Genomic DNA, 144,179 nt, shown 5'->3' on the forward strand with positions numbered 1-144,179 from the left:
TACAGGCGCCCGCCACCACACCTGGCTAATTTCTTTTGTATTTTTTTAGTAGAGCCAGGGTTTCACCATGTTAGCCACGATGGTCTCGGTCTCCTGACCTTGTGATCCTCCCGCCTCAGCCTCCCAAAGTGCTGGGATTACAGGTGTGAGCCACCGCGCCTGGCGCAAGTGCCTATGATTATTAAGGTGTTATATATGTATTACCTTATTTAATCATAGAATCTTATGTCAGTATGATTGCTCCTTTTATAAATGGGAATCTGAGACTTGGAGAGGAGAAAATAGGATGAGCAGCAAAACTACAATTTGGATCTCTTTCTAATTCTAACACTCATGTTTTCCTGAACAATGTACTGTTTCTAGTTGATAAAAGGAGGGAAATGTATGCATCCTTACCATGCTCATTTGAAAACAGACAACGTGTCTAAAGATGTATAGAGTGATTGGTTCAGGTCACAGGGCGTTAACTAAAGGACAGTGATTCTTAAGAACCAGGCAAAGACTCAGGGTCATGAAGAGGATTCACTTATCTCTGAACTGAAATAATCACGGGTGATGTGAATTTAGTGTATAACTAACAAAATAGGAAGAATATAGTATGGTATATTCCTTAATTACAATTATTTTATTATTCCTTACAGAAAACATACAAATAAAAGTCCTTAAAAGAATAACCTCATTTAAATGTAAAGCATCATACTATTCTAGATGTCTGCCAGTGTATACTACATTACTAATCAACCACTACTTACTCTGAAATTGAGGTAACACAGCCTGAGGCAACAAAATGCTCTGACAATTACTGAAACGTTTATCTCCTTTCACAAAGCAAATCAAAAGCAATGACATTACACAACAAAATAAGCAATTTAAGTTTTAAGAAAAGTGGTACATGATACAGAAATAGACTGCCAAAAATGAAATTGCCAATAATATAAATTTCTCTCACTTTGTTATATTGTATATAAAAAAGGACACTAAGCGGCAAAATTATCCAACTGTAGACGTCAAATATTTAATGAGGTCTAAACTTCAGAGTGACAAAAACACCCACCCAACTCTACATCTCTATCAAAACAAATACATTATGTAAGAAAGAATTCCCTTTAAATATATATGTATATATAGTCATGTTATACTGTTAATTAAACCCATAATTCTATTTATTTAAATAAGAATTAAATAAACTGCCCAAATGCTTATTTTCATTTCACAAAACATAAAGTATTTTAAATCACAACTTCAGGGTGGTATACTGAATACATTGGTTCCTTAGACAGCATCAACAAGCATATTTTTAAGAATATATTTTCATCTATAGGCCAGGTAAAGTTTTATTAAATGATGAACATTTTTTAACAGTGCAGAAATACAAGTTTTAAAAACAAATACATTCAGAAGATTTGCTGTTCAAATAATATTTTTTCAAAACCAGGTGGAGGCGTATGATAAAACTCACTGAACTGGCAATCCAAAATTGCACTGTCATCAACTAAAGGATACAAAAAGAAAGAAAATAAATTAGAAGCAAATACTTTAATTTCAATGAATACATAATTATAAAATAAACTGTCTCCATAATACTACAATATTAATAGGTAAGAAGAATAAATATATCTGCTGTCCCTGTTACAAAACATAATCCTATGGGTAAAAACAGCCACAACAAAAATCAAAATCTACCTGTCAAAAACATTGGAAGGATATATATAAAAATATTATTAGTAATTCTCTCAAGAGGATGTGAATATGGGTAATTTTTTTCTTATTTGCTTATCTGCATTTTCTCAATTTTATATAATTAAGACATATTACTTTTTAAAAAAATGTTTAACTTTGAAAAAGTATAGATTCACAGGAAGTTGCAAAAATGTTAAGAGTCCAGTGCACCCTTTGTGCAGTTTGCCCCAGTGGTAACATCTTACATGACTACAGCTCAACATCCAAACCAGGAAACTGACATTGGTACACTACTGTGAACTAGACTGCAGGCCTTACTCAGCTTCTAAATGTTTTTACCAGTATTTACTCAAGAGAAATGAATGTGTATATCCAAAGACATATTTTCAAACCTTCACAATAGCTTTATTTGTAATAGTCCCACACAGGAAACAACCCTAATGTCCATCAACTGGTGAAGGATAAAGAAATTGTGATATATCCACACAATGCTACACTTCTCAGCAATAAAAACTGATGAATTATTGATATATGCTACAGCATAAATGAATCTTCAAATAATTGTGCTGAGTGAAAGAAGCCAGACCAAAAGAAAAGACCATATGATTTTGTTAATATAATACTCTAGAAAATATGGGCTAATCTGTAGTGACAGAAAACAGATCAGTGGTTGTTTGGTTGGGGCTGGGGTAGGGAGAGGTGAGTAGGATATAAGAGGCAGAAGGAAACCTTTGGGGTGGTGAATATGTTCATTACCTTGACCCTGGTGATGACAAAACAAAACATGACCGTAAAGCAAAGCAAGTAAATAATCAGCACTGCCATCCAATAGTGATTACTCCCCCTGGGTGAGGAATGCAGCTGTGGTGCGGGCTGCATCTGGGCCAAGAAAATGTTCTATTTCTTGATCTAAGTGGTAATAATGTGAGTGTTCACTTGATAGCTATTTGTTAAATTGCACATATAAGTTTAATGCACATTACTATATACTTTATATTTCAGCATAAATGCAGAAAAAAATGTAAATACTGGATTTGACATTCATGAAGTCACCAGTGATTTTAACAAGGGTGGTTTCAATTAGTGGTGTAATGGCAGCTGAACTGGGTTGTAGAACAAACGAACAATAACAATAAAGGTGTCAAATGCTCTACCCCTGAGCTAGTCAAGTAATCTATACAACAAACCCCCCACCGTGACACCAGTTTACCTGTGTGACAAACCTTCACATGTACCCCCGAACCTAAATGTTAAAAAAAAAAAAGAAAGAAAAACAATAAAGATGGCAGATATAGGTTATTCTAGAAGAAATGTGGCCATCCAGGGAAGGGGAAACACAGGACTAGTGAGGGATGCATGCCCAAAGAAGGGCGTTTGGGATGGGGCTTAGAATGTTTATAAGCACTGAAGAGGGAGGCCCATGACATGAGATATCGATGAAATAACTGACAAAGTGACGTTCCAGAGATGGGGAGTTTGGAACCCAGACTACAGATAGAGTGTTTGCAACATGCAGAGTACCACTTCTGAGATGAGATGGAAAGAAGGCAGGATTGGACCTGAAGAGAGGGAAGCTGGAGTTCACTTGTGATTGCCTGTTTTTTTTTGTAAGGTAGAAGGCAAGGCATTTTCAGAGGATGAATAGAGAATGCAAGAAGCACAGAATGCATAGACATGCACAAAGAATTGCTGAAAATTATTGAGAGCTCAGATTAGGCTAGAAGTCATAACTTTGTTTTTTTTTGTTTTGTTTTGTTGTTTTTTTTTTTTGAGACAGAGTCTCGCTCTGTCACCCAGGCTGGAGTGCAGTAGCATGATCTCGGCTCACTGCAAGCTCCGCCTCCCCGGTTCACGCTATTCTCTTGCCTCAGCCTCCCGAGTAGCTGGGACCACAGGCACCCGCCACCACACCCAGCTAATTTTTTGTATTTTTAGTAGAGATGGGGTTTCACCCTGTTAGCCAGGATGGTCTCAATCTCCTGACCTCGTGATCCGCCTGCCTTGGCCTCCCAAAGTGCTGGGATTACAGGCGTGAGCCACTGCGCCCAGCCAGGAAGTCGTAACTTTGTAACCACACTTCTTCAATGTTATGCAGTCTTTTTCTTTCTACAGGCTGAGTGTAAGAAGAGACAAAATGAATGATTGGATTGATCAAGGATTAGGGATGGAAGACAAAAGGGTAAAGGGATTTAAGTTTTATGTTTATCTTTGAAAGGATCAGGCTATTAAAACACTTGGTTTAATTGGACTGATTTATGAGTTCAATTTATGAAATATAATTTAGTATCTATAACCTTCGTACATTACAAATAATGCTGAATAAAAGAAACAGTTTAGAGCATTAAACTTATTTGCTACAGTTAACTTGTATAACTGTCACTCTACTGATATTTATTTTATTTCTCAGGCTAACCTATTTCAAATATCAAGCTAAATTTCCATTTACTCAAGTAAATAAAGGAATTGCTTTTAGGCTTACCCAATATGCAACACTAAATTGAGTTTTAAAACACACATTTACATGCAAGGACACAGAAGGTAAAATGACTAAAAAGTAATTTTAGGAGAAAAGAAGGCTAATGAAAACCTTAAACTAAAAGGTAATCACAAGCTTTGGCTATTATCATATTATTATTTATATTTGTTATTGTATAATTCTGACATCCCAGTTTGTCATCATTGATACTGCTATTTTTATTTTATTATTTTAATTTTATTTTGCTTTTGAGACAGGGTCTTACTCTGGTGCCAAGGCTGGAGTGCAGTGGCACGATGATCACTGCTCACAGGAGACTTGACCTCCCCGGCTCAAGAGATCCTCTCAGCTCAGCCTCTCAAGTAGCTGGGACTACAGGCACGTATAACCACACCTGGATAATTTTAAAATTTTTTGTCGAGACGTGTTCTCACTATGTTGCTCAAGGCTGGTCTTCAACTCCTGGACTCGAGCAACTCTTACCTCAGCCTCCCAAAGTGCTGGGATTACAGGCATGAGTCATTGCACCAGTGCTGCTTTTATAGTAAACTACAACAAATGTAATTAAATTAGTTCTTTTTTTTGAGATGGAGTCTTGCTCTGTCACCCAGGCTGGAGCACAGTGGTGTGATCTCGGCTTACCGCAACCTCTGCCTCCTGGGTTCAAGTGATTCTCCGCCTCACCCTCCTGAGTAGTTGCGATTACAGGTGTGTGCCACCACACACGGTTTCACCATGTTGGCCAGGCTAGTCTTGAACTCCAGACCTCAAGTGACCCACCTGTCTTGGCCTCTCAAACTGCTGGGATTACAGGCATGAGCCACCGTGCCTGGCCTAATTAGTTATTTTTCTTTCTTTTTTTATTTTATTTTATTTATTTTTTTTTTTGTGGAGACTAAGTCTTGCTCTGTCACCCAGGCTGGAGTGCAATGGCATGATCTCGGCTCACTGCAACCTCCATCTCCTGGGTTCAAGCGATTTTCCTGTCTCAGCCTCCCATGTAACTGGGATTACAGGAGTGCGCTACCACGTCTGGCTAATTTTTTGTATTTTTAGTAGAGATGGGGTTTCACCATGTTGGCCAGGCTGGTCTCAAACTCCTGACATCAAATGATCCACCAGCTTCGGCCTCCCAAAGTGTTGGGATTATAAGTGTGAGCCACCGTGCCAGTCCTAATTAGTTCTTATTATAACCCAAATTTAAGAACTTAAATGAGAAAATATTTTTAGACTTACTAAAACTACAGGCAGAAAAATCATATACCTGTTTATTTAAAGTTGATAATACAAAATAGGCTGGACACGGTGGCTCATGCCTATAATCTCAGCACTTTGGGAGGCCGAGGTGGGCAGATCACTTGAGCTCAGGAGTTCGAGATCAGCCTGGCCAACATGGTGAAACCCCATCTCTAGTAAAAATATAAAAGTTGGCCACGTGCTCACACCTATAATCCCAGCACTTTGGAAGGCCGAGGCAGGCAGAACAGAAGGTCAAGAGATCAAGACCATCCTGGCCAACATGGTGAAACCCCATCTCTACTAAAAATACAAAAATTAGCTGGGTGTGGTGGTGCGCGCCTGTAGTCCCATCTACTCGGGAGGCTGAGGCAGGAGAATCGCTTGAACCTGGGAGGCGGAGGTTTCAGTGAGCCAAGATTGTGCCACTGCACTCCAGTCTGGCGATGGAATGAGACTCTGTCTCAAAAAAAACGAAACAATACAAAAAAACCCCAAAAGTTAGCTGGGTGTGGTGATACACACCTGTAATCCCAGCTACTCTGGAGGCTGAGTCACGAGAATAGCTTGAACCCAGGAGGTGGAGGCAGCAGTGAGCCAAGATCACAACACTGCACTCCAGTCTGGGTGACAGAGTGAGACTCTGTCTCAAAAAAAAAAAAAAAAAAGTTGATAGTATAAAAAATAAAGCAGAATGGATTGATAAAGACATTGTGGTTATGTTTTCCTAAAAAAAAAAAGAAAGAGACCTTTTTTTCGAGATACAAATAAAACATTTATGAATAAAATTATATATTATCTGGCATTTGCCTCAAAATAACCCAAGGAGGGTAAGTGAAGAACAATAGCAGCATTGGGGGTGGGGGGGTGTAGATGAAACCCGATTGGTTACAAGTTGATAATTGTTTGAAGCTGGCTGATGGGTATATGAGGGTTTATTATACTATTCTTTTTACTTCTGTACATGTTTGGAATTTTCTATAATAAAAATTAAGGTAGGCCGGATGCAGTGGTTCATGCCTGTAATCCCAATAGTGGTGCACACTTGTAGTCCCAGCTACTGGGGTGGCTGAGGTGGGAGGATTGCTTGAACCCAGGAGTTTGAGGCTGCAGTGAGCTGTGATCGGGCCACTGCACTCCAGCCTGGGGGACACAGCAAGACTCTGTCACAAAACAAAACAAAACAAAACAAAACAAAACAAAAAAACAAAAAATTAAAGTAATTAAGTGGTATAGAGTCATCTCTTAAGTAGCCCAAGTCTTGGAGGGATACACTTGTATAGAAATAATAGCACTTACACATATGCAACTATCAAAGCAAAACAATCAGTATGAAACTATTCTAAGTCACTATTTCCCTCAGAAGAGCATTAACATTTAAGGAATTTTGTAAGGGTTATTAATGTACAGTCTACATAAAATTCCCATCTCTAATTCCAAAATATTATTTATAATTATGTTTCCTGGCCATGCAATCATTCCCAATGACTTGCAGAAAAAGTTTTCTAAATTCAGTAAAGCTTTTTGAAACTTTCTAAAACATAAAACTACATGTTGAAAAAGGGAGTACGGTTATTGCATATTTAAGTGTAATCATTGTATTTATCAAGTTTATTTTAATACATGGGGAACAGAAACTATCCTTAATCCTGCAAAGTGGGATTGTAATATCCTACCGACTACATTCCATATAAAAAGGTCCTTATGGCTGGGCACGGTGACTTATGCCTGTAATCCCAGCACTTTGGGAGGTTGAGGCGGGTGGATCATCTGAGGTCAGGAGTTCAAGACCAGCCTGGCCAACATGGTGAAACCCCATCTCTACTAAAAATACAAAAAGTAGCCAGCCGTGGTGGCAGGCACCTGTAATCCCAGTTACTCGGGAGGCTGAGGCAGGAGAATCGCTTGAACCCAGGAGGCGGAGGTTGCAGTGAGCTGAGATCGTGCCACTGCACTCCAGCCTGGGTGACAGAGTGACACTCTGTTTCAAACAATAAATAAATAAATAAAATAAAAAGGTCCTTGTTAACAATGTGTCCAGATTTCTAGATGATAGCTATAAAAGTAACATACACGCTGATATGGTTTGGCTGTGTCCCCACCCAAATCTCGTCTTGAATTATAGTTCCCATTATCCCCATGTGTTGTGGAGGGACCCAGTGGGAGGTAATTGAATCATGGGGGTGGTTACACTCATGCTGTTCTTGTAAAAGTGAGTGAGTTTTCACAAGATCTGATGGTTTCATAAGGGGCTTTCCCCAACTTCACTCAATCTTCTCCTTCCTATTGCCATGTGAAGAAGGATGTGTTTGCTTCCCCTTCTGCCATGATTGTAAGTTTCCTGAGGCCTCCCCAGCTCTGTGGAACTGAGTCAATTAAACCTCTTTCCTTTATAAATTACCCAGTCTTGGGTATGTCTTTATAGCAGCATGAAAACAGACTGATACACACACCAAACAAAAGTTAATATATATGTAATAATACATTAGAAATATTTTTGCTTACCATAAACAACTGGATACACTGTCCCTCGTATACCTGATGCTGGACAATGCATGTTTTTTCCATTCAAGTATACATTTAATTCGACATGGTCATAAGTAATACCCTAGGAAGGAAAAAACAGAAACGTTCCATAAAAGCTGAGCTGTCAGAAAGCATTGACTGGGAAGTATGGAAACACAAAAAGCTAAGCATAGGCTGACAACAATTTTCATTAAGGGTTGACAATTTGGTAGAATGCTACTTGAACTGAGCTAAAAAAATGAGTAGTGATTATGAGGGGGGATAAAGTCAGGTAACATCCCAAGAGTCCACATTAGAGGTAAAACAAAGCCAACAGTTTAAATCCTAGAATTATATTTGTATAATCTGGATTTTATATTTTGAATGCTAAGATAATATAAGTACTACATACCATGAATAGAGAAACCTTTTACACTCATACAGAAAACGCTGCTCTTTCTCTACAGAATTTGATCTAAAGAAGGAAAAACAATGAGGTTTTTTTCACTGTCAGGACTTACTACCTGTCACTGTTTTCAAATTATGAAGAAACGTCTCTATACATTTTATTTCCAGGAAGAAATAACACATTTCTACATCTCTTTACTCTGGTTTCAAATGTGTCAAGTGTATTATCAAGGAAAAGCTGGTGTTCACAACTGAATAAAATTGGTAATTAGTTTCAAGTTAAAAAACAGAAAAATAATAGCTCAAATGATTTAAAAAACAATGTAATAAAATTACTCGGTACACTATTGATGGAAAAAAATCACAATTAGTGATATTAATAATTATTATTAAAAGGCTAGAAAAGACTTAGCCCATGTTATATACCAACAGTGCTACTATTCTAGGCAGTTCATATTTACTCACTTAATCCTCACAACAAGACAGTATTACTATCCCCATTTTACAGATGAAGCTAAAGCACAGAAAGATTAAGTAATTTACCTAAGGTTGCACAGCTAGGAAGTGGAAAAGCTGTGATTTAAATCCATGCAGTATGGTTTCAGAATACTTGCTCTTAATCACAATACCTCTCTCTAAATCACCATGCCTCTCTTTAAACACTTGCTCTTAATCACCATATCTCTCTTTAAAACTTTATACAATAGCTACTAACTGATAACAAAAAGAGATCTTTCCCTTGAAAGACAGCAGAGATCTTTCAATAGAGAAGTCATCATAGACCAAGAAGCAAACCACTTCAAGGATTTCAGGATTTCTGACTGTGGATACATTCTATCAAGTTAAAAGCTTTTTAGAGGTAAAAAAAAAAAAAAACATTTTATAGATCATCTTAGTCTTAAATTCTCTCTCTTTACAAGCAAGACAGCAAAAGCCCAGAGAAGCTAACGTGGTAAGTGGTATGAAAGATTCTCAATTCTTAGCAAAGCCAGGGTTAACTTAAACAATTATTAATAATTAAGGAATACTGAGAAAGATAAATAGTACATAGATTGCCTTTGTTTCGCTTTAGTTTGTGTCTTTAGATAATAGTAATAAAGCTAACTGATGGCTGGGATTCACTTTTCTAATGAAAAAGTCTGTTTTCATTTTAAAAAACAAAAACTTAATTACATAGAAAAGAAAGTATGTTACTCTCATTATGGGACTACCAGAAATCTAGCAGTTCAGATCAGTGAGGCTGTAATCCAGGCACTTTCATCCCCCAGTGGCCGATTGCAAACAAACAAGTTTGTTTTTTGTTTTTTTTTTTGAGACAGAGTCTCGTTCTGTCACCCGGGCTGTAGTGCAATGGCATGATCTTGGCTCACTGCAACCTCCGCTTCCCAGGTTCAGGAGATTCTCCTGCCTTAGCCTCCCCAGTAGCTGGGATTACAGGCGCCCGCCACCATGCCTGGCTAATTTTTGTGTTTTTAGTAGAGATGGGGTTTCACCATGTTGGCCAGGCTGGTCTTGAACTCCTGACCTCAAATGATCTGCCCGCCTCGGTCTCCCAAAATGCGGAGATTACAGGTGTTGGCCACCGCGCCCAGCCTCAAACAAGCAAGTTTTAAACCCAAGCCTGCAGTAGCAAAATCCCAGTACCAAAGAAGTGAGGAAAGATGTGAGAAGTCCCACCCTCAGTATAGTTTAGTTCAAGTATTTTCTTTCTTTTTTTTTTTGAGACTGGGTCTCACTCTGTCGCCCAGGCTGGAGTGCAGTGGCGCGACCTTGGCTCAGTGTGATACGCCTGCCTCAGCCTCCCGAAGTGCTGGGATTACAGGCATGTGCCACTGTGATGGGCCAGTTCAAGTATTTTCTAACCTAATCTATTCTATGATGAAGAAACTGGGTTTGATTCTGCCAAAATGATAGCAAAATATACTGTGTGTTCTATGTCTTTATTAATAATTGTGTGCAGGTTAGTGAACAGATTCTGAAATTAGACTGCTTCAGGTATGATCTTGGTTTTTGTTTTTGTTTTTGAGACAAGGTATTTTTTTTTTTTTTTTGAGGCAGAGTTTCGTTCTTGTCGCCTAGGCTGGAGTGCAATGGCGCAATCTCGGCTCACTGCAACCTCCGCCTCCCAGGTTCAAGTGATTCTCCTGCCTCAGCTTCCCGAGTAGCTGGGATTACAGGCATGCACCACTATGCCTGGCTAATTTTTTGTATTTTTTTTAGTAGAGACGGGGTTTCTCCATGTTGGTCAGGCTGGTCTCGAACTCCTGACCTCAGGTGATCTGCCCACCTCGGCCTCCCAAAGTGCTGGGATGACAGGCGTGAGCCACCGCGCCTGGCCAGAGACAAGGTCTTGCTCTGTGTGGCCCAGGCTGGGTGGAGTGCAGCGGCAGGATCATGGCTCACTGCCGCCTGTATCTCCTGGGCTGAAGCAGTTCTCCCACCTCAGCCTTCCAAGTAGCTAGAACTACAGGGGCATGCCACTATGCCCGGCTAATTTTCTTTTTAAATTTTATTTATTTATTTATGTATTTATGTATTTATTTATTTGTTTGTTTGTTTGTAGAGATGGGGTCTCACTATGTTTCCCAGGCTGGTCTCAAATTCCTGAGCTCAAGGGATCCTTCTGCCTTGGCCTCTCAAAGTGCTAGGATTACAGGCATGAGCCATAGTATCTGGCTGAGCTATATAGTCTTGTAATTAACTCACATAAGAAGTTACTTAACTTCTCTTAATCTGTAAAATGGGGATAATACTACTACTACCGTACGGGCGTGGTGGCTCACACCTGTAATCTCAGCACTTTGGGAGGCCGAGGTGGGTAGATCACTTGAGGTCAGGAGTTCCAGACCAGCCTGGCCAACATGGCGAAACCCTGTCTCTACTAAAAACACAAAAAAATTAGCTGGGAATGGTGGCAGGCACCTGTAATTGTAGCTACTCAGGAGGCTGAGGCAGGAGAACCGCTTGAACCCGGGAGGTGAAGGTTGCAGAAAGCCGAGACTGCATCATTGCACTTCAGCCTGGGCAACAAGAGCAAAACTCCATCTCAAAAAAATAAATAAATAAATAAATAAAATAATAATAATAATAATAATAATAATAATAATAATAATACCTATTTCAAAGGGCCATTATGAGCATTAAACAATTTAATCCTTGCCAGGCACTGAGAACAGTGCCCATAATAAATGCTTAGGTCTGGGCACGGTGGCTCATGCCTGTAATCCCATCACTTTGGGAGGCAAAGGTGGGTGGATCACGAGGTCAGGAGTTCGAGACCAGCCTGTCCAATATGGTGAAACCCCGTCTCTACTAAAAAATACAAAAATTAGCCAGGCGTGGTGTCACGCACTTGTAGTCCCAGCTACTAGAGAGGCTGAGACGGGAGAATCGCTTGAATCCAGGAGGTGGAGGTTGCAGTGAGCCGAGATGGCACCACTGCAATCCAGCCTGGGCAACAGAGTGAGACTCCATCTCAATAAATAAATGCTTAGAAGTGTTCGTTATTGTTATTATTACATAGAATGTTTATAAGACTTCTCTAAAAGTAAACTGATAAATGCATGTTAGAATGAAATTTGTACTTTTCAGAATTATATGTATAAGGAGAAAGTAGGCCGGGCACGGTGGCTCACGCCTGTAATCCCAGCACTTTGGGAGGCCGAGGTGGGCAGATCATGAGGTCAGGAGTTGGAGACCATCCTGGCTAACACAGTGAAAACCCGTCTCTAGTAAAAAATGAAAAAAATTAGCCAGTCGTGGTGGCAGGCGCCTGTAGTGCCAGCTACTCAGGAGGCTGAGGCAGGAGTATGGCGTGAACCCAGGAGGTGTAGCTTGCAGTGAGCCAAGATAGCGCCACTGCACTCCAGCCTGGGTGACAGAGCAAGTGGCCATCTGAAAACAAAAAAAAAAAAGGAGAAAGTGAGCATAAACTGTTTCATGTATGTCTTTCTAGTTCTGTAGCAGGCTGTGCTGTACTGGGTGATTATCATATGAATATAATCATATAATCATTTGGTTAGATGTTCACAGCTTATTTTTCTTGATTTCTCCTCAGAGAATGGTACATGACTTAAATTCTAAACACATGAGAATGCTTTTCCTGTCTTATAATCCATTCTACTTACTCCATGCCACTGTTAACAATTTGGTAAAATTTGTTCTCCGGTGTTTGAACTAGTTAAAATGGCAGGGTAATGTTTTTCTTTTCTTGGCTCTGCATGTATTTCATAGTTTTAGTTCTCCTTTTATGAGAATGAGCTCATATGAAAACTCGAAGTCTAATTTAACAACACTGACAGACTAAAAGTGGCATTCTTCAGTCTGTCACATTGTGCTATCAGACATTACAATGAATGAAATGAGATAGGAAGGCAGGTAGAAGTTTCAGTTCATCAACAAAGAAAAACATTTGTTACTGATTATCCTTTCTTATGTTTGAATTTCATCTTTTAGGGCAAACAGGTTGACAGCATCAACTTGACTTCAAGATTCTCTTTCAAGAAATTACCATTTGAATAAGGATGTTCCATATTATGGGCATCTGGCAACGATCTACAAATACAGAACCAACTATTCAAAAAGCATGGGAAAAAGCAGATTTTTTTAATGGCTTATGCCTTTCATCTCCTTTTTTTCTTTAGTCAATTCTGGAAAAAAAACTTCCAACAATTAAAAACTTACAGTTGTTCATATTTTTTAAATTGCAAAAAAGAGAAGAAAGATCAGGCCGTAATTAAAAATCTTAATTTTCACACCTTTCTTCATTCTTTCTAAAATACTGTACCTTTTCATAATTAATTAACCTGGATTTCTCTTATCTTTTCATCTTATTAGAATCCTTCTCTCATTATTCATAGATTCCTTTCAACTTGATATCAGAATTGAGAACCAAAGGTTCAGTGTACAAGGGCACCTCGGCTGAAGGAGACTCTAGGACTCTGTTCTAAATCAATGGCCTGACCTCTGGATAGGGAGGGGTTTTGGATAATGCAGTGTGGGAGGAACTATCTGGAAAAGACAGAAAGAAATCTTTGGATTACATTTTCAATGTGCTAGCTTTGTAAAGAGTTAAATATAGCCAGTTAGGAGTAAAAACAGAAAAGTCTTAATAACGTGTAACTTTTACTATCCTCTGCTTTCTAAAAAAAAACTTTTCTACGATCAAGCTTTAGGATTTTGAGTTCCGTTCTCTGAAGAGTTTAATTAGGTTAAGTTTAATGAAGATGAACATTTCTGATAAAATGCTGTAATTCTCTTAATAGAATTTCATAACAAATTAAGAAATAAATGTGTGGCTAGGCGCAGTGGCTCATGCCTGTAATCCCAGCACTTTGGGAGGCCGAGGCAGGTGGATCACTTGAGGTCAGGAGTTCGAGATCAGCCTGGCCAACACGGCGAAACCCCGTCTCTACTAAAAATAAAAAAAATCAGCCAGGCCTGGTGGTGTGCGCCTGTAATCCCAGCTACTCGGGAGGCTGAGGCCGGAGAATAGCTTGAACCTGGGAGGCAGAGGTTGCAGTGAGCCAAGATCATGCCACTGCACTACAGCCTAGGTGACAGAGCGAGACTCTAAGAAAAAAAAAAAAACAAGAAGAAGAAATAAATGTGAACATTTTACCTAAGAGATCTCCAGCCTTAAAAATAACTAGTATTTTCTAATATAAGCTTCAGCAAACTTTTAGAATTGTGGGCCAAGTTTTCTCTAATGTGAGAGAAACAGGAATGTGTGATCAGCAGACAGCCTGTCATTAATTCTCCAGAGTAGAAATAACGGTTCACACTGATTTTCCCAGCCAGTGGCAGCTCTAAAAAGGAGGGGGCAGTTGAGTAGGGCGCAACATCTACACCAAGTGCTCTCCTGGAAAATGCACCATCTCATTAGATCCAATCCCATTGCTTTGGAATTCAAACCACAAACTCCCAGACAAAGCTGTAGATACTAAAAGCAGTTCAAGTTTAGTCATTTACAGTGGAAAGCAACTCCATGAGGGAACTCACCACCACATCTCCTTCCTGCGGAAGACTGTTTGCTGGCAGCCTATTTTTCTCTTCATTGTTGTGGTAAAGGGCTCCATCATTTCTCATCACCAGACTGTGCACATCTCGGCCAAGAGGAATCTGATTCAAGTTAACCTTCTGAGTTGCAACACCAATACCCCAGATTCCTAAAAATATAACAGTTTAAATGCCCTCAAAATCTGAAGACTACAACCATCGAGTTATTTTAAAAGGGAGTATAAACTTTTTAAAGGAAGTGCTGTATTATCACTAAATTGTTTTCTATTACTCTTTTTAAAAAATCTTCTTTTAGAAGTAGTTTGCACCAGCCTGGGCAACATGCCCAAACCCCGTCTCTACAAAAAATACAAAAATTAGTTGGGCATGGGAGCATGTGCCTGTAACCCCAGCTACTCAGGAGGCTGAGGTGGGAGGATTGTTGGAGCCAGGGAAGTTGAGGTTGCAGTGATCCGTGATCATTCCACTGCACTCCAGCCTGAGCGACAAAGCCAGACCCTGTCTCAATAAATAAAATAAAATAAAAGTAGTTTGCAAACTATACTACGTTCTCCACAGATGTAGTACAGCCTAGGAGATAAGAGAGTGGGCCCTGGAATAGTGCAAATGAGGATTAAATCTTGACTCTGCTACATCATCTTGCGCAAATTACCTAACCTCTCTTTGTTCCCTTATCTGTGAACTGAGGATTCTAACAGTACTCACCTCGCAAGGTAATGAAAAGATACAACAAGATAACCCAAGTAAAGCACTTGGAACAGTGTAAGTACTCCACAACATGAGAAAGTAAAGCACACAATAAGTATTCAGAAAATGCTAGCTGTCATCATCATCATTATTATTATCTCAAAAAGATTTTTAAAAAGCTACACATTGAATTTAAATGGCCTGGAGTTCAATTTCAAGCTCTCCCTTTGAAAAGTGGGAATATACTGTCTTCAGTTTTTACATCTACAATGAGTGACAAATAATATATACCATAAGCAATATCATGGAGAGGAGAAATTAACAATAAGGTGTAAAATCATTTTCTTACCCAGTATTTTAAGCCACCACACCCAGCTAATTTTTCTTTTCTTTGTAGAGATGGGGTTGTGCTATGTTGCCCAGGCTGGTCTCAAACTCCTGGCCTTGAGCAACCCTCCTGCCTCAGTCTCCCAAAGCGCTGGAATTACAGGTGTAAGCCACCATGCCCCATTGAAAATCATTATTTAAAACTAATTTAGAGCTAGGCACGGTGGCTTGAGCCTGTAGTCTCAGCTACTGGGAAGGCTGCGGCAGCAGTATTGCTTGAGCCTAGAAGCTCAAGGCTGCACTGAGCTATAATCATGCCACTGCACTCCAGCCTGGGTGACACAGCAAGACCCCATCTATAAATAAATAAATAAGTAAAACTAATTTAGAAAATAAGCCCTAGGGGGAAATTTCATATCATTCAAGGCTAGCCAAGTAATAGTAAGATTCATTTACTCCACTCTCATTTTCCTATTCTCTACCCACATTACTGATGCAGTATTTCACTAGAAGTTTATTTACAATAAAGCTTGTTTTGTTTTTTGTTTTTTTGAGACAGAGTCTTGTACTGTTGCCCAGGCTGGAGTGCAGTGGCACAATCTCGGCTCACTGTAACCTCTGCCTCCTGGGTTCAAGCGATTCTCCTGCCTCAGCCTCCCGAGTAGCTGGGATTACAGGCGCCCACCACCACGCCTGACTAATTTTTTGTACTTTTAGTAGAAACGGGGTTTCACTGTGTTGGCCAGGCTGGTCTCAAATGCCTGACCTCATGATCCACCCCCTCGGCCTCCCAAAGTGCTGGATTACAGGCGTGAGCCACCACGCCCAGCCACTTTTTTTTTTTTTTGAGACGGAGTCTCACTCTGTTGCCCAGGCTGCAGTGCAGTGGCACAATCTCAGCTCACTGCAGCCTCTGTCTTCCGGGTTCAGGCAATTCTCCTGCCTTAGCCTCCCGAGTAACTGGGACTACAGGTGCCCACCACAATGCCTGGATGATTTTTGTATCTTTAGTAGAGATGGGGTTTCGCCATGTTGGCCAGGCTGGTCTTGAACTCCTGATCTCAGGTGATCTGCCCACCTCGGCCTCTCAAAGTGTTGGGATTACTGGCGTGAGCCACTATGCCCGACCACTTTACAGTAAAGCTTTTATTTTAAAAGTTTTCCCATATACAATACAGGCACAGTTAACTAACCTATTATAATCACATAGAATTGCTTTACAGTTCAAGAAACTCCATAAATTTTAACAAGAGAAATATAGACTGCAGACTTCTATCTGAATTCTGAATTTGATGACTGCTTCAAAACACTGAATCAGGGTATCTTAATAACTGAGTTAAGAGAAAAACTCTGGCTCACGCCTGTAATCCCAACACTTTAGGAGGCCGACGAGGGCAGATCACGAGATCTGGAGTTTGAGATCAGCCTGACCAACATGGTGAAACCTCTGTCTCTACTGAAAATATAAAAATTAGCGAGGCATGGTGGTGCATGCCTGTAATCCCAGCTACTCAAGAGGATGAGGCAGGAGAATTGCTTGAACCCGGGAGGCGGAGGTTGCAGTGAGTCAAGATCGCGCCACTGCACTCCAGCCTGGGTGACAGAGCAAGACTCCGTCTCAAAAAAGAAAAAAAAAAAGAAAAACTCAGAATCAACAGATTGACTTTAATCCTAAAATAAATAGCAAGAGTATATGCTGCTTATATGTTTGACCTTATATGCTTGACCAAACAAGAGGGTTCATCCGGATCCCATTAAAAATACTAGTGCCTTATATTTATGCAGCATGTCTTGTCTTAAAACACTTTCATACATAGAGTTCCTGTGAGGCAGAATGGGCAGCTCCTGTAATACCCATTTTATAGATGAGAAAACTGAACCTAATTTAACTAAATTAACTAATTTACCCAGGATCACACAACAAGAGGTGGAAGACCCAGATCTTCTAAGAGTTTGGTGCTTTTATATTACCTTCTGAATCTTTTTTATGTGTTACAAATTACTCTTAATATTTAGAACAATTAGGACTTTTAATAGTAAAGTACCATTATACCAACCTGTGGACTGGATTTTGAATTCAAAATAGCTTTTGTTTTGATGTAAAGGTGCGCTGGCTAAACAACCTCCTGTTCCACATATTCTTCTTCCATTCTTTACAATAACAACATCTGTTCCTAAACAAAAAATGCAGACACTATGTAAAGCTTTGTATTTTCTTTTCTTTTCTTTTTTTTTTTGAGACGGAGTCTTGCTCTGTCACCCAGGCTGGAGTGCAGTGGCACGATCTCGGCTCACTGCAACCTCCGCCTCCTGGGTTCAAGCGATTCTCCTGCCTCAGCCTCCCGAGTAGCTGGGACTACAGGTGTGCACCACCACACCTGGCTAAATTTTTATATTTTTAGTAGAGATGGGGGTTTCACCATATTGGTCAGGCTGGTCTTGAATTCCTGACCTCGTGATCTGCCCACCTTGGCCTCCCAAAGTTCTGGGATTACAGGCGTGAACCACTGCACCTGGCCAAGTTTTCTATTTTCAATCCAACAATCAGGATTAATTTGTTCAGTTCTAACTCAGTCCACAAAACATAGGGACACTGTAAGTACTTTGAAATATAGCTGAATTATTTTAAATATTTAATTCACTATTTTTTCCTGAGAACATTTATAAGTAATATTCATTTGTATGTATAAGTTTTAATTAAGCACGCTGGGTACAGTGGTTCATACCTGTAATCCCAGCACTTTGGGAGGCCGAGGTGGGCAGACTGCTTGAGTGCAGGAAGTCGAGACCAACCTGGGCAACCTTGCAAAACCCCATCTCTACAAAAAATACAAAAATTAGCTGGTGTGGTGGCACAAGCCTGTAGTCCCAGCTACTTGGGAGGCCGAGGTGGGAGGATCACTTGAGCCTGGGAGGCAGAGGTTGCAGTGAACTGAGATTGCACCACTGCACTCTAGCCTGGGCGAGAGAAGTAAGTTTTAATTAAGCAGTTTCAAGTAAACTGTAATAACTCTGAATTATATTGAACGTTTAAAACACTTTTAAGGTAGAAATAGACTAACTCTTTTAATTTTTAGCCAGGAAACCAATTTGATGATTTCATAAATTTCTTAATTTAAACCAAAACATAAACACAAGAGACTTTAGTAAATTGGTAGTTTTCAATTCTATTCAAATGAATTAAAACAATTTACTAAAAGCCACCTGAATGCCTACTAAATACAAGCTACTATACTTGTGCATTAGTCATGTAAGAACTGAAGAGTACAGGGAATATGAAAAAGAACACACATCTATGTTGAAATACCTGACAGTGACAAACTGCTAACTTTAGGATCTTAAAATGTTTATTAAGATAGCTACTTCAATCACATTGCAAATATGTAAGCAAGGTTTTAACATTCTTACATGCACTTTATTCTCGTAGAAAATTTTTATTTTAGATGAAACGACATCTATAGATGAGAGTGAGAAAGAGAGACACTGTCTCCTGATGTGATCCTAGTACCAATTTGATTTAGGAAAACGTATATCAGAGAACATACATAATTCTAACATGTAAGAATACATAGAATTACATAATTCTAATATGTAAGAAATAGCCCATACACCAATGCATATAACTCCCCATACTTGTGGCCACTACCACCACTTTGCTGGCAATAACTGTACCAGCCAAGCAGATCTGAATATTAGAACTGTATGGGACTCTTCCAGAAGGGGTTAAATAAAATTAGGTCATAGTAACAAAAGGTTGAATTAACAGTTAAACAAAATTATTTGGTACAAATACATAAAAGAAATGCAAAATTTTCAGATTCTAACACAATTCTAAACTGGTTAAGAGATGCTCTCCCTTAAACAAGGCAAAACTGAGATCCTATTGTATGATTACTAAAAATTCATTAACATCCTTTTTTTTTCTAATTAAAAAAGTGAACCCCAAATTCTGGGAAAGTACCTTTATAAATAATTTGCATCTGGCTACTCCATATACCTCCAGTAATTTCAACTGGAGAGCATCCTCCTTGATGGCAAAGACCATGCAATGCTTGGCATTGAGCAGCTGCTCATCAAATAACTGATAAAGGATGAATTAATATGCTGTGCTAAGCACTTTGTAGTGGACATGCAGTATCTGTTCTCCCTCTCCCGACAGACTTCCCTCTGGAGATCAAAACAGTTCCAAGAAAGCTGACTCAATCTCTGCTTCAGGTGTACAACATTTGATCTAGGTTAAGGCAATCAGTGCCCTCCACATTTCTTGGCCACAGTATCTGAGTCAAGAACTGCTACATGACCTAATCAACTACAATCAGAATCTCAGGACTTTTGCAGAGCACAATGGGATAAAACACTCTTGGCCAGGCGAGGTGGCTAACACCTGTAATCCCAGCTCTTTGGGAGGCTGAGGCAGGCAGATTACTTGAGGTCAGGAGTTCAAGACCAGCCTGGCCAACATGGTGAAACCCCCATCTCTACTAAAAATACAAAAATTAGCCAGGCATGGTGGTGGGTGCCTACAGTCCCAGCTACTCAGGAGGCTGAGACAGGAGAATTAATTGAACCCAGGAGGTGGACGTTGCAGTGAGCTGAGATCAGGCCACTGCACTACAGCCTGGGCGACAGAGCGAGATTCCCTCTCAAAAAAAAAAAAAAAAAAAAAGAAAGAATATTCCGGGTGTTTATGTGTCATTAAGGAATCATTTTAAGCTTATCCCATTTCTCTTAAGTACACAGACGGTTTTAGAATCTGTACTTTTAATGATTGGTGCTGCTTAGACGGTCAAGGCAAATTTGAGTACAGCCAGAATGCCACATAAACATAGCCACAGAGGATGTTTTAAGAAACATAAATTTCCAAATGAGCGGTGTCCCTTTCAAAGTAGCTGCCTTGGAAGTCATCTGTTTCTAAAATGTCAATTCACAATTAAAAGCCAAAGATATGGCATCAATGATAATACTTACAAAAATTATGCCATAGAAAATTCCAAAAGAGGAAATCCAAAGTGGTTTTAAGTAATACAACATCACTAAAATAAGTGACAACCCTGAGAGAATCACTTGAAGTATACAGACAATTTTGTTAAAAAAAAAAAAAAGCAATCACATTTTTTAGGTTATTTAATATAATAATCTTTCACACCACCAAATCCATGTGTTTCTATTTTCAAGTCAAGATCAATTCATGCTTGAAACATGTTCTAACTCAACAACCCTTTTCTTTCATTTTATTCAGGTTCTCAAATCAGGCTCCTCTGTGATTGAATAATTTAAGTTTATAGAAAGACAGGCTAAGAAAAAACTTCCTGGCCGGGCGCGGTGGCTCACGCCTGTAATCCCAGCACTTTGGGGGGCTGAGGCAGGCAGATCACGAGGTAAGTTCGAGACCAGCCTGACCAACATGGTGAAACCCTGTCTCTACTAAAAATACAAAAATTAGCCGGGCTTGATGGTGGGCGCCTGTAATCCCAGCTACTCAAGAGGCTGAGGCAGAAGAATTGCTTGAACCTGGGAGGCGGAGGTTGCAGTGAGTGGAGATTGTGCCACAGCACTCCAGCCTGGGCAACAATAGTGAAACTCCGTCTCAAAAAAAAAAAAAAAAAAAAAAAAGAAGAAGAAAAAACTTCCATGCAGTTAGAAAATTTGGAGATGACATTACTCTATTTCATCCAATTAGTAGCTGACAGTTGCTGGACAGCTTTGGAGAAATAAAACATAGTGGAATGAGTATATCTGACCAGCTCTTCCTAGAGAAAACAGATGCCAGAGAAAAGGAATGCTCCAAAGAGGAGACTGCAGTAATTCAAGGGTCTAACAGTAAAGATAGGAAAAAGTGCTGCAGTTGATCATGAGTTCCAGGAACTATGTATGGTTGTCCTTCACTACATTCTCAGCACTTATAACAATGCCTGCCACCTGATAGTTGCTTAATAAATATCACTTCAGTAAATGAGTAACTGAAATGGAAATATTTTCTGAGGAAAACTATAGGATTTGAACTCCATCGTCTATAAATGATGATGGATAAAAAATAATTTAAAGATTACTTATGTATTAAGGTTCTGTACTACATTTGGGAGATCTAAGAATTAAAAGTAAATACACACATACAAGGTGATTATATAGTTATCACATTTAGTATGTGTTATACAAAAATATAGTGGGCAGAGTGTTTCCAGAATTATAAGGAAACTGGGCGAGAGAGTTTTATCATAAATATTAAGAAGTGCCTTTTTCTTTCAAAAAGGCACTGTCTTTTAAACAATCAGAAATGTGTAAAAAATCAAAAGTGCAGAAGTACAGTTAGAATAAAATAATCCACAAAAAGACAGTACTCTAACTGAAATAATTATATTGGGAAATCTCTCCTTCTAGAACCACATTCCAGAAGCATGAAACTACCTGGGAAAAGTCTAAGAAATAATAAGGTGGTGAAAGAGGCTATGATGGGAGAGGAAGAATGCTAGATAAATTATATGGATTTGGAATTAAAAGGATAAAGCAAGATGCAAAGGAGCAAAGTGCTATTTTATTTTGCAACAGTTAGACCTGTTGGGAAGAGGCCAGTCAGATGAAATTACAGTACCTCTCACAATGACTAAGGAGTCGGGCAATGGGAGGTTTTAGTTGAAATGGCAAGTTCTGACCTGAGGTGCGACTTCAGACTTCTGCAGTCTGCCTTGTTTCGACTTTAGGAGGTGAGAGGAAAATTACTTCCAATAATATAGGATTCAACCTATAAATGATGGGGCTCAAGAGACAGGACCGACAGTCAGGGCAGGAGGAGGAGCAAGACCGGACCTAGAAGCATTCTGAAAATGTGTAGGTTTTCATTGGGGCGCGCCAGAAGGGCACTCTCCGCCCCCTCGCCTGAGGACGTGTGACATCTCCGGAGGAAGCCTCCGAGACTCCTGTGAAAATAGGAGGTCCACACGCCCACTCGCGATGACAGACACAGAGAGGGCTGCGCAGCCTTGAACACAGAACGGGGCCCAGGTGGAGTCCGCCGGCTTCTGGAGAGATCTGCGAGACGAAATGGTGTCGGGGCAGCGTCGCCGGCGCGGCGGGGCAGCGTGGGGACCCTCTGACCCTGCAGGTCCCCCTGCCCGCCGCGCCCGGCCCCCGTGAGCCATTGGGTCTGGGGAAGGGAGGGCCCTTACCCATGTGCTGCGTGTCCAGCTGCACGGCCGGCATCTCCTTCAGAGGGATGTGGCCAGTCCCGCCGTCTCTGCAGCACCGCAGGCAGCACAACACCGAGGTGGCCATCGCGCAGGAACCACCGACTCCTCCGCCGTCCCTAGACCGAGGCGACACTGCCCCCCGCCGCTCAGCTCCGTCTCCTGCCCCCGCCCGAGGTCCGGACTTGTCTATGTGGAGCTCGGAGGCCGGTACAGCGACACCCTAGGCCGGGAGGGCGCAATGCAGGCTGAGGTTAGGCTGGCCTGCGAGGAAGACGCAGAGAATCAAGGGGCCGGGGAGAGACGGGACAGGGCGAGCGGCCGGGCTGGGCCGGGGAGACGGGTGGGGCTAGTGGCGCGCGGAGGCGTGGTAGGGGGCGTGGCGTTGCGGGCCTGCGGATGTGGGACGGCGTGCGCCTGCGCACCAGCTAGTTTTTCCTCCTTGGGCGGTTTCGCGCACGCCCCCAGCGCTGACAGGTGAGTGGAGCTGTCTGTCCCTCAGTACTTCCAGGGGTTTTCCTATGCAGAATTTTTAAAACGCAGCACCCCTTGGTCCCGGCCTCGACATTATTTCTAGGGATGGATTGACATGAAGCGAATCAGTTTGGGGGAAGGGGAGCCAATGGAAATGACTTCCGAGGTTTCCCTCCGCGGGCCCGGGTTGAGCAGGCTTTGCCACCACGGAGAGCCCCAGTCTCCCTGCCGTGGCTGGTTTCCCTCACATGCTAAATAGACTCACGTGGGCCCCAGGAGTAATGCCTGTTAGTGACTGCACTGTGGATGTGCACCGGGGCTCACGCGGGCCCTAATGCATTTTCGGCGCAGAGACGCGCCCTACCTGGCCCATCGGGCTGCGTGGTCCGGGGCGCGTGGGAGGCCGCCCTGGGAGCAGAACGCTGGGGCGGGGTCGGGGGCGATTCTTGACCTTCCTCTTCCAAGCTCCCCCTGTCTGGTGCACTGAGGGTTCCGAGGAATGTGACGGGAACCCAGGAGGCTGCGGGAAGTCTGCTGGGTCCCGAGGGAAGCCTTCGGCTTCTACCGTCTGCTACTTTGCTTCCACACGGGAGGCTGTCACCTGTCATCTCCTTCCCCACTTAGATCATCCTTCCGTGGTAGATTTTACATCTTCAGGCCGGGTGCGGTGGCTCACGCCTGTAATCCCAGCACTTTGGGAGGCTGAGGTGGGCGGATCACCTGAGGTCAGGAGTTCAAGACCAGGATGGCCAACATAGTGAAACCCCGTCTCTACTAAAAATACAAAAATTAGCCGGGTGCGGTGGTGCACGCCTGTAATCCCAGCCACTCAGGAGGTTGTGGCACGAGAATCGCTTAAACCCGGGAGGCGGAGGTTACAGTGAGCCTAGATCGCGCCACTGCGCTCCAGCCTGGGCAACAGAGACTCTGTCTCCAAAAAAAAAAAAAAAAAAAAAAAAAGATACCGCTTGGCATCTGGAAATGTCTGGGACGACCTCTAGAATTAACCTAGCTCAAACCTCTGTTCCCAGATCAGTTTCATCCTGAAGGCTTCCCTAGGGATGGATCATCAAGTCCTGGGAAACTGGACATAAAATGCCCACTACTTAAATAATGATTTCCCATACGTAACTTTTAGTGACCCGAGTTATAAATGTTTTTTTAAGGAGGATTTCTATCTATGCAATGAGGGGAATTTTTCAGGTTCCTGGTTCTCTTTCTACAAATGGTGTTTTCATTACAATACTAAGGGAAAGTTTTGTACGTTGAAATTAAGTTACCATAGAATTTAATAACCAAGGTGATTATTAAACTGATTGAGGGTTGGTCTTTTCCCCCATTGCATATGCAGTACTTTCTTGGTAATCATTTCACACAAGAAATTTTCTTTTACGACAAACCTTCATCGTTATGCTGGGAATTAAGTGCTTTGATTTTTTTTTTTTTTTTTTTTTTTTTTACCCCAGGGAAGTGCTGGGGGCGGGGCAGGGGGTGAGAATTTTAACAGAATATTGGAGAAACAAAATTTTTCTACCGTTCATATATATATATCTAATTGAATTATTTCAAGATTTCAAGGTCAGTATTGTCCCCATTTTATAGGTGAAGAAATGGGCCTAGAGGTACTAAACTTTACAACTTCAGGTGAGCAGGAGATAAACAGGTAGGATTCAAGGCTTACCAGTCTGATTCCTGTTAAAAGAAAAACTTCAGCTGAACTGAATTTAAAGGAGTTAAACTGAGCAGTGAATGACTGGGCAGCCCCCAGAATCACAGCAGATTCAGAGAAACTCCAGGGATGCCTCGTGGTCAGAACAAATTTTTAGACAAAAAGAGGGAAGTGACGTAGAGAAATGAGCAGTGAGATACAGAAACAGCTGCATTGGTTACAGGGGGACATTTGCCTTATTTGAACACAGTTTGAACAATCAGCAGTGTATGACTGGTTGAAGTATGGCCGCTGGGATTGGCCAAGACTCAGCTATTGTTACAGGTGCATACTCCTAAATTAGGTTTTCAAGCTTATCTGCCTATTAACCTAGGTTACAGTTCGTACACAAGGACTCAAATACAGAAGTACAGAGTCCTTCTCAGGCCATATTTAGTTTGCTTTAACACTGCCTCTCAAATTCTTATAATTAGTGCTATAATCCTCTTAAACATGCTCTCAGTTCAAAATGCAGATTTGCCCTTTTTTGTGTGTTTCATTTATCTCCACATTGGATATAAGCTGCCATAACGCATGTATAGACAATAAAATATAATAGAATTAGTTGTTATAAAGTAAAAATTTTGTTCAGAAATATTATTAAAAGAAGTACATGTATTATATATGTAATAAACATTTAGGCCATTCAAGTCAGTCACATCTTCAATGAAAAGCCAGACACTAAATGGCTGTGAATTGGACATTACTATAGAGAGGCAGAAGGGCCATAGTCTTTCCTGGCTGGAAAAGTAATTTGCTGGGGCGCTGCCCGGTGCACTTTGCCCCCATCCTAGCAACTCGAGTGTGCTCAGCAGAATGAAGTTAGCAAAACTGGTTAGCTCCTGAAACAGACTTCCCTGTCTTGGCAGATTAACACCATCCATGAGCTCACTTTTCCTTCTGATATCTGGGATTCTAATATCGATTCATTATTACTTTCAAAGGAATTATCCTCTGTTTTTGAAAAGCACAACGTTAAAGATGTTTTGACACTCTTTCACAGCTATCGCTTTAAATAACAATCACAAATAAAGCCAAAAATAGTTTCTCAAGGTCATTTATCTAGGTCAAAAGCAATAAGAAAGAATGACTACTTCAAAAAAAGAGTCTGTCTGCTTCCAAGACATGCCAGGAACTCGAGAACTGAGAACAATAATGTAAAGCTTGTGTTTCAGAGTTGAGATTAACATTATGCTTAAGATTTTCTTTAATGTTTTTTATGCCAGCTGGACGTCTTCTGTTAGTGAATTTCCCATTCTGTACTGGGTCATACGAAATGAGTTCTTAAAAACTCATTAATCAGTTATTAAACAAAACATTTTTCCTTAGACTAATCCAAACCACATTTGTGATCTTTTTAAAAATCAGAAACATTAACAAAAACTCATTTTTCTAAAAACTGACATATTTCTGGAGGCTTGACCAATTCATTATTATAATTTTGAGTAACTAATAGTAATTGACATTTATGTAGTGCTTATTATTGCCAGGCACTGTTCTAAGTGTTTTTTAAAATAAACTAATTTAGTCTTTGTAACAGCCATGTGAGGGAAAAACTATCCTCCACTTTACAGATGAGGAAGCTGAAGAAAAAATAAGAAATGTACTCAAAAGTTGAACAGTCAATGAAGGATGAAGCTAAATTCAAACAGACATTCTGGCTCTAGGGTCTGTGTTCTTAACCACTCTGCAAACTGCCTTCTAGGGTGTTACATTTAAAAATACATTCCTAGGTCTGGTGCGGTGGTTCACGCCTGTAATCCCAGCACTTTGGGAGGCCGAGGGATATGGACTGCCTGAGCTCAGGAGTTCGAAACCAGCCTGGGCAACATGGTGAAACTCTGTCTCTACTAAAAACAAACAAAAAAAATTAGCTGGGCATGGCGGTGTGTGCCTGTAATCCCAGCTACTTGGGAGGCTGAGGCAGGAGAATCGCTTGAACCCAGAGGCAGAGGTTGCAGTGAACCAAGATCGTGCCATTGCACTCCAGCCTGGGCGACAGAGCAAGACTCCATCTCAAAAAAAAAATAAAAAAATAAAAAATGAATATACATTCCTAATTTGTATTTGTCTCCTTCTATCCCCTTACCTCAAAGACTGACATTTAAATTTACTTGGCATGAATTGTGCTCATTTAATCTGGATTTCCTGAATTATAAGTTATATTACCTAGATTGAACAACCAAAAATAAATAAGGAAAATAACGTCAACCTTGTAACTGCAACAGACTGCCATTAGTTGGTTCTGTTAGTGGTGCCTTTGAATATTAATATTTTGCAGGTTTGTCCTTAACAGGCTGTCTCTACCGGAAAAAAAAGGATATTTAGTACTTTTTTTCTTCTTTTTCTTTTTTTGAGACAGGGTCTTACTCTGTTGCCCCGACTGGAGTGCAATGGCACCACCACGCCTGGCTAATTTTTTGTGTTTTTTATAGAGATGGGGTTTCACCATGTTGCCCAGGCTGGTCTTGAACTCCTAGGCTCAAGGGATCCACCCACCTTGGCCTCCCGAAGCGCTGGGATTATAGGCATGAGCCACCCTGCCTGGCCTATTTAGTACTTTTTTTTTTTTTTTTTGAGACAGAGTCTTACTCTTGTCGCCCAGGCTGGAGTGCAATGGTGCGATCTCGGTTCACTGCAGCCTCTGTCTCCTGGGATCAATCCATTCTTCTGCCTCAGCCTCCTGAGTAGCTGGGATTACAGACGCCCGCCACCACAACCAGCTAATTTTTGTATTTTTAGTAGAAACGCACTTTGGGAGGCTGAGGAGGGCGAATCACCTGAAGTCAGGAGTTTGAGACCAGCCTGGTCAACATAGTACTTTTAATTGCTAAGACAGGTAAACCAGGTTGGAGACTTGGAAAATGCAGAGATTTGGCATTAGGAAGAAAAAGAAGCTGGGGTAAAATAAAGGAATTTGAAAAAGGTACAAAAGAAATAAAAATAGAACAACTTTTTTAATATTTAAAAAGAAGAAAAAGCAATAGCAAGTGCTACATAAAAAAGGTCTCAGAGAATAGAAAATGTGATTTACCAAAAACTTTCAACCTAGAACTGTACCTTATTCTGCTTACCTTCCATGGAAAATAAAGCAGACTGTCATAAACCAAGGCAATTTCTGTGATCCCTGCCCAACCTCAAGTTCTCTTACTCAAAATGCAAGTACCATAGTGTATTTCTAAGTACCTTTTCCTTGCCAATTTAGATTCTAAGTACTACTGTGGCAATAATTAGCGAAAATAGATACTGAGGATACAAAAGGGAGACAAAGCAAAGGTCAAAACTAAAGTAGTTTTTTGCATTTTCAAAAGAAAGAAAGGAAGATGAGGACAAGTAAAGTTCGTCCTTGGATCTATGCTCCTTATTAATAGGAGGGCATTTAAACCTGTGACTTTGTAGAAAGGGCTGATGAGAAGTGTGTACAAAGTTTTCATGGCCAAAGATAAGGCTACATAATCTGGTATTATGGGAGAAAGGCTGGAAAGCACTTAGCTGTGCCAAATAGTTCAAATAAAAGCTTCCCAAAGCATCTCAAGCATTCAAGTGATTCTGTGTCTTTGAAGTACAGTAGGGGTCAAGGAGCAAGAAGTCACCATCTCCAGATTATAAAGTGAAAAAGCACTCGACATTTGCAGAAAGGACCAGACAGAAGAAAAAAACACTTCTGGGTATATATAATATCTGCAACCAAACAAAATTATAAATATTTTGTTGAAATTGTGAGAAAGACCCTAAAATATTTCTAGTAACAAGGAAGGTCACATGGATTATTAAAATGTACCCAACATTACTAATTTAGGATAGATACAATGCCATTTAGTCTCTATAATTTTATTTTTGTGAATGTAAAAATATTTATAAAGTTTTCAAAAGGCTCCACCTATAGTGACAATCCCTTCAAACCTATTTTCTCAATAATGGCCCTGCAGATGAATATGCCAGGGACTGTCAGAAACCTGGCTTTTGTGTTGAGAAGGAACTGCTATACTTCTGTAAAAGCAAGTGTGTCTATGGTTGTAGATATGGTGCTAGATAGAATTAGTGTAGTTCTGGGGACAACTGCTAAGCCACTATGCTTTACAGATTCTGTAACCTGAGTCATAGGGAATGTGGGACTACTTAAAATTGTTGGTGAAAGTTTATGAAACTCTGGATTGTTCGAAAAATGCTCAAAACAAAAAACAACAAAAAAAGAAACAACCCTATGAGAGTTGGGTACGATAGTACATGTGTGTAGTCCCAGGTACTTGGAAGGCTGAGGTGGGAGAATCACTTGAGCCCAGGGGTTCAAAGCTGTAGTGAGCCATGATGGCATCTGTGAATAGCCACTGCACTCCAGCCTAGGCAGTGTAGCAAGACCCCATTTGTAAAACAAGAACAAAAACGTGAAATAACTTTGAAATACCAAGAGTTAGTGAGAAGAAGCTCCAGAGATATGTTTATGGCCAAGAGAACTTTAGAGTAGCAGAACAGATTTGCAAAGAATTGAGTATAATTAAAATACTTTTTTCTTATTTTTAGCTATTCCAAACTTTTAACCAAATCCTTTTTTTTTGAGACAGAGTCTCACTCTGTCGCCCAGGTTGGAGTGCAGTGGCGCGATTCGTCTCACTGCAAGCTCCGCCTCCCGGGTTCACGCCATTCTCCTGCCTCAGCCTCCCGAGTAGCTGGGACTATAGGCGCCTGCCACCATTTTTTTTTTCTATTTTTTTTTCTATTTTTAGTAGAGACGGGGTTTCACCGTGTTAGCCAGGATGATCTCGATCTCCTGACCTCGTGATCCGCCCACCTCAGCCTCCCAAAGTGCTGGGATTACAGGCGTGAGCCACCGCGCCCGGCCCAAATGCTTTAAGAATTATTTTACATCCCTTAAGTAGGTAAACTTCCTGTTTGTAGATATCATGTCTTATATCTAATGCAGATATCAGTCCGCATCAAACATTTAATACATTCTTAAAAAAAATATGTGAAGCCTTGGAAAGGAAGAGAGAGGTTAGGAAGATACTTTAATTTTTCCAATTTCTTAGGAAAAAAAGGAAAATTCCATTTTATATGTTCTTAATTCAATGATCTCTGCTATATAGTGAGCACTCGGTAAATATTTATAAAAACAACAAATGAACGAAGCCCCCCAAATAAGTAAATATGATTTTTTTTGTTCTGTTTTGTTTTTTGAGACGGAGTCTTGCTCTGTTGCCAGGCTAGAGTGCAGTGGCCCAATATCGGCTTGCTGCAACCTCCGCCTCCCAGGTTCAAGCGATTCTCCCATCTCAGCCTCTCGAGTAGCTGAGACTACAGGTGCATGCCACCACGACCAGCTAATTTTTGTATTTTTAGTAGAGACGGGGTTTCACCATGTTGGCCAGGATGGTCTCGATCTCTTGACCTCATGATCCACCCGCCTCGGCCTCCCAAAGTGCTGGGATCACAGGCGTGAGCCAACACACCCGGTCAAGTAAATACATTCTAATTACACCTCATTTCATCCACAACCCAGAAAGTAGTATGTAAACTGAATTCTTAAAAAAACATTTCCACGTTAAATGCACTAGGGCAGGTTGCCATATAAAGGAATTCTATAAACAATTTTTTTTTTTAAGAGATAGGGTCTCACTTTGTCACCCAGGCTGGAGTGCAGTGGTACAGTCATAACTCACTGCAACTTTGAACTCCTGGACTCAAGCTGTCATCCTGCCTCAGCCTCCCAAGTAGCTGGGACTAAGGTGCCTGCCACCACACCTGGCTAATTTTTTAAAATTTTTATAGAGATGGGGGGGTCTCATTTTGTTGCCTAGGCTGGTCTTTAACTCCTGGCCTCAAGTGATCCTCCTGCCTCAGCCTCCCAAAGTGCTGGAATTACAGGCATGAGCCACCATGCCCAGCCACAGATTTTTTAAAAATAACAGTTTTATTGAGATATAATTCACATATCATAGAATTCAACCTTTTAAAGTATATGTTTAATGGTTATAGAATGAACCATTGGTTTATAGAATATCACTGAGTTGTACAATTGCCATCACCCCAAAAATAAACTTAATATTACTAGCAGCTACTTTCCATTCCTCCCTACTCCAGCCCCTGAAAACCACTAAGTTACTTTCTGACTCTGTGGGTTTACCTATTCTGAACATTTCATATAATTGGAATCATACAGTATTTGGTCTTTTTCATTATCTAACTTCTTTCACTTAATATGATGTTTTCAGGGTTCATCCATGTTATAGTATCTATTCCTTCCTAATACTTTATTCCTTTTTATGGTTAAATAATATTCTACCATATAGATATACCATATTTTGTTTATCCATATATTTATTGATGGACATTTGGGTTGTTGCTACTATTTGGCAATTATGAGTAATGCTGCAAGGTTTTTGAGTGAACATATGTTTTAAATTCTCTTCATTGTATATCTAGAAGCAAAATTGCTGGATCGAATAATGACTCTATTGTTTGAAGAACTGACAAACTATTTTTCAAAGTGGCTGCTCCATTTTACAATCCCACTAGCAATGTACAAGAGTTCTAATTTCTCTACATTCTTGTCAGCACTTGTTATCATCTGTCTTTTTTATTTTAGCCATCCTGGTAGGTATGAAGTGTTATTTCATTGTCTTTTTGATTTGCATTTCCCTATTGACACACAATGCTGAGCATGTTTTCCTGTGCTTAGTGGGGATTTGTATATCTTTTTTGGAGCAATACCTATTCAGATCCTTTGTCCATTTTTAAATTGGGATATTTTTGTTATTGTTGTTCTTGAGTTGTAAGAGTCTTGATATATTCTAGATATAAGCCACTTATCAGATAAATAATCTGCAAATATTTTCTCCCATTCCATGAGGTGTTTTTTTACTTTCTTGCCTTTGAAGCACAAAAATTAATTTTGACAGAGATTTATTTATCTGGTTTTTTTTTTGTCACCTGTGCTTTTGGTACTTGTGATGGTTAGTTTTATGTGCCAACTTGACTGGGTTAAGGGATGCCCCATAGCTGGTAAACATTATTTCTGGGTATTTCTGTGAGAGTGTTTAAATGAAAGATCAGCATTTAAATCAGTCGACTGAGCCAGGCATGGTGGCTCACACCTGTAATCTCAGCACTTTGGGAGGCTGAGGCAGGTGGATCACTTGAGGCCAGGAGTTCAAGACCAGCCTGGCCAACATGGCGAGACCCTGTCTCTATTAAAATTACCAAAAAAAAAAAAAATAGCTGGATGTGGTGGTGGATGCCTGTAATCCCAGCACTTTGGGAGGCTGAGGCAGGTGGATCACTTGAGGCCAGGAGTTCAAGACCAGCCTGGCCAACATGGTGAGACCCTGTCTCTACTAAAAATACAAAAAAATTTGCTGGACATGGTGGTGCATGCCTGTAATCCCAGCTACTCGGGAGGCTGAGGCAGGAGAATCACTTGAACCTGGGAGGTGGAGTTTGCAGTGAGGTGAGATCACTCCACTGCCCTCCAGCCTGGGTGACATAGTGAGACTCTGTCAAAAAAAAAAAATCAGTAAACTGAGAAAGTTGATGTGCCCTCACCCATATGAGTAGGCATTATTCAATACATTGAGGGCTCAAATAGAACAAAAAAGTGAGAGAAGAGCAAATTCCCTTTCCCCCTTCTAGTATGCCATCATCTTCCCTCAGCCATCAGTGCTCCTGGCTTGGGCCTTTGACCTTGGAGACTTACACCAGCACGCTCCCCCTCCTCAGGGCTCAGGCCTTAGGGCTTGGATTGGAAGCCACACCAGTGACTCCCCTGGTTCTCAGGTTTTCAGACTCGAACTGAATTACACCACCAGCTTTCCTAGGTCTCCAGATTGCGCACAGCATATTGTGGGACTTCTCAGTCTTCATAATTGAGTGAGCCAATTCCCATAGTAAATCTCCTCTTATATGTCTGTATGTATTTTATTGGTTTTTTTCTTTGGAGAACCCTGACTAATCAGTGTTATATCTAAGAAACCATTATTTAATCCAAGATCAGAAAGATTTACTCCTCTGTTTTCTTCTAGGAGTTACATGCTTTTAGTTCTTACAGTTAAGTCTTTGGTACATTTTGAATTAATTTTTGCATATGGTGTGAAGAAGGAGTTCAACTTCATTCTTTTGCACATAGATATCCAATCATCTCTGCACCAGTTGTTGAAAGGACTATTCTTTCCCCTGTTCAATTGTTTTGCCACCCTTGTTGAAAATTATACAAGACTTTTTATAACTTGAATTAACAAAGATTTTGACTACAAAGAATAATCATTCTTAGTTTAATCTTTGTAAATAGGGATAGTCAGAAATCATACCAAGATTTTGAAAATACCTGTATGGATGATTTATGGTTGGAAATACTACTGGGAGTTTGTCTATTGACTATTCATTTTATAGTTACTTTTGTAAAAGCCAGTAGTAAAGCCGGCCAGGTGCAGTGGCTCACGCCTGTAATCCTAGCACTTTGGGAGGCCGAGGCAGGTAGATCATGAGGTCAGGAGATCGAGACCATCCTGGCCAATATAGTGAAACCCCATCTCTACTAAATATACAAAAAATTAGCCGGGCGTGGTGGCACGCGCCTGTAGTCCCAGCTACTTGGGAGACTGAGGCAGGAGAATGGTGTGAACCCAGGAGGTTGCAGTGAGCCGAGATGGCACCACTGCACTCCAGCCTGGGTGACAGAGCGAGACTCCGTCTCAAAAAAAAAAAAAAAAAAAAGAAAAAAATTGTTTTATGACCTCAAAATCTTTGGTTTTTTTTTTTTAGTATTTTATTTGTTTTAAGGATTCCTACAGAGTTAGCTAACATGGTCCATGTTCATTTCAAATGTATAAATCACCCACTTCAGTATTTTAAGTTTATAAAAATCTTTAAATGTGTAAATCAAAAATAAAATTCTAAGACCCCTTCTTCCCCCAGCTGTCTGAATGGACTCCCTCTTCTCAGCCAGAGCACTCCAAAGTTAGCCTGAAAAACTGGTTCAGGCCATGATGGGAAGAGGGAGATCAGACATGCATCATTATGCCCTTCTCCTTTTTGGAATTCAGGAAAAGCTGACCGGCATTAACATCGACACAGACCTTAAGTCTGATAAGAAACATTTACAGTCTATTCTGAAACCTGCTACCTGGAGGCTTCATCTGCATGATAAAACTTTGGTCTCCACAACCTCTTATGTAACCCAGACAGTTCTTTCTATTCATAGTAACTCTTGCAACCAATTGCCAATCAGAAAATTTTTTAATCTACATGTAACTGGACCCCCACCCTTGGAGTTGTCCTGCCTTTCTGGACCGAACCAGTGTATATCTTAAATGTATTTGATTGATGTCTCATGTCTCCCTAAAATATATAAAACCAAACTGTGCCCTGATCACTTGGGCACATATCATCAGGACCTCCTGAGGCTGTGTGATGGGTGCGTCCTTAACTTGGCAATTTTGAGACGGAGTCTCACTCTGTTGCTCAGACTGGAGTGCAATGGCATGATCTCGGCTCACTGCAACCTCTGCCTCCTGGGTTCAAGCGATTCTCCTGCCTCAGCCTCCCGAGTAGCTGGGACTACAGGCATGCACCACCACACCTGACCAATTTTTGTATTTTTAGTAGAGACGGGGTTTTGCCATGTTGGCCGGGTTGGTCTCCAACTCCTGACCTCAAGTGATCTGCCCACCTTGGCCTCCCAAAGTGCTGGGATTACAGGTGTAAGTTGCCATGCCTGGCCTGCAAAATAAACTTTCTAAAATGACAGAGTCCTAGCCAGAGCAATCAGACAAGAGAAAGAAATAAAGGCCATCCAAATTGGTAAAGAGGAAGTCAAACTATCACTGTTTGCTGATGACCGTATGCCTAGAAAACCCTAAAGACTCATCCAAAGAGCTCCTTCAGCAAAGTTTCAGGATACAAAATTAATGTACACAAATCAGTAGCTATACACCAACAGCGACCAAGCTGAGAATCAAATCAATAACTCAACCCCTTTTATAATAGCTGCAAAAAAATCACATACCTAAGAATATACTTAACCAAAGAGGTGAAAGACCTCTACAAGGAAAACTACAAAACACTGCTGAAAGAAATCATGGATGACACAAACAAATGGAAACACATCCCATGCTCATGGATGTGTGGAATATTGGGAAAATGACCATACTGCCAAAAGCAATCTACAAATTCAATGCAATTCCCATTAATACCACCATCCTTCTTCACAGAACTAGAAAAAACAATCCTAAAATTTGTATGGAACCAAAAAAGAGCCTGCATAGGCAAAGCAAGACTAAGCAAAAAGAACAAATCTGGAGGCATCACATTACCTGATTTCAAACTATTCTATAAGGCCATAGTCACCAAAAACAGCATGGTACTGGTATAAAAACAGGCACATAGGCCAGGTGTGATGGCTCACACCTGTAATCCCAGCACTTTGGGAGGCCGAGGTGGGCAGATCACCTAGGTCAGGAGTTCGAGACCAGTCTGGCCAACATGGAGAAACCCATCTCTACTAAAAATATAAAAAATTAGCTAGGCATGGTGGCGCATGCCTATAATCTCAGCTACTCAGGAGGCTGAGACAGGAGAATTGCTTGAACCCAGGAGGCGGTGGTTGCAGTAAGCCAAGATCACACCATTGCACTCCAGCCGGGGCAACACAGCAAGACTCCGTCTGAAAAAAAAAAAAACAGGCACATAGACCAATGGAACAGAATAGAGAACCCAGAAACAAAGCCAAATATTTATAGCCAACTGACCTTTGGCAAAGCAAACAAAAACATAAAGTGGGGAAAGGACACCGTATTGAACAAGTGATGCTGGGATAATTGGCAAGCCACATGTAGAAGAATGAAACTAGATCCTCATCTCTCACCTTATACAAAAGTCAACTCAAGATAGATGAAAGACTTAAATCTAAGACCTGAAACCATAAAAATTCTAGAAGAGAATATCAGAAAAACCCTTGTAGACATTGACTTAGGCGAAGACTTCATGACCAAGAACCCAAAAGCAAATGCAACAAAAACAAAGATAAATAGATGGAACTTAATTAAACTAAAAAGCTTCTGTACAACAAAAATAATTAGAAGAATAAATGGACAACCCACAGAATGGGAGATAATTTTCACAATCTATACATCCAACAAAGGACTAATATCCAGAATCTACAAGGAACTCAAACAAATCAGCAAGAAAATAAACAAACAGTCCCATCAAAAAGATGGATGTGGTGAAAAGGGAACACTTTCACACTGTTGGTGGGAATGTAAACTAGTACAGCCACTGTGGAAAACAGTGTGGAGGTTCCTTACAGAACTAAAAGTAGATCTACCATTTGATCCAGCAATTCCACTACTAGGCATCTACCCAGAGGAAAAGAAGTCATTACAAGAAAAAGACACTTGCACATGCCTGTTTATAGCAGCACAATTCACAATTGCAAAAATATGGAACCAGCCCAAATGCCCATCGATCAACAACTGGATAAAGAAAATGTATATATATGCACCATAGAATACTACTCGGCCATAAAAAGGAATGAAATAATGGCATTTATAGCAACCTGGATGGAATTGGAGACCATTATTCTAAGTGAAATAACTGAGGACTGGAAAACCAAACATTGTATGTTTTCACTCATAGGTGGGAGCTAAGCTATGAGAACGCAAAGACATAAAAAATGATAAAATGGACTTTGGGGACTCAGGGGAAAGGGTGGGAGAGGGGTGAGGGATAAAAGGCTACACATTGGGTACAGTGTACAATGCTCAGGTGATGGATGAAATTTAAAAATCTTGAAGAAAAAGGTTATTTTAAAATAATGTAAATTTGCTAATTAATTCCATGATAATATCCTTCACTTTAATGAGATTATTCTCATTTTCTGGCACTTACAAAAGAGCTCATTTAACTTTTCAATATATTGAAAAGATATGTCATATAATTTTACAATATTTTAACTTCAGTGTTTAATTTTTCATTGAACCAAAAAATTCTACAATAATGTCAAATAGTGAACAAAGTCTTAAAATAACTTCCTTTGACAAGCTTAGAGAAGCCATTCAAATTTCAAATTATTTTTCATTATCATTGCACAGTTTTGAAATCTATTATCTATTATTCATAGATTTTTTTTTTCTTATTTAAAAATTGGGGTAAGGCCGGGCGCGGTGGCTCATGCCTGTAATCCCAGCATTTTGGGAGGCCGAGGCGGGTAGATCACCAGGTCAGATTGAGACCATCCTGACCAACATGGTGTAACCCTGTCTCTACTAAAATATAAAAAATTAGCTGGGAGTGGTTGCGGGCATCTGGAATCCCAGCTACTCAGGAGGCTGAGGCAGGGGAATCACTTGAACCAGGGAGGTGGAGATTGCAGTGAGCCAAGATTGTGCCACTGCACTCCAGCCTGGCAACAGAGTAAGACTCTGTCTTAAAAAAAAAAAATTGGGGTAAAGAATATAATTATTCACACCTGTTAGGCAGAATAATGACCCCCAAAGATCTCCACATCTTAAACCACAGAACCTGTGAATATATGGCAAAAGGGACTTTGCAGATATGATTAAGTCAAGGATCTTGAGATGGAGAGATTATCTCAGATTATTCCTGGTGAGCCCAATATAATCAATCACAAGGGTCCTTATAAGAGGGAGGTAGGATGATCAGATATGTAATGATGGAAGCAGGGGTTGGAGTGTTGTGGAACAAGGAATGTGGACAGCCTCTAGAACAAGCTTGTCCAACCTGTGGCCCACAGACTGCATGTGGCCCAGGATGGCTTTGAATGTGGCCCAACACAAATTTGCAAATTTGTAAACTTTCTTAAAACATTATGAGATTTTTTTTTTTTTTTTTTTTGAGATGGAGTTTCACTCTTGTTGCCCAGGCTGGAGTGCAATGGTGTGATCTTGGCTCACTGCAGCCTCTGCCTCCCAGGTTCAAGCGATTCTCCTGCCTCAGCCTCCCAAGTAGCTGGGAGTACAGGCATGAGCCATCACGCCTGGCTAATTTTGTATTTTTAGTAGAGATGGGGTTTCACCATTTTGACCAGGCTGGTCTCGAACTCCTGACCTCAGGTGATCCACCCACCTTGGCTGGGCGTGATGGCTCATTCCTGTAATCCCAACACTTTGGGAGGCCAAGGTGGGTGGATCACTTGGGGTTAGGAGTTCCAGACCAGACCGGGCAACATTGTGAAACCCCGTCTCTACTAAAAATACAAAAATCAGCTGGGCATGGTGGTGCATGCCTATAGTCCCAGCTACTTGGGAGGCTGAGGCAGGAGAATCACTTGAACCTGGGAGGTGGAGGCTGCAGTGAGCTGAGATTGCGCCACTGCACTCCGGCCTGGTCGACAGAGTGAGACTCCATCTCAAAAAGAAAGCAAAGGAATAAAGAATGGCTACTCCTTAGACAGCAGCCCTGAGGGCTGCTGGCTGCCCATTTTTATAGTTATTTCTTGATTATATATTAAACAAGGGGTGGATTATTCATGCCTCCCCTTTTTAGACCATATAGGATAACTTCCGGATGTTGCCATGGCATTTGTAAACTGTCATGGCACTGGTGGGAGTGTAGCAGTGAGGACGACCAAAGGTCACTCTTGTTGCCATCTTGGTGTTGGTAGGTTTTAGCTGGCTTCTTTACTGCAACCTGTTTTATCAGCAAGGCCTTTATGACCTGTATCTTGTGCCGACCTTCTATCTCATCCTGTGACTTATAATGCCTGTCTGGAAATGTAGTCCAGTAGGTTTCAGCCTCATTTACCCAGCCCCTATTCAAGACGGAGTTGCTCTGGTTCAAATGCCTTTGACACAGCCTCTCAGACCCACCTTAGACTTCTAAACTCTAGAACTATAATATGAGAAAACTGTGTTGTTTTTTGTTTTGTTTTTACATTTACTGGTTTATTATAAAGGATATTACAAAAAATACACATGAAGAGATAGGTAGGGCAAGGTATGCGGGAAGGGGTGCGGAGCTTCTATGGATGCACCTCCCTGGATGCACCACCCTCCAGAAACCTCCAGCTATCCAGAAACTCACTGAACCTTGTCCTCTTGGGTTGTAATGGAAGCTTCATGATATCAGCATTCCTTCCCCCAGGGTATAGGGTGGTACCCTCTCATGAGAAGGTCTTAAGATCTATAATCAGACAGGTTGGGGAACATTAGAGTGGAAGGAGGGTGGGAGGTCAGAGGCCTGCCCCTGAGTCTTAACCCACCATATATATATATATATATATATATATACACACACACACGCACACACACACATATAAATATATATATATATATATATATATTTTTTGAGATGGAGTCCCACTCTGTTGCCCAAGCTGGAGTGCAGTGGCACAATCTTGGCTCACTGCAACCTCCACCCCCAGGGTTCAAGCAATTCTCCTGCCTCAGCCTCCCAAGTAACTGGGATTACAGGTGCGTGCCACCACGCCCAGCTAATTTTGTATTTTTAGTACAGATGGGGTTTATCCATGTTGGCCAGGCTGGTCTCGAACTCCTGACCTCAAGTGATCCACCTGCCTTGGCCTCCCAAAGTGCTGGGATTACAGGTGTGATCCACCGTGCCCAGCCCTAACCCACCCAATATTCTAACAAAAAACTGTAACAAGCACTATGGGAGTTGGAGCCAGGAACTGTGGACAAAAACCAATGTATAGCATAACACCACACACCATCCTCTGTTTTTCAACCATGGATCCTTTACATAAAATATATGTTTTATTAATGATTATGTATACATACATACGCAATCATTAATAATCAATCCAGCCCATTATACTGTTTGAATGATTCCCAGGATGAGGCCACTCGGGTTTACAGGTTTCCTCTCAATCTTGTCAGGTTCCAAAAGCAGAAGTGGCCTCGGTAAATACACAGCTTCACCTTTTCAGGAATAATTTCACCTCATCTGGAATAATTGAGCTAAGAGAAAATGTCATCTCTTGCCCTGAGACTCTTTTGACTTGTTAATGTGATATTGAATTTTCCTCAATTAATAACTCATTTATTTATTTGAGAGAGGTTCTGCTCTGTCACATAGGCTGGAGTGCAGTGGCATGATATCTGCTTACTGCAGCTTCAACCTCCCAGGCTCAAGTGATCCTCCCACCTCAGCCTCCTGAGTAGCTGGGACCACAGGTATGCACTACCATGCCTGGCTACTTTTTGTTTTTGTTTTTTTTTCCTGTAGAGATAAGGTCTCCCAATGTTGCCCAGGCTGGTCTTAAACTCCTGGGCTCAAGCAGTCCTCCTGCCTTGATCTCCCAAGGTTTCGGGATTAGAGGCATGAGCCAATGTGCCCAGCTTTATTTATTTATTTACTCTCAGCTATTATTTTTCCTTCTGTCCATTAATACCCAAACCTTTTCACCTTTGGAAGGGACATTAGAATCACCACTATGCTGGTCTAGATTGCAGGTAGCAATACAAGTCTAGCAAGTATCTCCTCCTCAATACAAGTCTAGCAAGTATCTCACTCCCATTCACATAGGGTAAGGTTACATAGGTACAGAACTAGTGAGCTCTTTTCAACACCAGGCAATATAGCTGCATTCACTCTTAGCCCCAATTTTGCTAGATGGGGTGAAGGCACAATCCACCCCCATCTGCCCTTAGAAATTTTGACATAGCTTTAAAAACATAGGCTTTTTTGCCTAGAACTCACCCTTGCTGTTCTAGCACTTGTAGTTGCAGCTGTGGTCTTGGGACCACTGCATCAGGTAGGGGAGAGAAAAAAAAATTTTTTTTTTTTTTTTTTTTTTTGAGACAGAGTCTCACTCTGTCGCCCAGGCTGGAGTGCAGTGGCATCATCTCGGCTCACTGCAAGCTCTGCCTCCTGGGTTCATGCCATTCTCCTGCCTCAGCCTCCTGAGTGGCTGGGACTACAGGCGCCCATTACCACGCCCGGCTAATTTTTTGTATTTTTAGTAGAGACGGGGTTTCACCAGGTTAGCTAGGATGGTCTCGATCTCCTGACCTCATGATCTGCCTGCCTCGGCCTCCTGAAGTGCTGGGATTACAGGCTGAGCCACCGTGCCCAGCCGAGAAAAAATTTTTTGAGGTGATTTTGAGAAGAAAGAAAAATATATCGTCATTTTACCAGTGTACTCCTTTCTTGGTGAGAACTGCATAGTCATCTCAGCATTCTCCCCACTCCCTTTTCCCAGATCAACCAGAAAAACAGAGAAAAAATCTAGCAGGAGCACTCTAGTTTCAACCATGTTGAGTATAAGCCAGGCTTTCATGCTTTTATCTTCCCTGGTTTTAGACAACCAATATTTTAATTGCCCATTCTACTTATCTATCAAACTATTACTCTAAGGAGGATATCCCTCTGCCCATTGTTGGGCATTATGGGCTGTACAGTGTGTTCCTTTGTCTGAAGAAGAAATGATGGTCAGCCATCCAAATACTTGAAATATCTTCTGTTGTTTATTTTTTTTAATTTTTTTTATGGCACTCTGAACACTTTCATCTTCCATTGGATAAGCAAAGGCTTCACTAGAGTCAGTGTCTATTCCTATCAAGAATTCCTATTCCATTTGTAGTCCCCCAGGGCTGCCAGCATCAGTCTCACTTGCCAGCTATGTTCAGGGCCTTCCCACCAGGAAATCTTTCCCATAGCCAGTTTCTGTCTCTCTTACTGAGAAACAGAACAGTTCTTCCTAGCATTTTGTGCCTTGGAATTGCCATCCATAAACCAAGAAGCTCTTGTTTGGTCAGTTGAAAGTTGTTTATTTGGCACTGTAGAATCCAGCAGTTTCTCACACAGTCCCAGAGTCAGTCCTAGGGGAAAAGAAATTCTCTGCATGCCTACCATCACTGGTAGGGAGGATTGGTGAGAGGCTCTCCTCTTTACACAAGGAATGTCCATTATTTGGCCAGCAGAGCTTAAGATCAACCAGGGAGATCATGATGTCATCAAGTTAATAGGAAGCAGGAGAGGATATTGATTAAAAGGGCTGACACATTGTAGAGGCATGGTCTCAAAAGCCTTCAAGGGAGATAGGCACTGCCACTCCTGAAGGATTGCCTGACATGAGGTGCAGAGCCTGTGTGTTGTGGGGTGACTGCATTGAGTGTCAGTGACATGAGGTACATGGGGTGCTGTAGGATACACAGATCCACACACATGGCTCAAGCTCAAGGGTTGATAGTGAACCACAGGTAGCCCAGAGGCAAGAGTTATTAAAAATCAGCATGTTATCACCATTTGACAACCCAATCTTGCACAATCTCTGGAAAGAAATACTATGCCAACAGGAGCAATTCACTTTCCAGGTCTCCTTTTTGGATTCCAGCTCTGATTTTTGTATCTTCTCAGGGCATCTGGTCCATCCCAAGTATGGGATAGAGGGTTGTAGAATACCCCAAAAGGAAAAAGCAGAAACTAGGACACACACACGTCCCAGTATGGGATGGGGGCACCTCACCTGGATGGCTCTGATAGCCCTTGTCAGTCCCAGGGATCAGAGGGAGACTCAGAAAACTGTGAGGAAGATACCCCAAAATACAGGGCCCCCTGGAACAAGGAACCCAGGGAAGAGTGCCCTGCTGCCTAGATTGAAGGGCTGAAGTAATTTTAGGGCAACAAAGTTGATGATAGTTCTCTATTACTGAAGAATTCTAGTGGTTAAAGGAACTAATGAAATAATGGATCATTAATGTATGGTAAAACTATAACCTGAATAAGCCTAGTATCACTAAAAGTGGAAAACCTGACATTATGTCTCCTAATGTGATGCAATAAGAAAACAGCACCACTTGCAAAGTATTCCTGCCTTAAAAGCTGAACCTGAATCTGATGAAATTTCTATATTTATTTTTTAGTCTATAAAAAATATGGGGGTAAAGAACAAGTTAAATAACTCTGTTAGAGTGCAGTCAGCTAAATACAGAATGTGGGACTGTCAAGAGCTGTGCAAGGCCTGGGATTTTGCCCCACTTATAAACTAACAAGTTAGCCTGTTTTGGTTTCATGGATGCTGGCAGGAGACAGAAGATTCCTGAGTCAGAGACAAAGGATTTTATTGCCCACAGCAAAAGTAGTATTCAGAACTTCGTATTTGTTTGTGTCAGTCTCCATGCCCCACAAGGCTTATTGGAAGTGACACAAAGGGCTCGTGATGGATGCCTTAGAATGTAGTTGGTCGCATTAGAGGAAAGAAACACTGAGTTTGGGGTATTCATTGTTTTTAAGGCAAGTGGAAGCCAGCCTGCTGTTTTGGGGAGATATTACCCCATCCTTCAGGTTTGCTTGGTGCAAACACAATCTTGACAAATGGCCCTGGTAAAGAATGGTCAGGGCTTTGCATTCTTGGTATGCCTAGCAAAAATATATGGGGATACTCAAGGCCAATGACATATTGCCTGTTGGAAAAATACACCCCTTAGCCCAATATGTTCTTGACCAAACTTGAGTTTTTACATGAGCATGCCACTCCATCAGCCACTCTGACTAATATGACCAGAGAGGTTGGGAGCAAAACCATTTCATTTGTCTCTCCTAGGAGTTTTATAGTTTCAGGTCTTATGTTCAGGCCTTTAACACATTTTGAGTTAATTTTTGTACATGGTGTAAAGTCATTTTTTAAAATTTGGATGTAATCAGTTTTCCCAACATCATCTGTTGAAGAGACTAGTCTCTCCCCCATTTTGTGGCCTTGGCACCCTCGTCAAATATCATTTGACAATATATGTGAGGGCTTATTTCTGGGCCCATTCTTCTGTTCCATTGGTCTGTGTGTCTGTCTTTATATCAGTGTAATACTATTTTGATTACTGTAGCTTTGTGATATGTTTCAAAATAGGAAGTATGAAACCTCCAGCTTTGTTTTTCTTCCTAAAGATTTTTTTTGCTATATGGGATTCTTTGAGATTTTATATGCATTTTAGGGTTTTTAAATTTTTTCTGCAAAAACAAAAAGCCATTGGAATTTTGATGGGAATTGCATTTAATTTATAGATCACTTTGGGTAGTATTGTTATTTTAACAATATTAAGTCTTCCAATCCATGAACATGAGATGTATTTCCATTTATTTGTATCTTCCTTAATTTTTTAAAGTGATGTTTTGTAGCAGTGATACAAGAAACAGGAGGGATGAATTAATGATATTTTATTATTACAAGATACACTACCCATGATGTAGTACAGTGTTATTTGAAAGTGGACTTGCATTAATTATAAATGTATACTGCAAACTCTAGGGCAACCACTAAAGAAAGTAAAAAAAGAAGTATAAGTGACATGCCAGGAAGGAAGAGAACATGGAATCATATAAAGTGCTCAATTAAAACCACAAAAGGCAGAAAAACAGTGGAAAACAAAAACAGGAATAAAAAACAAGGGCAACAAATAGAAAGCAGTAACAAATATGATATATTAATCCAACTATATCTATAATGACTGTAAATGTTAATGATCTAAATTTTACTAAGACAAAGATTGAGTAGATCTAAAAACAAGACGTAACTATATGTTGTCTACAAGAAACACATTTTATCCCAGGCACAGTGGCTCACGCCTGTAATCTCAACACTTTGGGAGGCCAAGGTGGGCAGGTTACGAGGTCAGGAGTTTGAGACCAGCCTGGCCAACATGGTGAAACCCCATCTCTACTAAAAATACAAAAATTATCCAGGCGTGGTGGTGTGCCCCTGTAATCCCAGCTATTCAGAAGGCTGAGGCAGGAGAATTGCATGAACCTGGGGGGCGGAGGCTGCAGTGAGCCAAGATCACACCATTGCACTCCAGCCTGGGTAAAAGAGCGAGACTCCTTCTCAAAAAAAAAAAAAAAAAAAAGGGAAAGAAAGAAACACATTTGAAATATAAGGACATATATAGATTAAAAGTAAATGGATGAAGAAAGATATACCATGCCTATACTAATTAAGAGAAAGTGGAAGTAGCTATATTAATTTTAGGCAGAGCAAACTTCAGAGCAAGGACAGATATGAGGGATAAGGAGGGAAATTACATAATGAAACAGCATTCAATACCCCAAGAAGACATAATCATTCTTTTTTTTTTTTTTTTTTTTTTTGAGATAGAGTTTTTCTCTGTCACCCAGGCTGGAGTACAATGGTATAATGGCACAATCTCGGCTCACTGCAACCTCTGCCTCCAGGGTTCAAGCAATTCTGTATCAGCCTCCTGAGTAGCTGGGATTACAGGTGCCCGCCACCACACCTGGCTAATTTTTTGTAGTTTTTAGTAAAAATTGAGTTTCACCATGTTGGCTAGGCTGGTCTTGAACTTCTGACCTCGGGTGATCTGCCTGCCTCAGCCTCCCAAAGTGCTGGGATTACAGGCATGAGCCGCTGCACCCTGCCGACACAATAATTCTTAATGTGTATTCACCTAACAACAGGGCATCCAAATATGTAAGGGAAAAACTGATAGAACTGCAAGAAGACCTGGGTGAATCTACTATTATAGTTGGAGACTTTAACACTCCTCTAACAGAAATGGACACAGTCAGCAGGCAGAAAACCAGTAAGGACACAGTTGAATTCAACAACACTATCAATCAACTGTATATAATTGACATCTACAGAATATTTCATCCAGCAGCAGGCAGCAGATTACAATTCTTCTCAAAATCACATGGAGCATTCACCAAGACAGATCACATTCTGGGCCATAAAACACACCTCAACAAATATAAAAGAAGTCATATAGTGTCTGCTTTCAGACCTCATGAAATTAAACTAGAAATTGATATCAGAAAGATAGCTGAAAATCACAAATACCTGGAGATTAAACAACATACTTCTTTTTTTTTTTTTTTTTTTTGAGACGGAGTCTCACCCTGTCACCCGGGCTGGAGTGCAGTGGTGCAATCTTGGCTCACTGCAAGCTCCACCTCCTGGGTTCACATCATTCTCCTGCCTCAGCCTCCTGAGTAGCTGGGACTACAGGCGCCCGCCACCATGCCTGGCTAATTTTTTTGTATTTTTTAGTAGAGACGGGGTTTCACCGTGTTAGCCAGGATGGTCTCGATCTCCTGACCTTGTGATCCACCTGTCTTAGCCTCCCAGATTAAACAACATACTTCTAAGTAATATATGAGTGAAATAAAAAGTCTGATGAAGAGAGTTAAAGATATTTGAAATAAATGAAAATATAACTTATCAAAATGTCTAAGATATAGCAAAAGCAGTGCTTAGAAATTTATAGTATTGAATACATATATTAGAAAAGAAGATTTAAAATCATTAATCCAGCTTTCAGCTTTTAGCTCAGAGAAGGCCAAGGTGCAACTTTCTTCAGTTGTCATGAACTGAGTTCATACAACACCAGCCATCTCCACCATGCCATCGAAGAAAAAAGTAAAATAAAATAATCAATCCAATATTCTGCCTTAGGAAACTAGAAAAAGAAGAGCAAATTAATCCAAATAAGCAGAATAAAATAAATGAAAATTATAGCAGAAATCAATGAAACTGGAAGCAGGAAACCAATAGAGAAAAATAACACGACCAAAATCTAGCTTAAAAAAATCAATAAAGTTGATAAACCTCTAGCCAGGCTTACTAAGAAAAAGAGAAGACACAATTACTAATATCAGAAGTGAAAGAGAAGCATCACTACAGATCCCATGGACACTAAAAGAATAATAAAGGAATATTATTAATAACTCTATGCCCACACATTTGATAACCTAGATGAAATGGACTAATTACTTAAAAGACACAATCTGCCAAAATTAACACAAAAATAAATCAATACTTTTAATAAACCTATATTGATAAAAGAAATTGGATTAATAACTAATAAACTTCCAAAACAGAAATCACCAGACTCACATGGATTCATTAGTGAATTCTACCAAACATTTAAGGAAGAAATTATACCAATCCTATACAATCTGTTCCAGAAGACAGAAGCAGAGGGGATACTTCCTAAATCATTCTATGAGGCTGGCATTACCCTAATATTCAAATTAGACAAAGACATTACAAGAGCCGGGTGCAGTGGCTCACACCTGTAATCCCACACTTTGGGAGGCTATGGTGGGAGGATCACTTGAGTTCAGGAGTTCAAGACCAGCTTGGGCAACATAGCAAGACCTCATCTCTACTTAAAAAAAAAAAAAAAAAGTAGCTGGTATGGTGGCACACACCTGTAGTCCCAGCTACTCAGAAAGCTGAAGTGGGAGGATCACTTGAGCCCAGGAGATCAAGCCTGCAGGGAGCTATGATCATGCCACTGCACTCTAGTTTAGGCAACAGAGTGAGTCCTTGTCTCAGAAAAAAAAAATACAAGAAAAGAAAACAATAGAGTAATATCTCTCATGAACATAGATTCAAAAATCCTGAATAAAATACTAGCAAGTTGAATCCAACAATGTAAAGAAAGAATTACACACCATGGTCAAGTGGAATTTATCCAAGGTAGGCAAGGCTAGTTCAACATTTGAAAATCAATTAATGTAATCCATCACAACAACAGGCTAAAGAAGAAAAATCACATGGTCATGTAAATAGATGCAGAAAAAGCATTTGACAAAAAAAAAACCATTTCATGATTGGAAAAACTCACAATAAATTGAGAATAGAGATCAACTTGCTCAACTTGATGAAGAACATCTACCAAAAAACCTACAGCTAACATTATACTTCATGGTGAGAAACTTGAAGATTTTCTCACACTATCAGGGACATTGCAAATATGTCCCTTCTCACCACTGCTTTTCAACATCATACTGGAAGTCCTAGCTAATGCAAGAACACAAGAAAAAGAAAGAAAAGGCATATAGATTGGGAAGGAAGAAGTAAAATTATCTTTGTTTGCAGATGACATGATTGTAGAAATCCAAAAGAATCAACAAACAACCCTCCTTGAACTAATAAGCAATTATAGCAGGGTTGCAGGATACAAAGTTAATGTACAAAAGCCAATTGCCTTCTGATACACTGTAAGCAATGAACAAGCAGAATTTGAAATTAAAAACACAATACCATTTATATCCTTCTGAAAAGAAATAGGTATAAATCTTAACAAAATATGTGGAAGATCTATATAAGAAAAACTACAAAACTCTGATGAAAAATATCAAAGAAGACTTAAATAAATGGAGATATAGTCCATGTTCATGGATAGGAAGACCCAGTATTGTTGAGATGTCAGTTCTGAACTGGGTCTATAGATTCAATGCAATCCCAATCAAAATCCAGTCAAGTTACTTTGTGGATGTTGATAAACTAATTCTAAAGTTTATGTGAAGAGGCAAAGACCCAGAATAGCTAACTCAACAATAAAGGAGAACAGTTAGAGGACTGGTAGTACCCAACTTACTAGACTTACTAGAGGTCCCGCATGGTGGCTCACACCTATAATCCCAACTACTCTAAAGTCTGAGGTGGGAGGATCACTTGAGCCCAGGAGTTGATGTTGATAAACTGATTCTAAAGTTTATGTGAAGAGGCAAAGACACAGAATAGCCAACTCAACAATAAAGGAGGAGAACAGTTAGAGGACTGATAGTACCCAACTTACTTGAGTTACTAGAGGTCAGGCATGGTGGCTCACACCTATAATCCTGACTACTCAAAAGGCTGAGGTAGGAGGATCATTTGAGCCCAGGAGTTCAAGATCAGCCTGAGCAACACAGAAAGACCTGGTTTCTAACAAGTTAAAAAAAAAAAAGACTTACAGAAAGCTGCAGTAATCAAGACAGTGTGATATTCGTGAAATAGATAAATGAAACAGAACAGAGAGCCCAGAAATAAACCCACATAAACAGAGCCAACTAACCTTCAACAAGGGAGAAAAGGCAATACAATGGAGCAAAGATAGTCTTTTCAACAAATGGTTCTGGAACAACTGGACATCCATGTGCAAAAAATAAACTTAAACATGGACCTTAAACCCTTCCCAAAAATTAACTCAAAATGAATCACAGACCTAAATGTAAAATGCAAACTATAAAACTCCTATAAAATAACAGAGAAAAACTTAGATGACTTTGCTGATACAGTTTGGATGTGTATCCACTCCAGATTTCATGTTGAAATGTGATCCCCAATGTTGGAGGTGGGACCTGGTGGGAGGTATTTGGGTCATGGGGGTGGATCCCTCATGAATGGCTTGGTGCCCTCCTTGAGATAATACATGAGTTCTCACTCTATTAGTTCATGCAAAAGCTAGTTTTAAAAGAGCCCGGCACCTCCTCCCCTCTCTCTTGCTCCCTCTCTCACCATGTGATACACTAGCTCCCCTTTTGCCTTCTGCCATGATTGTAAACTTCCTGAGGTTTCACCAGAAGCAGATGCTGGCACTACACTTCTTGTATAGCCTGTGGAACTGTGAGCCAAATAAACCTGTTTTCTTTATAAATTATTCGGCCTTACATATTCCTTCAGGGCAACACAAAACAGACTAACACATATGGGTATGGTGATAATTTTTTTTTTTTTTTTGAGACGGAGTCTCGCTCTGTTGCCCAGGCTGGAGTGCAGTGGTGCAATATCAGCTCACTGCAAGCTCCGCCTCCTGGGTTCACACCATTCTCCTGCCTCAGCCTCCTGAGTAGCTGGGACTACAGGTGCCCACCACCATGCCCGGCTAATTTTTTTTTGCATTTTTAGTAGAGACGGGGTTTCACCATGTTAGCCAGGATGGTCTCGATCTCCTGACCGCATGATCTGCCCGCCTTGGCCTCCCAAAGTGCTGGGATTACAGGTATGAGCCACTGCGCCTGGCTGGTGATAACTTTTTACATCCAATACCAAAATTATAGTTCATGAAAGAAATAATTGATAAGCTGAACTTCAACAAAATTAAAACTTCTGCTCTGCAAAAGACAACATCAAGAGAATGAGAAGAGAAGCCACAGACTGGGAGAAAATATTTGCAAAAGAACCATCTGATAAAGGACTCTTATCCAAAATATACAAAGAAATCTTAAAATTCAACAATAAGAAAATGAGCAGCCCAATTAAAAAATGGGCAAAAGACCTGAACAGACACCTAATCAAAGAAGATATACAGATAGCAAGTAAACATATGAAAAGATTTAAACATATTACATCATTAGAGAATTGCAAATTAAAACAATGGGCTATCACTACACATGTATTAGAATAACTAAAATCCAAAACACTGACAATACCAAATAATGGCAAGGACATGGAGCAACAGGAATATTAATCCTTGCTGTACAAAATGGTACAGCTACCTCAGAAGACAGCAGCTTCTTATAAAACTAAAAAGTTATAAAACTTTTACCATACGATCCAGCAATGCATGCCTTATTATTTACCCAAATAAACTGAAAATTTGTGTCCACACAAAAACCTGCACATGGATGTACATAGAAGCTTTATTCATAGTCGCCAAAAGTTGGAAGCAACCAAGATGTCCTTCAGTAAGTGAATGATAAATAAACTGAGGTATATCTAGACAATGGAATATTATTTAGCAGTAAAAAGAAATGAGATATCAAGCCATAAAAAGACATGGAAGAAACAAATGGTTATCACTGAGTGAAATAAGCTGATCTAAAAGGCTGCATACTGTATGACACCAACTATATGACATTCTGGAAAAGACACAACTATGGAGACAATAAAAAGATCTGTGGTTGTCAGAGGCTGGGAGAAAGGGAGGTATGAATAGGTGAAACACGGGACTTTTTTAGGGCAGTAAAACTATGCTGTATAATACTGCAATGGTGAATATGTCATTATACATTTGTCAAAATTCATAGAAAGTATAACACCAAGAACGAACACTAATGTAAAGTATGGACTTTGGGTGATAATGATGTGTAATTGTAGGGCCATCAGTTGTAACAAGTGTACCATTATGGTATGGGATGCTGATGGTTGGGGAGGTTGTGTTGTGGGGGAACAGGGTATATGGGAACTCTCTGTATTTTCTGCTCAATTTGGCTATAAACCTAAAACTGATCTAAAAACTAAAGGTTATTAATTAAGGACCAAATGAGGGTCGAGTGCGGTGGCTCATGCCTGTAATCCCAGCACTTTGGGAGGCTGAGGTGGGTGGATCACGAGGTCAGGAGTTCAAGACCAGCCTGGCCAATATGGTGAAACCCTATCTCTACTAAAAATACAAAAATTAGCTGGGCATGGTGGCATATGCCTGTAGTCCCAGCTACTCAGGAGGCTGAGGCAGGAGAATTGCTTGAACCCGGGCGGTGGAGGTTGCAGTGAGCTGAGAGCACGCCATTGCACTCCAGCCTGGTGACAGAGTGAGACTCCATCTCAAAAAAAACAAAAAAACAAAAAAAACGAAGTTTATACCAGGAATTTAAAGGTGGTTCAACATCTGAAAATCAACTGATATAATTCATCAATAGAATAGATGAAAAGAAAAAAGAATGCTCTTATTAGGTATAGAAAAAGCATTTGACAAAATTCATCATCCATTCATGATTAAACCAATCAAACAACAAACTCCACAAAAAACTTCTTAGAAACTAAGAATATAAGGTCACTTCCTTAATCTAAGTGGCATCTACAAAAAAAACTACTGCTAATATCATACTTAATGGCGAAAGGCAAGAAAAAGAAATAAAAGGCATACAAATTGGAAAGGAAGAAACAAAATGGTCTCTATTTGCAGACAGCACGATTATCTATGAAGAAATTCCTAAAGAATCTACAATAAAACTGTTGGATTAATACAAGTTTAGCAAGGTCACAGGATACAAGGTTAATTTAAAAGAGTCAATCATATATTCCTGTATAACAGCAATGAAAAATTAGAATTTGAAATTTAAAAGGCAGCACCATTTAAAATAGCTCAACTAACAACTAAGAGCTTAGGTATAAATTTAAGGCATATGTACAGCATCCATATGCTGAAACCTACAAAACATTGATGAAATAAAGAAGATCTAAATAAATGTACAGATAAAGTGTCTATATGGCTTGGAAGGCTCAATATGATTAAGATGTCATTCTTCCACAAACAGCACAATCTCAAGGAAATCTCAGGCACATTTTTAGATACTGACAAATTGATTCAAAATTTATATGGAAGCTGGGCATGGTGGCTTATACCTATAATCCCAGCACTTTGGGAAGCCAAGGTGGGCAGATCACTTGAGCCCAAGAGTTTGAGACCAGCCTGGGCAGCAACATAGAGAGATCCTGTCTCTATTTAAAAAAAAAAAAAAAAATAAAATAAATAAATAAATAAAATGGAAAAGGTAATTAAACTACAGGAGCCAATTTTTTTTGGTTTTTGGTTTCTTGGTTTTTTGTTGTTGTTGTTCATTTTTTTTTTTGAGACAGTCTCCCTCTGTTGCCCAGACGGGAGTGCAGTGGTGCAATCTTGGCTCACTGCAACTTCCGGCTCCCAGGTTCAAGTGATTCTCCTGCCTCAGCCTCCCAAGTAGCTGGGATTACAGGCACCCACCACCACACTTGGGTAATTTTTGTATTTTTAATAGAGAGGGCGTTTCACCATGTTGGCCAGGCTGGTCTCAAACTCCTGCCCTCAGGCGATCCGCCCAGCTTGGCCTCCCAAACTGCTGGGATTACAGGCATGAGCCAATGCACCTGGCCCAATTTTTTTTTTTTTTAAATAAAACAACAACAAAAGAACTAAGTTGGAGGACCCACACTACTTTAAGGCTTACTGTAAAGCTATAGTAATCAAGACAGCATGGTATTGTTGAAAGAATAGACACGTATATACATTAAACAGAATAAACGGCCCAAATTAAACTTACACAAATATAGTCAACAGATTTTTGACAAAAGTTCAAAGGCAATTCAATAGAGAAGGAACAGTTTTTTCAACAAATGGTGCTAGAATGATTCTTCATCCATATGCAAAAAAGGAACCTCAACACATACTTCATACCTTATACAAAAATTATTTCAAAGTGGTTTATAGACCTAAATATAAAATATAAAACTATAAAACATCTAGGAGAAAGTGTAAGAGACCTTGAGTTTGACTATGAGGTTTGTTTGTTTTTTTTTTTTGAGATGGAGTTTCGCTCTAGTCACTCAGGCTAGAGTGCAATGGTGTGATCTTGGCTCACTGCAACCTCCGCTTCCCAGGTTAAAGTGATTCTCCTGCCTGAGCCTCCCAAGAGGCTGAGATTACAGGCATGCGCCGCCAGGCCCAGCTAATTTTTGTATTTTTAGTAGAGACGGGGTTTCACCATGTTGCCCAGGCTAGTCTCGAACTCCTGACCTCAGGTGGTCCACCCTCCTTGGCCTCCCAAAGTGCTGGGATTACAGGCGTGAGCCACCATGCCTGGTCAACTATGAGTATTTAAATATGACACCAAAAGCACAACCCATCAAAGAAAAAAATGAGAAATTGAGTTTTACGAAAATTAAAGACTTTTGTGGGCTGAGCATGGTGGCTCATGTCTGTAATCCCAGCACTTTGGGAGGCTGAGGCGGGTGGATCACGAGGTCAGTAGTTTGAGACCAGCCTGGCCAACATGGTGAAACACCATCTCTACTAAAAATACAAAAATTAGCTGGGCATGGTGGCAGGCGCCTGTAATCCTAGCTACTTGGGAGGCTGAAGCAGGAGAATCACTTGAACCCAGGAAGCGGAGTTTGCAGTGAGCCAAGATTGCACCATTGCACTCCAGCCTGGGTGAAAGTGCGAGACTGTGTCTCAGAAAAAAAAAAAAGACTTTTGCTTTGTATAAAAATCTGTGAAGAGAATGAAAATACAAGCCATAGACAAGGAGAAAATATTTGCAAATCACATATCCAATAAAGAGTTTGTATCTAGAATATATAAAGAACTCTTTAGCCATAACAATAATAAAACAAATAATTAAACTTAAAACTGTGCAAATGTCTGTCTTCCCCAAAGAAGATGTATGGATGGCAAATAAACATAGGGAAAGATATTCAACATCATTAGTCATGAAGGATATGCAAATGAAAACCACAATGGGATACCACTATGCACCTATTACAATAGCTAAAATAAAGAACTGAATACAAAATATTGGCCTTGATGTGGAGTAACAGAGTCATTCATTGCTGGTGGAAATACAAAATGGTACAGCCACTTTGGAAAAACAAATTTGGCAGTTTCTTATAAAGTTAAGCATATACTTATGTGACCCAGCAATCTCACTTCTAGGTATTTATCCAAGTGAAATGAAAGCTTACATTCATACAAAAACATGTATATGACTAGTTATACACAATTTTCCCAAAATGAGCAATCGAAAATGATAAATTGTGATAATCCATATAATGGAATACTACTCAGCAATAAAAAGGAACAGATTATTGATTCATACAAAAACATGGGTGAATCTTAAAATGCATTTTCCTAAGAAGATCATTGTTGGGGCTGGGTGATGGGTACAGGAGGATTGATTATTCTATTTTTGTGTGTGATTGAAAATTTCCATAATAAAAGTTTTAAAAGTGTATTTTAATACGGTATTTTTTAATGATATCACAATGTCCAGGTTACTGCACAGATGAGACTGAAGTTCCATGTTCTAAAGCCAGAAGCTGCATCTGAAATGTTGCATAGAAAACTGCTCATTGGCTGGGTGTGGTGGCTCACACCTGTAATCTCAGCACTTTGGGAGGCTGAGGTGGGCGGACCACGAGGTCAGGAGATGGAGACCATCCTGGCTAACACAGTGAAACCCCGTCTCTACTAAAAATACAAAAAATTAGCCGGGCGTGGTGGTGGGTGCCTGTAGTCCCAGCTACTCGGGAGGTAGAGGCAGGAGAATGGTGTGAACCCGGGAGGCGGAACTTGCAGTGAGCCGAGATCACGCCACTGCACTCCAGCCTGGGCGACAGAGTGAGACTCCGTCTCAAAAACAAAAACAAAAACAAAAAACTTAGGTGGGCATGGTGGTAGGCACCTGTAATCCCAGCTACTTGGGAGGCTGAGGCACGAAAAATCGCTTGAAACCAGGAGGTGGAGGTTGCAGCGAGCTGAAATTGCACCATTGCACTCCAGCCTGGGCGACAGAGCAAGACTCCATCTCAATTAAAAACAACAACAACAACAACAACAAACTGCTCATTACATAAAGATCCAATCTGGTAATATAAATTTTATTTTATTAAGATATATACTTGGCACTTTGAATTGCTTCAAACATAATTTGAGGGGAACAAAGACTTATTGGCTTGTTGGTTTTAAGAACTGAATTTGCCTAGGCATTAGAAAAAGTACAGAAGCTCCCCAGAGCAGTCTGGAGCCCAGCAGTCACAGGCCCCTAGGCCATTTGAGTTATAGGACAGAAGGTGGGGGTGTCAGTGAGCACTGTTCCTTCTGAGTGTCTGTCAATGGAGGTTGCATGTGAAACAGGAAAGAGGTTTGCTGAGGCTCTATGTTTATGTTTGCCTTTTCTTCAACTGGAGACTGAAGTTTGAGAATAGCAAGTAAGCAAGTAATCATTCTCCTCGATCTCATTACTTGAGATCTTTTTTTTTTTTTTTGAGACAGGGTCTGGCTCTGTTGCCCAGGCTGGAGTGCAATGGGACAGTCTCAGCTCACTGCAACCTCTGCCTCCAAGGCTCAAACCATCTTCCCATCTAAGCCTCCCAGGTAGCTGGGACCACAGCCATGTGCCACCATGGTGGGGTAATTTTTGTATTTTTGGTAGAGACAGGGTTTTGTCATGTCACCCAGGCTGGTCTTGAATTCCTAGCTTCAAGCAATCCTCCTGCCTCGGCCTCCCAGAGTAAAGGCGTGAGCCACTGTGCTTGGCCTGAGATAATTTCTTAAGATGATGTATAATACCTCCCGCAATGATAGCTTCCCCGACGTAACACCTCCTGCAAGTTGTCCTGAGCTATTTTAAGCTGTAATCAGAATATATTGAAGTTTCAACATTTGTATTGTCCTTGTCCTGTACCCCCAGCAATAAAAAAAAAAAAAAAGACTTAAAAAAATTATGGGGCCTATCGGCTGGGTGTGGTGGCTCATGCCTGTAATTGCAGCACTTTGGGAGGCTGAGGTGGGTGGATCACCTGAGGTCGGGAGTTCAAGACCAGCCTGACCAACATGGAGAAACTCCGTCTCTACTAAAAATACAAAATTAGCCAGGTGTGGTGAGCATGCCTATAATCCCAGCTACTTGGGAGGCTGAGGCAGGAGAATCACTTGAACCCGGGAGGCGGAGGTTGCAGTGAGCCAAGATCAAGCCATTACACTCCAGCCTGGGCGACAAGAGCAAAACTCCGTCTCAAAAAAAAAATTATGGGGCCGGGCGCGGTGGCTCAGTCCTATAATCCTAGCACTTTGGGAGGTAGAGGTGGGCAGATTACTGGAGCCCAGGAGTTCAGGACCAGCCTGGGCAACATTGTGAAACCCTGTCTCTACAAAAAAGCTACTCTGGAGGCTGAGGCAGGAGGACTGCTTGAGCCTGAGGTTGAGGCTGCAGTGAGCCGAGATTGTGCCACCGCACTCCAGCCTGGGTGACAGAACAAGACTCCGTCTCAATTAAAAAAAAAAAAAAGGAAATTTCTGAAGTGATAGTAATGTTCTATGTCTAGATAGCAATTTGGGATACAAAGGTATAGGCATTTATTATTATTAAAACTTGGAAATTTACACACAAGCACATAAGATTTATACATTTCATTGTATACATATTTTACTTCAAAAGAAAAAAGTCAACAAATATTTAACCTAGTCAATGATATACATGCTGAGTTATTTAGGCGGAAGTCTACTGATGTCTACAATTTACTTTTAAATGCGTCCAAAAAAAAAAAAAAAACAGGGATTGACAAATGCTTAGAGAAAGGTACATACATGTGATAAGCCAACTATAGTGAAATGTTAGTGGTAGTTTACATGGTAAGTATATGCTGTTCACTATAAAATTTTTTCAACTTTGCTCTATGTTTGCAAATTTTCACAATAATATATTGGGGAAATGTCTAGAAATGTGATGCTACCCTAGGTCAGCAGGAACTGTAAAAGATTAGACCTGTATTCTGGTTCCCAGATGCTAGAGCCTTTATTTTTTTGGGGGTGGTGGAAGTGGAGTCTCACTCTGTCGCCCAAGCTGGAGTGCAATGGTGTGATCTCGGCTCACTACAACCTCCACCTCCCGGGTTCAAGTGATTCCCCTGCCTCAGCTTCCCAAGTAGCTGGATTACAGGCACCTTCCAGCATGCCCAGCTAAGTTTTTGTATTTTTAGTAGAGACGGGGTTTCACCAGGTTTGTCAGGCCGGTCTCGAACTTGATCCACCCGCCTCGGCCTCCCAAAGTGCTGGGATTACAGGTGTGGGCCACTACGTCCGGCCTGCTAGAGCCTTTTATACTTGATATAATTTCTTGAATTCTGATTTCTTGAGGTTTTGTTTACTTAAATCTAGTTATCTCATCTCCCTTCTACTTTCACTTTCTGGTTTATCTAGTAATTTGTTCATTCATTTTCAAATATTTACCTTTCCCTACTAGGAACCAGGCCCTGTGTAGGTGCTGGGGATACAGTTTTGTTTCTGCTCCCATGGAGCTTCCATCGTGGCTTATTCCCAGTAACTAGCACCTCCAACTCCCTTAATTCTATCAGGAATGCTGTTTCCTACATCTTTGAGGCTACGACAGACAGGGCCAGTTTATCCATTGAATAGTATAGACCCCACACCAAGGGTCTGGGAGCTTTTTACAGTTCTATGAAAAATGTTTTATGCATGAAAAAAAGAATCTCCAATTTACAAAAGAAAATCGCAAAATCCTATAGATTGCCAAGGCTGTCGAAATGAACTCCTAGTCTTTTTGATTCCCTCTTTTTTTTACAGCTCTGAATACCATAGGACTGCCAGCATTTCGGGCCCCCGTGGCAAATCTAGCCCTAATATAGATGCTGTATGGGAATAAGACATTCCAATAGTCAGATGGATGCCTAAGCTATCATAGCCTAATAACATTGCAACTTCATTCTTTGAACTTCTTGTGCTGATCTGTTGTTCAGCAGTCCACCTTCTGATTCCCATGTAGGTCTGTGGAGAGGATGCAGTATTTCTTTGGGTATTTTTAGTCTCTGTAACAGTGCTTTGTCAGGTAAACCCATAAAATAGCTTGTGATTAAGAGCTGTCACACCACATGTCTAGAATTTGAGAAGGAAATTGGCCAATCCGGGTGCAGTAGCTCATGCCTGTAATCCCAGCACTTTCGGAGGCTGAGGCGGGTGGATCACTTGAGGTCAGGAGTTCGAGACCAGCCTGACTAACCTGGTGAAATCCCGTCTCTACTAAAAATAAAAAAAATTAGCTGGGCGTGGTGGTGGGCACCTGTAATCCTAGCTTGGGAGACTGAGGTAGGAGAATTGCTTGAACCTGGGAGGCAGAGGTTACGGTGAGCCGAGATTGCACCACTGCACACCACCTGGGTGACAGTGTGAGACTCCATCTCAAAAAAAAAAAAAAAAAATAGGCAATCATGTCAACATTATTATTATTATTTTGGTCCCTTATGGCCATACATTTCTCAGTGTAAATTAAATTGCTAATTTAAGAGGGACAAGGAATAGTCTTGCACATCTTCTCATCCATACCTTTAGTTTTAAAGTTAGTTCTAGTTGATTCAGGCCTTGTGAAGCCTTGTTTTATCTTATTCTCAGCATCTAGGTTCTAACCCCTACTGTTCTCCCATTATTGACTGTCCCTTGCCAGGCCTCTCTTAACAGCTGAACCCTGGGCTTCTGTTTCTCCATCTTTTTTTTTTTTTTTTTTTTTTTTGAGACGGAGTCTGGCTCTTATTGCCCAGGCTGGAGTGCAATGGCGTGATCTCGGCTCACTGCAACCTCTGCCCCCTGGGTTCAAGCGATTCTCCTGCCTCAGCCTCCTGAGTACCTGGGATTACAGGCATGTGCCACCACACCTGGCTAATTTTGTACTTTCAGTAGAGATTGGATTTCTCCATGTTGGTCAGGCTGATCTCGAACTCCTGATCTCAGGTGATCTGTCCACCTCGGCCTCCCAAAGTGGGAGGCCACCGTACCCGGCCTGTTTCTCCATCTTTAACTGTGTTGTTTTATGCCCTCTTGGGTAAAGCCCCATCAACTCAATCCCCAGGTTCTTTGGGCCACAATGATGCCCCTGAGGTTTGTGCTCCCGGAATGCCCCAGAGCTGGAAACTAGGCAGCTTTTGCACATAAAATTACTTTATTATAAAGGTTTCCTACTAATACATACTAACAAGTATGAGATATTGATCTTAAAAACTTTGTTTTAACCAAAGAAAATAACAGAACAATGCCTTATAAGCTAATATTTAAATAAAACAGAGCATTATGAAATATTTTATTTTTATTTGTTGGTAATTATATCTGGATGGCTCATGAAATTACTGTAACATCCTTGATTTTATTGTTCCCTCAGGAATTTCTTCTCTATTTTAAATAAAATGTGTTTTATGCACTGAGTACATTTAGCATCTCCACTCTGTTAGACAATTACAACACTGTAGATACACAGAGCTATGCAATGTGCCTATTTTAACTATAGATTAGCTTCCTAGGAAGAACAGTGTTGGTATCCTTTGCCATTTAGAGTCAAAAGGAGTCTGATGGCCGTTCTTTACAGTGACTGTTGAGATGACTGAATCTTCCTGAGCCAAGTCTTCACATCTCTATTTTGTTGTTTTAATTTGAATAACTATGAAAAGATTGATTTTTTTTTTTTTTTTAGGACAGGGTCTCACTCTGTCACCCAGGCTGGTGTGCAGTGGTGCGATCACGGCTCACCGCAGCCTCCATCTCCCTGGCTCAGGTGATCCTACCATCTTAGCCTCCCAGGTAGCTGGGACTACAGGCTCCCACCACCACCCCCGGCTAATTTTTGTATTTTTTGTTAATCCTCCCACCTTGGCCTCCCAAGGTGTTAGGATTACAGGTGTGAGCCACTGTGCCTGGCCAAAAAAGACTGAAATCTTTTATTTCTGATGGAGACCTCAAAGAGCTCACTGCATAGGACTGACCCCAGGTTGCCTTTATATTTCCTGCATTTTTCTCCTGTTGCTCTTCAGAGAAGCTGTATGATATAAATGAATGAATGTGTGTGTGTGTACACACACATATATCTCCATTCAAAAGCTATAGCACATGTATGTTTGTGTGTATGTGTATATATGTGCATGTATATAAGTATATATGCATACACACATATACACACACACAAAGGTACAGAAAATATATATCTTGTGACTAAAATTCCCTGAACTACCAGTAACTCCAGAAATTCTATTCTGGAAAACAATGGCTAACATCTAATTCATTATCTTAGAATTATCACAAAAGGAATATGAAAATGTGGTTTCTAGTGCAATGCAGTTAAGATAGGTATTCTTGTAGGCCATGGTTCCAAGAAATTTGTTTGACAACTGTATTGAGTAGTATATTTCTCCACTTCCTTTATTTTTTTCCCTTACCTTTTTTGAAAAAAAAATGAAGAAAAATGTGTTCCTCTTTCAAGTTCTTTTTCTCTCCTGGCTTATATAGTATGTTACCAGAAGAACTTTCTCTAAAATGAAAGGAAGTCATTGCTAAGAAGAAACAAAAAGTTAACAGGATTAAGGGAGTAAAAAGGCACATGGAACTGCTGGGTGTGTCCAGAATCTGAGAAGATTTGAAAAGAGGAGCAGAAAGAATTTTTGTATTTTAGAAGTTGAGGGGCCCTCCTGGCCTAGTTTGCACACAACCAGAAACAATTTGAAAAAAGTCCAACAAGATCTAGTGGGAAGATAAGCTAGAATCTTGTTACAAAAAGTGTCACGGGCCTTGGTTGTATATTTTAAATGAACTTCTTAATTTCATATCAAAATGCGTAGATACCTCCTGACCCCCGTTCTTGCCCTCCTCCATTTCCCTGTTAAATCCTGACCTTTCTCTGTAGACCTTCCCATTTCCACCCTGGAGGTCTGGCTGTCAGGACTACTCTCAGGTTGCCTGGGTCTCCACAGTGGCACCCATTAGCCGTGTTGCTTCTGGGCAGGGCATCTGTTTCTGTGCAAAGAGAAAATGCTAGGGTGAGTCACCAGTCCTTCTCTCCTAACAAAAAAGCATTGTACTGTACAGTTTGATTTCGGCTCTTGTGTGCAACTTGTGATTGCAAACTAATGGGGACATGAGGCACAGCAGTGACACACCTCTCAGGTTGCATTATAATGATCTGATTGGGATGTACCCCATTAGACTGTGAGATCCTTTAAGGCTAGGATGCTTTTATTTTTGTGTTCCCAGCCCTAAGCACACTGTGCCTAGCTCAGGGTAAGCACTAAACAAATGTTTCTTGATGAGAATGCTACAGGAGGAAGGGAAGGGTTGTACTCTACACAAAGAGCGGAAAAGCTACCCTTTAAGAAAGAGACTCATCTTTGCATGGCCTGCAGAGGGCGCTCTTGCATCATAGCTATACCATGCATCCTTTGCCCATCACTGGTTTCCTTGAGCAGTACCTTTTTGGTAAAACCACAGGTGTGAGACTTTGGAAATTTAGACTTAAACCTGCCCAAACACATTAGAATATCATCAGTTGCACAGAACAAATCCACATTACAATTATTCCAAAGGGACAAGAACATTCCAGAATTTGCTTAAAGAATACTAAGCCATGACATCTCAGAAAGTCAAACCTAAAGAAGAAAAATTGCCTGGTTAGTCTTCCGGGAAATGTTAATAATTCTTAAATTTGGAAGGCTCCTTATACTCACTTGATGAGCCAGTTCATCTAATCCAACTACCTCATTTCTCAGATGAGGAAACTGAAGTTTATAAAATTCCTCAAGGTGATGTATCTACAGAAAAATTATACTCTCAACTCAGGCTTTAGATGTGTGTTGAAAACGTGGCAAGGTGTCCATTTGGAAAAAATGCACCTAGAGCTTTCTCTCTCTCTCCCTCTCCTTATTTAAATAGAAAGATTTAAAAATAAAAATATGGCCAGGCATGGCATCTCATGCCCGTAATCCCAGCACTTTGGTAGGCCAAAGTGTCAGGAATGCTTGAACGCAGGAGTTCGAGACCAGCCTGGGCAACATAGTGAGACCCAGTTTCTACAAAAAATTAAAAATTAGCCAGGTATAGTGGCATGTGCCTATAGTCCCAGCTACTCAGGAGCCTGAGGCAGGAAGATAGCTTGAGCCTAGGAGGTCAAGGCTTCAGTGAGCTGTGATCACACCACTGGACTCCAGCCTGGGCAACAGAATGAGATCCTGTCAAAAAAAAAAAAAAGTACTGTAGTAACTGCTGAATAAAATACATAAGACTTTGGAAAGACACTATTTTAATGGTGAATCTGGACAGCACTCCAAGGGTACATTTTAACAGGTTGGAAGTAGGCTTTTAACATATTATGGGGGGATCAACTGTGTAATAAATAACACAGAAGTAAAAAGTGTTGGTTAGCCAAACTGACCATCAAATTGAGAGCCAAAAAACCACTAAGTTATGATTCTGGACAAGGCTCTGATTGCCACAGTTCAGAAAAGTTATTTGACATCTTTTTCACATTGTTAAGCTTAAAAAACAAACCCAAACTCAAATCCCCAAACCCTCAAAGCATCAAGTGCTTGAAGCATTTCTAATATACCTTCTGCATCAACCCTCACCTCCTTCTTGTTTCAGAGAAACCATGATCCTCCTCCAGGCTGGTTCTTAATCAGCACCCCCCTCCCTTCCCTGGGTGCCTCCCATTTGTAGGCAGCCATTATTGGGCTGTATTCTGGTTGTGTTGAGGCTGGCAGGAAAGAGGAACAAGGATAGCATGTTCATGTGGTGTGAGTGGTCTCAGCTTCTAGGCATGCTGGGGGAAAGGGCAGTCCTGTGGCCCTGTGAGAGGCCCACTCAGACCCTGGCCAGCTCTAAGGGCTAAAGCAGCTCTGAGGCGTAGCACTTCACTTCCATCGGTTTTAGAGGCCCTACCTGGGGAGAAGAATGGCAGAAAAGCAGCCCTCAAAGAAATGCTACCATGGGATATGGCCTCAAGAGAGGAGCCTCAGCCTGAGATGAGTTGGGGGGTGGCCTTGAAGAAAAGAGGCCCTGGCTTCAGGGGCGTGGGGGAGGACAGATAAGGTGTTGGAAGGAAGCCACTCAGGATTCTTTGGAAAGTGAGGACAGTGAAGTTGGAGATGAAGGACCCGTAAACAGGGCAAATTACAGGAATTCTCCCCAGCCAACGGGAAGGGAAGGGCCTGAGCACTTTCCTGGCCTCTCAAATTTGAAGATGCCTGGGGGTCACTGGGGAATCTTGTTGAAATGCAGAATCTGATCCAATAAGTCTAGAATCCTGCCTCAGATTCTGGATTTCTACCAAGCTCCCTGGTGAGGCTGCAGGTTCTTAGGCCCCACTTTCAGAAGCAAGGGTGTCTTTTAGACTTCAGAATAGAGAAAGTTGAACAACAGAGACCATGTACCAGAGAGTCATCTATGGGCAAATTCGTTCGGAGGAAGTCCTAGCTCCAGTTCGAATTCAAGTTTGTCTTTGCAGATTCCCAGGTAGTAAAAGGATTTTAGGAGTTCAATTATTGGTCAAGGAGGGGAAAGGATCCCTGATTTAAGGACCCCTCATCAATATCCGTTGGGGCTGGGAAGAAGAGTGGCTGGTTTTCCATTAGGTAGGGGGCCCAGATCACTAATAATCAGGGCGATCTGGTGAGGCAGAAGATGCCAGCAAGAAACGCCCTGGAGGGCCTGAAGCAGCTGCTGAATTCCCCATGAGCAGCTTTTCACATGCTACCTGAAGGCAGCCACTGGGAGGTTTTGAAAGAAGATACTAGGTGACTCCACACTAGCACTTGCCACACTAGATAACCTGGTGAGAGAAGCTGCTAATTGTAATAGAGGCAGAATGTTATCTGTACTGTTTAAAACAAGTTTTCCAGGGGGAAATGAGGACAGGCCAATGCAGCCAGAAAGCACTGGGTGTTGGCTTTGCAGAAAGCTGTTATACTTAGGAACAGGGTTGCCAGGTGTCCTTTTTGAACTGGACAGCATGGTATTTTAGCTTCTAGTGTATGAAAATGCAGTAAATGCCTGTTTTTTAAAAAAGTCATTATTGCGGCCGGGCACGGTGGCTCACCCCTGCAATCCCAGCACTTTGGGAGGCCAAGGTGGGCGGATCACCTAAGGTCGGGAGTTCAAGACCACCCTGACCAACATGGAGAAACCCTGTCTCTACTAAAAATAAAAAAAAAAATAAAAAAAAAAAAAGCCAGGAGTGGTGGCACATGCCTGTAATCCCAGTTACTCAGGAGGCTGAGGCAGGAGAATCACTTGAACCCAGGATGCGGAGGTTGTGGTGAGCTGAGATTATGCCATTGCACTCCAGCCTGGGCAACAAGTGCGAAACTCCATTTAAAAAAAAAAATCGTTATCATGGCCGGGTGCAGGGGCTCATGCCTGTAATCCTGGCACTTTGGGAGGCTGAGGTGGGTGGATCATGAGGTCAAGAAATCGAGACCATCCTGTCCAACATGGTGAAACCCTGTCTCCACTAAAAATACAAAAATTAGCTGGGCATGGTGCCACGGTGCCTGTAGTCCCAGCTACTCGGGAGGCTAAGCCAGGAGAATCGCTTGAACCTGGGAGGTGGAGGTTGCAGTGAGCCGAGATCGTGCCACTGCACTCCTGCCTGGTGACAAGAGCAAGACTCCGTCTCAAAAAAAAAAAAAAAAATCATTATTATTTCACATGTGCTTTATATCTTATGTTTTGATTTATTTTTAATCAGCAGGGGTTTGTAATTTCAGCTTTTAGTTACTCCTGCTGTTAAGTACTGAATGGACAAACACTACTTAAAACAGCGTTACACTTCTTTTGAAATGTGAGGAATCCTTTTATTTATCTGTGTGCAAATAACATGTTTCAACACTACTGTTAAGTATTCTGTTAAAGTACAAGTCTATCCCTTAGGAGGGGAGGGTACACTCTACAAGAAGTTTTTTTCCCCAGTCTCTATGGGGTGGTTATTTCTGTAATCCTATTTATGGATGAAGCAGGGGAAATACAGTCATCACTGGGGCAATGATAAGAGCTAATGTGCACTGAGGGTTTACCATGTGCCTGTCAGTATGGGCACTCTATATCCTCTACCTCCTTCCTCACAGAGATCCCATGAGGAGGGGGGTCCAGTTACCCTCATTTTACAGAACAGTAAACAGGCTCAGGGAGATTCAGTATTGAGGCCCCAAGCCTGGAAGTTATCCTCCATTTCTCTTTTCCTCTTTGGCCCCTCCTCCAATTTATTAACAAGTTCTGTCAGCTATAACTCCAAAATATATTTTTAAAATATGACCTTTTTTCCTACCCTAGCTCAAGTCCTCATTATCTTTCTTGCTTAGATGTTGCATTAGCCTCCAAACTGTCCCCCGGGGCCACTCTTACCCTTAGTACCATCTTCCTTCCACACAATGGGCAGGGTGGGTTTTTTGGTTGTTGTTGTTTGTTTGTTTTTTGAGACAGGGTCTAAGTCTATTGCCCAGGCTGCAGTGCAGTGGTGTGGTCATAGCTCATTGCAGCTTCAGTCTCCTGGGCTCAAGTGGTCCTCTCACTTTAGCCTTTCAAGCAGCTTAGGCTACAGGTGCATACCACCACACCTGGCTAATTTTTAATTTTTTGTAGAGATGCAGTCCCGCTATGTTTCCTAGGCTGGTTTTTTGTTTTGTTTTGTTTTGTTTTCTGAGATAGAGTCTTGCTCTTTTGCCCAGGCTGGAGTGCAGTGATGTGATCTTGGCTCACTGCAACCTCTGCCTCCCGGGTTCAAGTGATTTTCCTGCTTCAGCCTCCTGAGTAGCTGGGACTACCAGCGCCCACCACTATGCCTGGCTAATTTTTGTATTTTTAGTAGAGTCGGGGTTTCACCATGTTGCCCAGGCTGGTCTCGAACTTCTGACCTCAGGTGATCTGCCCACCTTGGCCTCCCAAAGTGCTGGGATTACAGGTGTAAGCCACCATGCATGGCTGCTAGGCAGGCCTTGAACTAGTGGCCTATAGTGATCCTCCTGCCTCAGTCTCCCATAGTGTTGAAATTACAGGCATGAGCCACCACTCCTAGCCCAGAGTGATCTTTCTAAACTGTATATTAGATGATGTGCTCTCCAATGGCTTCTCTTCATATTTAAAATAAAACCCAAAGTCTTTTCCAGGACTTACAAGGCCTTACATGATCTGGCTCCCCATTGCTGCATGCAAACTCTTCATTCATTCATTCAACTAATATTTACTGAGGGCCTGCCATGTGCCAGACACTCTAATAGCTGCTAGCATATTGCTTCTGTACAGAGCTCACATTCTAGTGGGAGGAGACAGTAATCAAAGAAATACAAAGTATGTCAGGTGGCGATAAGTGGCATGGAGAAAAATGAAGCAGGAAAGGAGACCAGGGAGTGCTGTGAGGCAGTGAGAGGCCACCATTTGTAATAGGATGGCCAGGAAGACTTTCCCGTGAAGGTGACATCTGAGCAGAACAACTGAAGGAGAGGAAGGAGTGAGCCAGGTAGACTTTGGAGGAAGAACATTCTAGGCAGAGGGAAAAGCAAATGCCAAGGTGCTAAGGAAGAGGCTAGTTTGGCATGTTTGAGGAATAGCAAGGAGGCCGATGTGGCTAGAGTAGAGAGCACAGGCAGAAGTCAGAGATGGCTTGGCCATGGGTTGGGGAGATGGCAGACCTGTAGGAATCTGCTGGCTCCCAACCAAGGGACTTGGACTTGGACTAAGTGGGTGAGAAGCTGGGGAAGGGATGTAAGCAGAGCAGTGATAAGATTGTGTAGAAGGACGATGTGGCTGTAGGGAGACAGGCTCAGCATCAAAGACAGAAACAATAAATCATGGTGGAATGGGCTAGAATGGTGGCCATGGAGGAAGAGAGAAGTGCTCAAATGTTGCTGAATGAATAGTGAATAAATGAACTTGCTCAATGATGGAGTCAAAATGCACATGCAGCAATCTGACTTGAGCTGCCTTGCTCTTAGTAAGGGTGAACAAAAACTAGGAGAGAGGGGCTGCTGCAGCCCCCTTGGAACTTTCCGGCTCTGAGATTTTAGCAGCTTCCCTTCTGTGGGGTATGCAGGGAAGAAGGAAAACATGCCTATAATGGAAGCTTTATTGGAAAAGGCAGAAGGTGGAAAAACATCTGGAAAGACAAAAAGCCCACCAGGCAACCAACCAGTCAACCAGTAACAATGTACAGGCTTGAGATTGGGGTATTGATCAATTGCCACTTAGGCCACACACAATCACTACCACACACAATCACTATGTGTGATTTTTTTTTTCCTCAAGAGAATGTATTAAAAGGAATGCTTCGGAATTAAAAATAAAAATTTTTTAAATTACCCCTTTTAAAAATAAACTGAATAATTTGTAAAACTATGGAGAGTATGGTGATGAACACAAAGGCTATATGACTTTAAGTCACCTTTTCTGGGAAAGCAACTGGTTTAGAAGATTAAACTATGCAAACAAAAGGCAAAGATTCTGGGCCGGGTACGGTGGCTCACACCTGTAATCCCAGTACATTGGGAGGCCAAGGTAGGCAGATCGAGACCATTCTGGCCAACATGGTGAAACCGCGTCTCTACTAAAAATACAAAAATTAGCTGGGCGTGGTGGCACGTGCCTGTTATCCCAGCTACTCAGGAGGCTGAGGCAGGAGAATCACTTGTACCTGGGAGTCAGAGGTTGCAGTGAGCTGAGATTGTGCCACTGCACTCCAGCCTGGCCACAGAGCCGGACTCCATCTCAGAAAAAATAATAATAAAAAAAATTTAAAAAAGATTCTGGGCCGGGCGCGGTGGCTCACGCCTGTAATTCCAGCACTTTGGGAGGCTAAGGCGGGCAGATCACAAGGTCAGGAGATTGAGACCATCCTGGCTAACACGGTGAAACCCTGTCTCTACTAAAAATACAAAAAATTAGCCGGGCGTGGTGGCAGGCAACTGTAGTCCCAGCTACTCGGAAGGCTGAGGCAGGAGAATGGCGTGAACCCAGGAGGCGGAGCTTGCAGTGAGCCGAGATCGCGCCACCGCACTCCAGCCTAGGCGACAGAGTGAGACTCCATCTCAAAAAAAAAAAAAGATTCTGAACCATCCATTCTCTGGGTTGCACTTAAATTTTTGGCTTCATTAGGGATGACTTGGAGCTGCTATGCTTGTCATGCAAAATATATTCCTCCATGTTATTTTCCATTTGCTAATCAGTTGGATCCATTTGAGTCAAACTGTGCCTTTGTAGACTTGGTTGCTTCTTTTGGAAGCTTCTTTCAAAGTTTCTTTCTTTAGTTGCTTCTTTCAAACTAGGTTACAGAAACAAGAGCTGAATTAGACAGACACACAGCTGCAGAAAGCAGATTTCTACTTTCAAATTTAAGATGAAAAATATGAATATTGAGAGTATTTCTTTCATGTTGAAATCAAGCAACTTTCTTGGTAAAATTCTATTTCTTAACGCAGTCAGTAATTGGTGGGTGAGGTGACCACATGCCCTGTGGAGGCAAGTAGGCCCATCTAGAGCAGGAGCTGGGCTCATGCAGATAGATCTTTGACCCTACCTCTGTTCCTCATAGTTGGATGACCCTGGCCAACTCACTTCACCCTGTTACTTTCCTTATCTGCAAAATTCATGTCTCCAAAATTCCCTTGTGGGGTTGCTGTGAGGATGAGTTGAAATGATGTGTGTGGTGTCACAGCATGATTTCCTTGATCCATGGAAGTTATTAAGTTGTTGGCAGTCTACTTCTTGCTTTTGTGGAGTTGTATTTTTGTTCTAGCTCTGTTGTTCACAGACGGGGTGACTATGTAATTTATCATCCAAACTGGGAATTAATAAATGAAAATGAAAGACTAAGTGGAGGAGAGTCTGGGCTCAAAGGTGTGGTCAGGACTCTTCCCAGGCAAACCTGAACATGTACGGTCACCTTCCCTAATACTAATGCGTAGTCAGACTGAGCAGCCTGTGGGAGAAAGCTGGCTGCCATCATTCTGCCACTCACTGCTGGAGGGACAACAAGGCAGAAGCAGTCTGGCGGGCCAAGCTAGACCTTGTCTGTGTTGGGAAGACTTACATCATGTGCTGGTAAAGAACTAACAACCGCTGGGCACAGTGGCTCATGCCTATAATCCCAGCACTTTGGGAGGCCAAGGTGGGAGGATTGCTTGAGGCCAGAAGTTTGAGACCAGCCTGTACCACCTAGCGAGACCTTGTCTCTACAAAAAAAAAAAGTTAAAAAAAAAAATTAGCTGGTCCTGGTGACATGCACCTGTAGTCCCAGCTACTCAGGAGGCTGAGGAAGGTGGATCACTTGAGCCCAGGAGTTAGAAGCTGCAGTGAGCTATGACTGCACCACTGCACTCCAGCCTGGGCAACTGAGCAAGACACTGTCTCAAAAAATAAAACAAAAAGACTAACAACCTGGTCTTTGAAAAATATTGAGTGGCCAGGCACGGTGGCCCATGCCTATAATCCCAATGCTTTGGGAAGCCAAGGCGAGTGAATCACTTGAGGTCAGGAGTTCAAGACCAGCCTGGCCAACATGGTGAAACCCCATCTCTACTAAAAATACAAAAAATTAGGGTGTGGTGGTGGGTGCCTATAATCCTGGCTACTCGGGAGGCTGAGGCAGGAGAATCGCTTGAACCAGGGAGGTGGAGGTTGCAGTGAGCTGAGATTGGGCCATTGCACTCCAGCCTGGGCGACAACAGTGAAACTCCATTAAAAAAAAAAAAAAAAGGAAAAACAAAGAAAAGGAAAAATTATTGAGTGAAGAAGCCTCTTCCCTTCCTCCCCCACCACCTTATAATTTGGCAAAGGGCCTCCCTCTGTGGGGCCTAGATTCTTTTCTAGGAGATAAAAATAGCCAGCATGTGTCAAGATAGCATCAAACCTGCAGGGGCAGGTGAGGACTCCAGAATGGGGTTATAAGCAGGTCTTTTTTTTTGTGAGCCAGGCTACATGCCAGGCTTTATGCTACTGTGTTTATTTCTCTTTGTTACTTGCCAGCACAGTGATACTAGAACTTGCAGAAATTTAAGGGTAACTGGTATTACTTTAAAATACCTTTTCCCAGGCTCCCACTGCAGACCTTCAAAATCCATGTCCCCAAGATTCTGTATATTTAAACTGGTGTCCAGAGCAGTTTCTATGACCTCAAAAGGTTGGGAAACATTGCCCTCATGTTCAGAAAAGTCCTTTAAACTTTTCAGCTTTGACTTAGTTGTGGAGAGATGTTGAAAAATGCCTTTTGTCATCCCATTGCCTGTACCTCAGATATGAAGGAAGAAATGACCCAAGGAGGCTTCGATGGAGCCAAGATCATCAGAGGGAGAGTCTCGGGAGAAAGATGAATCTCCAGGGCAGGGGCCAGGGTTTGTTGGTCTCTCTGCTTCTGGCCCCTGCAGTTACTCTTTTTCAGTGTCAACCTCAGAGGAGCTGAGCTTTATTTTTATTATAAAAGCAGAGATTACCTGTCGCTATACTTTATCAATCCTTTCTCTTCTTTCCCCATCATTCTTCCAGAAAGAATTGTTCATACTCCTTGTCTCTGCTTCCTTAATCTTCATTCACTTCTGACTGCAGTGGAATGAAGACTGACCTGGGTAACCTGCCCTATGTGACTGTGGGCAGGTTAATGAACTACTCCAACCCTCAGTTTCCCCACTGTGACTTGTAAGATGAGGTAATGCGGCCGGGCGCGGTGGCTCACGCCTGTAATCCCAGCACTTTGGGAGGCCGAGGCGGGCGGATCACGAGGTCAGGAGATCGAGACCATCCTGGCTAACACAGTGAAACCCCGTCTCTACTAAAAAATACAAAAAATTAGCCGGGCGTGGTGGCGGGCGCCTGTAGTCCCAGCTACGCGGGAGGCTGAGGCAGGAGAATGGCGTGAACCCAGGAGGCGGAGCTTGCAGTGAGCCGAGATCGCGCCACTGCACTCCAGCCTGGGCGACAGAGCGAGACTCCGTCTCAAAAAAAAAAAAAAAAAAAAAAAAGATGAGGTAATGCAAGAAAAATTTCCAACATAGTCCCTGGCAGATAGTAAATACTTATTTTTTTTTGTTTTTATTTTTTTGAGGCAGAGTCTTGCTCTGTTGCCCAGGCTGGAGTGCAGTGGCACGATCTCGGCTCACTGCAACCTCCGCCTCATGGGTTCAAGTGATTCTCCTGCCTCAGCCTCCCGAGTAGCTAGGACTACAGGCCTGTGCCACCATGCCTGGCTAATTTTTGTATTTTTAGTAGAGACAGGGGTTTCACCATATTGGCCAGGCTGGTCTCGAACTCCTGACCTTGAGATCTGCCCACCTCAGCCTCCCAAACTGCTGGGATTACAGGTGTGAGCCACCTCGTCTGGCCAGTAAATACTTAATTTTAACCCTTTCCCTTTCCCTACCTCTGGCCCCAAAACAGAGATAAAATTTCTTTTCCTAAAATCATTAGTAACATAATTGATTTTTTTTTCTTTTTTTTTTGAAACAGAGTCTTGCTCTGTTACCCGGGCTAGAGTGCAGTGGCGCAATCTTGGCTTACTATCACCTCTGCCTCCCAGGTTCAAGTGACTTTTTTGCCTCGCCTCCTGAGTAGCTGGGATTATAGGCGTGTGCCAACACTTCGTTAATGTTTTTGTATTTTTAGTAGAGATGGGGTTTCACCACGTTGGCCAGGCTGGTAAAATCATTAGTAACCTAATTGGAAAATTCTATCATTTTTCAGGGCTCAATTTACTTTTTTTTGGTCAACATTTAAGACTATACTCAATTCTTGAAATTCCTATTCTTTTCCTATATTTATGCCACTTTTTCTAGCTTTTCCCTCCTGGTTCCAAAAACATCATCTCTAGCCTGCCTAGTATTAGAGGCACTCCCTGCCCAGTGTCACATGGGCAGTCATTTAACAGCCATGATATCCTGGCCCCACATAATCATTTGCTCCCTAAATAGGGACTTGTATGAATAACCACACAAGGATTTCACTGTCTTTTTCCTTTACATACACCTTACATTTAGGTGTATTAATGAAATTATGCAGCCATTGAAAAGTATCACGTTGAAAGCTATGGAAAGATGCAGAAGTGATTAACATCTTCAGTAGATATAGTGCAATGCAAAATGCTACATGTTAAAAATCAGGGTGAGGTGCTATTCACCTTAAGAAGGCACCATAAAGGCCGGGTGCAGTGGCTCATGCCTGTAATCCCAGCACTTTGGGAGGCTGAGATGGGCAGATCACGAGGTCAGGAGATTGAGACCATCTTGGCTAACATGGTGAAACCCCGTCTCTACTAAAAATACAAAAAATTAGCCGGGTATGGTGGCACATGCCTGTAATCCCAGCTACTTGGGAGGCTGAGGCAGGAGAATCGCTTGAACCCAGGAGGCGGAGGTTGCAGTAAGCTGAGATTGTGCCACTGCACTCCAGCCTGGGTGACAGAGCGAGACTCCGTGTTAAAAAAAAAAAAAAAAAGAAGGCACTATAGGCCAGGCATGGTGGCTCAGGTCTGTAATCCCAGCACTTTGGGAGGCCAAGGTGGGCAGATCACCTGGGATCAGGAGTTCAAGACCACCCTGGCCAACATGGTGAAACCCTGTCTCTACTAAAAATGCAAAAATTAGCCAGGCATGGTGGGATACACCTATAATCCCAGCTACTTGGGAGGCTGAGGCAGGAGAATCACTTGCCCTTGGGAGGCGGAGGTTGCAGTGAGCCGAGATTGCACCACTGCACTCCAGTCTGGGCAACAGAGGGAGACTTTGTCTCAAAACAAAAATAAAAACAAAAACAAAAAACAAAACAAAAACAAAAACAAAAGGCACTACAGCCGCCTAACACAAAGATGATAGAATCTTATCCCTACGCTGTAGCCACACACAACCACACCCAAGATCCCCCAAGGAAAACGGATGAATAGAGAACACTAGCAAATGAGAATTAAGCATCACTTTGCTACAAATACTCCAGTAAACTGGGCCTGAGCACTGCTTTGGGCTTCCAGACTGTAGGCTTCCTCTATCTCCCAGGCATAAATAGACTCTTACCTTAGTGAGAGCACATCAGACATTAGCCAAGTGTGGTAGTGCGTGCCTGTAATCCCAGCTACTTGGGAGACTGAAGCTGGAGAATCGCTTTAACCCGGGAGGTGGAGGCTGCAGTGAGCCGAGATCTCACCACTGCACTCCAGCCTGGTGACAGAGCGAGACTCTGTCTTAAAATAATAACAATAGTAATAATAATTCTCTGATGACTCTTCAGGAAATTCTCCTCATTTTAAGAGTTATGCTATGTTGTTCTGTGAAAATGAAGACTACCAGCACTTCTGTGTAAACTCTAGGAAGAGTTTGACTATAGGAGTATGGTAATCCTTGCTGTGTAAAGAAAGGATGGAAAGCTACTTTGTTTTGATAAAGTAAAATGTATTGAAGTGCCTATTTTGAGTAAATTAAAATTCAGAGTACTTACCATTTCAGCTGGTCTCAACAGCAAATTTTTAGAAGTCTGAAATACATCAATACCGTGAAATAGGAGACTCTTACTTCCTTAAGACATTCATGAAATCACTGGGTTAGGTGCTAGTAATGCAATGATGAGAAAACACACACACACACACACACACACACACACACACACAATCCCAGCTCTTATGGGGTTTATAGTCAAGTGGGGAGACAAAGATTAATCAAATAATTACACAAATAAATTTAACAAACTGCAGAGTGCATGATGGAAGAGCAGTATTAGATGGTATGAGATGATTAACAGGGTCTGTTAATTGGCCAGAAACATCTGGGAAAGCTCACCTGAGACTGTCAGTTGTGCTGTGGTTGGAGGATGGGGATGGGAGGTGGCTGGTGAGGGCCTCGTTAGGGAAGGAACTAAGGGTGCAGGAGCCCTGCTGCTGGAAGCAGTATGAGCCTCGGGTAACACAAGGGCTAACCCAAATGCCTACACAGAGTAAGGATTGTGGGAGAGGAAGAAGTGACATGCCTCTCAGGTATTAAAATTCAGTTTTCATCATTTAAAAATAGAGTAACAATAGGCAAACAGTTTGTGTTTTTGACAGGGATTGTAAGAGTCAATAAATGATCACTGAACTCCTAGGAGGGTCCTAAAAACTGAGTGTTTGAATTCCAGAATTTAAATGCTGGGTAGAAAAGGATGACCCAGCAAGTATTCCTGAGTCTGAAGAAGAAAAGCCAGGAGTGAGTTTAGTGTTACTAATGGCAGAGGAAAAGAGGGCCTTTTAAGAAGGAGGCAGTGGTACTCAGAGTTGAAGGCTACCAAAAGATCAAGGAAAATGAGAACTGAAAAAATATCTGTTGGAGTTAGCAACATGGAGGCCAATGACATTCACAAAATGCTTAAAATGCACTGATATTGTATAATTAGTTTCAAGCATCTTCTGAATTATCTGTGTCTTTTGCCTGACTGGGAGGGGTGTGGGTTGCTTTAGATCAAATTCCACACTTCTGGAGATCTGGGGGCATTCTAGCAACAATCCAGATAGTGTTACAAACAAGACCATTATAAGATAAACACATTTTAACAAGACATTTATTACCCAATGCTTTAATATTAGAGAGACTCAACTGGGCTCATGTTAAAAACCATGAAGCATCTATGTCTTATGCAATGCTGTATAGGAAGTATCTGATGAAGTCTAGATCCTCAGAACAAAAATTCTATGCATTGGTCTATTGACTTTATTTAAGACAAAGAGAGTGTGCTTAAGGTACAGGTATCTACCAGCTACTGAAAACTGCAGAACCCCTATCCATGATGTATCCTTATTTATAGAATGCTCTAAAAATGCTCTAAAAATCTCCCATAAAACAGGATGAAAGTAGTTTTCTAATCCAAAATGTTATCATAATTGACACTTCTCAGGGTAAAAATTAGCACATAATGGTGAGTGAGCTCGGAAAGATTCAAAATAAACAATTTATACAAATCGAGCTCTCCAACAATTGCAAATATACAGTATCTATTATTAGTCTTTAGCTGAATTAATCATTTATTTTTTATTTTTATTTTTATTTTTGAGATGGAGTTTCGCTCTTGTTGCCCAGGCTGGAGTGCAGTGGAGTGATCTCGGCTCACCACAACCTCCGCCTCCCAGGTTCAAGTGATTCTCCTGCCTCAGCCTCCCAGGTTCAAGTGATTCTCCTGCCTCAGCCTCCCAAGTAGCTGGGATTACAGGCATGCGCCACCACACCCAGCTAACTTTTTTGTATTTTTAGTAGGGACGGGTTTTCTCCATGTTGTCAGGCTGGTCTCGAACTCCTGACCTCAGGTGATCCACCCACCTCAGCCTCCCAAAGTGCTGGGATTACCAGCGTGAGCCATCACACCCAGCCTGAATTAATCATTTCTTAAGGCCCTCATAAAGTTACTGTTTGTAAAAAATAAAATTCTACATATATGGGAATTTAGAAAAACATTTAATTGTCATAATCGAATGTAATTAATCATTGTTAAAATATCAAAGCAATAATACATTTCAGAGGATATATATGTAATGATTTTTAAGGCTCTAGTGAAGCATACTCTAAAATGTAGCTAAGCAATCTATTAACACCGGCCTTTTACACAATACAGTTACAATCATTCTAACAAGATAAATTGGCTGGGCGCAGTGACTCATGCCTGTAATCCCAGCACTTTGGGAGGCCAAGGTGGGTGGATCACCTGAGGTCAGGAGTTCAAGACCAGCCTGGCCAACATGTCGAAACCCCATCTCTACTAAAAATACAAATAATTATCCAGGTGTGGTGGCAGGCACCTGTAAACCTTGGCAGGCTGAGGCAGGAGAATCGCTTGAACCCGGGAGATGGAGGTTGCAGTAAGCCAAGATTGCACCATTACACTCCAGCCTGGGTGACAGAGCAAGACTCTGTCTGAGAAAAAAAGAAAGATAAATTATACATATGATTGATATACAAGCAAATTATATGTATTCACACATATATAGTTTCCTTTTGGAAGATTTTAGGAAAATATTTGTCACAATTAATGATTTTTATATTTTATTTATAAATTGAGTACTTTGACAAAATATTATATTAAATGGTTCAGTAAGACTGAACCATATATGATGTACTTTTATATGTTATTGCATTTTTAAAAATCTGTAATTTTCAATAACAAATCTCAAAATATGAAAATAAATTTCTTGGTTTGGCACAGTGGCTCATACCTGTAATTCCAGCACTTTGATTGGCCAAAGTGGGTGGATCACTGGAGTCTGTGAGTTTGAGACTAGCCTGGGCAACATGGCAAAACACCATCTCTACAAAAAAATACAAAAATTAGCTAGGTGTGGCAGAGGGTACCTGTAGGCTAGGGAGGCTGAGGTGGGAGGATCCATTGAGCCCATGAGACCTAGGCTGCAGTGAGCTGCAACTGAGCAATAGAGCGAGAGCTTGTCTCAAAATAAATAAATAAATAAATAAATTTCTTCTCTTTAAATCTTGGACCTAGTCATCAGATCAATCTTTCTAAAATTTTGTTTTCATTCATGCATATTATTCAGTGGCTCCCCACTTCCTACAAAATGAAGTTCAGCTCTTTGTTCTGACATGTAAACCATTTCAATATTTGGCTTCAAACATTATTTCCAAAGCAGGCCATGCTCATCTCCACCCTGAGCTTGTGGTGTGTTCCTCACCTTGAAAGCTCTTCCTCTTTCTCTTCTTCAAATCTTGTGATTTTTAAAGATGCAGTTCAACTCCCACCCACCTCCCTTATGAAATCTTCCCTTATGCTTCTAGTGCCTTCCTCTGGCCTTGTCTTCATCACTTATTTTGGGTTTTAAACGACTATTATGTACTTAGTAACAGTACTTGTGTCCCTTTTTTTTTTTTTGAGACGGAGTTTCGTTCCCATTGCCCAGGCTGGAGTGCAATGGTGTGATCTTGGCTCACCGCAACCTCCGCCTCCTGGGTTCAAGTGATTCTCCTGCCTCAGCCTCCCGAGTAGCTGGGATTACAGGCGCCCGCCACCATGCCCAGCTACTTTTTGTATTTTTAGTAGAGACGGGGTTTTGCTATGTTGGCCAGGCTGGTCTCGAACTACTGACCTCAGGTGATCCACCTGCCTTGGCCTCCCAAAGTGCTGGGATTACACATGTGAACCACTGTGCCCGACCTTGTGTCTCTTAGCCGAATGGGAATTACCTTTGATGCCTAGCACAATCCTGAGAATTATAAAATTTGAGTGAGTATAAAATTATAAGCATATGCTAGTATTACCTTAATTACCTCTGACCTATTTTACTTTATTCTTACAGTTTTTCTATCTACAGAAATAGTATAACTAAACGTCAAGTTTACTATTGCTTAAGTGTCTCTCATTCTCTTTCAAAGAAACTGATCTTGCTGTTGTCTCCATTTAATGCATACTCTTCACTGTGCAACTGAAATATAGAGAGTCTGGAATTTTCCTCAAACTAGGGACTAATTCCCTTCAATTTCATCAAGTCTTAGGTAAGTTCCTGTGTTTTGTGATAAATACATTTTTACCTTCCTTTTAATGGAATATTTGAATGTTCAATTTCTCTAAAAATACAGAACTTTAAAAAACCCAAAAAACAGTAAGGTCTTTCTTTCATTGAGTTTGATGTTTATTGTTTTTCTCTCCTTTCTCCAAGCACAGGGGAAGAGGTATAAAAGCAGAGTGATATATGCTTTTAAAAAGCCACCCTGGGCTAGATGCAGAAAAGCAGAAATTATGGTGCTAGCTTCTTTTACTGCATAGGCAGTTTAGCTCTGCTTAAGACTATTGTACTTGAGTCCTAAGTTTACAAATCTAGGGAAATCATGCTTACAAATGAGCATGGTTTTCTTTTTGCATATAACAGCACCAATTACTTATTAAACACCTACTATACATCAGACGCAATGTTGGTTGCTTTACATGTTACCTAATTTTCATGATCAAATGTATCATGATTTCCATTTTACAAATGAGGAAACCGAGGCTTAGAGATGCTAAGTAACTTTAACAACTAGTAAATGGCAGAGCTAGAGTTTGGATGCAGAACTGATTCCAAAGCCTATGCTCTTTTCTCTACATCTTGCACTGTCAGTGTCTTTTAGTGGCAGGAATTCTCACTGGGGAATGTTGGGGCTTGCATCTATGACTCTGGCAGCTAAATGGAAGGATAGAATAATAATAAAAAAGTTCCATTGTATCTAGGGAGGCTTACCAGACCCCTTCCCCTATGCACAGTTGCTCCAGGCTTTGTTATTAGATGTTCCTCACTCTGACAATTTACATTTCAGTGTACACTAAATTTGGCACTGTCCCTTTTGTTAGGGAACATCTGATCATTTCTGTCTGGGTAGGTGGGGAGGAAGGCTGAGAAGTTTTTATCTTTGTCAAGGCCCAGGAATGAAAACAACACCAGGAAGTAAATCAATGCAATAATATACATTTTATATTAAAATATAATATGCAGTATATTTTATATTTAATATTAATATATAACATATTAATATATAAACATTATTTAATATTATGCATTTTATATATATTAGAAATTCTACCCTGTAAAAATATATTTATCAGAGGGGCTGGCATTCGGGGGCGGGGGGGGCAATACATTTATCACACAATATGAAACTTACATAAGACTAGATATATCTATAGTCTTCGTGCTGTGCTGATATATAAATTCCAAGTTTCAGCTGTTAGTTACTTACTTGAAGATCAGTAGAAGGAAATTTCAGTGTGACAAGAATGTTGACAATCCCTGTGCTATCTCTACTAGGATCTAGTTCCACTGTGCTCTTCCAGGAAGGATGTAGCTGTGTATGCAGGTTTTAGTTGGACAGTCATCTTTTTCTAGTGGCAGTTTCCCAGTCGCTGTTCTGTGTATTAGGACCACGGGAGGAGAGAAAAGGTTATTCTTCCTTCTCCATTTTTCCACACTTAAGAGAATTTACTATACTGTGTTTTCTAGTTAGTAGTTAATTTTGTGTAATAGTCTAGAGATTGCTATACAGATTTAATGTGTTTTACACTTAGTTGGGCAAAAGTGTATTAGTATCTACCACCAACCAGATCTAACTACATAAATATATATTATATAATTATATTAAGGATAATTTGTGGGTTTTGCGTGTGAACCCTAAAAATCTGAGCCAGGTCCCAGTTAATTTAGAAAGTTTATTTTGCCAAGGTTGAGGATGCGTGCCCATGATACAGCCTCAGGAGGTCAGAGCCCGAGGTGGTCAGAGCAGTTTGGTTTTGTACATTTTAGGAAGACACGAGACATCAATCAGCGTGTGTAAGATGAACACTGGTTCAGTCCAGAAAAGGTGGGACGACTCGAAGCAAAGGTGGGACAACTCAAAACAGGGGGCGGGCTTCCAGGTTTTAGGGAGATAAGAGGCAAATCACTGCATTCTTTTGAGTTTCTGGTTACCCTTTCCAAAGGAGGCAATCAGATATTCATTTATCTCAGTGAGCAGAGGGGTGACTTTGAATAGAATGGGAGGCAGGTTTGCCCTAAGCAGTTCTCCGAAGCTTGACTTTTTCCTTTAGCTTAGTGATTTTGGGGCCCCAAGATTTTCCTTTCACATGAGTTAATAACTGTCCAGTCTTGTGAAATATTTTAATATTAGGATATCTGAAATGTTTCCATATGGCTGGGTGCGGTGGCTCACGCCTGTAATCCCAGCACTTTGGGAGGCTTAGGCCTGAGGAACACTTGAGCCCAGGAGTTTGACACCAGCCTGGGCAACATAGTGAGACTCCATCTCTACAAAAAATAAAATTAGCCAGGCGTGGTGGTGCATGTCTGTGGTCCCAGCTACTTGGGAGGCTAAGGGAAGAGGATAACTTGGGCCCGGGGGCTTGAGGCTGTAGTGAGCCATGATCGTGCTACTGCATTCCAGCCTGGGGGACAGAGATAGACCCTGTCTCAAAATCAATCAACACACAATGACAACAAATAAATGAGATGTTTCTATAGATCACTTTGTTTTTTAGAAACACTAAATTAATTAATTTAGTTATTGAGACGGAGTCTTGCTCTGTTGCCCAGGCTGGAGTGCAGTGGTACGATCTCGGCTCACTGCAACCTCCATCTCCCAGGTTCAAGCTATTCTCCTGCCTCAGCCTCTCAAGTAGCTGGGACTACAGGCATGCGGCACCATGACCGGCTAATTTTTGTATTTTTAGTAGAGACCAGGTTTCACCATGTTGGTCAGTCCGGTCTGGAACTCCTGACCTCAGGTGATCTGCCCGCCTCGACCTCCCAAAGTGCTGGGATTACAGGCGTGAGCCACCGTGCCTGGCCTAAAAACACTAAATTTAGTAAAGTACTGGGGTGCAGTTTTGTCACTGACAGTTATGGTGCTGTAGAAAGAGCCCATATCTGGAATCTGCCTTTAGCCTCAGCTCTGCCTCTTGTTTTTGTACCTTGGAAAAGTCACTTCACCTATTTTCTCATCTATATAGGATGAAGATCATAATTTCTTTTACAGTGTTCTTATGAGACTGAATGACAGAAATTAAAAGAAGTGTTCTACGAAGGCAAAGTTAGGTTTCTTAGAGCAGGAAGGGAGATGCACACAGAGAAGTGGGAATCTCAGGAGACGGATGTGGCCAGAGGCTTTTTACGGGGGTTGGGCTAAGCATTATTAGTCAACGGGCTGTACTGCTATGTATGGTAGGTCTTGAATACCGTTTCTCCAACATAACCTATTTCCTCCCCAAACCCAAACTTCCTCAACTGAGATCGAACTCAATCCTACAGCGTGTTCTGAGATTCTATACTCGCCTCACTTCTCCCAAGATCGTAAATTTTGGAGGAGCCATTCCTTCATCATCCATGTTTGCATCCTCCACACAGTTCATTGGTTAAGTGCTTAGTACGTTTGCTATTGGGCAAGGTCCTCAAACGGGAGGTGGACGTCACAATAATCAGGTTAGCGACTGAGTAACTGTTAGTGGTGGATAATTTAAAGCCAATTGAAAGTTCATCCTTTCCCCCAAAGGCAAAAACAGGCGTTCCTTTTCTTAAAAGATTATTTTAAATAGAATTGGGTCTCTGGTGTCCCGCCTAAAGCCCGCAAAGAAAGAGGGTCACGGTTGGGGGTGGGGGTGATGGGGGATACTGAACCCTCTTCTGGTTGCGCCTTGCCCGGAGCCCCCGGCTAGAGCCCTGGCGCTCCTGGCGCGCTCCCAACGCGAATCGGTGACTCCGCAAGCCGCGCAGTGCGGAGGTGCCCGTCCCACCCTCCCCCTTGTGGGGTGCGGGGCTCCATTTCCCCGAGCCGCTGGGGTCGGCTTCTGGTCTTGAGATGCGGATGAAGTGGTGTGAAGGGTTGGGCTTTTTTTTTTGTTCCTAAAAATGCAACGAACAAAAAAAAAAGTACAACAATCCAAACCCAACCATCTTAATTGCACGGCAGCTTAACTGGGAGACTTTCTTCCCGGGCGGCCCCACCCGGGACCGCGCCGCTTCAGTCGAGCCCACCGTCTGGGCAAACGGCGTCCACTTCCCGGAGCCGCTGCCCAGCCTCTGCGGGCGGGCTTTGGGCGCGCGCAGGACTCTGGAAGGGAGAAAAGCCCGCAGCCCGGCCCTCCCCGTCCCAGGCGGCCCGCGCGGGTGGACGGCGGGAGCAGGCGGCGGTTGGAGACGCCGGAAGGAACGCGGTCTCACCACCCGGCTCCCTCCGCCAGGGCGAGGCGCGGCCGGGGAGGCGGGACACAGGCGAAGAGGGACGGGGAGGCGGGGCCGGAGGTGCAGGCGGAGGCGGGCGACGGGGAAGGGAGGGGGAGGGGGAAGGGGAAAGGGAGGGGGAGGGGAGAGGGAAGGGACGGGAGGGAAGGGGGAGGGGAGAGGGGTGGGGAAGCGGGAGAGGGAAGGGGGCGGAGCTAGCCGGAGCCGCGAGTCCATTTTGGGGCTGTGCTTGGCGCGTACCGTGCGGTGCCTGTAGTTGGAGGACGGGCGGTCGCGCGGCCTTTCCCACTCGCCGGAGGTCGGAGATAAGTACCCGCCGCCCGGCTCCTCTCGGGAAAGCGGGGTGGTCCTCGAACCTTCAGCGAGGGTGGGGACTTGCCCAGGTCAGCAGGGATCTGCGTGGGTTGCGGGGGCTGGCGAAGGCCGTCTGAGCTCCAGTCCGGCAGCGCGGCGGAAACCAGCGGGGCACTGTCATGGGCCTGGGGAGGAGCGGCCTGCGGAGGGCGCCGGGGCAGTGTGTCTGTGGTCCAGAAAACCTGCTCCGTCCGGAGCCTTCCTGGCCCCGCTACCAGCGTCTCCACATCCCCTAGAAAAGAAAAGACGGGTGTGGGCCTTAGGTTACAGCGCGCCGCCAGCGTCTGGTTGCATGGCACCGGGGGAGGGCGCCCTAACCGAGAAGCTGCTTAATACAAAGAGCTCCAGGCTCCTGGCGGTTCACCAGGTCTAAACAGCCGGGATTTATTTGTGGGGGCGATTGAAAAAATTGAGGGTCAAGATTGGGGTGCTGTGCAAATAAATGCGTTAATACTGTTCTTTTTCTTTTTTCTTTGCAGTAGCCTCTAGTTCGTTAGTCAAAACGTGAAAAAAAGACCTGCTTTGCCCTGGGAAATAGTAACCCTGCCAAATACATCAGCTTGTAGGAGACAGAGGTAAACTACAATAATTTTCCTGTGTTATCTTTTTTTTTTTAAACACCCAATTTCAATAGGCCCTAGAACCTTCCAAAATGGAACTGTGTGTAGAATACGTATGTTCCCATCCGCTTTCATTGGTGGTCTTTGTTCTTTGCATATTTTGTTAAAATTTAGAAAAACAGAATTCACGTTTAGCAATTATTTACGTGGTATTTATCTTAAATATATCCAAACATTCATATTACAAAGGAGGAAAGGGGCTTCCACACTTTTTTCCTAGTTTTTTTTCCCTTCTCCTATGCTTAGTGAATTGTCAGGCTGCTAGGGCTTGTAGAACAGGGCTTGAGTTTTCTAGAGACCTTTATATAATAGGCACTTTAAAAGCAGAATTTCATTTACATAGGCACTCCTTCTAGTAGAACTTGATGGAGCTGTTAACCGGCTATACTTCCTTCTTGCACAATGGGAGCGTCCCTATTCCTCCCTAAAAATACCTTTTTTTTCCTTTCTACCAGCTGGCTTACTAAACCTCCCTGGGAAGTCCTTTCCTAAAACCAGGCTGTTCTGTTCATTCTATACATTTATGATAGGTTATCTGGCCTTAATTCTGTCACAGCTTTTGTTCAGATATGCTCATTTTCATGACACTGCTTTGTACCTGATACCTTATGTAATATTTGTTTTGCCTTGCCTTGAAATCACAGTTCAAGTTTAGAACCTTTTCTTGCTTGATACACTGATGCTCCAAAATAACACCTTAAATGTGTAGAGTTTGCACATATCTAATTAAACCTTATGTTTTTATAGTTTCGTAGTTTATGGAATTCTCACACATCACACAGGAGTTAAGAAATTACTTTTAGGCAGCTAGAAAGGGTAAAAGAGTTCTCGGTGGAATTTTCCTTTAATAAAAAGCAGCTCCCGGCCGGTGACTTTGGGAGGCTGAGGTGGGTGGATCACTTGAGGTCAGGAGTTCAAGACCAGCCTGACCAATATGGTGAAATCCCATCTCTACTAACAATACACAAATTAGCTGGGCGTGGGGGTGCGCGCACCTGTAATCCCAGCTACTCGGGAGGCTGAGGCAGAAGAACCACTTGAACCGGGACGCAGAGGTTGCAGTGAGCCAAGATCGCGCCACTGCACTCCAGACTGGGCAACAGAGCGAGACTCTACCAAAAAAAAAAAAGCCCCCAAACCATTTATTTTCTAACAGAAAGCCTGAAAAGTCAAGCTGGAAGCAAAAATATGCAGGCTAGAAGCTTTTATATGTAAATGTAGCCTGCTATATCTGGAAGCCAGGTACATTCAATGTGGGGTTTCTCTCTCCCTTTTCCTTGTCACCCTATGTGGGCGTCTTGGCGATCACTAGGTAAAACCACGGGTGCAGGTGTCATGGCGGCCCCAGGTAGAAGCTACATTTTCATAACAAAAAATTAGGGTGGGAGGGCCAGTCTTTAGACGGGCTATGTAAATGATTCACCTGGTCAAACCAGTCCCCTGGGCCCTATGTAAATCACCGCTTCCTCAAGCCTCTGTACAAAATCGATTGCGTTTCACCCCAAACCCGGAGACCCTCTCTTGTGTGACATTTCTCAGCGTGAGGAACCTTTCCCTATTAAATTTTCCGCTCCTAAACCCACTCCTTGTGTGTGTCCATGTCCTGAATTCTTTCTTGGCTCGAGACAACCACGGGTGTATCCACCAGGCAATGGAGCCATTTCATTATGAGGTAAATACTATAAAAATCATTTTTAAATTTTTTTCCAAGAGATGGGATTCTCAACTGTGTTCCCCAGGCTGGTCTTGAACTGGGCTCAAGTGATCCTCCTGCTTCAGCCTTCAGAGTAGCTGGGACTACAAGTGTGTGGCACCATTCCCAGATATAAAAATCCTAATTTTATGAAGGATAAAACTGGTGCTTGAACACAGGTACTCAAAAGCAGGTTCTGTGCTTTCCCCTTCACTAGAGAGCCTGTTAAACCTAGTTCGTAAAAATTGCAAAATTTTAGAAGGGATTTTAGAGAGCTTATGATTAAACCCCTTCATTTTATGAATAAGAATACTGAATTCTTGAGTCCCTTTCTAGATATTGCTAAGGTCTAAGAATTAGAAAACTCAGGCTGTGATGCCTAGTTTGCTGTGTACAACTGATGAGTCTCCACTTTTTGAGTGCTGGGGGTGTCTTAGGTTTTTTGACTCCTAAAAAACCTTAGATGATTTCTAAGATGCTTTTAAGCCCAGTATTTCTATTCCTACCCCATAACTTTTATTACCATTTATTGCCTATATATATATATTGGTAAGACACAGATGCAGACTGATGTTAACTGCCTTAAACTTTTATATTTTAAACTCGGGTAGGTATGGTAACAAGTGTGTCTTATTCTTGGTTTTTTACTAAGTCCTATAAAAGTATGGTTTTGTTTAAGGTTAGGAACTGCATAGAGAGGTGGACCACTCTAATACATCATTGGTTAGAGTTCATAAAGTGATATAAACGCTTTCTAGAGAGAAACCTAGTCATCTTTTCAACAGCCTTAAAAATGTCCTTACTGTTTGACCCAGAAGTACATTTAAAGGAATTGTCTAAGGAAATAGAGCTGTGGAGCAAGACTTTTCTCTATAAGGTGTTTACCTAAATGTTACAATACCAAAAAACACAACAGCCCACAAACAAAACAACACAGCAACAAGAACAAACCCATAAATAAGCAATAAGAAAGCATATCCTGTGGATATGGTGTGGAAAAACATGGACTGTCATGTTTTTCTAGAACATATAATGATGGGGGAAAGGCATGTAATAAAATAAGGGGATAGGATACAAAATTGTATTATGCTACCAGTTTTGTTAAAATGTGTGCACATGCACGGACACATGGGATTGGAATAAAGACACCAAAATAATAGTAGTGGTGATTTCTTGCTGATGTGATTATGGGTGGCTTTTTCTATTTTCTGAATTTTCTATAATAAAAACAAATTACTTTTATAATTTAAGAAGACACAAAAGCTAGTTGCATGGATAACTTCGGTTTCAGTATGGTGTCAATATTTTATGGTTTTAATTGTGGTAAGAACATTTAACATGAGACCTATCCTCTACACAAATTTCTAAGTGTACAGTACAGTAGTGTTAACTATAGACATGAGCAGATCTCTGAAACTTACTTTTATGTGTCTTTTATAAACTATTTATCATACCTTCTAGAATAACAGCACCTGGCCGGGTGCAGTGGCTCAGGCCTGTAATCGCAGCACTTTGGGAGGCTGAGGTGGGCGGATGACCTGAGGTCAGGAGCTCGAGACCAGCCTGGCCAAAATGGTAAAACCCTGTCTCTACTAAAAATACAAAAAATTAGCTGGGCATGGTGGCAAGTGCCTGTAATCCCAGCTACTTGGGAGGCTAAGGCAGGAGAATCACTTGAACCCAGGAGGCGGAGGTTGCACTGAGCCAAGATCACACCATTGCACTCCAGCCTGGGTGACAAGAGCAAAACTCTGTCCCAAAAAAAAAGGCAGGGAAGAATCCAGGCTAAACTGTGGTACGGAGAAGACAATGAAGGAAAAGGAAAAAGTTTTTCTTAGTGCTCTGAACTAGCGAGGTAATGAGTGACCTGGTTTATATTTCTGAGAATTTCCCCTTAGTCTGACAACCCTTTGTGAACTTTCTGAGTAGGTGAACTTTCCAAGCTAGTGAACATTCTGTACTAGCTCTATTTTGCCTTGTCAGGATCTCTGCTAGAAATATCTTGGAAATTTTAACTACTCTTTATTCTAGGATAATGCCAGAAAAGGTTGGTTACTTAACTGTCTTATATGGACACATAGGTAACTTTTATATTGTTTGCAAGAGCCACATAACAATTATTTTAGATACTATATGTAATATATTAATTTTCATTTTTAGAGGTATTGAAATCTGATATTTCTTACTTTGTCCTGTTTTGATCATATACATCACAGAGGTGCTATGTGTAATATATTAATTTTCATTTTTAGAGATTATATCTGAAACCTGATCTCTGTATCTTACTTTGTCCTGTTTTGATCATATAAGTCACCGGGACAGTCTCTAAAAGAATGAAGAGTAATAACACATTGATACAGAGTATTTAAAATAAAAACTTTGTAAATACTTTTCATATACCTTTTAAAATAGCTATACAAATGAGGAGAGAAACTAGTATGTGTAAGTGGTTTGTCAGAGGTTACAGACTGAGAGCCAGACAAGTATGTCAGTCTCCTTACAGGTCTGGATTCAGAGACTTACAGTAATACAGTAAAAAAAATTTATGAAAGATGAAACCATAGGCTGGGCATGATGGCTTATGCCTGTAATCCCAGCACTTTGGGAGGCCAAGGCAGGAAGATACTTGTGGCCAGGAGTTTGAGCCCAGCCTGGCCAACATGGCGAAACCCCGTCTCTATTAAAAACATAAAAATGAGCCTGACGTGGTGGCAGGCACCTGTAATCTCAGCTACTTGGGAGGATGAGGCAGGAGAATTGCTTGAACCCAGGAAGAGGAGGCTGCAGTAAGACGAGATCGCACCATTGCACTCCAGCCTGGGCGACAGAGCAAGACTGTCTCAAAAAAACAAAAACAAAAACCATACTACAGCAGATTAAACTTCTTATGAGGCTTATATTTAGCTAATGTTTTCAAAGTTTTACTTTCTAAACTCAATATGGTTTTTTAATAATTGGCTCTTTAGTTTTTCCACCCATTTTATTGTGAAAATGTTCAAACATAGAGAAAACTCAGAAGAATATTAAAGTATTTTTACATCCTCTACCTAGATTTTAATAGTTGTTAATTAGACCCTTAGTTTCAAGAAAACATTTATTATTGGATCTCTCTCTCTCTTTTTTTTTTTCTTTTTGAGATGGAGTCTCACTCTGTCATCTAGGCTGGAGTGCAGTGGTGCGATCTTGACTCACTGCAACCTCTGCCGCCTGGGTTCAAGTGATTTTCCTGCCTCAGCCTCCCGAGTAGCTGGAATTACAGGTGTCTGCCACTGCTCCCGGCTAATTTTTGTATTTTTAGTAGAGACAGGGTTTCACCATCTTGGCCAGGCTGATCTTGAACTCCTGACCTCATGATCCACCTGGCTCGGCCTTCCAGAGTGCTGGGATTACATGCATGAGCCAATGTACCTGGCCTAATGGATCTCATACTAAAGTATAGTAAGGTGCAGTGGCTCATGCTTGTAGTCCCAGGTACTCTGGAGGCTGAGATGGGAGAATATAGTACACTAATTGAAAATAAGATTAACTAGTGTGCTGAGAGGAAATGAATGAGCCATTTTATTATAGGAATTATTTCAAAGTAACATTTGTGGCTGTCTCAGTTCAGTAAAGCTTAGCATAATTGAATGTCTATGAAGTGAGTTTCAATGTTTGCTGTCTAGCCACCTGATAGATACTTAGGTACTGTTTTGAAATTCTTGCCTTCAAAGATGCCTGAAAACAGGATGGAAATTTGAGTTAAATCCTTAAGATAAAAGCATGATGTATTTATTGGCTTTTCTTTTTGTTCCCTAATGGGAAATGAAAAAAAAACAAAAAACATGGGTAATATTTTGAACAACTTTATATTGCTAACAGCCAGTGGAATTTAAAACCTTAGTAGGAAAGTTTCTTTTACTAATAGATTTTATAAGGAGAAAATGAACTTTTGTTTCAGAGTGAATGAATGGGTACTTTCTGCAGTATAATCATTTTGGGTTGATCTCTTAAAAGAATTCTAGAAGGAAGAAGTCCAATACATATGTATAAACTCTATTATGACACCTTTACTTTGTAAGTATTGGCTTTTCCATTTTTATTATTTTAGTGGTTGTGTTATGGTTCTCATTTATAGAAGCTGTTGTTGCCAAATACTAATTGAGGTAGGATAAAGCACTTTTTGTAATCCTTCTTGTTTGTGGATAGCTTGACAATTTGTTCAAAAAAATAAACTCATGGTGGTATGCAACTTGGTTAAAAATAAAACTGCAGATCAAAAAGTGAATTTCATTGTATGTAAATTTAAAAGTATGTTAGAAAACATCAATATGGCAGGAGAACAAGTTTGACTTTTATCCGCAACTAGTGTCTACTACCACCTCTCTGGAAACTTTAAAAAGTTGTCAGCTTTTAAAATTGTTGGTATAAAACATTTGGGAAGTTTTTAATTGGTATTTGTGCTTCAAAATTTAAGACTTTTCTAAGTATTCAGAAACATTCAAAGGAAGAGATGAATTTTGGAAAACTTGTTTGCCTTTATGTGCTTAATCTGACTTTAAGTTGAAATTTGAACAGTGAATAATAATTTTGTTTACATAAAGTTTTTTGACTTCTATATTAGGAAAAAAACTAGCTTGAGGCCAGGTACAGTGGCTCTTGCCTGTATAATCAGCACTTTGGGAGGCTGAGTCCCGATTGCTTGAGCTCAGGAGTTTGAGACCAGCCTGGGCAACATGCCGAAACATCATCTATACAAAAAAAGTACAAAAATTAACTGGGAATGGTAGCATGTACCTGTAGTACCTTACAGCTACTCATGAGGCTGAGGTGGGAGGATCACCTGAGCCTGGGGAGGTCAAAGCTACAGTGAGCTGTGTTAGGGCCACTGCATTCCAGCCTGGGCAACAGAGTGGTACTCCCTCAGAAAAAAACAACAAAACAGACTGGGCACACTGGCTCACGCCTGTAATCCCAGCACTTTAGGAGGCTGAGGCAGGTGAATCATTTGAGGTGAGGAGTTCAAGACCAGCCTGGCCAATATAATGAAACCCTGTCTCTACTAAAAACACAAAAATTAGCCAGGTGGTAGTGGTGCATGCCTGTAATCCGAGCTACACGGGAGGCTGACGCAAGAGAATTGCTTGAGCCTAGGAGGCAGAGGTTGCTGGTGGGGAGGTTGCCAGTGAGCCAAGATGGCGCCACTGCACTTCAGTCTGGGTGACAGCCCGAGACCCTGTCTTAAAAAAAAAAAAAAAAAAAAGCCAGGTGCGGTGGCTCACGCCTGTAATCCCAACACTTTGGGAGGCCAAGGAGGGTGGATTACCTGAGGTCAGGAGTTTGAGACCAGCCTGACCAACATGGTGAAACGCTGTCTCTACTAAAAATACAAAAATTAGCTGGGTGTGGTGGCGGGCACCTGTAATCCCAGCTACTCAGGAGGCTGAGGCAGGAGAATCGCTTGAACCCAGGAGGCAGAGGTTGCAGTGAGCCGAGATGGTGCCATTGCACTCCAGCCTGGGCAACAAGAGCGAGACTCCCTCTCAAAAGAAAAAAAAAAAAAACCAGAAACCCTGAAAAAGAGGTGGAGGGGATGTATCCTTTTTTGTTCACGTCAAAGGAGTAAGCTGGGTTGATTACTTCAGATTTTGTGTTAGCCATACTTTAAGATTTTGTAAGTTATTTTGCTGTGAAGAGTACCTTTTATTTATGATATTAAAGGCTTTAACTTACATTATCCTTCAAAACTTTGGAGGCAACAAAGATGTCTACCATGGTTTCTTGGATCAGGTATTAGTCACTTGTGGAAGTGGTCACATAGTTTTGTCTTAGAGAAAGTTTTGATTATAAAGAGAAGGCATAGGCAGGGCATGGTGGCTCACACCTATAATCCCAGCACTTTGGGAGGCTGAGGCGGGTGGATCACCTGAGGTCAGGAGTTCGAGACCAGCCTGGCCAACATGGCGAAACCCTGTCTCTACTAAAAATACAAAAATTAGCCTGGCATGGTTGTAGGCGTGTGTAATCCCAGCTACTCTGGGAGGCTAAGGCAGGAGAATCACTTGAACCCAGGAGGCAGAGGTTGCAGTGAGTTGTGATTACACCACTGCACTCCAGCATGGGCAACAGTGCAAGACTCCATCTCTAAAAAAAAATGAAGGCATAAAACTAAAGGAAGAAAGGAAGAAGAGAAAAGGAAATATTTAGATTTTTTTTTTTTTTTTTTGTGATGGAGTTTCACTCTTGTGCGATCATGGCTCACGGCAACCTCTGGCCTCACGGGTTCAAGCGATTCTCCTGCCTCTGCCTCCTGAGTAGCTGGGATTACAGACATGCGCCACCACGCCTGGCTAATTTTTGTATTTTTAGTAGAGACAGGGTTTCTCCATGTGGGCCAGGCTGGTCTTGAACTCCCGACCTCATCTGCCCACCTTGGCCTCCCAAAGTGCTGGGATTACAGGCATAAACCACCGCGCTCGGCCGGAAATATTTAGATTTTAAAGTGAATGAAAATAAGAATCTTTAAATTATAAACCAAAATTTGTAAGTTAAATCACTAAAAATGAAATTAGAGGATCTATTGTAATTTTGATGCAATTTTTTTAAAAAAGATACTTTCCAAATAGTATTTTTTTCCCCTCTGGTTCATTTTAAGAGCTGTATGTTGATCATGACCTTGGGATGACTGTTTATTATTTCTAAGTTTTCCTGTGTGTGACATTTTCCTTTTCACTTTTGATCACATTTGTTTGCCTGAAAATTCTTCTTGGCCCCTGTTGTTGTATCCTCAATTTTCTTCATAGTTTCTCTTTGACTTTGGTGCCCTTTTTCTCCTCCTCATCCCACCCAATCACTTGGTATATTCTTTGTTTTCTTCTTATTTAATATGCTTGGATAGTATTCTCTGGAAGTATTAACATTGCAAGGATGAGTAAATTAGGTTTCTTTTATTGAGTGTTGCTCTTACCACTTTCCCGTTTCTATTGCCTTCTCAAAAATCTAGCCTTTGTGTAGAATTCTTAGGCAAAAGATGATAGTAATGGAAGTGAAAAGTGTGGAGCAGGACTGGGGTTGGCAGATCATCAAAAGTTTGACTTCATTGTTCTGAAAGTTTGTGTGTCTTACAGCTGCGTGGTAACCTTTCAGAAGACAAACTGAGTTGAGTCTTTATAGCCATTCTCTTTCCAGTGCTTTTCAGAGGTTATATGATTTGTCATATCACAAAGGATTTTTCAGAAAAATCAGCTAATTACACCTTTTTTTGCAATATGACACTAAATCTGAGACAGAATAATCTTTGCTTTAGTTCTCCCTATGTTATGTATTATAAATACATGTATCTTACAGTCTAATATAAAACCATAAACTGGCTGGGCATGGTGGCTCACACCTGTAATCCCAGCACTCTGGGAGGCTGAGGTGGGCGGATCACCCGAGGTCAGGAGGTTGAGACCAGCCTGGGCAACATGGTGAAACCCTGTCTCCAGCAAAAAATACAAAAGTTAGCCAGGCATGGTGGTGGGCGCCTGTAGTTCCCAGCTACTCAGGAGGCTGAGGCAGGGGAACCGCTTGAACCCGGGAGGCAGAGGTTGCAGTGAGCCGAGATTGTGCCACTGCACTCCAGCCTGGGTGACGAAGTGAGACTCTGGCTCAAAAAAAAACCCCCCAAAAAATAGGGCCCAGCGTGGTGGCTCACGCCTATAATCCCAGCACTTTGGGAGGCTGAGGCAGGTGGATCATGAGGTCAGGAGTTCAAGACCAGCCTGTCCAAGATGGTGAAACCCCGCGTCTATTAAAAATACAACAAAATTAGCCGGGCGTGGTGGCCGGTGCCTGTAATCCCAGCTACTCGGGAGGCTGAGGCAGGAGAATTGCTTGAACCTAGGCGGCAGAGATTGCAGTGAGCCGAGATTGCGCCACTGCACCCCAGCCTGGGCGACAGTGAAACTCTGTCTCAAAAACAACAACAACAACAAAAAAAAAACGCCAGGCACGGTGGCTCACCCCTGTAATCCCAGCAGTTTGGGAGGTGGGTGGATCGCCTGAGGTCAGGAGTTTGAGACCAGCTTGGCCAACATGGTGAAACCCCGTTTCTACTAAAAATACAAAAATTAGCTGGGCGTGGTGGCAGGCGCCTGTAATCCCAGCTACTCTGGATGCTGAGGCAGGAGAATTGCTTGAACCCGGGAGGCGGAGGTTGCAGTGAGCCAAGATCACACCATTGCACTCCAGCCTGGGTGACAAGAGTGAGACTTAGTCTCAAAAAAAAAAAAAAGCCATAAACTAATTAACCCTGCAAGCTCAGCTTGTCCTTTAAATACTGTTTACCTTCTAGATATAGTCCAGTCATATATGGCTGTTGAAATTACTGTTAAAAAAGTATTCGCTTTTTTTTTCTTTTTTGAGACAGAGTCTTGCTGTGTCGCCCAGGCTGGAGTGCAGTGGCGCTGTCTCGGCTAACTGCAAGCTCTGCCTCCTGGGGTCACACCATTCTCCTGCCTCAGCCTCCCAAGTAGCTGGAACTACAGGTGCCCGCCACCATGCCCAGCTAATTTTTTTGTATTTTTAGTAGAGACGGGGTTTTACCGTGTTAGCCAGGATTGTCTTGATCTCCTGACCTCGTGATCCGCCTGCCTCGGCCTCCCAAAGTGCTGGGATTACAGGCATGAGCCACCCGCGCCTGGCCAAGTATTCACTTTTTATTATAGATGGCCTACCGATTAAGTCCTATGTTATTGTTGATAATGTGATATGTGTATATATCCCTGAGTAAACTGAATGTAGAAATATGTAGTACTCTTTGGTTTTACAACTATAGAGATAAATGTATATTTAAAATAAACTTGTGGCCTGATGCAGTGGCTCACACCTGTGATCTCAGTGCTTTGCGAGGCTGAGGCAGGAGGATTGCTTGAGGCCAGCTAGTAAGACCTGGTCTCTACAAAAAAAAAAAGTAGCCAGGCGTGGTGGTGCATGCCTGTAGTGTTAGCTACTTAGTAATCTGAGGCAGGAGGATTGCTTGAGCCCAGAAGTTTGAGGCTGCAGTAAGCTATAATTAGGCCACTGTAGTCCAGCCTGGACAACAGAGCAAGACCCTGTCTCTCAAAATAAGAATTAAAAATAATAAACCTGCATTGAGAAATGGTATTGCCTGTATTAGGGATCTCAAATATTTTGGTCTTAGGACACTTTTACACTCTTAAAAATTGAGAATCCTGGCCTGTAATCTCAGTGTTTTGGCAGGCTGAGGTGGGAGGATCACTTGAGCCCAGCAATTTGAGACTAGCCTAGGCAATATGGTGAGACCTCATCTCTACAAAAAAAAAAAACTACAAAGAAAAAAAAAAATTAGCTGAGTGTGATGGTGCGTGCCTGTAGTCCCAGCTACTTGAAGGTTGAGGCAGGAGGATGGCTTGAGTCCAAGAGGCAGTTGCAGGGGACTTGAGATTGCACTGCTGTACTCCAGCCTGGGTGAAAGAGCTGTCTCAAAAAAAAAAAAAAAAAAAAAAAAAATTGAGAATCCCAAGAACTTTATGTTTGTACTGTCGATATTTACTCTATTAGAAATTAAAACAATTTTTAAAAAATACGTAAAATAACAATGATAAACCCATTACAAGTTAACAAATAATTTAGGAAAATAACTATTTTCCAAAACAAAATTAAGAGAAGCATGGCATTGCAATAGAGGCCTGTAATGAATGGCTATTTAATAGAAGACAGCTGGAGTCTTTTGCTTCTGTATTTAACCTGTTGGAATAAATTATTTTGGTCGAAATAAACGAAGAAGGCTGGGTGTGGTGGCTCATGCCTGTAATTCCAGCACTTTGGGAGGTGGAGGTGGGACGATTGCCTGAGGGCTGGATTTCTAGACCTGCCTGGGCAACATAGTGAGACCCTGTCTATAAAAAAATCCACGGCCAGGCGCAGTGGCTCACGCCTGTAATCCCAGCACTTTGGGAGGCTGAGGCGGATGGATCACCTGAGGTCAGGAGTTCAAGACCAGCCTGGCCAACGTGGTGAAACCCCGTTTCTACTAAAAATACAAAAATTAGCTGCGCGTGGTGGTATGTGCCTGTAGGCCCAGCTACTTGGGAGGCTGAGGCAGGAGAATCACTTGAACTCGGGAGGTGGAGGTTGCAGTGAACCAAGATAGTGCTGCTGCACTCCAGCCTGGGTGACAGAGTCAGACTCCGTCTCAAAAAAAAAAAAACCCAAACAACAACAACAAAAAACACTAAAACTAAAAATTAGCCAGGCATGGTGGTGCACACCTGTAGTCTGTAGTTACTTGGGAGGATCCCACTTGAGCCCAGTAGTTCAAGGCTGCAGTGAGCTATGATCATGCCAGTGCACTCCAGCTTGGGTGACAGAGAGAGACACCCCATCTCTTAAGAAAAAAAAAAAAGAAAAGGAAATACACAAAAATCTAGGCTTACACAGATATGTAGTTGGTAAAGGAAGGAATATTATTTAAATAGCCTTTTCAGGTAATTTAATCTTTTTTTTTTTTTTTGAGGCAAGGTCTCTGTCTCTTGCCCAGGCTGGAGTGCAGTGGTGCTATCTCGGCTCACTGCAGCCTCTGCCTCCTGGGCTCAAGGGATTCTCATACCTCAGCCTCCCGAGTAGTTGGGACTACAGGCGCATGCCACCATGGCTGGCTAATTTTTTTGGTATTTTTTTTTTGTAGAGGTGGGGTTTTGCTATGTTGCCCATACTGGTCGTGAACTCCTGAGGTCAAGCGGTCCACTCTCTGCAGCCTCCCAAAGTGTTAGGATTACAGGCGTGAGCCACTGCTCCCAGCCTGAATCTTCTTGTGATATTATACAAAAACTCAGCAAGTGCTAGCTTCTTTGTTGGAGTATGGAATCTGAAATTGTTTATGAACCTGTTGGTCTTTCGTGAACTTCAAATGGATCTTTTACCCATGCCTGATTTATAACATGCATTAGTGACTTGAAATAGTATTCACTGTGTTTTGCAGATCTCCAAATATTGACACATTTCATTATACAGTACTCCTTTCCCCTCAGAAAATCCTCACATTCATTAATATCACTGCCCATCTCATCATAAAAGTCTTTAATTAATGGGAAGCTGTCAGGCTCATAAATATCAAATGTTTTCCAAAATTCTAATTTTTACATAAAACCCAGCCTTTTCATTAGCAAGAGATACTGTCAATTGTTTTCTTTGAAGTAGCAAGCTCATTTTTTTCCCCCAGAAAATGTCAGGTAGCTAAGTCTGAATAGCCATAGTTTATCATTTGTTCTTTCAGAAGGTAAAAATGGTGTTCCATGAAAAAAAGCAGCTGGTTTAACTTGCAGCTCCTCACTTAAGTGCTTTTTCTCCAGACAACATCTGCCGGTATGCAGAAGTGCTTTGTGTGTACTGCCTATTTTGTCACGCAATATATTAAAAAACTGTACACAGGCTCAAGACTTAATAAAATGAGTAATTTTTACTGCTGCATCAAGAACATTCTTAAGTGAAACCGGTACTCCAACCCCAATTTGGGTGGTGATGAAGAATACAATTCAGCGCTTCTTACAGCTTTGCTCAATCCCTCCTAAGGCTTCAGCAGTGTCTACACACCATTGCTTTTACACCATTTGTACAAATGTTGACATGGTGCAAAAAGCAAGTAACATCTTAGTGTCATTACGAAAATAGTTTTGATCTCACAGATGCCCTGAAAGAGGGACATCCAGGTTTCTGCCCACCACATTGTGAAAATTGATGATTCTAGATAATACAAAATGGCTTCCGTTACTGTTCTGGTGGTTTAAAAACAACAAAAAACCTCATTTAGTTCTCTACCTAGAAGAGTGAATTGCACCTCTCATCTTGTGCTTTTACCTGTGATTTTTAAAATTGTAATCTTGCCTTTGAAACAAAAATATGCCAATTCATAATAAAGTCTACATGAGAGTACATGTTTGGATTTATATTTCTGTGCTTCTTTCTTTTATATAACATACCATTTTATATTTGTGGGCCCAGAGTAAAGAGCTCATTCTGTTACAGACACTGAATAGCCTTGTTTTTGTCAGTAGTCAGCTCTGTTATAAAACAATTGCTTGGGTCCTGCTGGCTCAACTTGCAGTTGTCCTAGTCCTGAGTCTTGTCTTAGCCAAAGACTGTTGTTGGAAAGCCCACACAAAGGCCTTGTGTATAGGATGCCCTACTATTAAAGGAGCATGTTCTAGTCTCAGCGGATTAAATTTGCTTTGGTGTGCATTCCCTTACCACATTTCTCACTTCTTTGTTTGGCTGGTTATTTCAGTGAAAAATCATTTTAACGTGAAGGCAGTTTCTTCTAATTATTACATAGTCCTAGTGGTGACGGTTATTGGAGTAAAATAAATTTCTTTTTTTTTCTGGTAGGATGTGATGGAGCTGCTTGAAGAAGATCTCACGTGCCCTATTTGTTGTAGTCTGTTTGATGATCCACGGGTTTTGCCTTGCTCCCACAACTTCTGCAAAAAATGCTTAGAAGGTATCTTAGAAGGGAGTGTGCGGAATTCCTTGTGGAGACCAGCTCCATTCAAGTGTCCTACATGCCGTAAGGAAACTTCAGCTACTGGAATTAATAGCCTGCAGGTTAATTACTCCCTGAAGGGTATTGTGGAAAAGTATAACAAGATCAAGATCTCTCCCAAAATGCCAGTATGCAAAGGACACTTGGGGCAGCCTCTCAACATTTTCTGCCTGACTGATATGCAGCTGATTTGTGGGATCTGTGCTACTCGTGGGGAGCACACCAAACATGTCTTCTGTTCTATTGAAGATGCCTATGCTCAGGAAAGGGATGCCTTTGAGTCCCTCTTCCAGAGCTTTGAGACCTGGCGTCGGGGAGATGCTCTTTCTCGCTTGGATACCTTGGAAACTAGTAAGAGGAAATCCCTACAGTTACTGACTAAAGATTCAGATAAAGTGAAGGAATTTTTTGAGAAGTTACAACACACACTGGATCAAAAGAAGAATGAAATTCTGTCTGACTTTGAGACCATGAAACTTGCTGTTATGCAAGCATATGACCCAGAGATCAACAAACTCAACACGATCTTGCAGGAGCAACGGATGGCCTTTAACATTGCTGAGGCTTTCAAAGATGTGTCAGAACCCATTGTATTTCTGCAACAGATGCAGGAGTTTAGAGAGAAAATCAAAGTAATCAAGGAAACTCCTTTACCTCCCTCTAATTTGCCTGCAAGCCCTTTAATGAAGAACTTTGATACCAGTCAGTGGGAAGACATAAAACTAGTCGATGTGGATAAACTTTCTTTGCCTCAAGACACTGGCACATTCATTAGCAAGATTCCCTGGAGCTTTTATAAGTTATTTTTGCTAATCCTTCTGCTTGGCCTTGTCATTGTCTTTGGTCCTACCATGTTCCTAGAATGGTCATTATTTGATGACCTGGAAACTTGGAAAGACTGTCTTTCAAACTTCAGTTCCTATCTGACTAAAACAGCCGATTTCATAGAACAATCAGTTTTTTACTGGGAACAGGTGACAGATGGGTTTTTCATTTTCAATGAAAGATTCAAGAATTTTACTTTGGTGGTACTGAACAATGTGGCAGAATTTGTGTGCAAATATAAACTATTATAAAATCTGTTTCAAGTATGCAGTTTTCTTTTGTTAGAGAATAGAGAGTGGTAATTCAGATTTGGTCAACGATTCTAGTCACATATTTTCCTCCAAAAGTATTCCTTCCAAAAACAATCTATACATGTTTAAATTAGGTAGCATAAAGATAAAAGTGAAATTTAGTAGTATAGGCCTGAACATTTTTTTGTTTAAAAGAGTGCTTTTGAAATAAGCATCCACCCCAAATGTTGGTTGTATTTATGCTGTGATAAAAATAGGTGAGAGATCATATGATCTAATATTGTATTGATGGAAGTATAGGTAGTATAGTAGTGATTGTTCATCAAGCATGCAGTAAAGATCACTTTTTTTTTTTTTTTTTTGAGATGGGAGTCTTGCTCTGTTGCCCAGGCTGGAGTGCAGTGGTGCAGTCTTGGCTCACTGCAGCCTCCACCTCCCAGGTTCAAGTGATTCTCCTGCCTTAGCCTCCTGAGTAGCTGGGATTACAGGTGCGTGCCACCACGCCCAGCTAATTTTTTGTATTTTTAGTTGAGACAGGGTTTCACTGTTCTCAAGACCATCCTGTTAGCCAAGATGGTCTTGATCTCCTGACCTCATGATCCGCCTGCCTTGGCCTCCCAAAGTGCTGGGATTACAGGTGTGAGCCACCGTGCCCGGCCAAAGACTGCTCTTAAAGCACCTTTTTGACAGTGAACATGGTCTAAAGAAGGATATTGTAGAAGATTTCACACACACGCGCGTGCGGGAGACAACTAAGGGTATTGAAGGTACTAATTAGATTTCCAAAATTTTCTACAGAGTTAATTATCAACAAAATGTGAATGGTACATACAAAACCTGGCATTTTCTTGTGATAAGTTTACATTTTTAGGAGAGAGGAGCTTTCAATCTGCCCTTTTCTCCTTTGTTTTTGTAGTTTTCACCAAAGATGATCAACTAGAAATGTTAAGTGGCTATGCAAGCAAAAGCATAGATAGGTTAAAAAAAAGGATCAGGTGGCTGGGCATGGTGGCTCATGTCTATAATCTCAGCATTCTAGGACAGTGATGTGGGAGGATTATTTGAGGCTAGGAGTTCCAGTTCGAAACCAGCTTCATAAACATAGCAAGACCCAGTCTCGACCAAAAAAAAAAAAAATTATATATATATATATATATATATACACACACACACACACATATATGTACACATACATATACATATGTATATATAGAACACATGGCAAGAGCAGGAAATGGGAAGACTACCTTTTTTCTGGCAGCTATGTGTTGTTTTGTTCCAAAGATGGCAAGTGTACAACCAAACCAATCCACTTGCTTACAGAATGTTTAGTGTAGTTAAGACTAATTTGACAACAGATAAAACAGTCTGTCAGCTATTACAAAGTAATCAGCTGAACACTAATGCTGTTCTGCCTGCTCACATGAGATAAAGATACCCTCTCATGGAATAAACTCACCTTGCTTAGAATTCATATAACGAAGTAACCTTATAACTGCTCTCTAGTCTGCCTTATTTCTGTCATAGAGTAAGATATTCCTTGAAAGCCCATTAAGTGGAATAGACTTTCTGAAAATAAGAGTTCTTTACCTCAGTCCTCCTTTAATTTGGTTGAGAGGAGGTAATGAAAATGGGGACAGGATAAAAGGTGGCAACTAAATTTAAAGCACAGAAGAAATGATTTCCTTCTAGCTATGAGAATAGTCAAATTGAGCTTGCCAGGCGAGGTAATGGCTGTCTCGTTCCTAACATGTAATTCATGATTTAGCCACTAAATTGCTAAGGAGATCATAAGAAATTAAGAAAAACGTTCAAGTCTAGCCTCTGCGTGGTAGACAGGTATGGGGAAGGAGAATGCTTTTCCCCTCCCAGTAATTAAAAAAAAAAAAAAAAAATATATATATATATATAGTTTTACTAGGTTTTCATGGATAATTTTTTAAATGTAAGACAGGAAAGGGATCTATTTGATGTCTATCTTCAGATATATTGGCAGTTTTCCTGAAACTATTTAGTTCCTCATCTGTTGCTTTTTCATTTTGTATACTGCAAGTTCCCAGGCAACTCGAATTTGCAAACACAGCCATGGATACGCTATTTACCTTACAGTAGTTTCCTGGGAATCTAAGTCTGGTTTTTGTTATTCTTCCCTCCCCTCCATTGCATAATCATGTATAACTAGCAACATTTATGGTTATAGGTTGATTTCCTAAGTGTGGCTGATGGTAGCCTCTAGTTTGAAGTGAGGGAAGAATGAGTAGTCAGGAACTGGTCACTTTGAATGTGGGAGGGAAGATATTCACGACAAGGTTTTCTACAATAAAGCAGTTTCCTGCTTCTCGTTTGGCACGCATGTTAGATGGCAGAGACCAAGAATTCAAGATGGTTGGTGGCCAGATTTTTGTAGACAGAGACGGTGATTTGTTTAGTTTCATCTTAGATTTTTTGAGAACTCACCAGCTTTTATTACCCACTGACTTTTCAGACTATCTTAGGCTTCAGAGAGAGGCTCTTTTCTATGAACTTCATTCTCTAGTTGATCTCTTAAACCCATACCTGCTACAGCCAAGACCTGCTCTTGTGGAGGTACATTTCCTAAGCCGGAACACTCAAGCTTTTTTCAGGGTGTTTGGCTCTTGCAGCAAAACAATTGAGATGCTAACTGGGAGGATTACAGTGTTTACAGAACAACCTTCAGCGCCGACCTGGAATGGTAACTTTTTCCCTCCTCAGATGACCTTACTTCCACTGCCTCCACAAAGACCTTCTTACCATGACCTGGTTTTCCAGTGTGGTTCTGACAGCACTACTGATAACCAAACTGGAGTCAGGTATTTTGTACTTTGCAGTATTTCTCTTGTATACCAGTTTGTGATGTTTTCTCTAAAAACTTGAAGTTCCTCAGGCCTGTAACTTCTCCTGGAAAAGATGATTATTCAAAATAATGTTTTGGGGTAACCAGTGGAGTTGGGTAGAATGACCAAATAATTATTTTCCAAACTGGGATACTTTTTAGAGTGAAAGGGGCTATTATTAGGTGGGACAAAAGGAATAAATGAAGACTGCCCAGAAAAAACTGAGACTATCGACATTCAAGTCATGGGAGAAAATAATTCTATAGATTATGTTCCATTGCTAATGAATTTGACTTAGAAAAGAATTGCCTTATTTTTAAGAGATTCTTTCAGTGGTTCACATAAAGGCTCGCTCACTGGTTTCTCTTGAGTTCCTTACACACTATATAATTTGTTCTTTCAGTTTTATGATTCAACTACTGTTTTTCCTTCAGCTGACTTTATTTTTAAACACCCTTAAAGACAGATATATCTCATGGCAAATTTGGTATCCTGTTACAGCCTTGGCTCTTAAACAACTCAAAATATTGGGATAGGCTGTCAGTATGTTAAGGATAGTTGCTCCTGAGTCAATTCTTCACTTACTCCCTCTGTTGTTCTTGGCTGGATCCTAACGCTGATTTCCACTCTGCTGTCACAAACATTTTTTCCCCCCGTAAAATGTCTTAATGCTGTCCTACCATTATTTTACCAACTGTGAAAGCTGGCTTTAATTTTTAGGAGGAAAAGAAAAGCCTGCATGTGTTCTTTATTGGTATCATTTAAAATATACTTTTTTTTTTTTTTGGTAAAGGTAGGCGTATTTTAAGATATTTTCTTAACTTGAGCAGTAGCCAACAGGAAGGATACCAGTGTCTCTCTCTCTCTCAACGACACACTCCTTGGTCTTGCTTACCAACTGGAGGACACTAGGTAGTATAACCGAGTATGACAATTCTTAAGTGTTTACATTTTATAACTTCCTGTCCTTCCAAAGAGTTTGAAATGTCATTTTGGGAAAAGAGAGCCAGTCAAGCTAGTAGGCTGATTGTGAAGAAAATCTAATACCTTATCTTTATCTCAAACCTCTGTACAACTTTATTTTCATTGATGGGATACTTTAACAAAAATGAAAATTTTTTTGGTTTTTAAAATTTGAGTGATTATGATCTCTTTGGGGATCATGCTTCAAAAAGTCAGAAACCTAGAGAAAAAACTGTCATTGATTTTTAAGAAGAAACACACTAGGTCAAAAGAAGATGTCCTGGAAATACGAAGTACTCTTTAAAAACCATGCATTTGGAGAAAGTAATTGTTACCTTGAAAAACATGATTAAAAACTAAAACTGAGATGTTCCTGTGTGTACACAGTGCCAAATGGTTTTCCCTTTTTATGTTGTGTTTTAGAAACAGCACGAAAGTTTTTTCCATTTTAAAGTGAGAAAACATTATATTTAGACTTCCATAATTCCAAAATCAGAAGCTATTTTTAAAATTAGCATTTTCTTGCATCACCAAATGGTATTCAATTGTTTGAAGCTCAAAATTTTTACCATTTCATAAATGTTTGTGAATTTTTAGACAGTGCCAATTTAAAAGTAGAGATAGCCAATCTGAATACGGTGACATTATGGGGATCTCTGGTGATTGGGATGAAAACTCTGGCCTTAAAAGGCCCACTTTTAGTATATAATTGCCTAATTAGCAATCATTTTTATTTTTTGCTCACTCCCTGGTCTGAATCTATCTGTCTATTCAGATATTTTTGGTAGGTTTGGAAAACGGAGAAGTGAGCCTAACTGGTGCCTAATTGTCTGGTGTATCATTCACTTTATTCAGTTTGTTCTATCAATATGATTTACCCCTCAAGGTTAACCTAGCAGGTTGCTCAGTTATTATCTCTCAAGGTCACAGTACTAGAAATACTTGGCTTGCATCTTTCAGATGCCATTCATGTTATCAAGCTCAAGTTATAGTTGGTCACAGGATTCTAAAGTCTTTATTTGACTTCTCCTTTTTGAACTGGCTCAAATGGAAAAGTGTAGTTGCTTTTAAATGTTAAAAATAAGTTTAGACTTTCTATTTCCCATTGGTTTCCCTTATTCTGTCCTTTCTTTGTGTGCTTGAAATATTTTATTTTTCAGTTTGTCCTCATAGGGAATCAAGTATTTTAGCTAGGTGATGTCTTGCAAGTACGTTCCACTTTGTTACAATCTACTATCTGTATATACTATTTGTATCTTAATTCTTTTATGAGATGTTCTGTAACATTTTTTCACTTTGACAAATGTTTTTAGACTGTACAGTCAAGATCTGGCGCTTGGGGGTAAGTGGAATGATTTGCTAATATTAAGAATCTGTTGTATCAAACATAATAAACATTTTTTTGAGATGTGCTTTGTAGTTTGGTAATTCTTAGATTTTACTATTGGTTTCTTTGCTTAGAATGAGTTTCTAAATGTGAACTACAAAAACCACTCTACTTCAAGCATGATCATTAGAAGAAGGTTAGGGATGTCCCCAAGCATCATTTTATCCCTTAAAACTACAGATAGTTTAGGTTTCTGCCTGAACTAATCTAAGTTAGCTTTTTCTTCACATCTCATAAACTAATGGTGGGAGGACACAAAGAGTTTTATGAAAACATTTTTGATGGCAGATAAGGAAGGAGTCATAAAGCTGTATCCATGCAGATGTGTTATGCTGACATTATTGTTATTATTGAGATGGAGTTTCACTCTTGTTGCCCAGACTGGTATGCAATGGCGTGATCTCGGCTCACCACAACCTCCGCCTCAGTGGTTCTCCTGCCTCAGCCTCCCGAGTAGCTGGGATTACAGGCATGCACCACCACACCTAGCTAATTTTTGTATTTTTAGTAGAGACGGAGTTTCACCATGTTGGTCAGCCTGGTCTCAAACTCCCGACCTCAGGTGATCCACCAGCCTCAGCTTCCCAAAATGCTGGGATTACAGGCATGAGGCACTATGCCCAGCCTATGCTGACGTTATTAAAGCCAACAGATAGCTAATCTGAAAAGTTCATGTGCATTTTTTTCTTTTTTTCTTTTGTTTTTTTTTGAGACGGAGTCTCGCTCTGTCACCCAGGCTGGAGTGCAGTGGCGCCATCTTGGCTCACTGCAAGCTCTGCCTCCTCATGTGCATTTTTCTTGAATTGGTTCTGTGTACTGCATTTGTTCTGTGGAGCACCTCAGTGAATAGAAGATTTTGCCCTTTCCACTCTCCAGAGGCTTTTGACCCCAAGTTGTGCTCTTTGACAATGGAGAGTTATTGCGTAAAAAGTGACAATAAAATCTTGACATTTCATATCTGCAAAATTTCACTTAAAAAAAGGTAAATTTGATAGGAGTAAGTCGCAAAGGAAAATCCATAATGTCAGTGCTAATAATTGATAAGATTAGATCTGGAGGGGAAATTGTAAGTGCACAGCATTCATTAAAATATTTGATTCAATCAACTAATTAAATAGCAAATTCAAAACAAAATTGGAAATAGTTATATAAAATTAACACAATTTAATTGATCAAATGTTTTCTTTAGAAAGTGATCTCTCAAATTGATGAGTGTTGGTTTACTTCTAAATATGGAATTGAAATGACTTTCAAAATCACAGCAAGGTCTCGATTTTCAGCACCTGATTATTGATTTGGCAGCCTAGCACGGTGGCTCATGCATGTAATCCCAGCACTTTGGGAGGCCGAGATGGGTGGATCACTTGAGGTCAGGAGTTTGAGACCAGCCTGGCCAACATGGTGAAACTCAATCTCTACTAAAAATACAAAAATTAGCCGGGCATGGTGGTGTGCGCCTGTAATCCCACCTGCTTAGGAGGCTGAGGCAAGAGAATAGCCTAAACCTGGGACGCAGAGGTTGCTGTGAGCCAAGATCACACCACTACACACCAGTCTGGGTGACAGAGTAAGACTCCATCTCAAAAAAAAAAAAAAAAAAAAAAAAATCACTGATTTGAATTTGTAAAGTAAATGAAATTTCAAAAAAAAAATCTGTCTTGAGAAGGTATGATGCCTTTGAGGTTGTAAGTCAAATTTATGTGTATAGTTTTGCTAGTTATTAAAGGGATGCTTTATAATTAAGCTTCTTTTTGTGTGTCCTAGGTATGTTTCTATAAAACCTGATAACCGAAAATTGGCCAACGGAACAAATGTCCTCGGCTTACTGATTGACACTTTATTAAAGGAAGGCTTTCATTTGGTCAGCACTAGAACAGTATCCTCTGAAGACAAAACTGAATGCTATAGCTTTGAAAGGATAAAAAGCCCTGAAGTGCTCATCATGAATGAAACACCAAAACCAGAGACTATCATCATACCAGAGCAATCTCAGATAAAGAAATGAAGTTGTCTATCCTCTTTTAAAGAGAAATTGCCATTTTTCTTGTTTCATTACGTATGTTAGCCAAATCTACACTCAGCCTAACTCTTGGCTTCATCTGCTGCCATGCCGTCTCTGGGCAACCAGGCCCCAACTGTGCTTAAGCCATAATGCCTGCTGCTCTCTAGACAACTCCATGTACTTGGTGCTTTGGTATATGTTCTACCTTCAATACATCTTTCCCTTTCTCTTCTTCATGAATGCTTATGAGCCGAGATTGCGCCACTGCACACTAGCTTGGGTGACAGAGGAAGACTGTATAAAAAAAAAAAATTGATCAAACTGATGGATACCCTAAGTACCCTGACTTGATCATTACACCTTCTATGCATGCAACAAAATGCCACGTGTACCCCATAAATATGTAGAAATATTATATGTAAATAAATAGTTGGGCCTTCCGTATTTTCCCACTTATGTTTGTTTCAGCATTTTATTTATTTATTTATTTTTTTAGATGGAGTTTCGCTCTTGTTGCCCAAGCTGGAGTGCAAAGGTGCGATCTCGGCTCACTGCAACCCCCACCTCCCGGGTACAAGTGATTCTCCTACCTCAGCCTCCCGAGTAGCTGGGATTACAGGCAGGCGAAACCACGCCCAGCTAATTTTTGTATTTTTAGTAGAGATGGAGTTTCATCATGTTGGCCAGGATGGTCTCAATCTCTTGACCTCGTGATCAGCCCGCCTCGGCCTCCCAAAGTGCTGAGATTGCAGGCGTGAGCCACCCTGCCCGGCCCCAGCATGTTTTTATCAATCACAGTTTCATTTCTGACAAGGCACCAAATATTTATTTATTTAATACTCTTTATATAATACTCTGTCACCAGGCTGGAGTGCAGGAGTTGGAAGCTATAGTGAATTCTGGTGTAATCATAACTCATGCAGCCTCAAACTCTTGGGCTCAAGTGATCCTCCCACCTCAGTCTCCCAAGTAGCTGGGACTACAGGCGCATACCACCATGCCAGGGTAATTGTTTTTTATTTTTTGTAGAGACGAGTTCTCACATGTTGTCCAGGCTGGTCTCGAACTCCTGGCCTTAAGTGATTCTCCCACTTTGGCCTCCCAGAGCACTGGGATTACAGGTGTGAGCCACCATGCCTAGCCAAGGCACCAAGATTTTAGCTTATGATTCTTGAGCCTCAATAATTTACCTTATAAGTGATTAGAAGTTCTCCCTACAAATCTTTTCTGAAAAACAGCTCTAATGCTTAATTTTACTCTTGGATTTAATATACAAGTTGTAATTACAAAGAGTTCTTAGGGTATGGTAAAGTCAAGATTAATTTAGGCTGCTTTTTTTTTTTTTTAGAGACAGGGTCTTACTCTGTTACCCAGGTTGGAGTGCAGTGGTGCGATTTCAGCTCACTGCACCCTCCATCTCCCAGGCTCAAGCGATCCTCCCATCTCAGCCTCCTGAGTAGCTGGGACTACAGGCATGTGCCATCACGCCCACCTAATTTTTTGTATTTTTGGTAGAGATGGTGTTTCACCATGTTGCCTAGGCTGGCCTCGAACTCCTGACCTCAGGTGATCCGCCCGCCTCAGTCTCCCAAAGTGCTGGGATTACAGGTGTGAGCCACTATGCCTGGCCTATTTAGGTGCTTTAAAAATGTATTTGAAATCAGGAGCCTGAAGTAGTATAAAATGGTCACAAGAAAGCAGCTTGAGAAATACATGGTTTAGGAAATCAAAATCTGTTTCTAATTTGTCCTTTATACCATTTACAAGTGACAAACTTCAGCTTTGCTTTATAAACTTTTGTACTGATTCTCTATCATAAGTAATAGAAATGTTCACATCAATAGAGAATTACACCACTAGAGACTATGCTGGGGTAATAAAAGATTTGCTAAGAGCACTCAATCTCTTATATTCTACTGCTATTTTTCCTCTGTGCTAGGGAAGTTGACTGTAATGGCAAGTTTAGCAATGTAGAAGCTACTGTGAGGAAATCTTCAAAAATAAATTTATGAAATTGTATTACCTTCCTGGAACCAAAGGACCCATGGGAGACAGCAATGTGGCATCAGACTTAGCATTTTTAAACAAATGCTCAGAAATAAAGATAGGACATTTTAAAATTACTAAAAATATTTAGCTTTCTGGAATATCAATGACCTAGTAAAAAACGTAAGTACTGGGCTGGCCTGGTGGTTATAATCCCAGCATTTTGAGAGGTCAAGGCGGAAGGATCCTTGAGCCCAGGAGTTCGAGATCAGCCTGAGCAACAGGGAGACCGCCATCTCTCTATGATTTAAAAACAACATCAACAACAAAAAACCCCAAAAATCACAATTACCGGCTTTGCTGTAATTGTATACCTCAAGACTTATTAGGATTTCTGGCTGGGGGAGGTGGCTCACGTCTGTAATCCCAGCACTCTGGGAGGCTGCGGTAGGCCGATCACCTGAGGTCAGGAGACCAGCCTGGCCAACATGGTGAAACCCCATCTCCACCAAAAATTACAAAAATTGGCTGGGCATGGTGGCACGTGCCTGTAGTCCCCAGTTACTTGGAAGGCTGAGGCAGGAGAACTGCTTGAGCCTGGAAGGCGGAGGTTGCAGCCTCCGCCGAGATCATGCCATTGCACTCCAGCCTAGGTGACAGAGTGGGACTCTGTCTCAAAAAAAAAAAAAAAAAAAGGATTTCTTTTGGGCCTATTATAAATGAAAAGTACAAATTTTATCAAAACACTTCATCATCGAAAATACCTTAATATTTAACTAAACTATGAGATCCAATCACAAAAATATTTTCATGGATAAAAAGCTAAAATCTTACATGGGTGAAAATGGAAAATGATATTACGCATGGCACAGAATAAAAACAGAACTAAACATGTAGCAAAATAAATAGGACCTTGCTCCCAAAACTAAAATGTGTTTAAGACTTGTCTAACCACACAAGGCTTTTAGGTAGGTAGTCTTCTATACCTTCAGATTTCACACCAACACCTCAAAATCCAGAAATCATTAAAGCAAATGGCTTTTTATTAAACAAATGGCTTTTTATCAGTAGGGTAAAACATACCAAATAACTGTTTCATTTCATATTATTCTTCATCATCTCATAACACTTCTGGAAAGAATGTGAATTTCTTCAGGTTCATGAGTATGAGGCCAAATAGGAGAGATTTGTTTTACCCTTTTTTTTTTTTTAAGGAGGATTTCACCCTGTCACCCAGCTAGAGTGCAGTGGTGCTATCATGGCTCACTGTAACCTCAAAATCCAGAGCCCAAGCTATCCTCTAGCCTCAGCCTCCTGAGTACCTGGGACTGCAAGTGCATGCCACCATGCCTGGCTAATTTTTAATTTTTTTTTGTAAAGATGAAGTCTTACTATGTTGCCCAGGCTGATCTTAAACTTCTGGGCTCAAGCAATCCTTCCACCTCACCCTCCCAAAGTGTTGGGATTACAGGCGTGTGCCACTGCACCTGGTCTACCCTTTCTGTAATAAGAGACCTCCAAGGAAATCTCGCTGCAATGTTTAAGGTTCCATGAGTTCTTTTAAGATGAGGACTGAGACTGTGCTATAGTGGTCTATGTCATACTCCCCCATAGTGCTGGGCATCAAACAAGCTCAAGTGAACTGAACTGAAACATTTGGAAACTATAGTCTCAGTGAATAGATGCTTGGAAAAACAAGATTTATAGTAGATTCAAAGATGGATGAGGATAATTTAAATAATACAATCTGAAAGAGTTGACTCAAGTTACAGATTACAGAAACTACCCCAGAGTATTTTCAATTAGAAGTTTACTTGGGGCCAGGCGCAGTGGCTCGCGCCTGTAATCCCAGCACTTTGGGAGGCCGAGGTGGGAGGATCACTTGAGGTCAGGAGTTCGAGACCAACCTGACCAACATGGTGAAACCCCGTCTCTACTAAAAATACAAAAATTAGCCAGGTTTGGTGGGAGGCACCTGCAATTTCAGCTACTGGGGAGGCTGAGGCAGGAGAATCGCTTGAATCTGGGAGGCAGAGGTTGTAGTAAGCTGAGATTGCACCATTGCCCTCCAGCCTGGGCGAAGAAGTGAGACTCCATTAAAGAAAAAAAAGAAGTTTACTTGGGTAATGCCATATGGAAAGGAGATGAAAATATAGATGTATATGGGGATATAAACTTGTTGCAGATTACACAAAATTGTATGTTTAAGCAGAGAATAGTCCAGTTAAAATTGGGATATACTTAATTTGCTAAGAACAATGTAATGCTACCAGCATGCTTAAAATTAAAAAAACTAAGAGAATATAAGTTCAAAATGAGTGTCACATGACTATAATTGATAGTAAATCTTCACTTACCTCCATAACTTAGGAGTCATGAAAAGAAAGAAGTTAGCAGACCAGGCATGTAAATCAGATGTAAGTAGGATGGAATACAGAAATATTCCTAGTACTGGGTAACCCAATTTGAGGTCATTTTAAGTTTACTGAATTTGGATTAATCAATTGGTTCAATAATTAAGGTAAAATGGTCCAAAAGATCCTGATATATCCAGAAGACATATTACTGAGGTTTTACAAGGCTAATTTGAAATGCAGATTAACATTTTAGGTTTCCTTACATATCATTAAAATAGACCATATTAAAAATCAATTTCAGAAGCTGTTTTATAACTGGAATAAAAAACAATTAAAGATGTAGAGTAACATTGTATTTCTGTCTGATGCTGGGAGGCTATTTTTCATGGCAAGTAATAACTGGGTAAATAGAGTGATACTTTAACTTTACAAATAGGAATCCTAGAAAACAAGGTTTTGCTCCTAGAAAACAAAAATAGTTCCTTTCAATTAATTTTCTAAAAATGGTTGCATTGGTCACTTTTTAAACTCCTACAATCTAAGCAGCACTGAATTCCTATTTGATTTTTTTTTTGCTAATAGTTTTCTTCAGAAGCAAACCTGCTTTAGGGTGAAAAAAAGTTTCAGACCTTAGACAGACCCTTCATTTCCTCTTAAGTATGTTTCTCCATCAAAAACAAGTATTCAAATAAAGAATCTCAATTATCTAAACCTATTTTTGGCCATCTTCCGGAATTTCTTGTTAAATCTCCTTTGAAATGCCACAGTTGCACTCTTGGAAAACTTGTCTTCCTGGTTTTCAAATTTCTGTTTATTATTACAGCTCTTCAGCTAGAATGCCAGGTCTTTGTGCTGTACTGTTTCTTGAAACTGGAGACTAGCACACTTCCCCCAATTCAATTACTTGCTTTCCATTTGAGAAATTAAAGCCAGGTCAATTTTATAAAGTTTTAACTGACTGAATTATTTGGACTTTTTAAGTTCTCAATTTCATTCCCTTAGCCTAATACTGGGAAAGATCTTGGTTTTATTAAGAGAAGGTAAGGTTTAAGAGTATTAACACAATTCAGTCATTGACTCTCATAATTGATATAAGCGTAGGGATTTTCTAACAGGCACAGGCTTGAGATATGACACTCTAAGGAAAAAAGGGAGAGTTCTTATTCAATTCTAGAAATGTTTAAGATTACATACTAATGATATAGTTTATTTACATAAATGTGTGTTCATATTTTTTCTAAAAGAAAGGGACCGACTGTCCTTCATAAAGAGCATCAGTCAGCTTTTCTACCTTTATCAGCCTTATGTAACTGCCAAATTTACCTCTCCAGCCTGACTTTTACATAGAATTCCAGTTCTGTATATCCAGCCACCTTAAATGAAGACATTTCAAGCTGAATGCCTAAATATCACCTTAAATACATTGCAGAAATGGAACATATTTTCCCCCTCTTAAACTAGTTTCTTTTCTTTTTTTTTTTTTTTTTTGACAGAGTCACTCTGTCACCCAGGCTGGAGTGCAGTGGCATGATCTCGGCTCACTGCAGCCTCCACTGCCCAGGTTCAAGCGATTCTCCTGCCTCAGCCTCCTGAGTAGCTGGGATTACAGGCATGAGCCACCACGTCTGACTGATTTTTGTATTTTTAGTAGAGGTGGGGTTTCACCATGTTCGCCAGGCTGGTCTTGAACTCCTGACCTCAAGTGATCCACCCACCTCTGCTTCCCAAAGTGTTAAGATTACAGGCATAAGCCATCGCACCCGGCCTTAAACTAGTTTCTTAACTATCTCCTTTCTTTCAGTGGTAACTCCATTGTCTTCCAGTATATAAAATGTGTAATCTTTTACACCTCCCTTTTATCCAACCCATCATGATATTCAACAATTTTTTCCTTTGAAATATCTTAAATTTATTCTTTCACCTCCATTCTCCTGCCACTATTGGTGTTCAGGTTTCTTCACCCCTAGATTACTACAGTAGTCACATGCCCAGTTTCCTTGCTACCATAATTTATTTCTTAGATATTTCAATATATAGTATTGCCACATTTAATTCCAAACAAATCAATAGGCTATAATGCCTCCCTATTCCCTGCTATATCAAGACCAAAATCCTCTAATTGGTTTTCTAGGCAAAGGCTCAATAGCCTAGTTCTAACCTAGTAATACAAATTCATGTAACCTTTGCCTTAGGTTTTATGGCACAGATCCCAGGTTACTTCTGGGGGAATGTTGCATTCAATTTTGGCTTAAATTCCTACCTACAAACCAGACAATTCCATTACTTGACAACTCAATGCATTTTAATTTACAAGCATGCAGGCCACAAATTATAAAATGAAGACTTTTTACTGAGTCAGCAGAAACAACTGTTCAATTCTCCTGCAAGTCCCCAGTTACTTACAGTTTTCTGCTGAGGTGATCATCTCATGTGGCATTTATTGCCCTCTACTAAAATGAGCTATTGTCTGACACTCTGCTCTGTACAGACGTGTTTCTGTTTCCATTTTCAGTTCCTTCTCCACATGGTCTAAGTACCAGTAGTTTAGTCAGTTCTCACCTTTTTTGAGGGGAAGGCGGCAATTGTGGTATCAAAATTTACACCTGGAAAACAGGTCATAAAGAAAATCAATATAGAAGGGAAAGTGCTTTACCACAGGAATTATTATTTAATTGCTGGTTGAATTCTTGACTTTTGCTTAAAAGGTAGATATAACAAATATGTAAACCACCCTCAAAGCCAAACCAAAACCAACAGCAACAGGCTTTTCAATCAATGTAATTTATACATTGGGTTCTGGAAAACAGAAATGTCCTATAAATTTTATATAAATGCTATATAAGGGTACATAAAAATGAATCCTTATTATAAATATGACTTAAATGTCATAGCAGTAAACAAATGGTACTTATTTGATCCACAACTTTCTTTGCCTTCTTAGATTTTTTTTGAAAGTTTTGGTGTGGCTTGGTTTCTTTTTGAAGGGCCGAGCTGGGAAAAGGAGGAAAGGCATTTGGTCTCCTATAAAATTCTCCAAGAAAGTTTATGAGAAAGCCTATATCACTCAATAAGGTGGCTCCAGTAAGTTTAGGCATTCAAAAACATTCCATTAATTTTAGAGTTACCTTAAAGAATTATAGCAGATCCTCAATGCTTTTGTTTCTGTGATTATGGTAATGGCATTTCTTGAAAAGTATTTTTAAATGTAAGGACTCTTTATTCTACTACCACCTCCTATCTCCTCAGAGATACACAAATAAAGGCCCAAAAATAACAGTTAAACTTTATAGAATTTCACACTTCATTGGAAAGGTTAGAAATGATCAATTAGATCACTAATGACCCCCAAAAAGATAACAAAATTTCACAGGCCTGATTATTCATACCCCTACCCACACTTTGCTGGTTTTGCTGAAAAAAAAAAAAAAAAATGACATTTTAAGGTACCTGAGACCTGAGGAATGAATGTTAATAGCTCACACAGAATGAGAAGAGCTCTGGTCAGTGAAGTAGTAAAAGGTAGAGGGCACTCCTAAATTATCAGAAAATAACCTGCATATTTCTGTATTTATCTAGCAGGTATGCAGCCTTTCTACCACTTTACCATAAAGGTATTACTCCTGATTCTCAGCAATCAATGGTCACTTATTTTACACCCACTACGTTTAAGACACTAGGCTAGGCTTGCAGAATATACGATAAAGAATAAGATGGCCCCTTCCCATAAGACAGCATGCATTTGTTCTAAGTCAGGTATGGAAGCTTAAATGAGAGAAATGGTATTTTTGGCTGAGGAGGAAAAGTGAACTGGAAAAATTTCATGTAGGGGGTAAATAGCTTAAGTTTTAGACAACTGAAGATGAGGGAAAGGACATTCTAGGAGTAAATAACTTGAGTTAAGGCTTGGATGAAAATCTGAGTGAGGTTTGAAAAAGTATTATTTCTCTTTGGCTTAACAACAGTTATTATGGTATTCATTGACAATTACTCCCATAGTGGTAAAGTCAATCTTACTTAAGGCAAAAAATATCCTAGATATAGCATTTTGCCTAGGCAACCCTTTCCTCTCAAGATTTCTCACCTGATTTGCTGAGTTAAAAGCCACAGACTCCCAATTATTTAGGGTAAACTTATTTATGCCTAGGTTTCCTTCCAGTATTTCTTACAAGTTTTTTGTTTTTTTTTCTTCAAAGCAACACACCATGGCTCTTGAAGGGCTGCAGGCAATCTGAATACCCTTGTTTTCTTTGATTAGAAATGAGGGTAAATTATGCAAAGGAAGGAAAACAATCTCAAACATGATTATACTCATTTCCCTACCAATTCCCTAGTATCTACTCTTTGCCTTCATTATACTGTATCTACTTTACTCCTTGCTACTTCATCATGTCTTGGTTCATGTTGTTTTCTGCACTCGCAAGTTATCATTCCTTCATTTCACATAATCAATCTTAACCACTTTTTCAGCCCAGCTCACCTTTCATATCCTCTTATAAGTCTTCTCTGATAAGTTTAAGTCCACATTTCCTTCAAGCTTCTACCACACTTAAGTTAGCAAGCCAGAGTTTACATTCCATTATTCTCTACTTGTTTCTTGTATGTTAGTATAATATTCTCATACAGGTTACAGTTCTTTGCTGACAGGGACCATCTCTTATAGACTATAGTGAAGTACTGGGCCTAGAGTAGGCCCTTAATAATAAAGATAATGTCACTTTAAAAATGCAAGCAGGAAACGCTTCAGGCATTTAAAAGTAGTATTTTAACAATAACTATTTTTGATTAAATTAAACTATATTAATTCTTCTTTTCAGAACTTGAAGCCTCAAATTGTCACCTCAGATCATCACGCTATTAAAAAGTAGATGTGCATATGAATAAAACTGTCCAACTCTATCACTTATACACAACACAGCCATGAACAAAAGCAGCAGCCATTCTTGATAATCCAATCCCCTCTGAAACAAACAATTTCTGGCAGTAGGAGACATTTACAAATACATAGCCTTGCTAACAACCACTAGGTTATAATGGAAAAGGTTTGTAATTTGAATCCTTTAGAGTGTGCATCTTTCAAATGTGTAGTGAAATCATAAATACAATGTAATTTTGTTCAGTTTGGAATGAAGTGAAATTTTGCTTAAAGGAAATGAAGATTATTCAAGTTGAAGCTTTAGTTAACCTGCATTAGTCACTAGCATTCTACTTCCAAAAAAAAAAAAAAAGTCAATCTTAGGAAAAATTGCAATCAAACATCAAACATCCTTGGCTTAAAACACATTCAGCACAATTTTTAAAACCTCTATACCTACATTACAGAATATAGTAGTTCACCCTTATTCACAGAAGATACCTTCCAAGACCCCTAGTGAATGCCTGAAACTGTGGATCGTATGTAACTTTATATATATATACTATGTGCTTTCCTAAAAATATATATGATAAAGTGTTATTTGTAAATTAGGCACAGTAAGATTAACAAGAATAATAGTAAAATAAAACAATTTAACAAAATGCAAGCATCACTACTCTTGTGGTTTGGGGCCATTATGAATTAAATAAGGATTATGAACTAAATAAGGATTATATGAACACAAGCACTGTAATCCTGGGGCAGTGGATCTGATAACCATGATGGCTACTAAGTAACTAACAGGCAGATAGTATCTACAGCATAGACACAATGGACAAAGGGATGACTGCGATCCTAGGCAAGATGGTGCAAGATTTCATCATGCTACTCAGAATGACACACAATTTGAAACTTAAATGTTGTTTATTTCTGGAGTTTTCCATTTAATATTTCCAGACTTCAGTTGACTGTGTGTAACTACATGGAAAATGGGAGACACTACTGTATTACATAAGACTTGATAATAAGGTATGTCTTTATTTATAAAATGTAATGATATTCAGCATATACTTTATTAAGGCAAGAAAATATATTGAAATATTACCATTTTGATTAATGTTTTAGAAAATATTCAAACAAGGTTTAAAATTATACTCCAGAAGCTTTATAGGTGTTAAATAAAATTTTTTAAAAAACTAGGCCAGGTGCAGTGGCTGATGCCTGTAATCCCAGCACTCTGGAGGGCCGAGGCGGGCGGGTCACCTGAGGTCAGGAGTTCGAGACCAGCCTGGCCAACATGGTGAAACCCCGTCTCTATAAAAATAACAAAAAAACGGCCGGGCGCAGTGGTTCATGCCTGTAATCCCAGCACTTTGGGAGGCTGAGACGGGCAGATCACAAGGTCAGGATGGTCTCAAGGTCAGGAGATTGAGACCATCTTGGCTAACACGGTGAAACCCCGTCTCTACTAAAAATACAAAAAATTAGCCAGGTGTGGTGGCGGGTGCCTGTAGTTCCAGGTACTCGGGAGGCTGAAGCAGGAGAATGGCGTGAACCCAGGAGACGGAGCTTGCAGTGAGCTAAGATCACGCCACTGCACTCCAGCCTGGGCGACAGAGCAAGACTCTGTCTCAAAAAGAAAAAAAAAAAAATTAGCTGGATGTGGTGGTGCACACATGTAATCCCAGCTACTCAGGAAGCTGAGACATGAGAATCGCTTGGTCCAGGGAGGCGGAGGTTGCAGTAAGCTGAGATCGTGCCACTGCATTCCAGCCTGGTAACAGAGTGAGACTCTGTCTCAAAATAAGTAAATAAATAAAAATAAAATAAAAATGATTGTAAACTTCAATTAACAGAATCATCCAGAACTCCAGATTGCCCCATTGATTCAATTAAATTCTTGTCTGATACAACTTTTAGAAATTCTTTTTCTTTTTTTTCATTTGCATTGCCTTTCCTTTAACAACTTCCAGTGGGGGCAGTTTTCCTTTTTGTTAATCACGTCTCACACAGTCAAGGTGTTGATCTGACAAAGAGTAAGAGAAATGAAATCTAACATAGTTTCTATAAATGGTAAAGTTAAACACAATTTCCAGAACTCTAAGATGATGTTGAATTTTCCACATAAATCTATGAGATTATACTTAATTTTTCCCATCTGCTATTTTAAGTAATATGTCAGCATACTAAATATCTCCAAAATGAATATATGGAAGGCTGACTCTCTTCTAGGATTATAAAAATTTGGGACAAGATAGAGCCAAGTTCAATATCTTATTTAAAATTTAAAGGCTTAGAGAAAGACAGTAACTTAAGGTCTTTCAACTAAGCAATGACAGAGCCAATTCTCAAGTATTTGAATATGACCACAATTAACTTCTCTGGGACAGGAACAGTTTAAGCTTCTGTTTACACTGTCATTTCTCGGGCAAAGTTACCAAGCTACCTAAATACTTCTTTAGCATAATCACAAATATGAATTTTATTATAACACATTATAATCTTTTATTCTGTTTCATTTCATGGCCTTCTAAACGTGTGGGTAAGCTTTAGCTTCTTGTACATGCTCAATTGTTATCTTAATAAAATGCATCCTGATGAAACTGAAGAGACTAGCAACAGAGGCAAGTGCCTCTGAACAAAGAGACATGTTGGATGAATGAATAGCTATACACACATAATTGACTACTGTTTGAGACTTTAAAAATGAGGGCAATGCAGAAAATAACTTATAGATTCTCAACATAAGAATCATCAAATTAATCTAATGAACATTTTCACTTCTAATTTATATTTTTACTTTTTGCATATTATTCTTAATTCTTGTATGAATTATTCAATGAATTCTAAGTTATTTCTTTAGACATTCCTACGGTTAAAGCATTTTCCCCCATAACAGCAAGTAAGATAATTGAAAGATTATAAAAAGGATTATTTAATCTAAAAAATTCACTTTACTATTTCTATGAGAACTTTTATCTTTTCAACTGAGAGAAGCTAAATACAAAAATACTGAATATGAAAAGTAAATACTTTGAAAAACAGAGAAGGCCCTAAGATTAAGATTGTTTATTGGAAATAGGATTCTTAAAATTCTGATTTATCTTTTAAAACTGCCATGCTAAATAAGTCAGATTGAATCATTATTAATTCAAATAGATATCATCTACTGTGTCAGATGTTTTCATTTTAACGTTTTCTTTATATATGGAAGAAAACTGTTTAGCTAAAATATATTAGATACCACAAATTGTAAAATTATACATTCTAAATGAATACATTAAAATGAAAAATAAGCAGCACAATTTTATATACAAGATTATAATACTAGGCTGGGCACAGTGGCTCATGCCTGTAATCCCAGCACTTTGGGAGGCCGAGGCGGGTGGATCACAAGGTCAGGAGTTCGAGGCCAGCCTGGCCAACATGGCGAAACCCGTCTCTACTAAATGTACAAAAATTAGCTGGGCGCGGTGGTGTGTGTCTGTAATCCCAGCTACTTGGGAGGCTGACGCAGGAGAATTGTTTGAACCCGGTAGGCAGAGATTGCAGCGAGCCAAGATCAGGCCACTGCACTCCAGCCTGAGTGACAGAGCAAAACTGTCTTAAAAAAAAAAAAAAAAAAAAGGGAATTCTCAACTACTTTTTTAAAAAGGAGTTCTCTCTACGGAAGGCCTAATTTGGAAATATACTTGGGTCCCTATACAAAGTCGTCCAGAAGCCAGATGATTTCCCAGTGTAGTCCAAAAGCCAGATGATTTCAGGGCAAAGCATTTGAATGCTATGGATTTAGGTAGGCAAGATCCAGAAGCAGAGTACTGTGGGTCTGGGTGGGCAGGCAGAATTCAGATGCTGGGAAAAACACAAACGCAATGCTAGGAAAAAGGGTCATGCCTTACAATTCAGGTGGGACAGATACAAATGAAATAGTTTCTTAATGAGGTAGAAAGAGGAAGTTATTAACTCCTGTTCTTGTTGGATTCTAACATACAAGCTAATTTGAATTCATCAGCCTAAGCAAGGTTGCCTTGGATTTTGAAGTTTTCTTAAGAAATAAACTGTAGAGAAACCATAGGGCCAACCAGATGAATGATGAAATGGAAAAAACAGCAATTAAATACTTTTAGAAAGTATTACAACTTAATACCTTAAAAACCCTGTATCTTGAGCTAGTAGCAAAACTAACTGGAATTCCTGACCTCTGCAGTGCTTTCTTGCAACATCTCAGAAAAAACATCTGGGAATCCATTTTAGTCTGCTAAGAGACTTAAGATTTACATCAGATATATTGTCAAGGTTTCTCTTGTCCTTGTTACCAAGGAGGTAAAAGAAGTGTTGTAAAATTTATTCTTCAGCTGGCACATTATCTCAATGAGAAATAGAGCCCTTACAAAGACTTATCTTAGACACAAAACTACATTATTGTACTTGGCAAGTACCATTTCATGCTTCTCATTTTTTTCCTCTGATCCTTTAATGAAACTGTGATGTTGATGATCTATAAATTTGATCTAATTGAGGCTAGAATTCTACTGAAAAGATAATTTGAGTAGCCATACCAATATTGATATCAATGTATTTTTTAATCAGAGAATTAACATATTACTGAATGTATATGAGGTTACCAGCCTATTTACTATACTAGTCACCAAATGACCTGAGTTCAATAAGACAGCCTCTGGGCTCAAGCTTATTAGCCTTACAGGCTAATAGCAGGGAAATACAGAAGCATGTAAATCATGTGATGATTTAACATAAGCAATAATGAGACTGTTTTAAGGGTGATAGTACAGAAAAGGCAGTTATTTAATTATTTTTTTTGAGATGGACTTTCGCTCTTGTTGCCCAGGTGAAGTGCAATGGCATGGTTTCAGCTCACTGCAACCTCTGCCTCCTGGGTTCAAGCGATTCTCGTGCCTCGGCCTCCCAAGTAGCTGGGATTACAGGCATGTACCACCACGCCTGGCTAATTTTTGTATTTTTAGTAGAGATGGGGTTTCACCATGTTGGCCAGGCTGGTCTCGAACTCCTGACCTCAGGTGATCCTCCTGCCTTGGCCTCCCAAAGGGCTGCGATTACAGGCATGAGCCACTGTGCCCGGCCAGCAGTTATTAATTTTTAACACAAGTGTATATATGTGGGAGGTGGGGTTGCCCTTCTGAGGTAATACCTAAAAAACTGAAGGATGAATAGGAATTTGCTACACTACCATTATTGCTCTAGAAGAGGTAGAATGAAATTAGTGATTGTTATTAAGCCTTGCCATAAGTCCAAATCTTTAAATTGACATGAAATATTAAGAAAATTCTATGTCTAGAATTTGGATTATTTAGTTTGCAGCCTTTTAGTTGCAAAAGGTGTATTTTCTCTTCTAGATTTTGGTAAACATCCAGAGGGACAGTGTCCTTAAGTGACATTTGGTGTGCGCATATATATATGTATATATATATATATATATTTTTTTTTTTTTTTTTTTTGAGACAGAGTCCCACTCTGTTGCCAAGGCTGGAGTGCGGTGGCATGATCTTGGTTCACTGCAGCCTCTACCTCCCCAGTTCAAGCGATTCTCTGGCCTCAGCCTCCTGAGTAGCTGGGATTACAGGCATGCACCACCATAACCGGCTAATTTTTTTATTTTTAGTAGAGACAGGGTTTCACCATGTTGGTCAGGCTAGTCTCGAACTCCCAACCTCAGGTGATCCACCCACCTCAGACTCCCAAAGTGCTGGGATAACAGGTGTGAGCCACGGTGTCTGGCCTGGTGCTTTAATACTTTAAAAATGACCAAGTATGACCTGTACATTGTGTAGACTTACTCTGGACAGTAGGGTGAAGGTAGTTTTCTCAGGGAACTATGCCATTACATTAACGACTCTAATTAAATTCATTTGTCTGTATGTATATCCATGTACCACAAATACACACATGACATGAACACATATACACCTCATCTCCAATGTTACTCAAATATATTTCTCATTGCATGACTCCCTGGCGGTGGGACCAGTAGAGAATGAGAAGATAACCTGTACTTAGTATTTTCACATACAAACCTATCTTTAAGACATTACAAAAAATAAGTTGTAAAAATCTCAGTGTGTTATTAGTCTCTATTTTCCCTTCTAAAACAAGTTCTCAAAAGCCTATCATACTATCTCTGATTTCTATTTCAATGGAAGCAGTCAGCACAATGTGTGAAGACCTGGGCATAAAAGCAGCACTAAACTAGTATTAAACAAGACACCAGCATTAAACGAGACAATAAAGTAAGACTAAAAGTACTTTGGAAACTAAAAGTACTACCTAAAAGGAAGGTATCACTATCATTTTGAGCATTTATTTATGTAGTTTTGTCTCCTCTGCCTCTTGTTGGCTATAGGATAGAAGCTGTAGATATAATTCCTAAAAGCATAAACTTCAAAGTCAAACCATCTGAGCTTGAATCTGGACTCCCTGGCCTGCTGGTTACGTGACATGAGGCATGCTATTTCTCTGTGACTTGGTTTCCTTACCTATAACATATGGATAACAACGGACCTCTCTGAGGGTGGCTGTGAGGACTAAATGAGTTTATAAATGTGAAAGTTGCTGGCAAAGGATAAACACTAAATGTGTTAGCAGTTACTATTTCTACCGCTAATAATAGCACGTAAACCTTGAGTTTTCCATATACGCTTTAGAAAAATCAACAACCCTTTCAGGTAACTATTAAAATGTTTTTATTTGATGGTTTAGGTCCTTTTCACTATAATAATCACATAAAATAATAAAAATTTACTGGCCTATGTTCCAGAGGGGCAAATAAATATTAACAAATGTGTCAGGGCTGATGTTCATTTACAATTCTTTCTCATATCAATAATCTTATAATTTGGAAGAGAACCAGGGTAGTCTAAAAAGTACTTGAAAACTGAAGAGCCCGCATTAAAGGATGAATTAAAAACAATCTTTTCAACCAAGCGATATTGTTTAATCAACTCTCAACAATAATTTAGGTTCAAAAGACTGGCAAAGACAGTACAGAATGAGTATTTTCTGCATATATGATGCCAGAATCAACTGACCCACTGCCAATTTCAGAGAAGACTGATCTTACTGGGAACATTTCTTTTAATCAATAACTGAGCACCTATTATGTGTCTGGTAGTGGGAAACACACACACACACACCTCTAATTGAAGCTAAATTCCTATTTAACTACAGAACAAGAATTCCAAGGATAGTATTTCTAAACCTAAGCTATGGCTCTGTAGTCTCATTAATGTCTAAGCATCCTAGAATATAAACATCAAAAAATCCTCCTTTGATACTACTAACTCAATTCTCCCCAAAAGTGTATGATTATATATCCTTGTGGAATTGATTCCTTCCTGTTTACCCAGATTCTTCACCTTTATTTGCTTTTATGGTCTTAAGAGGGAAATGAGTACTTAATAATCCAGTTCTACACTGGGTTTCCTACCGCCTCCAAGAAATCTTCTTAAGACAAGCGCTAACTTATAAAAGCTTTTAGAGATATTTAAAAATTATGTCTCTACTCCTAGTATTTTCATTGCATATATATATTTGAGACAGTCTCACTCTGTCACCCAGGCTGGAGTGCAGTGGCGCGATCTCTGCTCACTGCAACCTCCGCCTCCTGGGTTCAAGCTATTCTCCTGTCTCAGCCTCCTGATTACCTGGGATTATAGGCGTGAGCCACCACACCTGGCTAATTTTTTGTATTTTTAGTAGAGACTGAGTTTCACTATGTTGGTCAGGCTGGTCTCAAACTCCTGACCTCCTGATCCGCCCCTCGGCCTCCCAAAATGCTGATATTACAGGCGTGAGCCACCGTGAGTGGCTCTGCCTTACATTTTTAAAGCTAGGATTTGTTCAAGCTGATATGGTGATTTGCTTCACTTCAAAAAATGCCTTATTATCTTGATTAAGAGTGTTTTTCCCATTTTACCAATTTTAAGGTCCTGTAAGGCAGTCATTTCTATAATGTACACATCCACTACTAGTAGAAAACCCTGGCTTTGGAGTTTATATTTGCCTCCCTGAAACTTGATTTGCCCAGTTTTGCCCTCTTGTGCAATAAAGAATAAACAAGTCTCAAGATTATTATTTTTTTTCTTTTTCAAGCAGGCTTCTCAGTACCTCTAGCCACTCCTCATGATATTCAAACACCTCATATGGTTTCCATTCTCTGAATCCACTCTAGTTGGTTCACATTCATCTACATACTCTACATGTGGCCTGATATGAGCTACATACCAAGACTGCCAATTAACAATGGTCTGGGGGAACAAATGTTTATCAGCAAATAACAGTTTAACCAAAATAAATAATTTGCATGCTAGCTTCGAAATTTGCGAACTCTTACCTATAAACTCTTAATTAAATTCTCCAACTTGAGTATACAGACACCAAGACCATCTGGTATCATTGAAAATAAAGAAACATCAAAGGGATTTGGTTTCTTAATGAATAGAATATAGGGAGTATTTTAAAAGCATTACAATTTCTTCCTGAAGTTATACGTATGTAGAACTTTCTAGAAAGAACAAGTTACCAATTCTTAAAGCTCCAAATTCAGGCCAGGCATGGTGCCTCATGCCGTAATCTCAGCACCTTGGGAGACTGAGGCGGGAGGACTGCTTGAACCCAGAAGCAGACATGCCTGGGCGACAAAGTGAGACCATATCACTAACAAAAAATTCTAAAAATTAGCCGGGTGTGGGTGATGCATGCCTGTAGTCCCAACTACTCAGGAGGCTGGGTGGGGAAAATCACTTGAGCCCAGGAGATCGAGGCTGTAGTGAGACATGACTGTGCCACTGCACTCCCAATACAGCAAAACCCTGTCGCAAAACAAAGCAAAAAACCAAAACAAAACCCAAAACCGAAACAAACAAAAAGCTCCAAATTCCTCGGGTTTTGGAGGTTATCTAAACACATCTAAAAGTCATTAATTCAAAAATGGCACAACAGCTTAACTACTATGGACCTGAGGCTTTGAGTCATTTTATTTTGAGACGGAGTTTCGCTTTTGCCCAGCACCCATTAAAATGCTGACAAAAGTGGTCATAACAGAGGGTTTGACTTCAAATCTGAACCATAGGCCTGTTTTGGCAGCAAACATCCTTCTTCCAAAATAGCCAGACTTTTAGACTTCCAAAATAATATAGTTTATTCTGTTAGCCCAACTGTTTCTCTGGTTCTAAACTTTTTTTTTGAAACGGAGTCTCACTCTGTCGCGCAGGCTGGAGTGCAGTGGTGGGATCTCGATTCACTGCAACCTCCGCCCCCCGGGTTCAAGCGATTCTCCTGTCTCAGCCTCCCAAGTAGATGGGATTACACGCACCTGCCACATTTTTGTATTTTTAGTAGAGACGAGGTTTCACCACCTTGGCCAGGCTGGTCTTGAACTACTGACCTCAGGTGATCCAAAATGCTGGGATTACGGGTGTGAGCCACTGCACCTGGCCTTAAACCTGTCTTTCTGAATGAAACTACTATTGCTCTTTTAAATTATAAAATTAGTGTGTGAGACAAATGGATTAAGACATATCCTTTTTGCTTACATCATAAATGGGTAAAATTCTGACAAAAACATATTATACTAGACAGGCCAAACATTTGAGTTTATTAGTGTCATGTTTACATTTTATAACCATGTTTAAAATGAAATATCCATAACTATTGGTTGTCATTAATAGTAAGAAATGTTTTTGAATATCCAATGTGAATTCCACAATTTTACAACAGCTCAGCTTTTTGATAAATGTAACTATTGTGGTACAAAAGAAGAAACAAACTCATAATTTGATATACAGGTCTCAGATTTTTTTTTTTTTCTGAGGCAGGGTCTTGCTCTCTCACCCAGGCTGGAGTGCAGTGGTGCCATCTTGGCCCACTGCAACCTCCACCTCCCAGGTTCAAGCAATTCTCCTGCCTCAGCCCCCCACCACGTAGCAGGGACTACAGGCGTGCACCACCATGCCCGGCTAATTTTTGTATTTTTAGTAGAGATGGGGTCTCGCCATGTTGCCCAGGCTGGTCTTGAACTCTTGAACTCTGGTGATTCGCCGGCCTCAGCCTCCCAAAGTGCTGGGATTACAGGTGTGAGCCACCATGGCCAGATTTCTCTCTTTAAGCAAATTCTGACCAGTACACGTATTTCAGAAGTTATTTTTCTTACTCTCCTGCTCAGAATACTTCATGACCTCCCTTGCCTCAAATTGTTTTTACTATGAAAAGGTATCCTTGGGGATGACATGTGGATATGGTAGAGGAGAAAGCCAGAGTAAACAAGATGCATCTTCCTGTATCCTCAATCTTGAGGAAAAATTCTAATCTTAGGCATTTTTACATTACAATACTATGGAATAGATATAAAGTTAGTGGTAATTTTTAGATAAAACTCAAATCTAAAGAAAATATTTCTGAGCCAGAAGCATAGCACTAAACCTCTTCTCTAGAGGAAATATAATCTTTCTAGTCCCTGGCACAGTAATGAATTGGATTGAGAAATAAATTCACTAATCCAAATATGCAACTAGAAGGGTGTATATATAAGGCTAATAACAACTGCTTTTGGATGATAAAAATGATTTTTAAATAAATTTTTTTTGCTCTTCCTGAGGTTTCTATGTCTATATAGTACTTTTATGCTACGAAAAATTAAACAACAGAAAAATGCTTAATTTTTATATATGAAAGTTTCATTGCATTATCAAATCTTTATCACTATAAAATAAACCAGATTTGTATTTCTTTAGTTTGTTTACTAATATAGTTTCAAATTAAAAGAGATTTAAATACCCCTTTTCTTACACTTACCTTTTTTTGAGGTCTGGGGGGGCTTGAAGAGTGGGGAAATGACAGTGAAATCTCTCAATCACGAACTCAAGAAGTAATTCTTGAATTCCTTTTCAATATTACTTTGAGAACTTAAAGCAAGCTGTTCCTCTGAAGCTGATTTTAAACTTATCTGATTTTGAAATTTTTCTTCCATGACAGTTAATTCATTATCATGTCTAAAGTTCCTCAACACAGTAGGATTCCCTTTTATAGGTTTCCAAAAGTAAATCATTATATGGATGTAAGGTTGCTTCAAATAATCACTTTTATTTTTCAAGGATTTCTCTCTCTCCTTTTCAAAAAACAAAGTTTGCCCATCACAGAAATCATACATGCTTATTTATAATCAAGAAGATTCCTCCCACCCCTATAAGATTTATCTCTCACCCAGAGTAAACCAGTAAAACAGTTTAGCATATGAATTATTCTGGTGAATCTATTCAACTATTTGATAATCTTTTACTTATTCAATAATGAACAGCTTTTTAGCTCATTAAATATTCACTTGCTATTTTAAATAGCTGCACAGTATCCTACTGAACATGTTATTTCATCAGCCTTTTATTATTGTATGCTTTATAAACAATACCATAACAAACATATGGATTACTTCTTTAAAAAGTATATCTGTTAATTGCTTTTACAATATTGGAAAACTGAGATAATTATTCTTTTAATGTTTATAAATCTTAAGGATATATTGTAACTGGTTCATACAAAACTATTTGAAGAATTTAAAAAGTCAACTATATAACTTGTCAGCATAAAATTAATATCTGAACCTTGGGACCCGATGTTTAGGCTACTGTTTTGAAGTTTCTTAAATTTAACTTTTTTTTCATATTGCTAATACATTTAAAAGGTTAACCTATATGAATAAATGAGAAACAATGATAGAAATGTTATATACCTCAGGTGTGTGAAAGTAGAGAAAAAGGTTATGAGCTACAGGTATCATATGTTCATTCCATGGGAAGGATGGTTAATGTTAGACTGTTAAGGTCAAGAAACAGTGCACATGAGAAATTCTGCCTTACTAAAAAAAATGTACAGGCATTAGTTGGGGGAGAACTGGAGTGATGAAATGGCATAAATAAAGGCAAAGAGAAAGAAAAATGGATTAGGACTAGTTCATCTGAAGAAAAATTAAACAACATAGAAAATGTTGGGACAAGACCACAAGACATCAAAGAAAGAAATTTAAATTGTATACTATAGGAAAAAAATGTTAGGAAGATTAAAAAAGTAGTGTATACTATATAGAAGATGAAATTGTTAGTTTAAAACAGCTAGAGGTGACCGGGCACGGTGGCTCACGCCTGTAATCCCAGCAGTTTGGGAGCCGAGGTGGGTGGATCACGAGGTCAGGAGTTTGAGACCAGCCTGGCTAACACAGTGAAACCCCGTCTCTACTAAAAATACAAAAATTAGCTGGGCGTGGTGGCAGATGCCTGTAATCCCAGCTATGCAGGAGACTTGAGGCAGGAGAATCGCTTGAACCTGGGAGGCGGAGGTTGCGGTGAGCTGAGATGGTGCCACTGCACTCCAGCTTGAGCAACCGAGTGAGACTCTCAAAAACAACAACAAAAACAGCTAGAGGCAAAGAACTAGTTAAAATGCTGCTAAATAGAAATAAGTGAAAAACAACGAAGTACTTAATTATAGTAGATATTTCAAGGATGAAGGAATCAAAGACACTGTGGTTCATTTGGGTATATGACAAACATGAGCAAATTCAGTGTGTTTCTTGGAGTCATTAGTTTTGGATCCACCTAAATTGACCACACAGAAAACACTTTCAAAGCCATCAATGCAAAATTTGCAAAGTCCTGATCATCACACAATACCTATTAACCCCCAACTTAAACATTCTGTTTGTATTCTAAGTGATCTGATGGGGGGTCTAATCTCAAATCAGATTCATAAAAATATTCTGTCCTATCTGCCGACGTCAAATAGGCTAAGGCACATATACCTGTCAAAACTGTCTTAAAGAAGTATGAAAAACTGGGCCGGGCATGGTGGCTCACACATGTAATTCCAGCCCTTTGGGAGGCCGAGGTGGGTGAATCACGAGGTCAGGAGTTCTAGAGACCAGCCTGGCCAATATGGCGAAACCCCATCTCTACTAAAAATACAAAAAAATTAGCTGGACGTGGTGGTGGGTGCCTGCAATCCCAGCTACTCGGGAGGGTGAAGCAGGAGAATTGCTTGGACCTGGGAGGCGGAGGTTGCAGTGAGCTGAGAATCGTGCCATTGCACTCTAGCACAGGCAACAGAGCGAGACTCACTCAAAACAAAGTATGAAAAACTGAATCTGTAGCTCAGATATCTTGTAGCTTAAACAGCTACAAGATATGGCCCCTATCAACTCTCTGATCCTATTAGCTACTATTCTTCCTGTTTATATTTGATCACAGCTACATGTGCCTCTTTGCTGTTCCATGTACACACAAAAAATGCTTCATCTCAGGGTCTTTGTATTTGCTATTTCATCTGCTCAGAAGGGTCTTCTCCCAGGTACCTACATGGTTTGCTCCCTTATTGTTTCTAGGTCTTTGTTCAAATGTCCTCTCTGTAGGGTATTTCCTGACCATACTATTTAAAAATATCTCTCTTCTGCCTTACAAACACCTTTATCACATCATTCTCACTTTCCCTGCTTTATTTTCTCCACAGAACTTGTCACTCTCTGACATACCAAATATAGTACCTACCAGTTTTTTTGTCCATTCATTCCATCACTCACTCCTCTACCCCCAAGATTAATAAGCTCCAAGGGGGCTGGGATATATATTTTTTATTAAGTGATAATCTTCAGTACCTAAACAGTAAATAAATGTGTACCTCTCTATACATAAATGTTTCAAATCTATTTTTAATGTTGCTTGTTGAACATTAACATTTTCACACTTCCAAAAACGACATTAATAAAAATATAAACAAATTGATATAAAAATCTGTGTAGACTAAGCTAGAATTTACAAACTCTTAATAAAAGGTGTATTTAAGCTTTCTCAATTATGGGACAACAAATAATAGACTTCATTGCTTCATACTAAAATGGTATTTTTGACTAATCACAAGGAAACTTAAACTACCACATAGTTATAATTATAGGTATTCAGTCCAAAGAGGAAGAAAGTTTTAGTGTTACTATGAGAATCTGTATCTCTGAAAATGTTAGCTCCATAAGTGTAAGCACTCCCAAAGATTATAAGATAATAAAATATGGAAACAGGCAAACTCTGGGGCGATTTAAAGTTTCTACCACTTCCTAATGATTTTCTTTAATAGAATCATTCGTGCTAAGTGGATAAAAGTTACAAATTACAAAAGAAAGATACAGAATACATTCAATAACAAATTAATCAGACTGAGGAACATTTAGTGTAAAACTGGCTTAAAATTTTTTGTCAGCAGAATTTCTCAACATCTTAACCCTATAGCAAATAATACAAATAACAAGGAGATTCTTCAAGCAGTTGGCATTTCTTCAAAACACAAGGGTCAAATTATAAGAAAAATATCACATTATTCAAAGTCCTACAGAATTAGAGGAGAATCTGTACTACTCATGTTTTTGCATAAATTCCATGATTTATACATAAATAAACCCAAAATATAAATTATAAACATTTAATTTCAGTATAATGTAGACAAAAACAGCGCTAACTTGTCATCTTTCAAAGTAATTTTAACGTAAAAGGTTTAAACATTTATTTTGCCAATATATTTTTCATTTCATATAGGCTTAGAAAAAAAAAGACATCTGAAATACCTGAGATGTATTTTATAAGTAAACAAAGTAAGAACATAAACTTAAATTTCTGGTGGAGGAGTTAGGTCTTCATTAAAAGGGTTCAAGCTATTAGTAATAAAATGGAAGTTATAAGTAATCCCTTGACATGTGTAAAATAAAATTTTTTAGTAGATGGGAATGTATTGATGATAGTCTCTTATTTCTTCTCCCAGATATGCAAGTGATATATCTAAATACTTACTAGAGCCAAATCTATCTCAAAAGTTTAGGTCATTTTTTTTCCTTTTTGATAGTATTCAATGAGAAATAACACTTTAAATAAAACTTTTTCCATGAGGAAGGTACAGTAATTATCCACCTGCAAAAGGAAAAAAACACAATTTGATTTAGAATGTCAACTTCTAAATATATAAATATATTAATTTAGAGAAAGAATAGTTTATGAAAGCATAATCTTGCTAATCCAAGTAGGGCTAACTGATGCATGTAACAGTAATGACACTTAGTGGCTTAAAAACACCTATAACTCTATATTAACCAAAAAGATACATAACTGACTGAAGAAAATCTTTAATGTTAAATACGGAATTTAGTCTACAGCTAGGCTAAGTTTTCAAATCTACTATCACATATTAATGTGTGATCTTGAGAGATTTGTACTTGAATATAAGATGCAAATAGAATGACTGAAATACATTTCTTGCTACCTCCTGGATACTCTCCTGTAGTCCTCTGAGTAAGCTCCAAACTCAATCCGTAATCCAAGTAACAGACTTAAGATGTTCAATATTGGAACTCTTTGGCATCAATTAAAAAAGAAACCTAAATGAAAAAGATTAGTATTTTTTTCCAAACAAGAAAAAATGAAAACTTAATATATACCCCTATATAACTATGTGTAGTTTGTTTTGCAAAACAAAAAGCCAAAATAAGATTAACACTGAAAGGTATAAACTTTCATTTTACTGCTGGCTCCTTATGTGTTTCAAAATTATAACTCTACAAATAAAACATCCAGTACTGCTGAGAGTTTCCTAAATGTTATTTTTCATTAGATATCAACAGGCCACCTCCTCTTCTCTAAGAAGAGACTGGAATGTACATACTATAAGTTTTAATGCAACATTTTTCCTATATTTTCTTACTTCTCAAATATTTCAATTTTCCTTTAATTCATTGTCAGGATTAAAAACAAGAAAAGTTTCCATTTAGCTATAAAAGCTCCAAATGATCCTTCATCACACTTAAGAGCACTTAAAGATAGAAAGAATCATCTGGTAAATGTAAAATGCAAATTTCTTCTTGTCATTTAGAAGACAGATTGAATATAATTTTCTAAAACCTGACTTCAGATACATTTAGGAATACAAAGAAAAAGAAACAAAAAACACCTAACTCCTGGGTTGTTCTAAAAAATATTACAGTATTGGGTAAACTTTGTAATTCATTCAATAAATATTCTAAGCATTTGTGTTAAGTCCTGGAATATTTTTAGTGGAATCAAAAATTATATATTTGGTGAAGTCTTTCATGCAATGGTTGAAAGGAAATAAAACAAGTTAAGAGCTTGATAAATGATTTTTAAAAGCACCAAGACCGTGTTTCCATGCAAACGCTGACATTTAGTTCTATCCACTATGTACGGTATATTGGGAACAAAATATTGCTGGATAAAAAATGAGAACTTTAATACAATATTTTATCTTCAAATTAGAATTTAAACAAAAGGGTCCTTAAGCTTTTGAATACAATTTCTTTTTTGTTGTTGTTGAGACAGAGTCTCACTGTGTCGCCCAGGCTGGAGTGCAGTGGCATGATCTCGGCTCATTACAACCTCTGCCTCCCGGGTTAAGGTGATTCTGCTGCCTCAGCCTCCCATGTAGCTGGGATTACAGGCCCCCGCCACCATGCCTGGCTAAGTTTTGCATTTTTAGTGGAGACGGGGTTTTGCCATGTTCGCCAAGCTGGTCTCGAACTCCTGACCTCAGAGGATCCACCCGCCTCGGCCTCCCAAAGTGCTGGGATTACAGGCGTGAGCCACCGTGCCCAGCCTCGAATACAATCCCCTTTCCCTTTCCCTTTCCCCTTCCCCTTTCCCCTCCTTTCCAGGCTGGAGTGCAGTGGCGTGATCTTGGCTCACTGCAACCTCCACCTCCTAGATTCAAATAATTCTCCTGACTCAGCCTCCTGAGTAGCTGGGATTACAGGCGCGCGCCACCACGCCCAGCTAAGTTTTCTATTTTTAGTTGAGATGGGGTTTCACCATGTTGGTCAGGCTGGTCTTGAACTCTTGACCTTGTGATCCGCCTGCCTCAGGCTCCTAAAGTGCTGGGATAACAGGTGTGAGCCACCACGCTTGGCTCAAATACAATTTCTTGAATTACATCTGAAGTACTTCATAAATTACCAAAATAGACAATTCTGATTGTAAAGGACTAATTAACAACTGCTTTTATTTTGTAGATTTTCTGCATGGTTACAACTGAAAATTCTAACACACTCCTTGTACAAAATAATACCAGAGTTATGATAGACTATGCAAATACACTCATCTTCTCCTGAACATCATTTTTAAGTTTAATGACTTTAAAACACTACAGATAAGGAAAAGAACGTAAATAGAGCATTTCTGTTCAGATTTTTGTTGTTGTTGCTGTTAAGATGGAGTCTCGCTCTGTTGCCCAGGGCTGGAATTCAAGTGATTCTCCCGGGTTCAAGTGATTCTCCTGCCTCAGCCTCCCAAGTAGCTGGGATTACAGATGCCCGCCACCACACCTGGCTCATTTTTTATTTTTAGTAGAGACAGGGTTTCACCACATTGCCCAGGCTGGTCTCGAACTCCTGACCTCACGTGATCCACCTGCCTTGGCCTGAGATTACAGGCATAAGCCACCACCGTGCCCGGCCTTTTGTTCAGATTTTAACTAAATTAGGCCAGGGGTGGTGGCTCATGCCTATAATCCCAGCACAGTGGAAGGCTAAGGCAAGACTGCTTGAGCCCAGGAGTTTGAAACCAGCCTGGGCAGCAATAGTGAGACCCTGTCTCTATTTTTATTTATTTAGTTAGTTTTAATTTTTAAATTTTTATTTATTTTTTTGAGATGGAGTTTCACTCTTGTTGTCCAGGCTGGATTGCAATGGCGCGATCTGGGCTCATTACAACCTCCGCCTCCCCGGTTCAAGCAATTCTCCTGCTTTAGTCTCCCGAGTAGCTGGGACTACAGGCATGTGCCACCACGCCCGGCTAATTTTTTGTATTTTTAGTAGAGATGGGGTTTCACCATGTCGGTCAGGTTGGTCTCGAACTCCTGACCTCATGTCATCCACCCTCCTCGGCCTCCCAAAGTGCTGGGATTACAGGCTTGAGCCACTGTGCCCAGCTCTACTTTTTTTTTTTTTTGTTGAGACAGAGTCTCCCTCTGTTACCCAGGCTGGAGTGCAGTGGTGCGATCTTAGCTCACTGCGAGCTCCGCCTCCCAGGTTCTTGCCATTCTCCTGCCTCAGCTTCCCGAGTAGCTCGGACTACAGGCGCCCGCCACCACGCCCGGCTAATTTTTTTGTATTTTTAATAGAGATGGGGTTTCACCGTGTTAGCCAGGATGGTCTTGATCTCCTGACCTAGTGATCCGCCTGCCTCGGCTTCCCAAAGTGCTGGGATTACAGGCGTGAGCCACTGCACCTGGCTGTCTACTTTTATTTTTAATAAAAATTTTTAAAAATACAAAAAAGTTAAAAAAAATTAAATTATGTTGACATATTTATATCAATAAAATTAACTACAATCATAATTTGGTCTTACTCTGAGTTAAATCTTGAATACAAAAAAGTAAACAAAGTAAACAAGACCTTATTTTTGACTTATCAAACAAAAATCTTTGGCTAAGGATTTAAGAAAACATTTTAATAAAAACATGAAAAAAATAGTATACCGTTATAAAGTTAGAAGACTTAAGACTAAGACCCCTGTCTTGTGTGGCAAATTATTTGAGTTTTGTGTTTCCTTAGCTATCCAATGAGTGGGTTGGTCACTTGTAAGGGTTTTTCTACCTTTAAAGTTATGGTTAAGTGTGACATTTTGACAACCAGAATTTTAGGTATTTAATTTACATATTTTGATGGCTTTTCCCCTTCAGATATAAAGAAATATTCAGAAACAGTACTAAATATTGTCTTCTAAGCTCTGTTCAAAATGCTTAATGTATTTTATATTTATCTATAAAGACATATTTTAAACGTAATTTCAAAACAAAGGGAAAACTAGAATTTGTTTTATCCCAAGTAAAAATCTGAATTAATGTCTATGTTGAATATAAACGTGCATTAAAATAAATTCCTCTAATGCTGCATAAGCTTTTTAAAAAAACTTGATGGCATTCAATACAATTATTAAATTGCAATTACACTATTTTAAGAGATGTTACATCTGAAAAATTAGTATTAATTCATTTTTACAGAATCATACTAAAAATAACAAGATTATCAATAATACTGAAAAGACTATCAATAAAACTGAAAACACATTAGTAACATTAATATACATTAAAACACAACTGTAGAGTATGGTCAACCTTACTTCAGCAGCACAGTTAATACTGGAGATAATTTTAGAATCTTAACGCCAATATTTACGTGCTGCTAAGGCACTGCTGACATTGCTATCATAAGAGCTATGAATAAAAAGAAATATATTTTCTTCAGAAGATCAGATCCTTGTATTTTTGAGGCAGCACAATATGGCCTGCACCTTTTCAAAATCCACAAACCATTATGTGCTGCTACTTTACTCCAAGGTTTTATTTTTTTTAAACACACATTCGCGCCTAAAGAATATAAAAAATATTTTCTTTCAGGAAAAAAAGAACTCATGTAAAAAAATCTATGTTTAAACATTATAACATTGATGTAGTATGCATAATTATTTTTAAGGAGATTTTAAGTAGAATAATAAAACATTTCTACATCAAAAACTTAACTGAAGTCCATTCTGTGCCCAGCACAGTGCTATAGGTTAGGAAACACAAAGAATAAAATGAGGAAAAGAAAAGCATTTATTTGCTATGCCAACTTAACAGGGCAATACAACTAAATGCTTGAACTTTTGAATATATTCAATATATGAAGTTATTTTTCCTTGTATAAACAAACAAGTAAATTTATAAAATTTGATCTTTACCTTGGTAAAAGCAGAATTTACAAACATTTTGTTCCTTGCAGTACACCTTTCAAAAGACATCTTCATCAAATAGGTAAGACTTCACATCAAGGGAAAAACATGAAATGACATACAAGAGCTCAGTTCAATAAACTTAAGCTAGCAAAATGCAAATATACTTTTAAAGAAAAATACTTTAATTCTAAATGTTAATTTTATTAAATATCTAATTAAGACATTTTAATTCCAAATATAGTTAAGAAAAAAAAGCTCTAAACAAACTAATTCTCCCTTAAATAATTTGTTATTAATAATCTAAATATTTTACTTTCAACATTGATCTTCATACTGGAAGTTCTCTTAGAGTTGGATATCATTTGATACAGTAATTCTAAAATATGAATCCTTAAGTAATTCTAAAATATGAATCCTTGGGATGATGAGTTAATTTGGTACTCTGAGATGAGAAATAAAACAAATCCCGTAGCTCTTGATCTTCCTATTCCCTGTTTCTGGCCCATTTACCAGGTAAGGAAGAAACTCCTAGTTTCCACTTTCTCAGATGTAGAAATGAAATTCCTTTTCTCTAAAAGATATCAGAAAATTGCCACCACTCTAGTGGTGCCACCATTCAAGCCTGGACAATCTTTTTTGCCCCATGTTCTCATCATTAAAATGACTATGCTAAAGTTACATCTATTACAGAATAGTAAGGTGATGTACACAACCAAAGCACTAAAATTTGCTCTTCCATTCTAATATCTAATTACTTATACAAAGCACAGGGTCACATTCCATATGAAATTTTTCTGAGTATTTTTCCCATTAATAAAAAATGTATGTAGCTAATCTCCTATCTAAGCAACCTGGATTTCACATATAACTCTGCTCCTTATTGTCTCAAGTTTCTGCACAACGTTTTTTAAATTGTTTTTTATTTTATTTTATTTTTTAAGAGAGTAGTTTCCGTATCTTTTAGAGAAAAAGAAATTCATTTCTACATCTGAGTAAGTGGAAACTTTAGGAGTATACTTCCTTACCTGGTAAATGGACCAGAAATAGGTAGGGAATAGGAAGATCAAGAGCTACAGGATTTGTTTTATTTCTCATCTCAGGGTACTCTGTTGCCCAGGATGGGGTACAGTGCCATGATCGTAGCTCACTGCAGCCTTGACCTCCTGGGCTTAAGTGATCCGTCCACCTCAGCCTCCCAAGTAGCTGGGACTACAAGTGCACACCACCACGCACAGCTCTTTACATTTTTATTTTATTGTAGAGACAGGGTCTTGCTATGTTGCCTAGGATGGTCTTGAACTCCTGGCCTCAAGCAATCCTCCTGCCTTGGCCTCCCAAAGTCCTAAAATTACAGGCAAGAGCCACCATGCCTGGCTTGCACTTCTTTTTTTTTTTTTTTGAGACGGACAGGGTTTCACCATGTTAGTCAGGCTGGTCTTGAACTCCTGACCTCAGGTGATCCACCTGCCTTGGCCTCCCAAAGTACTGAGATTACAGGGGTGAGCCACTGCGCCCATCCTGACCTGCACAATTTTTAACGTGTAACCAAGATAAATCCGTTTGCATTCACTTGAGAAATATATAACATATATTTGTATTTATCAATTATATTAAGGAATTGTCCTTCAGGGTCCCCCTCATCACATACATTTTCCAGATAAAAACTTAAACATAATTTTTTTCAAATATAAAAGGTGCCTGTAAATTATTTACTATGTGCCAGGCACTGTCCCAGTTATTACACTAGTTGGTAGTATACCAGATAGACAGTCTCTTTTCAGAAAGAGTAAAGTCATTTTAAGACAACTTAAAGTAAAGTGAAGGATCTTAAGCTGAAGAATTTAGTGCCAGCAAAGGATGGTTTGAGTTTCAGAAAGACGTTTGGTTTTAAAAATGTCAAGATAACAGGAGAAGCAGCTTTGAGGCAGCAGATGAGTTCCCAGACACCATTAAGAAAATCGCTGGGGAGAAAGGACAGGTTTTTTTGTTTTTTTTTTTTTTTTTTGAGACGGAGTCTTGCTCTGTCGCCCAGGCTGGAGTGCAGTGGTGCCATCTAGGCTCACTGCAAGCTCTGCCTCCTCGGTTCATGCCATTCTCCTGTCTTAGCCTCCCGAGCAGCTGAGACTACAGGCGCCTGCCACCACGCCTGGCAAATTTTTTGTATTTTTAGTAGAGACGGGGTTTCACCATGTTAGCCAGGATGGTCTCGATCTCCTGATCTCGTGATCCGCCTGCCTCGGCCTCCCAAAGTGCTGGGATTACAGGTGTGAGCCACCATGCCCAGCCCAGGATGGGTTTTTAATGCTGATAAATATGCCCTATTCTGGAAGAAAATTCCACAAAGGACATTTATTAGTAAGGAAGAAAAGCAAGCACCAGGATTTAAGGCAGGAAGAGATAGGCAAACTCTACTGTTCTGTGCAAATGCAGTCGGTTTGCTGCCCTCAGCCATAAAGCTGCTAATCCCTGAGCCTCAAAGGGAAAAAACACCAGCAGCCAGTCTTTTGGTTGTACAACAAGAAGGTATGGACGAAAATGCTTTTTCTGGACTGGTTCCATCAATGCTTTGGTTCCCAAAGTCAGGAAGTACCTTGCCAATAAGGGACTGCCTTTTAAAGTTCTTTTGATATTGGACAATACTCCCGGCCACCCAGAACCACAAGTTCAACACCAAAAGCACTGAGGTGGTCTACGTGCCCCGACACAATGTCTTTATTTCATCCTCTGTATTAGGGTCATAAGGACCTTTACAGCTCATTATACATTTTACTCTGTGGAAATGACTATCAACGCTGTGGAAGAGAACCCTGATAGAAGAACATGAAAGTCTGGAAGAATTATACCGCTGATTATGCCACTGTTGTTACAGAAAAAGCTGTGAATGCCATCAAGTCTTAAACACATTCCTGGGGAAAACTGTGTCCAGATGATGTGTATGACTTCACAGGATTTATGACAGAGACAATCGAGGAAATCATGAAAGAGACTGCGGATATGACAAAAAAAGGTATGGTTGGGGAAGGCCGAAGGGTTTCAAGATATGGATCTTTGAGAAATTCAACAGCTAACAGACACCACACCATAGAAATTAACAGACAACTTGATCGAGATGATTGGTTCTGCACTAGTGCCAGATGATGAGGAAGACAACATAGAAGCAGTGCCAGACATATACTGCTGGCACTGACATTAGAGAGTCTGGCAGAAGGGTTGCAATTATTCAAGACTACTTTTGATTTCTTTTATGACATGGACTCTTCTATAATATGGGCACTGAAACTAAAGCAAAAGGTGGACAGACGATTGGTAATATATAAAAACACTTTTTAGAAAAATAAAAAAAGCAAAAAACTCAGGCAGAAATTACGATTATTTCTGTAAAGTTACACCAAGTGTGCCTGGCCTTTCCTGCCTCCTCTCCCACCTCCTCCACCTCTTCCACTCCAGAGACAGCAAAACCAACCCCTTTTCTTCCTCAGCCTGCTCAATGTGAAAACAGTGAAGATGAAGGCCTGTATGATGATCCACTTCCATTTAATCAACAGTAAATATATTTTCTTTAGCCTACTTTAATATGGTATATGATATGCATAACATATAGAATATGTTATTGACTTTATGTTATTGGTAAGGCTTCTGGTCAACAGTAGGCTATCTGTAGTTGAGTTTTAGGGAAGCCAAAAGTTATACATAGATTTTCAACTGCATGGGGATTAGCGCCTCTAATCCTCACATTGTTCAAGGGTCAATTGTATTTTTAAAATTGTGGTTCAATATACATAAAAGTCACCATTTTAACCAGTCTTAAGTGCATGCTTCTGTGGTATAAATATGTTTGCCCTGTTGTGCAACCCTCCATCTCCAGAACTTTTTCATCTTCCCCAAGTGATACTGCTTAAACACTAACTGCCCATCTCCTCTGCCCCTCAGCCTCAGGAAATCACCATTCTACTTTCTGTCTCTATGAATTTGCCTATTCTAGTTATCTCATGTAAGTGGAATCATACAGTATTTGTCCTTTTGTGTCTGGCTTACTTCACTTAGCATAACTTTTTCAAGATTCATCCATGTTGTAGCATGCAACAAAATTTTCCTCTTTACAGTTGAATAGTTTTCCATTGTGTGTGTATACATTTTGTTTGTCCATTCATGTGATGATGGGCATTTAGGTTGTTTCTGTCTTTGGGCTATTATGAATAATGCTGCCATGAACATGGTGTATAAATATCTTTGAAATCCTTCTTTCAATTATTTTGGGTATATGTCCAAGTGGAATTGCTGGATCTTACAGTAATTCTATTTTTAATTTTTTTGAGAAACTGCCATACTGTGTTCTACAGTGGCTACACCATTTTACATTCTCACCAGCAATTTACAACTTCTCCCATCGCTGCCAACATGTTATTTTCTGTTTTTGATAATAGCCATTCTAATGAAAATGAAGTGGTATCTCATTGTGGTTTTCACTTCCATTTCCCTAATGAATAGCGATGTTGAGCATCTTGCGTTTGCTGGCCAATTGTATATCTTCTTTGGAGAAATGTCTATTTAAGTCCTTTGCCCATTTTTTGACTGGATTGTTTACTTTTTATTGAGTTTATACATTCTGGATATTAATCTCTTATTAGATACATGATTTGCAAATATTTTCTCTGATTCTGTGGACTGACTTTTCACAGTAATAGTGTCCTTTGATGCACAGTTTATTTTTTATTTTTATTTTTTTTGAGATGGAGTCCCATTCTGTTGCCCGGGGTGGAGTGCAGTGGCACAGTCTCGGCTCACTGCAATCTCCGCCTCCCAGGTTCAAGCAATTCTCCTGCCTCAGCCTCCCGAGTAGCTGGGACTACAGGTCCCCGCCACCACGCCCGGCCAATTTTTTTGTTTCACCACGTTGGCCAGGCTGGTCTCAAACTCCTAACTTGGTGATTCACATGCCTCGGCCTCCCAAAGTGCTGGGATTACAGGTGTGAGCCACAGCGCCTGGCCAGAAGTTTTAAATTTTGATGAAGTCCAATTGATCTACTTGTTTTGTCTGTGCTTTTGGTGTCATATCTGAGAAATCACTGCCAAATCCAATGTCTTGAAGCTTTTGCCCTTTGTTTTCTTCTAAGAGTTTTGTATTTTTCAACTCTTATGCTTAGGTCTTTGATTTAGAAATTAATTTTTAGTTACTTTTTGTATATGGTGTATGGTAAGGGTCCAACTTTGTTCTTTTCTGGTGTGGATATCCAATTTTCCCAATACCGTTTTTTGAAGAGTCCTTTCTTTACTGAATGAGGATCTTTGGTACTTCTTGGCACCTTTGGTGAAAATCACTTGAAAATGTATGCAAGGGTTTATTTGTGGGCCCTCGGGTCTATTTTCATGAATCTCTATGTCTAGCTTTATGCTTTGTAGGAGGTTTTGAAATCAGGTAGTGAGACCTCCGACTTTCTTTTTAAAATTTGTTTTGGTTATTTCATGTCCTTTGAGATTCCATATGAATGTGAGAATACATTTTTCCCATTTCTATTAAACGAAATTTAGGATTTTGATAGGAATTGCATTCACCCTGTAGATCATTTTGGGTAGTACTGTCATTTTAACAATATTAAGTCTTCCAATCCATAAATGTGGGATGCCTTTCCATTTATTTATTGTCTTTAATTTCTTTCAGCAATTTTTTTTTGTAGTTGCTGTACACAAGTCTTTTACCTCCTTGGTTATGTTTATCCCCAAATATTTTATTCTTTTTGATGTTTTATAAATGGAATTGTTTTAATTTCCTTTTTGAATTGTACATTGTTAGTGAACAGACACACAATTGATTTTTGTGTGATTTTGTATCATACAACTTTGTTAAATTCATTAGTTCTAACCGTTTTTGGTGGAATCTTAAGGGTTTTCTAGATACATGATTGTGTCATCTGTGAAGAGATAATTTTTCTTTACTATTATCTTTTATAACTAAAATTGGTTTAAGGGCTTTCTGGCAATCTCGGTCCATTCATTCTCTAATTCTCCTAGAAACACATCAGACAGCTGTGTCCCCTCTCTTCTTTCAAACTCCCAACACTTTCCCTTTCATTTTTACTTTCACTGAGAAAACAGAAACTATCAGAAATTTCCTCAGTTCCCACCAAATCTAACATGTATCTGTGTGCATACAACTCTTACTTCTTTCTAGTATCAATGAACCCTCACTGTTCATAAGACAAATTCCTTCTCTTTGATCCTCACTTACTTACTTAAGGATATTCCTTTAGATATTCTCCTGCATCTTTAATCTTCCTCTCTGTTGCATGATTCTTATCAGCAAACGTGCTACAATTTATCTCAGCATAATTTTATCTCTTAAAGACTGTTACTATCTGTAATAACTTTGCAATTTTATCACTGATGTTTTAGTAAACCACCATGGAGGAAGACTTTTTCCTTGTCTATTTTCCTTTTATTTCTAACTATCTGATTTATATTTGAAAGCCTGAAACATTTGAACTATTAAAATATTTATTATAATTCTCCAGAAAAAAATATGAAAATTCTTGATTTAAATGTATTAACAAATTGAAAGATTCAGTGGAACAATTCCAGGCACATAGAGAGGATATATCTCTTTCTTTTCTTGTGTTCGATAATAATAATCTCCTCCCAGTGTGGTATGGTTTGATTTTTCCTTTCCACTTATCTTCGCCTTAGGGGCTGCCAAAGTAGGTTTTATACTATGCCTTCAAAAAGGGACAATTTTAAATTTAAAATTTCCTTGAGTCTATAAGTTTAGACTATTTCTACTCACATGATAGGGATATTCAGATACTAATACATGCCATCAATATGGTTTTGCTAGTTTGTTGTTTAGACATGTCCTTGTATGTTACTTTAGGTTTTCTGAACATTTAATTTTACTTTCAATCCAGCATCAACACAATCTGTAATGGTAATTACTTCCTCCAAATATGCCTTACTTCTATTCTGCACTTGAAGCTCTAAGGAACTGTGTATATACAGTGCCTCGGCCACAGAATGACTATCCTTGCTCAATGACAGTGGAATAATACACAGTATGTCAGTATTATACCAGACGGAAAATTTATAAATAGCTATTCTTTAATACCTTTATGTAAAGGCCTGAGTTATGGGGTCTAAAATAAATGCATGACAATTTCACTAAACATGGTATTTTTTTTTTTTTTTTTTAAGACAGAGTCTTCTTTTGTCACCTAGGCTGGAGTACAGTAGCGTGATCTCAGCTCACTGCAACCTCCTTCTCCCAGGCTCAAGCTATCCTTCCACCTCAGCCTCCCAAGTAGCTGGGACTACAGGCCTGTGCCACCACGCCCAGCTAAGGTTTGTATTTTTTTTTTTTACAGACGTGGTTTCATCATGTTGGCCAGGTTGGTCTCAAACTCCTGGCCTCAAATGATCCTCCCGCCTCGGTGTTGCAAAGTGCTGGGATTACAGGTATGAGCCACCATGCCTGGCGAAACATGGTAATTTTTTTTATTACCCTACTATGAAGTCTTACAAAGTGTCCAAATATATAACATTTACAGGAAAGATTAAAATGTGCTTTTGCTTGATTCTTGTTTCTGGAATATAAATACTTAAAAGCAAAAAGGCTCTATTAACTAGAGAAGATACCTTTAAAATTCAGTGTTAGGAATACGCATTCAATAAAATAATAATCAGATTTAACCCAACATGACTGTTTTATAATATAAAAAACCTAGTTGTTGAGTTTAGGCAAATATAAAGTTTTACTGTTTCTAAACTGCCTTGATTTCTTCTGATGAAAAAATGACTGAAAGATTGCTTAAAAACTGTGTATGAAGTAGATTTCAATCTGGAAAATTTATTCCAGAAAGTCAGACTATATATATAAGCCCCCCAAATGTTATTTTAATATTAGATTCTTTTATAATCATTTCCTTATACAAAAAGTTAAACTTCTTAGAAATCAAACATTCATATTTTATTTGATGACTTTACTTCCTAAATACTAAGTATGACTAAATTACAAATATGTTAGTCAAGAAATGCAATATAAAAGGTTTGATAAATATGCTATTTACATTTTTTTCTTACATTCTTCTTTTGCTCCCTTTTATGTCCTAATCATTCATACTTGCCCATTGTTATTCTTTCTTAACACTCAATTTTCATCTTGTGTCAATCATCCCTCGTATTCAGCTAGTCAATAAAATGAATTGATTCTTTAAGACCTCAGTTCATTGATTTCTTTGCCATTCTTGATTTCATACCTTAAATCTAGATTTAAGTACCTTATAAATCCAATTGCATTTTAGCTGGACCTCCTAGTCCTTAATCAATTAATAAATCTTCCCAAAGTTACATATTCAAGAATGTATCTAGACTGGACGAGGTGGCTCATGCCTGTAATCCCAGCACTTTTGGAGGCTGAGGTCAGAGGATTGCTTGAGCCCAGGAATTTGAGAGACCAGCCTGGGCAACATAGCAACACTCCATCTCTACAAAAAAAATTATTATTATTATTTTTTAACTTTTATTTTAAGTTCAGTGGTACAACTGCAGGTTACGTAGGTAAACTTTTATCATGGGAGGTTTTTTTTTGCTTTTTTTTTTTGAGACAGAGTTGCACTCTGTTGCCCAGGCTGGGGTGCTGTGGCTCAATCTCGGCTCTCTGTGACCTCCACCTCCCAGGTTCAAGTGATTCTCCTGCCTTAGCCTCCCGAGTAGCTGGGATTACAGGCCAGCGCCACCAAGTCGGGCTAACTTTTTTGTATTTTTAGTAGAGATGGGGTTTTGCCATGTTGGCCAGGCTGGTCTTAAACTCCTGACCTCAAGTGATACACCCACCTCAGCCTCCCAAAGTGCTGGGACTACAGGCATGAGCCACCATGCCAGGCCTGTCATGGGAGTTTGTTGCACAGATTATTTCATTACCCAGGTATTAAGCCTAGTACCCATTAGTTATTTTTCTTGATCCTCTCCATCCTCCCACCCTCTATCCTCCAAAAGACCACAGTGTGTGTTGTTCCCCTCTATGTGTCCATGTGCTCTCATCATTTAGCCACCCCCACACAAAAAATTTAAAAATCAGCTGGGCATCTGTAATACCAGCTACTCAGGAGCTGAAGTGGGAGGAATCACTTGAGCCCAGGAGTTTGATGCAGCACTGAGCCATAATCATGCCACTGCACTGCACTCCACTCCAGTCCAGGTGACAGAGCAAAACCTTGTTTCAAAAAAAAAAAAAAAAAAAAAAAGTAATTTCTAGTTTTCTAAGTAGAATCTCTACTTTCTGCCTAAGTATCAAGGTCTGTATAATTAAGATCTATTCAATGTTTCCTGCTTTTCTCCAAAGAAAACACTTCCATTCCAGTTAAATGGTCTCTTTTAAGACATTAACAACCACTAAGAACTTTTGAATATAGAAAATTATTCTCATTATTAGGTACTGTGTTGGGCAGATAACTGGTTCCCTATTCCATACTTATCTCTCCATTCAAAATGGACTAGCTGTTGAGGAAATCTTTACTAGTATAGACCATGCCATTTCTTCAATCCTTTATCTTAGTCCACTGGAAATATCATCGTGACTCCATCCCTTAAATCTCTGCTTTTACGTTTGCTGGCTGAAAGAAAAGCCACTTTGCCTAACCAGATACAGAAAGAGCCCTAATGGCTAGATGTAGAGCCAAAGAAAAGAGTTCCTAAAAAAAAAATACAAAAATATTCCGAAGACAGAATCATTCAGTCCTTATCCTTTACACAACAACCATAGTTCCAAGTCTGGTGGTTTATATTCTGGGCTGTGGGCCTTTGATATACCAGAACTCTCCATTCTTATAATCTTCCAACAAAAAAAAGTAGTTATATTGAAAGGTGAGACAAAATAAGTAAATTAAATGTCTTGCTTAATAATTCAACTTGAATATAATAAATCTGAGTAAATGGGAATTTTCAAATCTCTTAAGTTGGTTTTCTATGTTAGAATTTAATATATTTTAAGAAATATGGAAAAAATAAATTGTATATGTTACTGGTTTTTCCTTGTTAATGATTTACAGCTCTAATTTTATTTCCAATAACATTTTTTTAGACATTTTCTTACATGTGCTCTATTATCAGTTCATCTGTAGTTTACATAAAGTTGTTACTGCATTTAACAAAATCATTTAGAAATTCTTTTTTTTAATTTATTTCTGTCATTACAATCTGTTCTCATTGAAATTCTAGTCATGTCTCCTAAACTATAGAATCATCCTCAGTACAATAAATCTACTGGTCAATTTCTACATTTTAAACTTACTATCAGTAAAATAAACAGCAGAAATTTATACAAGCACATCTAGTAGTGAACAGGTGTTCAATAAATGCCTACTGAATCTAAATTTACAGGATTTGAAATTCTAACACACTTAAGTTTCAGTGAACTGCAGCTCAACATGAC

General features: G+C 40.1%; 3 protein-coding genes and 2 non-coding genes across 17 annotated transcripts; 2 read left to right on the forward strand and 3 right to left on the reverse strand.

Annotated features, from left to right (window-relative positions):
• Positions 1-602: 602 nt before the first annotated feature.
• Positions 603-81,701, reverse strand: SPRYD7 (SPRY domain containing 7). 5 transcript variants are annotated; one of them, XM_055359879.2, is made up of 7 exons: positions 81,563-81,701; positions 78,333-78,500; positions 60,533-60,654; positions 17,395-17,511; positions 14,306-14,472; positions 7,898-8,000; positions 603-1,492 (listed from the first exon to the last, which is right to left on the reverse strand). In XM_055359879.2, exons 3-7 carry the CDS (start codon positions 60,552-60,554, stop codon positions 1,395-1,397), a joined length of 507 nt encoding a protein of 168 aa, XP_055215854.1. In that variant the 5' UTR covers positions 60,555-60,654; positions 78,333-78,500; positions 81,563-81,701; the 3' UTR covers positions 603-1,394. The 5 variants fall into 5 exon arrangements, with proteins under 5 accessions (XP_055215854.1, XP_018895277.1, XP_018895275.1 ...); XM_019039732.3 differs by lacking the exons at positions 78,333-78,500; positions 81,563-81,701 and adding an exon at positions 22,501-22,741 and having other exon boundaries at positions 60,533-60,640; XM_019039730.3 differs by lacking the exons at positions 60,533-60,654; positions 78,333-78,500; positions 81,563-81,701 and adding an exon at positions 22,501-22,916.
• TRIM13 (tripartite motif containing 13) lies at positions 78,025-97,588 on the forward strand. 8 transcript variants are annotated; one of them, XM_063697396.1, is made up of 3 exons: positions 78,025-78,040; positions 82,156-82,251; positions 96,353-97,588. In XM_063697396.1, exon 3 carries the CDS (start codon positions 96,359-96,361, stop codon positions 97,580-97,582), a length of 1,224 nt encoding a protein of 407 aa, XP_063553466.1. In that variant the 5' UTR covers positions 78,025-78,040; positions 82,156-82,251; positions 96,353-96,358; the 3' UTR covers positions 97,583-97,588. The 8 variants fall into 8 exon arrangements, with proteins under 8 accessions (XP_063553466.1, XP_063553464.1, XP_063553463.1 ...); XM_063697394.1 differs by lacking the exon at positions 78,025-78,040 and adding an exon at positions 80,543-80,563; XM_063697393.1 differs by lacking the exon at positions 78,025-78,040 and adding an exon at positions 81,266-81,382.
• A 14-nt stretch (positions 97,589-97,602) lies between these two features.
• Positions 97,603-105,269, forward strand: KCNRG (potassium channel regulator). 2 transcript variants are annotated; one of them, XM_004054522.4, is made up of 2 exons: positions 97,603-100,413; positions 104,552-105,269. In XM_004054522.4, exons 1-2 carry the CDS (start codon positions 99,836-99,838, stop codon positions 104,790-104,792), a joined length of 819 nt encoding a protein of 272 aa, XP_004054570.1. In that variant the 5' UTR covers positions 97,603-99,835; the 3' UTR covers positions 104,793-105,269. The 2 variants fall into 2 exon arrangements, with proteins under 2 accessions (XP_004054570.1, XP_055215852.1); XM_055359877.2 differs by lacking the exon at positions 104,552-105,269 and adding an exon at positions 103,168-103,353.
• A 27,888-nt stretch (positions 105,270-133,157) lies between these two features.
• Positions 133,158-133,246, reverse strand: MIR16 (microRNA mir-16). The gene has a single exon (NR_106266.1). It is a non-coding gene; the product is annotated as a microRNA mir-16 (primary transcript).
• A 57-nt stretch (positions 133,247-133,303) lies between these two features.
• Positions 133,304-133,386, reverse strand: MIR15A (microRNA mir-15a). Its single transcript, NR_106265.1, has one exon. It is a non-coding gene; the product is annotated as a microRNA mir-15a (primary transcript).
• Positions 133,387-144,179: the final 10,793 nt, after the last annotated feature.

This window comes from Gorilla gorilla, chromosome 14, assembly GCF_029281585.2.
Source record: "Gorilla gorilla gorilla isolate KB3781 chromosome 14, NHGRI_mGorGor1-v2.1_pri, whole genome shotgun sequence".
Taxonomy (NCBI): Eukaryota; Metazoa; Chordata; class Mammalia; order Primates; family Hominidae; genus Gorilla; species Gorilla gorilla.

What these genes read in the sequence shown, in the direction of transcription:
- SPRYD7 (XM_019039732.3), bottom strand. Translation starts at nt 22,606, where the DNA reads ATGGCCACCTCGGTGTTGTGCTGCCTGCGGTGCTGCAGAGACGGCGGG. An exon ending in ATTCAAAATCCAGTCCACAG is followed by an intron (nt 14,473 to 17,394) that starts GTTGGTATAATG and finishes TTATATTTTTAG; the next exon opens with GAATCTGGGGTATTGGTGTT. An exon ending in CGCAGGAAGGAGATGTGGTG is followed by an intron (nt 8,001 to 14,305) that starts GTGAGTTCCCTC and finishes TTTCCTTCCTAG; the next exon opens with GGTATTACTTATGACCATGT.
- TRIM13 (XM_063697396.1), top strand. Translation starts at nt 96,359, where the DNA reads ATGGAGCTGCTTGAAGAAGATCTCACGTGCCCTATTTGTTGTAGTCTG.
- KCNRG (XM_004054522.4), top strand. Translation starts at nt 99,836, where the DNA reads ATGAGTAGTCAGGAACTGGTCACTTTGAATGTGGGAGGGAAGATATTC. An exon ending in GATAACCAAACTGGAGTCAG is followed by an intron (nt 100,414 to 104,551) that starts GTATTTTGTACT and finishes TGTGTGTCCTAG; the next exon opens with GTATGTTTCTATAAAACCTG.